The sequence below is a fragment of the Triturus cristatus genome, chromosome 8, assembly GCF_964204655.1.
Source record: "Triturus cristatus chromosome 8, aTriCri1.1, whole genome shotgun sequence".
Lineage (NCBI taxonomy): Eukaryota > Metazoa > Chordata > Amphibia > Caudata > Salamandridae > Triturus > Triturus cristatus.
In genome coordinates, this window is record NC_140591.1 from 1242539820 (window position 1) to 1242683998 (window position 144179).

A 144179-nucleotide genomic window follows, 5' to 3' on the forward strand; every position below is an offset into this window, starting at 1 on the left:
GGAGGTTCTTCTTCTGTCTCTGTTACTGAAGAACCATCGAGTACTGGTCTTGACAAGGCGTCAGCCTTTCCATTTTGTGGTCCTGGTCGATATTTAATAATGAAATCGAAATTAGCGAAAAACAGGGACCATCGCAGCTGTCGGGGTGTTAAGGTCCTGGCACTCTTCAAGAACAGTAGATTTCTGTGGTCGGTATAGATTTCAACGGTGTGTTTAGCTCCTAGTAGATGGTGTCTCCACTCCTCACATGCGCGTTTTATAGCCAACAGTTCTTTGTCAGTGGTGCTGTAATTTATTTCGCAGCTTGTCAATTTCTTCGGAAAGAAGGCAACAGGGTGAAGTTGCCCGGTGTCCGGGTGTCGTTGGGAAAGGATTCCTCCTAACGCGTAATAGGAAGCGTCCGTTTCTAGCATGAAGGGCAGGGATGCATCTGGATGTCTTAACATCGGAGCTCTGGAAAAACACCTTTTTAGGTCTTGAAAGGCTTCTTCAGCTTCTGCTGTCCACTTGAAGGTGGCTCCTTTCTTCAGTAGATATGTCATTGGTTGGATGCGGGTAGAGAAATTTTGTATAAACCTTCTATAGAAATTTGCAAACCCCAAGAAACTCTGTAGGGCCTTGACACTAGAAGGTGACTTCCACTCTTGGATGGCCTGCGTTTTCTTTGTATCCATACACACCCCATTGGGACCAATGACATACCCTAAGAATTCAACCTCTTGAGTGTGAAAGAAGCATTTCTCCAGTTTTGCGTAAAGCGAGTAGCTCTGGAGCCTCTCCAATACCGCTGCTACATGGTGTGTGTGCTCTTCTAAAGAAGAGGAGTAGATTAAAATGTCATCTATGTATACGATGCAGGATACATCTAGTAGGCCCCTCAATACCTCATCCATGAAGTACTGGAAGGCGGCAGGGGCATTACAAAGACCAAAGGGCATAACTTGGTACTCGTATAAGCCAAACTTTGTTCTAAACGCCGTCTTCCACTCATCCCCCTGCCGCACTCTGACCAGATGATACGCTCCCCTGAGATCCAATTTCGTGAAGAATTTGGCTCCTTTCAGTTGATCTAGCAGTACCGGGATGAGGGGAAGGGGATACCTATTCTTTTTGGTAATTCTGTTTAGGGCTCTATAATCTATACAGGCCCGTAATCCTCCTTCACGCTTCGGAATGAAAAATAAAGGAGATGACGCAGGAGAGGAGGAATGTCTAATGAATCCGTTGGCCAATAACGAACTGAGGTATTGCTGTAGGTAGGCAGTTTCCGCTTCCGTAAGGGCATAGATGCGGCTACACGGGATGCTGGCCCCTGGTTCCAATTCAATAACGCAATCATAAGCCCTGTGCGGAGGAAGTTTATTGGCTTCTTGTTCATTGAACACGTCTTGATACTTCTGGTATTCGGGGGGTACCTGTGACGTACATCCTGTATTCGTGGAGCAACTTCCACTAGCCAAAAACGCCGCGGGGTTGTCTTTCTTCGAAGGCTCTTCCTTCTGAACGAGAGTGCAGTGTTCTTTACAATAAGACGAATTCAGGGATATTGTACGTGCGGCCCATTGGATAAGAGGGTCATGGAGGGTTAGCCAGGGCATCCCCAATATCAAGGTAAACTGAGGGGCGTCGATCAGATCGAACTGGATGGATTCACGGTGGTTTTCTCCTACGGTCATCATGAGGGGTTGCGTGTGATATTCTACCGGCCCTGATGTTAGTTCTGTGCCATCCACTGCCTTCACCATCTCGGGGATAGACTTTTTTACTGTTTGAAAACCCGTTTCTTTTGCATAGGTCTGATCCATAAAGTTACCGGTTGCACCGGAATCTAGTAAGGCGTGTACCGATACCAATCCGACCTCCGTTGCTGCTAGTTCCACACATACGTTCATATCAGCCACCGCACTTTGGTTTGTATTGACGAGGGCAGGACAGACCTCTTTCTCCAAGGGTCTCAAACAAGGGGTCTGGTTCTTGTCTGAGCACTCTAGTTTTCCGACGGTTCGAACAGGGTGTCTGTGGTGTTCACTTTTTGTGGGCCTTTTACCGTCTCTGTACGGAGCCCGGGTTCTGGCCTTGCATTCTTTTATAAAATGCCCTGACTTTCCACAATATAGGCACAAGCGTAGCTTCCTCCGTCTTTCCCGTTCTTCCTGATTTAATGGGCCCCGGATACCACTTATTTGCATGGGTTCTACCCCGTCAACCACCGGGGAAGGAGCAGTGCTAATAGGTCGAGGTCGCGGGGTAGCGTAACGAGTTTCCATGCGTGTTTTGTCCCCTCTCCTTTCTTGTAAGCGGTGATCTAATTGGACTGTGAGGTCAATGAGTTCATCGCAAGAGGTAGGGAGATGCACCACCTGCGCGAGGACATCTTTCAACTCGCCTCTTAACCCCTGGTAGTATAAGGACGTGCGCTTCTCTTGAGGCCAATCCGTTTCAGAAACTAGTCTATTAAACATGGTAATATAAGTCAATAATTCTTGATTCCCCTGTTTCAAGGTAATTAATTCACGGTCTAGGGAGAGGGAGTGAGCCTCCAGGTCAAACAACTTGCGCATTTCCTCGCAGAAGGAGTCAAAATCTCTCAGGGCCGGGTCATTCCGTTCGATGAGGGGGAAAGACCAACTGGCAGCGTCGCCTCCCAGATAGGACATCACGAAGGCCGTTTTGGTCTGGTCATCGGGAAATACTGCGGGTTTGAACATTAAATGCAGCTTACACTGCCCCATGAAAATGCCAAATTTCTTTGGATCCCCAAAGAATTGCTCAGGGGGGGCTAAAGGCAAATGTGCTGGCTGAATGACCTGTATAGTAGAAGGTCCCACACTACCTCCTCCTGCCTGTGGGGTATGAACTGCATTGGGACTACTAGTGTTTGGTGGTGGTAGGGTCCATTGCCTAATGTAATGCGCTCCTCTCTGCTCGCTGGAACCTGGGCGAGATAACCCAGCTACCTCTCGTCGCATAGTGCTCATCTCATTACGCAGATCCAGCGCGTCCCCCCGAAACGCATCTACTTCTATCCTTAGGGCAGTCAGGGTTTCTAATATCGACGTTAGTACAGTGTTAGTGTCCATCGTTCAGGCTGTATATATCCGTGGGCTTGTCACTCTGTTGTGGTCTAGTATATAACGAGAGCCACTAACCTGAAAGCCGGGTACAGCAGGAACGATGCTAGGTAATCTCCTCCCCTAAGAGGTGACACCTGCGCGCAGTTTATCTTTACGGCACAAATGACACCCCTACCGGGGAAGGGAAAAAAGGGACAAAGGAAACAAAAACAGAGTTGTCGCCTGCACTTCGGACCCGCTTGGCAAGAAAGGTGATGACTCTCTCTTCGGGCTTCTATCCCTATGCCCTGCAACGAGAATACAACATACATTCAGCAGGATTCAAGGTCATGCACTTCCTAACTCCCTCCCCTTCCTTAATCCACAGGTTGTCACTTACAATGATAATAGCAGGGAGAAGGGCATGGCAACAGGCGAGTTCTCAAAACAAATAACACCTCCATCAGTTTGTTTTCTATCATGCAGTCTTGTAAATAGAGGTAAAAGGATACTTATCTGTCCGTCGCGTGCCTGACAGTTTATGCACCAACGAAGTTCAGTTTCTTGCTGAAATCCGGCGCTATCATAAGCGCGCAATGTAGCCAGCCTTCAATTCCCGGACCAAGGTTACGGCACTCTGGCAAGTAGAAAACTGAAGGGAACAGCGATTTGTTAATAGGGAGGAGTTCGAATCACCACTGCAGTGTCGCGTCGCTATGGTGGTCGGTGAAGAAATCAGTGGCAAAAAGGTACTTCAGTCCTTCATGGGATTTGGAGCCTCTGCGGGTTCGGAACAAACAAAACGCTGAGAAAATGCGTTCCGGGATAGTGACGGTACACCCCCCTACTTCCGCATCTGGGAATGGAAGGCAACGGAGTAGTGGGTAGGGCTTGGTGCATGCGCAGCGCTCTCCTTCCTCTAGAAGAGCCTGCGTCGGTCCCCGGGTGAAAATGCGAGCGTCTTGCTGGTTCGCTTCTATGAGTTTTGCGATAATCACTTTCTCTCAGGACAAAGCCCGCAACGGCTTTGGAATGTTTGCAGGCGTCGAGGCGTTTCCGCGCTGAGAAGAAAATACGGAACTCTCCTTCTGGTAGTACAGTATCTGGTATCCTACATCGGAGTAGGAACTACGTGACTTCTCGGCAGGTCTCTGGAACTTGAGTGACTAGCAAAGATTCATGTGGGGGCGGGGCTTATATAATGAATGCAGTTCCTCCCCAGTACACCTTGGGAACTGTAGTTTGTAAGCCCGTCTTTCATACATTCTCATTCCGTACCTGCTCTACGGCGCCCCCTCTGCTGGGCCATGACGATGTCCTTCAAATGTTTATTTGACAATAGGTCAGGGCTAATTAAGCTGACATGTACATGCTCTTGAGGTGAGTTCCGTTATTTTTACTCTCAAATGGAGTGTCTTTTTGAAGTTACAGGACGAACAAAGATCACGTTCTACAATTTTCTATACTTGTTTTGATGACCGTTCTGAGTTTTGTACTGTACTATCTACTATGTTCGAAAGTCCATGAGAGCAGAGTGTTGAAGGTCGGTCCTCTTGGGGGGGGATCAATGACGGATTTCAGTCAAGAAACCTTAAGGGGAGGTGTCGTCTCCAGCCTTTAAGAGGTATGTCAAGATACTGATGAGTGAGGGATATGTTTCTTTTATGGCTCATTTGCTCCTTGGGGCAATTGTGATCGGATTGTTTTTATTTTGAGGGATTTGGAGGATATTTTGAAAGCAGACAGCTAAGTGTTTTTTCCAAAATTTAATTTGGGGCCAGTTGAAAATGTTTGGCTACAGCCTTCAAGAGCTGTGAACGTGCATATAGGTAGCATCCAGTCTTAAGATGACGATTCTACAAATCAGGGCCAGGAGAATACAGATTTTATTAAAGACAGGTTGAGAATCATGTCAAGATTGTTCAAATCGTGCAAGCATTTCTGAGCGATGTCTTTAACAAATGCCTAACAAATATTCAGAAAATTCACATGAGGTTCTTTTTTTACAGGCCTCTTGACCACTGTTTAATATGGACTTCCGAAAGTGCTGGGGGTCTGCGAAGCCTACTCAGAGTTTCCGCAACTTCTTTGTGCATCAAACGAATGTAGTGTGGACAATGAGTGGCCTCAATTGAATTTAGAAAAACCTCCCATTCAAATTTAAATGTAGATTTTTTTTATATTTGTTTGTGAATTAAATAAAATACTTAATCATTTATTTATTGGTTTAATGAATGCTTGTTTCTGTTTTTTTTGTGTAATGTTTGGCGGTTCAAATCATCGAAAATGCTTAGGCCGGGGTCTCCAACTTCCAGTAATTACCCAGTGGTGGTCCCCAGACTCCAATAATAATTTAGTGGGGGTCCCCAAGTTCCAGTGCTGATTAAGGGCAGTCCGCAGAAGTCAAAAGGAAAAGATCCACTGATGTAGAGTGCACACATGTAGAGAAGGATTTACATATTACATGTATTTATGAAGTAGAAATATTTTGCCTTTGGAAAAACATGACTTCTGTAGCCAAAGATTCCACCAAATCGAAAATGGTTTCTAAAACCGAGTTATATTTAGAAAGAAGGAGTTTGCTGGCTAATTGAGCTTCTCGTTTTCCATGTGCATACATTATTAACTCCAAATCAGAACGGATAGATAAATACAAAGAAACTACGAAGGTAATAGCTTTCCAAATACCTGTTTGGTATTCACGCTTTAGGCACCTTCCATAAAATGGTGATCTCCACAGACGTAGGAGAGTGCCGTGTTTGGGGAAAGTTGCCAAAGATCGCCCTTTAATTTACTATCTCTATAATAATCTCTCCCTCTACAGTCCATATTTTTTTCGCCACATTGTCAGTGACAGACGTAGTGGTGGTAGTCCTTCTTTTTTGCTATTGGCTTGCCAGAAGAAAGGTTGACCTCTTCTGTTAGCCACAGTGCCTTCCTGAAGACAGAGTTGACCAGTCAAGAGATCTACAGAAGCTCACAACAGCTGAAGAAAGAAGGAAACGTTTTAGGATAAAAAGAATAACAAGTGGGCGATGAACGTGACAAAATGTCACACTTCGAATTGGCGTGACCAACTGCCATGGGTGCAGATTCTGGACGGTGAGTGTAAAAATTCAGGACAAAGGGTCAAAATTCAGGACAAAAATTCAGGACCGTGAAAAACATTTAGCTAAGAAAATAAGTTATGAGTTGGCTACATGATTCTAAAGTTGCTGGGCATTGTGGAAGTACTCAAATGTTAGCCGCACTTAGGTGATGTTTGTGGTGGCCAATCCTATTTTTCAGATGTGTAGCAATATGTTCAAAAGTATTCCAATTCTGCTGCGATAAAGAGTGTCCCATGGGTCTTTTGCAACCCCTTTTCCATCCAAACCTTGGCACACTGTGTCAATAGATTTTATTGCAGTTTTACCTGAAAGGGCGCTGTAATTTTGCTAGTTGTAAATCATTTAACTAAAGTGGGCCATTTTATCTAATTACCATGATTACTCACTTCACACGAGTTAGCACAAATCTGTGTATATCACGCCCTTTGACTATCTGGCATTCCACAATAGGAATTAGTAGCAGGGATACCAGTTCACCTCATGATTTTGGTCAGCTCTATGTAAAGAATCAGGTAGGAAAGACCGTCTGTCCACTAGTTATCACACCCACACAAACGGCAGGCTGAAAGACTGAACCAGTGTGTCGAACGATATTTGAGGTGTCAAGCCTTTCACTAAGAAAAGATTGGTGCAAGACACTGTAGTTGGCAGAATTAATTTACAGTACTGAACATTCACCTACTAAAATGTCAACTTTCATGTTTAAGTTAGGACATTATATCAGAATACTACCATATGATATGTCTTCATCTACATCAGTCCCTTCAGTACAAAAATATTTAGCTTAGTCTAAGAGAGTTAAAAAATCAGTACATGAAGCCTTATAAAAGCTAAAACTGGAGACAAAGTATATGCTGATTTAAAAAGAACACCTGCACCTAAATATATTGTAAGTGAGAAAGTATTGTTATTTGCTAAGATTTTACATTTTAAAAGTCCTTTAACTTGCAAACAAAATGTATTGGTCCATTTCTCGTTAAACAGATTGCGAATCCAGTTAGTGAATGTGAGGATTTATGTTCAGGTCATATAAAACTGACCCCTTGTTGTAACTTTGTTACTATATCTACTATTGCAATGCATTATTGCTCAGGTTAGAAAGATAACGTGGGCTGGGCAATCTGTCTGAAGGCACAAACGTTCTAGTCAAGATCCAACAGAAGCCATGATTGTTTCCGCACCTCTCTAAATCAAAAGCCAACCATATACGAGATGAATATGCTGGTAAGTATGAAATTGCCCCAGTCCATGAGAATTCACCTTTTCTTCCAAGCATCTTTGTTGGAATCCTGTTCTAAAAAAGCAAGTCTTGCTCCAAATTATGTGGCACTTTAGTTGAATGCTGAAAATAAATATGAGCTATATAAGATTCTAGTGCATAAATTGTTAGAAAACAGTTGTGCTACCTAGTAGAGTGGAATGGGTTCGCCGTAAGCCAGCTTCCAGTTTTCATGCTACATTTTTGTTACAACGAAAATCCATCAATCCAGGAACTCTACTGGCAAGATAGTGGCCTTTTGGGGATGCACTGTCATGATCTGTGACTCGGACTCACGTATGCCACAGCATTATATTCTTTTTTTTATAATCAAGTTTATTGAATTTAAATCACACAAAAACAGTACATTGGTAGCAAAATCAAACACATTATGATGATTGTTTACAGCCACACGATTGGAGACAGAGCAGCATACGGCATACTGCAGGGTAAAATAATGTCTGTAAGTGACATTGAGCCTACACACCCGCAGTCCCTTTAGGAGAATTGATTGAACCATTTGCCCCACACCTTCTTAAAAAGTTCAGGACAGCCACGGGCTTCAAAGAGGGATTCCTCTTGGGTCCCACACCAGTCAACCCCCGCTTCCATTTCCTTAAGCTAGGAGGCTTGGCCTGGGACCAGTGTGGCATAATGTCTCGCTTTGCCACCGCCACCGTCGTTCCAAGGAAGCGCTTACCTGCTCTGGAACCATCTAGGCCGTCAAACACCCCCAGGAGCAAGCGCACCAGGTTGTGTGGGACCGCCCACCCCAGGGTCAGTGTGAGTTCCAGCTCATCCCCTGCCGATGAACGCCTCCAGGACCGGACATTTCCAGACCATGTGGTAGAAGTCTGCAGGAGCGTGGCCGCATCACGCGCGATTAGGGGAGGATCGCAATCCGGGGCTGTAAAGATGCGCAGGGGTGAGGTATGCCACTTATAACTAATAGAGTTAGACTAACTTCAGCTTGGAGGAGGTCGTCAGTGTTTTAGGGGCCATAAGGGCGTCCCTCCAATCTGCGTCCTCCAAGGGGCCCAGCCACCCCTCCCAGCGGGCACGCAGCGAGTCTAGAGATGCGGGCCATTATTCACCAAGGAGCGGTAGATCCAAGACACCCCCCCTATACCCTAATTCCCCATCATCACTTGGGCTTCTAGAGGACTGAATTCCAGGAAGGAGGTGGGAGATGGAATGTGTACGCTGAGCGCATGTCTAAGTTGCAAGTATTTGTAGAATTGAGAGGGATGGAGAGAGAAGCGCTGCTGCAAGTCCGCAAAGTTCTGATGTGGTCCCCCACCCAGAGGTCGCCGAGAAGCGAGATCCCGATGCTGTCCCATCGGTTAAAGTCAGAAAGGGACAAGGCCTCCCGCAGCCACGTACCACACCACAGAGGAGTCTGTCTAGTGAGTTTCCGGTCCCACTTCGTTTGGCGCAATGCCGAGCGCCAAGCCAAGAAAACTGTCCTGGTGACTGGGGGGAGATCTTGGTGTACGGGGGCTCCATATAAGCCAGCCTGGAGCTGTGGGAAATCCATCAAGCGAAGTTCCACCTGGTATGCCGGGTCGGGCCAGCCGCCCGCGAACCAATCATGGATCACGATGAGTCTTGTGGCTAGATAGTAAAGGTGGAGGTTGGTAACTCCCATGCCCCCGTCATAGGGAGGTATTCTGATATGTGCCAGAGACATTCGCGGTCTCCAACCCCCCAAGAGAAACCGGGTGAGGATACCATCAATTTCACAGAACCAGCTCCCCGGCAGATGAAGAGAGACGTTTTGTAAAATATACAAGAACCGGGGCAGAACCATCATTTTAAAGAGGGCACTTCTGCCCATGGGGTTGAGCGGGAGGGACTGCCACTTCCGAAGGTCCGCCTTCGTCTTGTTGACCAGGGGTGCAATGTTTAAGGCCCATTCGAGTTCGGGAGTAGGGCGATCCACACACCCAAATATTTGAAGGACAGCCTGCGCAGAGGAATGTTCGTCTGCCAGTCGAAGCAGTCCCGTGATGGGTGGAGAGGCACCAGGGTGGACTTTGCCGGATTGAGCCGCCGGCCAAAGACCCGTTCAAATGCAGATAGAACCGCCAGACAACACAGGCCAGAGCTCTCTGGGTCCGCCAGAAAAAGGAGAACGTCGTCGGCATAAAGGGCGATCTTGTCAACCCGATAAGGGTCCCAAACCCACCCACGGATGCCAGAGTCCTGGCGTATAAGAGAGGCCAAGGGCTTCATCGCTAGCGCGAACAAGAGCGGTGAGAGTGGGCATCCCTGGCAAGTGCCCCTCTGGATGGGAAATTTCTCCGAGAGCACTCCGTTGATTAAGACCCTCACCGAGGGACTGGAGTAAAGGACGTGGATGAGGCGCCGGAACGGAAGGCCGAACCCAATCAATTCCAGCACGTCCTCCAAATAACCCCAAGCAACCGTGTCAAACGCTTTCTCAAAATCGATGAGAAGCATGGCCAGGTACGGGGGGAGGCGGTGGCGATGCGCAAGGGTGAGATGGAGGTGACGTATGCAGTGCCGAGTGCCTCGGGCAGGCATGAAACCAATCTGGTCTGGGTGAACCAGGATGTGTGAGTGAGGGCGGTCCGCTGGGCCAGTACAGTAGCAAAAAATTTCACCTCGGTGTTGATGAAGGAAATGGGGCGATAGTCCGCACAGCCAAGGGAGGGCGGTCTTGTCTTCGGGAGAACCACAATGGTGGCCACGGCCGTTTCAGGAGGAAAAGACCCCGTGTCCACCACGTGCTGGAACAGCGCAATCAGGTGTGGGACCAGTAATTCTCGGCAGGTTGCGTAGTATTCTTGCGGGTAGCCATCTGGCCCAGGTGTCCTGCATGAGTGTAGGAGTGAAATGGCCCAGTGTATCTCTTCCGGGGAAAGGGGAGATCCAGGGTCTCGGAAACGTCTTGGGGGAGGCGGTGCAGCTGGGTCCCGGTCTCCGAAAACACTGCAGCCAAAGAATCCGCGTGTGGCTTGGCAGTGTACAGATTGGCATAGTACGCTGCAAAGGCCTGAGCAATGGCCCTCGAGGTGGAATGGTGACGGCCGGCTGCATTGCAGACCTCCGGGATGACGCGGTCCGCCCTGGGATACGAGATTAAGTTGTAGAGCAATTTGTCATTTGTATCACCCCAGCCATACACGTGGGCCACCGAGGAACGCCAAAGAATTTTGGCAGAGTCCAAGGAAACATGACAAATTTCCTCGCGGAGTAAAGCAAGTTACAGGGAGGAGTCAGGACTATCTGCGGAGGCCTGGGATGCCTCCAACAGTGCAGCGTGGGCCTCCAGCTGTGCGAGGTGGGCGGCCTGACCCACGCGTCGTGCATGAACTAAGCCTCTAGCCACTCCCCGCATAGTCGCCTTGCCAGCCTCCCACAACGTGGACGGTGAGGCGACCGATCCCGTGTTGATCAGAATGTATTGCCGCTGCTCCTGTTCAAGGGAGTCGACAAAGTCCTCGTCCTGCAAGAACCAAGCGTTCATATGCAAGGTCATGCAGATGCCCCAGGCTGAGTCCCGAAGGGAGACAGGGGAATGATCCGAGATGCCCTAGGGTAGAATATCCACCCCCCGACACCAATTGGCAGTCGGTGGCCGGCACCAGGAACAGATCAATATGAGAGTGGGGGTGGTGGGCTGCCGCGGTGTGGGTGTATTGGTCCCGGCGGGGATTCCACATCCTCCAAGCGTCACAGAGACCCAGGGTAGAGGACCAATCAGAGAGTCGCTTAGCGGAGGTTAGACGGGATGCAGAGGGAGTGCCGGACGTGTCACGCGGTGGATGCATAACAGCGTTAAAATCGCCCCCGACGACCATCAGCCCCAGCGGGAAAGAGGAAAAAAAACACCTGTGAGGTGTCGAAGGGTAGATGGCAGCGTGGCGGGAGGAACATATACACTCAGGAGATTAATAAGGTCGATCTTGACGGACAGGGCCATGTCGCGGCCTTGTGTGTCCGTCTCGGCCCATGTCAAGGAAAAGGGAAGACCTTTACGAATCAGTATGGCCAACCCCTGGGAGCCCCGTGAGAAGCCGGAATGTCAGACCCTGTCAAACAAATAGCGGGCGAGGAAGGTACAGTGGGTGCCCATCAGGTGCGTCTTTTGCAGGAAGAGGATATCAGGGGCCTGACGGTGGGCGCTGCGGAGGACAGCAGTACGGTTAATGCGGTCTAGTAGGCCATTGACGTTCCAGGACAAGATGTGGAGAGGTCTACCCATGACGGATATCATTAGGATAGAAAGTGTGTGTAGGGGATCGTGTGGGGGGCATCCGGGCTCCATGGGAGAGGGCGATCCCAGGCTGGAATGTGGGGAGGAGAACCATACGGCAGGGCAAGGCCCATGTCCCCACCGGACTACCGGGTGCTCGGCAGGGTGTTATGAAGAACCAGGGATAGAGGCCCATAGGCGGCCGAAAACAATAAACGTGCAGGAAACAACATGGTGTCCCTCCTCCCACACCCCTTCCCCACCCCCATTGTAAGCGGGGCCTGAGAGTGAAGTCCGCATGGTCTGCTAAGGCTCGTATCAATGTCGGTGGCGTGTGCGTATAGTAGGCTACCAAGGAAATCAAACAACAGCAGGTGTTCGTAAGCGGCCGAAAACAATAACCCAGCGGGAGACAACGGTTTACCCACCCTCCCTCGTCCCCCAGCTCCTCCCACCCTACACTTCTAAACATGAAGCATCTGTCGCCCTGAAACGGAATCACCTAAAACAACAATACGAAAAATCAAGGTATTAAGCTAAAATGCTTAGCAGGATGTGAGCGTATCAATGACGGCCCCAAGAAGCGAGCACAAATTACTCACGGTACCAAACAAGCCAGCAAGTGAAGCAGAGTCTTGGCAAAGGTGGACCCCCCGACATACGGATACATCAAAGTTAACAGCTGCAAGTAACAATAAAGAACAGATGTGGACCCCACTCATCTGGGCCTCAGGAGTCAGTCAGCATCCTCTTCGGCAGATTTGTGAAGCACGGGGCTCCGGGATAGGTTCGAGTCGGACAGGGAGGGCCACAGCGTTGCGGACGGTACCGGAATTTGGCCCAAGTCCACCAATGCTCCGGGTAGGCTAAGAGGATCCAGGCTCCGAGGAGGTGTAGGAGGAGGGGACGTCTGAGACCGCGCCACCGGGTACAGCGAGGCCCCTCCTCGCCGGTCGTTCTTCTTGCTGGAACGGGTGTAGCGTCTCTGAGATTTCGGAGGGGGTGGTTGGGAGAGCCGTGGGCCGCTGCAGCCAGGACAGGAGGCAGGATGCGCATGAAGAGGGAGTTCCTCGGTGAGCCAGGTCCAGGCCTCCTGGGGGGTATCGAAGAATAAAGTCTTGTCCTGGCCGGGAAGAGGAGGCCATACTGGAGACCCAGGCCATAAAGTTTCTGTTTAACATCATCGTAGGTGCGCTGTTGGGCCTGCATCTCCTTGGTATTGTCGGGGAACACCATAATTTTGTTGTTTTTAAAAATCAGTGGCCCCTGCAACCTTGCCACCTTGAGGATAGCATCCCGGTCTCAAAAATTGAAGATCCTCATGATGATGGGCCGCGGCGGGGCCCCGGGCGGGGTCGGGGAGCCAGGGAGCGGTGGGCACATTCAACCACAAACCAAGGAGAGAGGAGCTCCTTGGGCATCCAGAATCGCACCCAGGTTTCCATGAATGTGTCCGCTCGGCCCTGTTAGGCCCCTTCAGGAAATCTGACCAGGCGCAGGTTGTTCCTCCGTGATCTATTTTCGGCATCCTCGGCCCGGCGATGGAGTTCGGAAGTCCGGTTCTGAAGCTGAGCCACCTGGGTCTTCAGTTGGCTTATGTTGTCCTCCGCTGTGAAAATACGCGACTCAGCCTCCGTAATCCGGGCCGTGGCGTTGCGGAGATCCTGCCGAAGGAGGGCCACGTCAACCCGTACCTCACCAATCTTGCTTTCAACTGAGGCCTGGAAAGCTCCAATGGCCTGCAGAATGGAGGACAAGTCTCCTCCAGCAGGAGCGGGGGACGCAGCTCCCCCCCTCCAGAGTCCCGTTCACTGGTAGTATAGCGGTCCATCGTGGTATGGGTTGGCAGGGCAGCCGCCTGCGCGGTGCGGACTCTACCCATCTTCACCGGTGGAGAAAGTCGTCAGTGCAGGCCAGGAGATGAGGTTCGGCCGGGGGTCCAGCAGCAGGAGGAGACAAGCACCCAGTACGTCGGAACTCAGGTCAGGGCGCCCCCATCGCCCAGGGCCGCAGCCCTCGACAGCCGGGAGAATGGGGAGACACCAGAGGACTTGAAGGACTCTGACCCAGGATGGGGGCCTCCGGGGCCGGGGAGGCCAAGAGGGCCACCACACCCCACAAGCCAGCAAACACAGAGAGGCACCTCCAAGGAAACCGTGGCGACGGAAGGAGAGGGAGATAGCAAGAGGGAGCCACCGCCACACTGCCTGCCACCCGATATGATGGCCCAACCAGCCCCACGCACCGGCAGATGAGCCTCCAAGGCCACCAGGGAGTCCAGACACCCCCGAAGGCCGTCCGGCCAGCAGCAAGAGGAGACCACCACCACAGGGCCGGTCCAAAGCGGTCAGGGGATGGATAATGTGAGCCAGATGAAGGAGAGGCCAGGAAGGTCCAGTGCCCCCAAGGGCCAACAGGCACAGGAGGCACCCCCAGAAGTGAAGTGTGGCACGGGAGGGGGGGCAGGAGCCGCGATGCCAGCACTCCGCCCGCCACCCGACACAGTGGCCGATCCCTGGCCCCCCCCACAGTCCAAGGCTCAAGGCCAATACAAGAAAACGGCACCCCCAGAGGCCCCGCAGCAGAGAGGAGGTCGCTGCCCCTACTCAGGTCCAAATCAGCAGGGTAGATAGGGCGAGACAGCCAGGGTAGAAGAGCCAGGCGGAAACCCCCACCGGTCATCCAATACAATACAGGGGGGACAACAGGAGAAGAAATGCAGCGCGGGGGTGGAGTACCGATGTCCCCCCACCTGACACAGTGGCCGAAACCCCTGCCCCACTCACCGGCGGTCCAAGGCCTGCAGTTACCACGAGGCTCGGGCGCCTCTGCAGATCCAGCGCAGCAGACTGAAAGACAGATGTCCGCAGCTCTGGCAGGCCCCAGGGGGGGCTCAAGGGCTGCACCCACCCCCCCCACGAGATGCAGCGGAGGATGTCACCTGGCCGCAGACGGCCGCCAGGGAAGGCCTCACCTCCACCGGCCCACCAGACCGTGCAATCAGCGCTGGGCCAGGGGACAACACCAGAGGCAATCCGGGAAGGGCACCGCTCCTTGCGCCACTGCCTGACACTGGCAGTCGAGGCTCGATGATCCACGCACGGCCACAGGCCCGCCTGGTGGGGTTCGGATACAGGCCCCGGAGCAGCAGGCCGGGCCCCGATCTCTTGGAAGCCGGGACGCTCCCGGCAGCCGCCACACACCACCCCCAGCGCCTGGGTACCCTCACACCATAAAATGTCCACAGCGCAGACTTGTAATGGGAGCAGGCAGACACAACCACCTGCGCGGCCAGGGGAGGCGGACCCCCAAGAAGGCACCGAGCCTAGAGGTGCAGGGCCACCGGAGCCACCATTTTGAGGACTCAAAGGTCCGCCGGCAAGAGGGATCAGAAGAGAACCAGCGGTGATGGAAAGCTCAGCGGGTGGCCAGAGGAGGTGAGCAGCAGCTGGTAATGGACAGATGCCAGGCTGATGACGGAGGGGGTCTGGAGCACTCTTAGAGTGCGACCGCCATCTTGACGCCTCAGGCCACGCCAGCATTATATTCTAAACTCAATAGCACTACGATCATTCCAAAGAGGAAAGGTTTGGCAAAAGCATACACATGATGTTTGGAAATGTCGGAGGCAAACAAAACAAACTACTTTACGAAAAAAATTACTCTAGCAAAAAACTCATCAAGGAATTATTTAACACTGTCAAGATTCTTTCTAATCCTAGTATCACCAAACCCACGACTCCCAGTCAATCCTTGTGTGATAAACTGACAACATTTTCCTAATTAAGGTAGAAGAAGTGTATTGCGAATTTGATGTCAGTCACAATATTATCCTTGCCGTGTCTAAAATTGAACCCTTAGGAACCAGAAAGAGGCAGCTCAACAAGTTTCTTCTTCTGAAAGAAGAGGAAGTGATCAAATTAATAGAAATCAACAAGTCTTGAGCTCCCTTCGATCTCTGTCTCCCTAAAATTCTCCATGAGGTACCAGCTACAGTAGCAGTCCTCTCATCAACCTACTGCATGGTATAAGTCTTAAAAGTCAATTTCCCAAGGACTGGAAAAGGCATCTATTCATCCTCTGTTAAAGAAATCTTTTCTTGACCCCTATGAGGCAAAACGTTACCATCCTATCTCATGCTTACCAATGCCAGCTAAAATTCTGGAAAGACATCTCAATCCTGAACTGACAAGCTTCCTAAATGAAAATGAAATATTAGCTGCTGTGCAGTATGGAGTTAGGAGAAATCATAGCATGGAGTCAGCTCTGGTAACTGGTACTGAAGAAATTAGATCAACTGTTGGCAACGGAGGAAAGTCTCTGATGATCTTGATCGACTTATCTGCAGCCTTCGACACCGTGAGACACAGAGTGCTAGTAGATCGCTTAGATAACATGGGTACCGGAGGATCGGGACTTGAACTGCTGCTTTGCTTTCTCTCAGATAGAGAACAGTCCATCTCCTTGTGAGAATATGCATCACAACCCTTTTCTTTGCGGTGTGGGGTTCCACAAGGGTTGTCTCTGAGTCCCACCCTCTTTAATGCTTAGGCTTTCCCCCTAGCCATGCTGATCCCCTCTTTTGGATTCTCTACAAATTTGTATGCGGACAATATGCAAATTGGGGTGTCACTACAAGACCAGCCCAACTTTTTCTGCTTTAGAAAACAACTCAAAACCTGGCTTTTTACATCTATGCCACTCAACGAGCAGAACACAATGTGACATCTAGCAGGCATCTGAGCCAAGACACCTTTGGGCAATTGTGTGCTTTATAAACATTATTAATATCAATTTTGAAGAGACCGAGAATAAGTTTCTTCATGGTCCAGAGCATCCTTGCTCGGCAATCAAGATAATTTGTTACTGCAGCATGGGCCTTCTCACCAGTCATCTAAAGGGTATAACTGTATCAAAACAAAATTCCTCCTAATCTCACCACCCAATATCACTCCTAACATCAAAGAATGGCTCACACATCTTACAGCCCTGAACTGTACCCCAAACATCGACTCAGCAAAATCCCTAGGAATAATCTTGGACAATAACCTTCCCATGCAGAACAACATCAGCGCCTCCCCCAGAGGGGCCAATCATCAACTTCATCCATTGAGGAAACTAAAATCTTCCCTTCCCACTGCAGATCTCAAGACAGTGGTTCAAGCATCTGTGATCTCCAAACTAGACTTTTTTAGTGCTATCCTCATGGGCCTACTAAAAATAAAACTAGCACCTTTGAAGGCTACCTTGAACACGGCTGCTCGGCTTATCACAGGCTTGAAAAAAGGGATCATATCATCTTAGTGCTCCGAATCACTGAACTGACTACCTTAGGAGGCAAGGATATACCTCAAAATTGTTTACGTGATTCATAAAGCTCTTCACTACAACAATCCATCCCACCTGGCGCAGAGACTGATAATAGATTTTCTCGAAGCACAAGCTCCCTACTACTGAAGCCCACAAATTCAACAAAAAGAAAACCTACAAAAGAGACTTCTCTGGAATTGCCCCAAAAATCTGGAACTCTCGTCCTTCTGGGACCAGATCCAACCCTTCAACATCCCTCATAAAAAAAAAGGAAAACTTTAACTATTGAACCGATTCCTTCCGCGTTGATGCTGTACCTTTCTCTTCCTTACCACCGAGAGTCTATTTGCTCCTGTTGACTTTTTCTTTGTTATTCTCCATGTTCGACATTCTAAAAATTATTTCTATGACCAACCCCAACTCGGATCTTTGCCGATCTTTCATCTCATAACCCCCTATATTTATTCTATTCTACAGCACCCAGATACCCCAAAGGGTCTTGTTTACACTATTACCTCTGAGAGTGTGTTCCTGTTCATATTTCTTTGGTATTTTTCATGTTTTGCCACTGTAACTATTACTTCCATGACCAATACCCTATATATATATATATATATATATATATATATATATATATATATATATATATATATATATTCACTGAAAAAACCATAGGTTTCACACACGTTATAGTTAGGAATTATCATTTACAAAACCTTGCAAATTCACTTAAAAAACCATAGGTTTCACACATGTTATAGTTAGCTGTACATTTCACTCGTAAAAAAACAATGAAATTCCACGTTATAGTTAGATCAGGTAACTATAACTCGCGCCCCCACAATAAACTACTGATGACGTCACATAGTACATCACTCATGACATGGTCAGTGACATCACTCATGACATCAATGATGACATCTGAAATTACACATTGTGGATGGCGGTCGCGCAAGTTATAGTTACCTGATCTAACTATAACGTGGAATTTCATTGGTTTTTTACGAGTGAAATGTACAGCTAACTATAACATGTGTGAAACCTATGGTTTTTTAAGTGAATTTGCAAGGTTTTGTAAATGATAATTCCTAACTATAACGTGTGTGAAACCTATGGTTTTTCCAGTGAATTTGTACGGTGTTTTAAATGCTAAGTTATGTATTTATTTTGTATTTTTTTTTCTGGTTTTTCACTATGCGCACCGAGCGCCGACAATGCGCAGTCCATGCCATGCGCGCCTCGCCTTTTTTTACGCAGTAACATTTGTTTTTTTCTCCCTTGTGGGTCCTTTAATTTATTTTTTAGTTTTTTTGCCGTGCGCGTATGGTAAGCTTACCGTACGCGTACCCCGCGATTTTTTTTTAAAATTATTAAATTTATTTTTCGTACTTTTGGGTCCTTCTTGGACCCCCTGACAAATACTAGGGGGTCTGCAACTCTCTTCGTTGCCCCCGTTTCACGTTCCCCACCTTTGTTTCTCAGTGCGAGAGACAGAAAATGGCGGCCGACACTTCCTGATTTCGACCGATTCGAATGTTTACAGTCATGTAACCACCAATCGGAATTGAGCTCGCACACGGCACCGTACGCGTACGGTAAGCTTACGGTAAGCGCACGGAGCGCGCTTACAGATATATATATTGATTTAAATGCTATTTTCTCAGGACCTACTGAACAGATTTACACCAGACCTACAAAAGGCACTTCCTTGACCTGAGGACTACCTCTCTGCCAAATTTCAAGTAATTCTGTTCAGCCGTTCGGGCTGTAGCTGTGTCTAAAGGTCCTATGGAAAAATGCATGGGGAAAACGCGTTTTGGGACCCCCCTTTTTTCTCAGCCCCCGCTTGACGAATCCCCCCGAGACTTTCAGGGTAGGAGCGGAGCGTAGCGCCCCATTAGTTTTGAAAATTTCGCGAGGATTCGTCGACCGGCGCCAAAGTTATTCCAAATAGAATGTTGCGGATTTCCTATGGAAACAGGGTCCTAACTATAACTACCTACTGGCGACCGCCAGTAGGTAATATATACACATATATATACACATATACATGTATATATATATATATATATATATATATATATATATATATATATACACATATACATATATATACACATATACATATATATATACACATAACTACACACACATATACACATATACACACACATATACACATATATATACATATACACATATATAGACATAAACACATATATATACATATACACATATATAGATATACACATATATACATATACACATATATATACATATACATACATACACACATATATATACATATACACATATATATACATATACACATACATATACACATACACATACATATACATATTTTTATTTATTTATCACTCGTATCATAACTACCTATCTATATACTATTGTATGGCGCTCTGTTACCTGAAAGGGTTTTGTTTGCGCTATATAAAACTCTATAAATAAATTCTATAAATTAACTTGAATAGTTTAAAGTACTATATCAGAGGTAACATTGATGGAGTACAAACGTACAATTTTTGTTGCTCATTTGGGTACTAAATGTCAGGGATGGTCCTGGACTATGTCAGGAATATGGTCAGGGACTTGGGCAAGGACTGGGACCTGAGTAGAAAATTTACAGTGCACAGAAAGAGTAGTACAGTGCTGCCCAGGATCACACAGGGAGTTAGAGGAGAAAATGGGATCCAAAGGGGAAGCCTGTATAAGTGAACAAGACTCAGAAAGGAAGGGCACTCACGAGGAAATTTACCATTCAGAATAACTACACCCAGGACGAATGTGCAAGACATATATATGAACAACATTAACAATAAAGGGGAGTGTGGGGTAAAGCTCTCAGGAGCTCTACACTGTAAGAGTGAAGCTCAGTAAGTTTCTCACCCACAATTGCTGTTACAGATACTGACTGCAAATACCCACATATAGGATATGCATGCAAAGGCAGGGTCTGTGGAGCTTATACCTATGGTGATGTTATAAATGTAACTCAAAGACAATTCTCACAGTGAACAAGAAACACCACCTAGGTAGTCAGCTGTGCCCACAGATCCAGGCGATCAAACAGGAACACGCAAGGCAGTAACAGTAAGGGGGTAGAACTAAACACAAGCACAATAGACAATGAGCTAGCAAGGAGGAGTGCTTAACAGGAAAGGAAGGAAATCACAGGGCACACTTGGCAGAAAGCAGGTAACAAACATACAAGGCAACAGAAGCAAGACAGGAGAATAGAAAGACAGCAAACTAGGACCTGGAACCAAGGAAATGGGAAGAAAAGCAGGGGCTGGAAAAGGATATACAGAAGGGGAGGCTACAAGGGTATACTAGAATAGTGTAGGTTAAGAAATCAAGAAAACAAAGTAGCATAGAAGGCAGTGCTGGGGCAGGAACAAGTATTGAGCTAAGGCTCAGGAGTCAAGCTAGCACTGCAGGCAGTGCTGGTTCAGGAACAGGGAATTACTAAAGCTTCAGGAGTCAAGGTAACACTGCAGGCAGTGCTAGTTCAGGAACACGGAATTACTACAGCTCAGGAAACAGGGAGTCAAGAGAGCAATGCAAGCAGTGCAAATCAGGAACAAGAAATAGCTGAAGCCCAGGAAAAGGAACAAAGAATAACTATAGCTCAGGAACTCAGATATCAAGGTAGCACTGCAGGCATTGCTTATTCAGGTACAAGGAAAAGCTATAGCTCAGGAACTCAGGAAACCAGGTAGCACTGTAGACAGTGCTAAATTAGGTATAAGGAATAGCTATAGCTCAGGAATCAAGGAACAAGGATTAACTATAGCTCAGGAATCAAGGAATAGCAAAAGCACTGGGAACAAGGATCGGTCTCACTGGTATACAGCTACAATGACCAACCTTGGCCTGAATGGAGCTGGGGCTTAAAAGAGCTCACAGTAATCACATGCATCAGGTGTGAGCAGGCTAGTAGCAGCCAGCCACAGGTGAGCTGAATTTCTCCCTCTATCCTTGGCCTGCAGGGGTGGAGACGAAGCAGTGAGCAGGGAATTCTAGGTAATGGAGTTTCAGGCATGAGCAGGATGGCTTCCACAAAACCCGGCATGGATTGGGAATGGATGTCAATTCCCAAATTGTATCCAAATGGCTGGAAGTCAGTAAATACATGAAGGGGAGGGCCTGGAAGCTTATTAGAACACGATAGAGTCCCACAGTTCAGCCCCCTTGTGGTAGACACGAGAACGCAGGGAGCAAGTTGTGGCACTAAACTATGTGAGGAACAGAAACGATCCTCATTTCTTTTAACAACTGTTCATATTTTCCCAATGTATATATTGTCTTCAAGTTGGTGGTTTATGCACAGGAAAGTACTTTATTGATATCAGTGTGTACTACATACTCCTGATGAATATTTGTTTACTCTGCAGTGAAACAACTTCGAATGTATGTGAGAAGCAGAGAGCGAGTACTCACAAAAATAAAAGGTGAGAACATTTGATTTTCGATCGTGATCGAATCGACCCGCCATTTTGTGCTCCGCCGCCATTTTGTGTTGCCCTCACTCAGGCAGCACGGCGAACAAAGTCTTTTCTGCTTTTCCTGTAGCATCGTGTCGAAATAAGCCTTCTGCCTCTATTTACAAAGCTGGTGTTAGGACTGGCCGAGTACACTAATCCCCGTCTGGTTTTCCTAATCCCCGTCTCAACTATCTGTTGGTTCACACTATTCTCTTCTGACTTTATCTTATCGTCTGTCCTTCGCTGTCCTCTGCTAGTATTCTCTCGTTTCACAATTGTCCTCCAAAACACACAAACGTATCTCGCCATCTGCAAATCGGTTACAAACCTGTTAATGAATTAGTTTGTGGGGAGGGGTGACAAACACAGTTGGAGGAGAGGCTTCTTCGAGTTACTTGATACTTTATTTTCAAACCTTTCCTATTGGTTCTGTTCTGTTTTCCAACCATTCTTATTGGCTCTTTTTATATGTTTTGGGTGTGTTTTTGGTTAATGTATATTTCACATATGTACTATATAAGATTGTGCGCCACGGAGTGAAGTGGCAGTCTCCTGAGAACCTACCTCGTGTACTTCTGGGATAACTGTACTAGCTGCAGCTAATAAATCCGATCTTTTAACGCCTGACAGAGTGTCCCGTGTCTCTGTGTAGCTGAGCAGGTGAACCCTGCGCCGCCAGGCCCATAAGGTTCTGGTTCTTCAAAGGTAATTGTCATATTAGAGAAGGGGGTATGAAAAAACTCAAGAAATAATAATTAAGTAGATATTGGTTATGTTTCAGTTCCAGGAATATCAGAGTTCAACCCATAACCTGGAGAGTAGGGGTGGGCGGAATTTGCGAAATTCACTTTCGCAAATTATCGCAAAAATGTTAAAAATCTTCGCAAACACGCGGAAATATTGCGAAGATGCGGAAGATTTTTTCCCGCCCGTTCGTGGTATTTTCTGCATGGTCGCGGCTCGCCAACTTACCCATGTGGTTGCTCGCGGGCGCGGCCATCTTGTTTTCACTTGTCTCGCGGTGCATGATCGCGAGAAGAAAGACGGGATCGCGCGATGAATGACGTCACTGCGGGCGCGAACTGTCGCGAGACAGCGCAAATGGCTACCAACAATCCAACATCTCATGGGGAACGCGACCGGATCGGGAAAACTTGCCGGCGAACGCGGGGATTCAGGTAAGGCGATCGCGCGCACGCGAGAATGTATTATTTTACAGCGCAAGCAAGCAAAAAAATTCCGGTAAAATGCGGATTGCGGAAATTTTGACATTTGTCAAATGTCAAATTATTGCAATTTACGTGACCGGAACGGAATTTTAGCCCAGGCCTACTGGAGAGTCTAAGGCATTCTGAGGATCTCTGAAGGTATAATATTTGTTATAGTATCTCTTAGATGTTTCTATACAGAGATAATGGTTTAAAGATATAAATCTTGTTTTTAGACATCCACTATGAGCAAGATGTCTGCCCCAGCAGAGTGACGAGTTAGAGTAGTGACATTCAATGTCTCTCTTTTCTCTTTTATCCTATTCCTTTTTCCATGCCTCTTACCCGAGCTCTGCTGTTAAGCAATGAAATCCTATTGAGTAGGGTTGGCTGTGGATCGGGAGAAATAAGGAACAGTTCATCACTCCTGTAAGATCCGGAATTCAGTTAGTGCATTCTGACAGCATGGTCTCATTGCCAACACTAGCAAACACCAGGTCCAGAAATTATTGAATTAAATCAACCGGGAGGACTTCACGTCAGCTGCACCAAATCCCTCTGGGATTATAGGATGCAATTATGTGCTGGACCTGAGATAAATAGAATATTGATTTTGTTACTATATGGGCAAGCATTTGCAGCACCTGAGATAAATAGAATATTGCTTTTTTTCTAATCTCTTTATTGATTTTCAAATTCAATGCAAGATGTTTTTGTCGACGTTACAGTAATTAGTAATGCCACGGACTTGCTTTATTTGCGGTATAGACATCACACATTATGAGCTGGTAACTATTTTTCTGGTTACATCACTGAGTCTGTTACGAGCCTCACTCTCCGAAACGTCCTCACTCACTAGCAGCTGTCTCCCATTCCATGTGCTACAATACCGGTACTTAGCCTCTGCAGATCTTCGCAGGCCCCTACATAAATAAACATTGAAACATCATTGAGTGCGACGCCATAATAGTGGTGTCTAAATGCCTGTCCTTCCTCTATGTCGGCATCTCATCCATCCTATCTTGTCGTGCCAGCAATACAGTGTCCCAGATTCAGTAATGGGTGTTGGTGTTGCTGTTCTTGTTTGCTTTTGCATACGTGGTATAATGTTTATTTATGTGCTGGTCCATTTAAACAGTGAGGCGGGGGGGGGGGGGGGGCACAGGCGCCTTCCACTGCATCACTATGCTCTGTTTCTCTAGAACAGGGTAATCCACAGTCTGTCTTTGAGGGCCAGAGCCATTCCAGATGTTTCCCATTTAGCTAAATGTAGTTATCTTAAAAACCTGGCATAGATCGGGAACTGCAGGACCGACTTTGGAGAATCCTGCTCTAGGAATTTGGATGTGTTCTTAGCTGCTGCTGGCCTAACAAAGCTGCCCAGAGAGCAAGTTGCAATATTGTAATCTAAGGGCCTACACGTCAGTTCCATCAGTACAGACAGCGGAGACCCCCAATATGGCTGTATATGGGGGAATTTCCCATGCCAAATGGAAAAAGGCCACTTGGTCTGTTTGGCACCTCGGGCACGATGTGCACAGCCCCAGGTATATTTTGCAGATGTGGATGGAAATAGGTATGTGCAGTGTGCATTTTAAGTTTAAGTGTGAATTTGAATCGTGGGTTTCTACTCACCGCTTTGGTGTATTCCAGCATATGTATCTATTCTTTGTCTGGAATGTTCTCCCCCATCTTTTGTTCCCACATTGTCATCAGAGTGGCTGTAGGTGGTTAAAATGTAGGGGGGTAATTATCCATGTATACATGTCACCGTCATGTGGTGCGCTCCATGTGTCAGCATAGTGGTCAGCACATCTAACCTTGGAGGTTCTGTAAGCCTGCAGCCCATGTTTCATTAATCGCCTCCCTCATGGCTCCATACTCCAAAAATGTCGGGAGTGTATCCCATAGTCTTCCCAGAATTTCTCAAATGCAAGGTGCACTCTTGCATTGTGTAAGTCACCCATGTTACTAATTCCTACCTGGTGCCAGGGTTGTGTGGTGTGGTTGTCTACTACAATCGCCAATCTCAGTGGTGACCATAGCGGAAGGTCCAGGGAGTAGGGCGCAGTTACACCCAGCCTCCTCGTGTATTTGATCCACCAAGCTTGGATTACTTGTAGCGTCTTAGGATAGGGGTACCATGGCCACATCCTTGTGTACAATTCTCATATACTCATTGCCCATTAGGTTTATTGCATTCTGTCTCTTTGGATTCCTCTCTATTGCCAAACACCTCCCCACCCAGACCAGCTGGGCAGTCAAATAATAGTTCTTGAGGTCGGGCAGTCCCATCCCACCTCCATCTACAGGATGCATAGCCTTTTTTAAAGAGATACGTCGCCTTCGGTGTCCCCAAATCAGATCAGACAAGATGGATCTCAAGTCGCAGAAGATTGACGTCAGCAGGATCAGGGGGAGATCGATAAAGAAGTATAGTAACCTGGATAGTATAATTATCCTAATGATAGCCACCCTTCCAAGGAGGGATAGTGGGATCTTGAGCCAAAACGGGATGGATTGTCAGATGTTGGTGACACATTTATCTAACTTTCCCTCTTTTTGGAAGAGGGCCACATGATATTTCTGGCTCTTATTGCAGGGAGTCTCCCATGTATTTGGGGCATTCGGTGTCACTGGTGTCCTTAAAGGAGAATAGGCAGGATATCCCAATTGAAAATAGAATATTGATTTTGTTACTATATGGGCGAGCATACTGCAAAACACATCTCGGTAGCGGCAAAAATAAATACTGATTGATTCGAAATGCATGCATGGCACACAATGGTTCAACCTCTGTAACATAGATACGCTGTACTCTGGTCATGGCCACCACATTATTTATTTATGTGAAAAGTTTTATAAAGTGCGAACATGACCCTGGCGGGTATCAGAGCTCTGTACAAAGAGGCGAAAGCATGAATAAACTTAGTACAATGGAAGTCAACACTGTCAAACAATAAGGAGTAAACAATCAAGGTCAGGGACCGGGTAGTGGGCCCCGCTAGTCCAGTTTCAGACGAGCCCTAGAGTGCAAAAGAATTCCTGTAAAATTCAACAGAACAATCATAACGTGACTCGTAGTAACATAGTAAAATTAATGACAAATCTGTAGTCGGACCAGTTAGTATAGTTCCAGAACGGCCCTAGAGTCAAAAAACTATTTAACAAACAAGCAAAAAATAAATCGAAAACAACATAGTAAAATAATTGTCAAATCAGTAGATGGGGGACTCGAGAAAGAGTACAAGTTGATGCAGTTAATGATCACTCAGGAATAGCCATTTGGCATATTTCTTGAAAGAAGAAGCAGTGGAAGGATTATAGAATTGTCCACCAGTTTTCCATGACTCAGGGCTGCCACCGGGTGCTGACTCTTCGAGGGGGCGCCTGTTTGGAAGTATTTTATGGTTTTAAAAGCACCTGCTGCTGCATTGCTGGCCACCGAAATTTTCATACCAAAATAAAAATGTCAAGATAATTTGGTGATTAATGTTCTTCCTGGAGAGAGAATGAGTTTAGTCAAATGGAAGTTTTAACTCATTTTATGGCAGCAGAGAGAGTTAATGTGCCTGCTGAAAAGAATGTGTACCATGCAGATCACAAAGTGCATATAGGTAAATAGGCAATGCTTTTGTCAGAGCGATCCTTTTGTTACTAGCAGTGTAGGTGTTAAAATCCTAATATGGATAACAGCTAATAACTATCATCGAAGAGCTGCATGCAAACTATATTGGAGCAGTATGATGTTTTTCTACGTTTTTCATTATTCTAATGTTTCAAAAAGTGTTAATTTAATTAAAAAAATATATATATTATTAAATGTAACCCCCAGCCATGTTTTAAATTCTGAGTCTGTGCTTCCCCAGACCAAGCACTCTTAAACTACACTGTCTACCAGTAGGGATGACATGCAGCTCCTACACCTTGTAGTCCTCTGTATTATGTAACATTTCCTATACATTGATTTACACACCTATGATTGATTGCCTCTGTGTAGGGTCTGTGAAGTAAAGAGCTCTGACACCCTACACTGGTATAGGTGGTGCTATTAATTACATCCGAGAGAGAGTGGTTATGGAGACTTGAGGGGGCACTTTTAAAGGGTAGTAGTGTGGGAGTCTGTGGGGAGCGCCTGTGGGGGGCGGCAACAAACATTGTCGCACTGGGCACCACCAGTGCTAAAGCCGGCCCTGCTATGACTACATTTAAAATATGGTTGTGTACAGAAATGTAGTAAGGTATGAGTTTCTTCTAGTACTGTAGGTTTGGAAACAGATTATTGCATCAGTGATTGAAGCCGATAGACAAATAATGACTTTGCCGTAAGCTAATAGTGGCGAGCAGTAGCAAAGCCAATGTCCTGATGAAAGCACGAGGCAACTCGTAAAATGGTGCAACATTAAAACACCACTTTTGGGTGAATGATTTATTTGTAGAAAGGTGTATAAGTCATTAAAAAGGTATGTTTGAAAAACACTTCCTTACAATTCTAAGTGTCCATTCTGACTCCTTCTGTGAGCTGGACATATAAATCAACACACACATTCTTACACAAATCTTAAGGTCAGTCCAGAGATGGTGGGCACTATATACCGCTCCATACATGCGGGACATGTATTGTGGGACATGTATATTAGGAGCTATTCTTATGGTCAGAACACAGCAGGCTTCCATTGTTATCATGATTAATATGGCTAGTGTAATTGATACCTTACATGTGGTTTTTATTTGCCACAAATATGCCTCCCTACGACACAAGTACATTTGTCCACTTTTATAAAACAAGGATTTTAAACAAGTTCGGCCAGCACTGCTATATTTGAAGTTTTTATCTAATGTTAATGATTGTTTTTATGTATCATGGTTTTTAGCTGGGGTTTTTCATTCTGAGAGATATGTGTGTTTACATTTGATGCCTGTTTAGGTCTCGCCTGACCCAGCGCATGCGCTGGTCTGGCGAGACTCATTGAGAGGGCTCCAAAAAGTGCTACCAGGCCAGCCTAGAGCTACAGTGCATGTGCGCGGGCGCGCGCGCCGCGTTTTACCACGATTACTTTCACTTTCGCGGCCGCATGGCCACTTTGCATAGTCAATAGGTCTCGCTTTTGGTACCTTATAAGTATTTAGTTATGCAACTGTTGCATGGCTAAACACTTATAAGGTCCCAAAGGCGAGACGTATCGGCTATGCCAAATGCTTGTTTTACTGATGGTTTTTATGTACTTTTATGATTTACTGTGTTTAAATCCAGTAAAGTATTTTCGATTGATTGATTGATTACCATGGCCGTTTTTCTAGTCCCTTTGGTGAAAACGTGGATAATCAACCAATTGTATACTTTAGTATACCTCGCATATGCCCGTGAAATCACTTATTTTCCAATGAGATGTCTTATATTGACTCTGGCTATAGTCTGAGAGGTAAATAAGTCCTTGGACGTTGAATTCGAGAAATGAGTAGGTAGAATGACATTGCCCTGAGTATGAGGATATGTCAGTACAGACCTTGGGTGCTGTCTGTAGTTATAAAAGCGATGCTTAGATATCTCCATTGCCTCCCTCTGTAAGCGGCCCATTGTCCTAAGGAAATTACCAGACAATGCCTGAGTATGGACCACACTGCCAATAAAAGTAAGCCAAGCACCATCCATCCTCTGCTTTAGCAAACAACTCAAGACTAAGCTCTTTCAGTATTACCCACCATACCACACACAATAACATATTGTGTGTGGTATGATCCCAGAATATTGTTGTCAGAACATGGTCTGGTATAAATATTGTGTACTCGGTAACATTTACAAACAATGTCACCCCATTGGAGTTAATAATAGAAAATCAACACCCAATGGGATGACATTTTAGTAATGAGATTTAGAACACAATATTTATGTCAGACCTTATGTCTGTATTCAATATGCTGATATACAACTGTGGTGTATGACTCCAGATCTTCTTCCCCAGATTATCATACAACTGATGGAAGACCAGTCCCCTCATCAAACACAAAGGGAAATTTCCTGCTTGACTTTCCTTCTCTTTTTTCATTCAACTCCCACTATGTATAGGGCTCTATTGATTTAAAGCTGTGTGTGCTCTACATAAATCCAACACCTACATACAGAGGTTTGACACAACTGGCTGGGATGAGGCATTGTATACTAGGACCAGGACTTTGGTTTGCTGTTTCTCCAAGTCTGAAAATAAGTCAAGAAGATGTCCCTGCGTCTGTACCCTGCTTGGAAAAAGAGTGCTGTAGTGAGTTTTGAATAGTTTTATTCCCAGAAGGTGCTAGGACTTTCTGAGTTTCAATATTTCATCTATGTGTATGTGCCCTACGTCCCCTAGGTGAACTCAAAGAACTATTCTTTTTAAACAACATTGATTTTAGGGCTTTCTGGGCCATTGTTAGCAACGGAAAGAAAGATCCTGAGGCCATCACGGGTTCCAATATAGCCCCCGCAGTGTGGGAAGGGCACTTCGGGGGTCTATATTCTATAGTGGATTTTAATTTACCTTCCTCAGTTGACTTTTCCCCCAATACAGATTGTCGTGCTGAAGTTATCCCACGAATTAAAATTAAAGAGGTTGAAAATGCCATCTGTATGCTCATACCTAATAAAGCTCCAGGCCTGGACAAAATCCCAGGCGACCTTTTTAGGTCTGAACCTACGGTATGGGCTCCTTACCTATGTGTCCTTTTTAACTCCATCTTGTACGGCGCAGATCCGCCAGTAACCTGGCGTGGTGCTGAGATAGTCCCTATTCACAAAAAAGGCTGTCCTTTACAGCCCTCGAATTATCGCCCGATAAGTCTAATTGATACGACTCAAAAATTATTCGGGCGTATAATTTTGAACAGATTACAGGCCTGGGAAGAAGAAAATAACGTTCTGAGCATTTTGCAGGCTGGCTTCAGGAAGGGTACTTCAACCCTTGATCAGATATTTCGTCTCCAGGTTATATTCTGGAAGACTGTGAGTGTAGAGGGTGGCAGCCTCTACCTCAATTTTGTTGACCTAAGGTCAGCATTTGATCTGGTCCCGAGAGAAAAGCTCTGGGCCGTTCTGCAAATGCTCAATGTTCCCCCCTATCTTTTAGATGTTCTGAAGAATTTACACAAGACCAACTTCGCTCAGGTTAGATGTGGGAAGTATGGTGAACTCTCTGAACGTTTCCCTGTTAGCCGAGGAGTCCGACAAGGATGCGTGTTAGCGCCTACGTTGTTTTGTCTATACATCAATGGGCTTATAAAACACCTTTTAGCCCTAAAAGATATTGATGTCCCTAGGCTCGCCTCGGGCAAGGTTCCTACCCTAATGTTCGCTGACGACACTTTGTTGTTGTCACGCACTCCTATGGGAATCCAGAGAATATTAGATGGCTTTGTTGACTTCTGTAGTGACAGGGGTCTTGAGATCAACCTAGCCAAAACGAAATTTATGATCCTCAATCCTCCTAAACGTACTCGCCCCAGCCCAGTTCTGAATGGTATCCCCCTTGAAAGGGTGAAAACGTTCACTTACTTGGGGATTACACTCCAAGAAGATCTGGGCTGGGGAGGTCAGGTGGTTAATTCCACACTCAAGTTGACCCAAACAACAGGAGGTATGGCTAGATTGTTTAGCGGCACGGTTTTCAAACCAGCGGCTCCAGTGGTAGAAATCTTTAAAACCCAAGCCAGACCTGCCTCAACCTATGGAGCAGAACTATGGGGTCATTCCAAAATAGATAGTCTATCGAGGGTTGAAAACTCCTTTATTAGGAAATTATTAAGTTTACCCCCTAGCACCCCGTTGGTCCCAATTAGACTAGATTTGGGACTGCTTCCTATTGAAGAGGTGGTGGCGGCACGGCCTGTCCACTATTGGAAGAGATTATGGTCTAACCCAGACCTGGAAATTTTTAGAGATGAATTTCTGGAACTCTGGCCCACACTTAAACATATGAAGAGTCCCTGGTTAACCCACATAAGGGATACTTGTTCCAAGATTGGTCGCCAGGAACTCTGGGATACCCCAGAAGGTTCCTGTCTATCTGTTTCCAAAACCAATCTTGCTGAAGAATTAAGATATTTCCATCTAACACGCTTGCACATGAATCCAAATATAGGCAGGCTGACTGAGCAGTTCCTTCAGATTAAACCGAACTATGGGAGGGAGTTATTTTTGGATTTGATTTTCCCTCCCATTGCCAGGAAATTATATGTTCAATTTAGAATGGGTACCTTACCACTCAGGTCTTTTACTTCTAGATGGGACACCAACAAAAGCATTTCATGCCCAGCATGTGGCTACAAATTGGAGGATGAAATCCATATGTTTTTTGTTTGCCCTGCGTACCTCACCCACAGGAAACGTTGGGTAAAATCAATTTGTAGGAACCTTGGTTTTAGAGACTGCGCTAATGCCCTGCGAGTTTTAAAATACGACACCCATCCCCCAATTGTGTTCGCAGTTTCACGTTTTTTAAATGCTGTATGGTTCCAGCGTAGGAAATTTTCCACCAATTATTAATAATGTGAATATTTTAATCTGATTATTTTATTCTGTTATGGTGGTTAAAATGTGATCTGCTTTTGTTGATATATAATTGCTGTATTGTATTCTTGCTTTTATGGCCTTTGTGGCCGAAATAAAGTTTTTTTGGATTGGATTGGATTGATTTTATTCTGCCTAATAACTAGGGCTCCTGGTTTTATTGTATTTATTTTTTTTAACATTTCCGTCTGTATTTATCCATATTTATTTTTAGCCCAGCTTATTGGTATTTATCCATATTTATTTAGTGTCTTGAGAGTAAATGGAGTTGTAAAATGGTATATTTCCACATCTATTTAACTGATAAACATGCACTCATAACTTTGATGCCGGTTGTTTTTTACCAAATTAAGCAGCCGAATAAAGGAAAAAGCTATGCCCACATGCTAAATATCAGCATTTTTCAACAGATACATGGTAACATACGCCTGTATTTAGGGAAATCTCAACCTGTTTTTTAGTTCCCCATGCTGCCCATCTGCTCAACTTGACAGCATGGAGAGTCACTCATAAGAAGCGCAATGTTCAGTATTTTTTTGCTTTTAAAAATAAATACAGGCATGAAGCATATTGTTTTTTGTCTTTATTTATCTTTAACAATCAGTAAAAATGGGAAACTGGGAGCCTTACTAATAACTATGCGATGCTGTTTATGAGTTAAAATCCCATTATGACCCCTTGAATGTAAGTCTTGAGTTATAATAGGGGAGTTATGAGTAGAAAATCATACTTAGCTGTCCAACTTAACGTCAAAGGTTCATGGGACACCTGTGTTAAACAACAGCCCCCATATACCTGTAAGCACGCGGATTTCCGGGGGACCCAGAAAAAAGCTTTAAAGCTTGACATTTCATTTGAAAAATATATATTTTTATCAACATTGTTAAAGAATAGATATAGTACTTTGTAGCTTATGCATGAGCATCATTTTGTAATATAAGATACAGTCTTCAGAAAAAAACATAACGTTAACAACAGAATTAGCTTATGAGACTCCATTCCTTTGTTGTTACCATATTTGTTTCCAGCGTCTGGGATCATATCTCCCTGAACATTCATTGGAGCTAATCTGTCACTGGAATGGGGTTTTCTTTCTGGATGCTGTGGTTTGGTGAATGTGACTCTATGGAGCAGTGGGTTCTAAGCCTTCTTCTCAGTGTTTGTCTTTCAAGTTAGCTCAGGGTGCTTTTTCATCATTCCTCTCTGCAAGGTTAAGGAATATTGTGTCCCATCCCATAAGATGGCTAGTTCCACCTACACAGTGACATTGCTAAAAAATGGCAGAATAATATTATAGTGTAGAGCCTCCACCCTGTTGCTTTCCACCATAGTAAACATGCCAGAGGCATGGCAGTGAACCCAGTTGACATTCACATAAGGAAACAAGTTTCCCTAGGTGCTTTCTTTTCTAGCAAAAGCTTTACAAGTAAAATCATAAATTATACCACTGTACGAGACATTCTTTTCTCCAAACTCGTTTTATTGATTTTAGACTACTAAATACCTCAATCAGTTGTGAGCAGCTCCATAAAGCATAATCATTAACCACCATAACAGGCTTAAAACTACACATTATGGTAATACATCAAATTACACTTGAATTCAATTCCTGGTAGTATTCTCACCATGGCCGCTATATTTTCGGATGTTTCTGAAGGCATCCCCTAGTCTTGTATACAAATTCCTCTGCTTTAGCACAATTGTCCATGCCATGGCTTTTTTATCCTGTAGCGAGTGCCTTATCAGAATGCCAGTGGTAGGCAATGTCTCCTTGCCATAGTGACCAAGAGTTGTCCCACGCCAACCACCCCATTCTTTCATTAGGCCAAGAACAGCCAGATTGGGATAAAGTGTGAGGCATTCTTGAAGAGAGTGCTGCCTTGTCAACATTTTGTAATACCGTTCTCAAAAATGCCTTGGGTAAGATCCCTATTCCAACATGTCAATACTTCTTTAAACCTTGATAAGACCAATGTTAGTGGAACTATTTGTTTTTGACAGTGCTTTTTTCTCTCTCCTATGTACAAACATCACTATAATTTATGAATATATTCCGTCTCACCATTATTCAATGAGTCAGTAAACGTTTTGAATTTGAGTGCTGGATGTGTTTTGTCTATAGACTATCTCCCATTAATGGATCAAATGGATCACAAATGGATCCGTTGTGAGGGCAGAGAAAGCAGAAGTAGCAGCAGCAGCCGGGGCCCACTCCAGAGGAATATTAGTGGAGTTCCAGGCAGCTCTTGTTTACAGCTGCCTTTATATGTAGTGGTTTTTGCATAGGTTGTTAAAGGTCTATGTGCTTTCGTTGATTGACTTTTATTCCAGCATATGTGCATGGAAGCGGTTCATCAAAAAGGTTTTGGGGCGGTTCCTCACCAGATTAGGGGAAGGAGGAGAGGGGGATTGACATTTTGGTCTACCACCCCCAAGACTGGTAGTTGAAGAGCAGCAGAGCAGTGCTTCAGCACACTGGGCATGTGAGATGGACAACTATAGTAGCATTCAAGTCTCACACGTGCAGGGCGTGCCTGTGAGTTAGCAGCAAGAGCAGGCAGGTGCTACCATAAAAAACAATTGTTGGAACGAGAATTTGCCCTTCATGGTGTATGAGCGTGTCCACGGTTCTGAGTGCCCATCTTCAAGAATCTGATATGATGGTTTTCAGAATTTTGCCCCCAGTTTCACATTAATCTGGCATGTGCATAAAGGCCTAGGCCTGTCCCTTGATACGAGTCTAAGGCTGGAACTATCCTGGACATGGAGGGGAGCACCAAGCATGTTTTCCATATTGACAAGAGACCACTGTTCCTGTCATGGGTTCAAGTGTGTAACATGTTGGTGGCAGCATGCTGTTATACTGTGTTTTGTAGAGATCCTAGCACAACCAGACCTTGTTATCCTTACACCTTATTATCTGTGGTGGCCTACTGTCCCACTGATGTAAAGTTTCACTGCTACAAGTGAACCGGGATCCCTGTCCTGGTATCCAGAGCGCACGTTTATATATGTATGTGTGTGGTTTGCTTGTTACACACACTGTGTATGTATGAGTGAACCAGAGTGAAGGAGGCCTGTGGGTTCCATGTTGGAAGCCCCTCATCCTGCTCATGTGCACAGGATACAGGTGAGGTTACTTTCCCATGCACATGTGATGTATTGCTGACATTCCTGAGACTGGAAGGATGAGACCTAGACAATGGAGTGGGGGAAAAGGAGACAAGCTCCCCTTAGAAATTCAGTTGAGGTCCTTTTGCTGCAGAAGCTGTTAATTAGTCTCCCTACATACTGCAGTGGGGAGAAGGTTGGGACTGCAGTTCCTGTTGTCAGAGTGTGAAGGGTGCTTTATAAATGGGTCAGCCTTTTGCCTCTCTTCCTGATCATTTTCAGGTGTGGCTGTGATTGACTGGTAGAGAATGCTTACACTTCTTTGTGCCTCTGATGACAAGTATGAAGACAACCCTGCAGTGAGGTGCATCACTCCAGACAAATGCTCAGTCTGGAAGTCAGCCTGAGCAGTACTATTAGAAATTGGTTTGCTGGTTGACTGGGGTGTGAAACCCTGCTCAAGCAACAGGCACAAGCCCTTGCAGGATGAGCCACAAAAAAGTCACTAAATTAACCTGTGCTCGGCCCTGGGTAGCTTGGCACAAAAACCGGCCAGGCTTAACTTAGAGGCAATATGTAAAGTATTTATGCAGCCCACAAACAGTGTAAAGTGAAAACACACGCACAAGAAAAATCCCAAGCCAATTTAGAAAACGAGAGTACATTTTAATAAATTATTTGACACCAAATAACAAAACCCCAATCATTGGGACCAGAGTTATGATTTTCTTTGAGCTCAAATAGTCTTTATTGAGTTTACTAGAACAAGCAATAACATGAGGATAGCAGAGTAAGAAATCAAAACTGAAATAAATCAAAAGATCTTCGTAACACATTTGGGTTTCAGAAGTATCAGGTACATAAATGAGGGTATACAGAAGAGAAGGGGGTAAGGGTAAAGACTCAGTGACTGACAGGAGTTTTGACATGTCAGTGTATTCTTATGTTCATCTATTGAATCACATTCTTAGTAATACGCATATTATTTCTCATGGGCATTCTACACCATCATTTGGTTAATACAGAAATGACTAATGTTCTATAGGTTAGTTTCAATTATGACTTGTGTGCGCAACGATATAAACGGTCATCACCTGTTAACTTGAGTTTACAATGGATCGGTGATTAATTCATTATTTACTTCATAAGTCTTGGTACAGTTAAAAGATGTACCCATAGAAGATATCTTGGGATGACAACTCTTGGTGTCAATGTATACTACACTCAGTAGATGTATTTGGCTCTACAGAAGTTCGTAGTGTGAAGAAGTGGCATCTAGTGAGTCTCACATGTGTCTGTGTGGTGGGCGCCATGAGGAGAGTTTCAGTGAGAGATTATCTGCTCCTCTAAGGAATATGAGCCCATTCCGCCACATATGAATTGAGACTATGTAGACATTTTTGCAGTCATTAAGAATCAGTTTCCATGCAAGGTCAGCATTAGGTCTAGTAATAGGTAGTCAGCTGCGGATTTTAGTTGTGGGTCTAGTTGACCAAGAATTATATATGAGAATTATTGGTTGGGAGTAATACCCAAGGTTTCTGTTATACATTTAAATATATTGCCCCAGTACTTCTTAAGGATGGGGCAGTGGAAGAGCATGTGAGGCAAGTCACTGTCATGTATCTCACAATTCCAGCATTTGGGATCTTGTATGAGTTTAGCTTATGGAGTTTAACTGGAGTCGGCGCTAGAGGGCGCACGGCCAAGATGGCTGCAACTACGTGAGGCTCCCGTAACCTAGAGCCATTATCCGGCACTTCTCCTGCCTGTGTCCAGTCTCGGTGCTGCTGCTGCCGCCCACTGCCGGTTAAGAGTCTCCGGCGGCCCTGGTGGTGAAACTTTGGGGACGAAGCCAGCTCCTGGTCGGATCTTTCGCCACCGGCGGCTCCCTCGGTCGGACGGAGCGCGCTGGAGGTGGCGGCCGGCCGCGAAGCCCACTACAGACCGCGGCCTGCCACGAGGGGCCCAGGCAGCACACGTCGCGCGCTGCGCGCCGTCTGGCTGGTGTTCCGCGGGGACTTTGCTGCACCCCTGGTTGGGCACGGGGCCCGGTGGAGCTGCCGCCACATGTAACGAGCTTTGTGCCGGAGGAGCCTGCTGCGGCCGCTGTTCTCCCCGGAACGCGATGGAGGGCATTGCGGAGGACAGCGCTGGTGGCGGAGGGGACGGCGTCCGGCTGCCAGTGGCTGCATCAGCGAGAGCCTCTGCTTCAACTGTGCTCCACTGGCTGAGGCTTCGGCGATCGCCTGGCGGACTGCATTAGCGAGAGCCTCCGCTTCGGCTGAGCTCCTTTGGGTGGGGCTTCAGCGATCGCCTGGCGGACTGACCGGCTGAGCAGCGGGAGATCGCCATCAGGAGTAAGAGGTACCGAAGAGACTGGGGGCGGAGTGTGGCCCTGCGTGCAGTATTGTGGGAGCGATCTGGCCGGACACTCTTGAGTGTACAGTGGAGGAGGCCGGCTGTCCGTGCCTTACTGATGGTGCGGCTGTGACCCGGGTGTCGCGGTCTTGGTGGCTCGGGCTCTGGTGCACGAAGGCAGCCCTCGAACTGACTGGCGGTGGAGGCGCGGGGAGCTGCGAACATCACTAAGTCTGAGGGACTGCCTTGAGTTTCGGCCCCCGGGGGTCGTCTATTGGTGGCTGGCCCCCCCCGTTCTCTTCCCGGCCGGCGCCTACAGGAAATGGTGGGGCAGCCGTGACCCTACCAACGCAGGTCGGTGAGGACCGGCCAGAGAGTAGAGAAGCGATTCCGGAAACAGACAGCAGATTGCTGGAGCACGTTCTGCGTTTTCTGAGGTCTACCTGGACTGCGGTATCGGAGCGGCCACGCAGTCGGTGGCACTCCTGGTGTCGACTCCTACACGCTGGACGCTGACAGTTATGGTGGCACACCATCGGACCCGACCGGCGAGTGGCACAGTTGTTGGGGCCAGGAAGGGTCAGTCCATGGGCGAATCCTCCTCGTGTGGTGCACATTAGGAACTGGGTGCGACACTTTCGTTCCGCGGAGGGGCCCATCTGGATGGCGCCGACCCTACGGGGGCAACGTTAGTGCTTGGATGGACTCTGCGCCTCCTCTCCTTTCCTAAAGCTGAAAGTGGCGGTGGGTGTTTGGCCCCTAGCTGTCTGGGCGTGGTGGTGTCCAGGGTCCCAACTATTTGCAGCGCACCACTGGTGTTTCTGAATGCCGTCAGCTCAACAACTGGCCATGGGGCGGCTGCGGGCCAAGCAGAACGAGGGCCGGCTGAGGGTGGAGGGTCCGGACCCGGCATCCAGATGCTCTGCTGGAGATGCGAATCCGCCAGTGTCAACGCTGGAAGCCAAGATGGATGCCATGCTGGCGGTGGTGGACCGGCTGGGCAACACGTTGGAACAAACCAGAACCTCATTGGAATCCCGTATCGACAAAGTCACGGTAGATTTCACTTTACTTCATGCTGACCATCGCAAACTGGCGGACACTGTCGCTAGCCAGTGCCAGGCACTCCAAGAGGTTCAGCCGATAATGCGCAGCCACTCTGCCACTTTACAGGACCTGATTGACCGAGTTCACACTCGGGAAGATCGTGCTGAGGATGCGGAGGGCCGCTCTCGGCGCCAAAACATATGCGTGGTGGGTCTACCGGAAGGCGAAGAGGGTCGTCGCCCGGAGCAGTTCGTGGAAGGGTGGTTGCGCGACATACTCCCCCCAGGGGTGCTCTCCCCGCAGTTCGTCGTGGAGCGGGCACACAGGGTGCCAGCGCGGAGGCCTGTGCCTGGAGCGCGCCCACGTCCCTTCCTGTTCAGGCTCCTCAACTATCGTGACAGGGACGTGATACTCCGAGAAACGAGGAAAATGAGTGCCCTGACGGTAGGGGGTGGCACAGTGATGCTGTTTCCGGACTATGCGGCGACGGTTCAGAAGAGGCGAAGCAATTATCTGGAGGTGAAGCGCCGGCTCCGTGACTTACAGATCCCATACTCGCTGTTGTTCCCCTCGCGCCTCCGAGTGTGGAGAAGTGTGGCTCAATGATTAGAGCGGCAGACCCTGATGCAGAGGTCTAGCCCGGGACCAGGGTTCAATTCCCTGCCTCGGCGGGTCTTGGGCTCAAAAAATTCCACGGACCTGATAATTCTCACCTCGGTGCCTATTCCAATCATGGAGTCCCACTCTGCAACTCTGGGCAATAGCTTGCTTAATCTCCACAACGGACCCCACAACGCTAAGGATGCCTGGCCTCCACCTTGGGGGTGCCCAGGAGTGGACGCCTCACAGGGAAAGCCAGGATGGGTTCCACAGCGGTATTCGTACAAGCGCCTTGAGACCCTTGCGGGTGAGTAGTGCGCTATACAAGTATCAATTTACAATTTACAATTTACAGTGGTCACGAAGGAAGGGACACGTTTCTCCGTCTGATGTTTGGGACTGGCTGGAGGAAACGGGGCAACATAACGGTCCAAGGCCCTCGGACACGGGAGTCGGAGGGCGAGGAGGGAAACGGTTGAGACGTCGGCGGCAGGGGGGAAGACGTGAAGGGGCAGGGCCGAGCCCACCCGCGGCCCCCAGCCCGGAGAAGATACGACTGGAATGCCAGGAAGCCCTTGAGGCGGTGGCCTCCCTGGGATCTGTGTTCAGTCAAGGGGACGTGGCGGCCCGTGACCATAGCGATGCTGAGACTGATGGATCTTCCTCTTCGCATACCATGCTTTCAGATGACCGTATGATGCCAGTGGTGACGCCCCAGACAGCTGACACTATTGTGTGATCATTGGCTCGGAGGGACAGTGATAAGCATGGACGCTGTGGGGAGGTGAAGTGCATATTGCCAGATGCCTCTGGGAGGGGGGTTGTGGACTCTTCTTAGTGCAGGTGTATGCGGGCTGGCTGGGGCGTTGCTGATGGCCTGGGGACTGGGGACCAGAGGGGAGCTCTCTGCATAAGGATTGGGAGTTGGGCACTACACATGCTTCCGTTGATAGGCGATGGCCCGCGGCGGGGCGCGCATCCGCACCCCTGGTGAAAGTTTGGCGCGGCCCACAATTCCACAGCACAGTTACGCTCCTGGAGGGGAGTTGGCGCAGCACTCATCTCAGACGGCATACAGGGCGTAGACCGGGGTAACATTGGGCTCTAATCACTCGGGCCCGTCTCTCAGCCCTTAGCACCCACTAGCAAACACCTGGCCTAGTATCTCATAGGCGACTGAGTTATAAGTTTGGACGAATACCCGTTCTGGGGTTTGCCCTCATAGTTCGACAGTTCTCTTTTTGACTTTGGTTGAGTGCACTCGGCAATGCACCGTGGTTCTTTTGTTTCTTATGTTCTTGCAGCAGACAGACATGACACCCGTAATGGCGATCCCCCCCCTCTCCTTGGATGGCCCGCTCCTAGCCCTGAGCCTCATGTAGTTCCCACTCATTCTCGATGGTGGACACTAGGTTGGTTACCTGGAACATAAGGGGTATGCACACACCGGCGCGCCGCTACTCAGTTTTCGCCTACCTGCAACGGCATGGGGTGGCCATAGCTCTTCTCCAAGAAACCCATCTGACCCAACCCGAACTAGATAGGCTGCGTGCTCGATGGAGGGGGCAACTCTTCGGGACCACATACTCTGCACATGCACGTGGCACGCTGATCTGGGTACGAGCGGGTACACCTTTTACATGCACTGACTCGGTGGTTGATCCCGCTGGACGATACACGTTGGTTCAGGGGAAACTCAATGGACAACCCATACTCCTGGGCTCACTCTATGCCCCGAACGTCGACCAACCATCATTCTTGAACCAGCTTTCGGTGGCGCTAACGCCTTATGTGGGTCTTCCATGGTTACTGGGTGGGGACTTTAATGCAGTGCTCGACACGCACCTCGACAGATCATACCCACCGCTTCGTAGCACACAGGCAGTCTCGAACGCGAGGAGCCTCACAGACTGGTTGGCGCGCTGTGCATTATATGATGTATGGCGTTCCCTACACCCTAGTGATCGTCTCTACTCGTACTATTCGGCGGTGCATGACCTTCATGTCCGCCTAGACAGGGTGGTGAGCTCTCCCTCACTGACTCCTTTGATAACTCAGGCAGAATACCCGGGCCGGACTCATTCGGACCATAATCCGCTTCGGCTGCGACAATCCTGGGACCCGGATAGGCCCCCCGTTCTGACGTGGCGACTGCAGCCGGCCGCTCTAGAAGACGCAGAGTTTCGTGCCTCTCTAGGCACGGCAATTGAGCAGTTCTTCGTCCTCAACGAGGGAATGGCAGGCAATGCATTGACAGAATGGGACGCGCACAAGTCCACCATGCGGGGACACTGCCTGGGGGCGACGGGAAATATCCGTAAGCAGCTCATGCTATCGCTCGCTTCCCTGGAGTCGCGCCTGCTGTCGTGTGAACGCCATGGCGAAGGAGAGGGGCGGGACTCGGCCCGGCTGGCGCGGCTTTGGACGAGACATGCTGAGCTGATAGAGCGTCTACGATGCCACAATTACGCGGCTCATTCGGCTCGGGTCCATGCTACCTCCGATAGGACGCCCATACCGGCCCAGTGGAACACACTCTTTCAGACCCTGACACAACTAGACGGGGACGCCTTGGGTTCCAATGGGACACACGCTGGGGATCCACCTATTGTGGAGGAGGGAGATGAAGGTCGGACAGGGAGTCGGGCATGACAGATGTCTTAAACGGCCTTAGATGACTAGGTGTGGTACCGGAGTGTGGCAAGATATGTTCAATAACGCTGTCTGCACGAGGGGATGCGGTATTGCAGGGGGAGGGTCAGGCTGGGGGGCGGAACACGGGGATGTCCCAGAGAATGCTGTATCTGCTGCTGTTGTTAGATAGAGGCACTGGTTGTTTTGCCCTCTCTTCTTATTGTTTAAGGGAACTGTTTATTGCAATGCAATGGGGAAGTACGGGTGTATCACGAGTGGCCCCTCTATGGGGCAGCCACCTAGCGATGTGAGAGCAGAGGGAATTACTGAGATAATGGGGCCGGTTGGGAGGCCCGTAATGTTCATTTTCCCTAATGGGTGCGTGTAGCACCTGATCCTGTTTGTCACCATGCTCATGCCCATCGATGTACCATTGGTCTTTTTTCAATTATTAGCCATCAGGCTGCTCTTTTGTACTGAGTACTGTGATTATATCTACGAAATGCCAATAAACAGATTTCATAATAATGGAGTTTAACTGGAGTCCAGCATGTTCTATTGATACTCATGTATTTGGTTTAGGACATAGCAGAGGAGATTTTGCTTGTGAAAGTTGATCTGTAAATGCGCTTCCAGTCAAATTTTATACTGCTAATATTTGGTTCTGCTTCCCATTTTTGTACATTATGGATATGGGTCTTGCGGGAATTAGGGAGCAGTATTTTATATACTCTGGACGCAATGTGTCCTGTTTTGTAAAGGTCACTAATTAGTGTACTGAGTGTGGGATTGTTCTTCAGTAGTGGAACGTTAGAGATCTGGACTTTCAGTCTCAAGTATTTGAAAAACAAAAGTACATTTTATCTAGTCTGAATCATGCATGTACAGTGGAGAAAGGTAGAGGTAGAGTGTCCTTAAAGACATATTTGATCAGATGAATCCCCTTTTCTGACCAATCAGGCTAGAATATTGGGCTGTATCAACAAAAAAGGAAGAGAGGGGCCGAGAGCTAGTTATGGTCCAGTGCCCGTGCTCCTAAATGAAGTCGTCAAACCAAAAAGGGGTCACTGTTCCGTGGGTAGGGGTGCAAAGGAGTCACCCACTCACTAAACGGAAAAGAGGCGAGAAAGAGCAAGAGGGTGATCCTAGGTCTAGAACACAACAGGTCTTGTCTCTTGTTGCCCTCACACACCCCGAAGGATGTCATGCTTCATCATCGGGCGTTTGCTCCTCGTCGGGCCGGCGCTGCAATGCCCTATGGGTCCCCCGAAGGGTCACTTTGGTGGAGATCTTTTGAGAACAGCCGTCAGATGATTGCAGGTATGTGGGGTGGGTCCTATGTGAAGGGTGAAAGTGTATGTAAAGGATAAAAATGGCTAAGGGATACCATAAAGGGTATATTTATTGTGTCGGTACCCTTGTCATACTAAAAAACCCGAAGGTCGTGCGTTACTCCAATAGGCATGAATGTGCCCCGGTAACTAAGAGGTCGACATATTTCGTGCCTGGATGGTCACAAGGATCCGTGGCGCTTCATCAGGACCCAAAACAAATCGTGGTGTGAGAGTGCAAGTGAGTCGAGGGGATGGAACCCTCTGTGAGGTCAGGGCGGGCTAGAACAGTGAAATACTACAGTTAGGCTACAACCAAATAGTTGAACCGCTCCTGATGTGACCTCGGAATGAAGAGGAGACAGAAAAACAACAGACACACATGAAACATAAATCAGAGACGTCATTGTGTGCCTCCACAGAGTACATAAAGCTGCGCACATGGCGCACGAGCCATGAGACTGACTTTGCTTTTTACATGGGAATGGTCCTCAAAGCGGTGGCCGTCCAGGTGTACACAGCAGGCCGGCTACAGGTTACGCCAGGTAGCTGGCGAACATAAGGGTGGCACTACCGGTACCCGAGAAGCAACCCCCCTGTGCGAGAACACGCCGTGACAGGAATGACCATCCCATGGGGCCAAGGTGCGCAAGAAATGCCCTGATCCAGTGGTCCTGGGTATGCAGAATAACATGCTAGAGTCGCTGTCGCAATGCTAATGGTAGAAATGCGGTGTGAGACAGAATGCCCGTTCCGAGGGACCAACACGCGCAAGTATTGCACTAAGCCAGCGGTGCTGCATATGTAAAGTGGTAGAAACACTGCCGCGTTGCTGAATAGTAGAGGAGACATGCCCTTACCTAAAGGCACGTGGAGGATTACTCCATGGGCTAGGGCATAGGTAGACCCACACCTTTACGGGCTATGGGAAGACAGGTGTAAGAGAAGGACACAAAAAATGAGAAAAGCACACTTGCGCCACAACAATAGCACGGCAGCAACTTACTGTGCGAGCTTGGCGACACCAGTCTCATGAGTTTACTTACAGTTTCCATTTGAGTGCTGCCTTTCAGCACCTACCCGTCCTGACGCCGGCCCGCATGTTATCTGGCCGCAGTGGTGGAGGCTCACATATAGTAGTGGAGTTGGCAGTCGGGGCGGCTCCCCCTTCCGGAATGCCTCATCATTGAGCGCGGAGGATGGGCATGTATAGGGGTGCAGTTTAGGTGTCCCTGAATGCTGCGTCTGCGCGGGGTGCCGAAACTGCTAAAGTAGACCTGCGCACTGTGACTGAGTCTGAGAGGAGGCTACCTATTGCGGTTGCCACAGAGATAAAGTATGCCTACGCTCCAGTTGAGCTTGCGAAGAGAGGGAGGCATGATAGAAGTGAAAGCTAAGGGTACAGTCCACTGCAAGTGATTTGCTAAAGCAAGTTATATGATGCACAGCAGGTTGGGAAATAAAGCTGTGTCAGTAACAAAAGTTGGCAAATGGAAAATGGCAAGATACAGATACATAAGAAGGGGAGCAAGTGTGTCCCAAAGGGAAGTGTGGAACAAAGTGCATAGCAGTCAAGTTAGCCCATAGTCAGGGTGTTGAGGAGGGGTATGCAGCGTACACCCACTGAGTGATAGGGAAAGCCAGGGTAGTGTAACAGTTGTAAGGTCACCAGGAGTCAGATTGTAAGGTGGTGTAAGCTACTCTATGTCGGTAGGCGTAACAGTTATAAAGAAACCTGGAGTAAGACAGACAGGCAGATAGAGCTACCCTATGTCAGGTGGGGTTGTTGTGGTCAGAAGGCTATCAAACCCAGTGCAGTGAGTGTTACAGTTCAACCCACGGTATCTCATCATTGAGACCCCGTGCGTGGGTACATAGGTGAGGAACCCATCGTTGCTCACGTCTCAGGAGTGAAGAATTACTCCATGTCTGGTTAGCATCCAGGACGGTCCACTGTATCCCCTCACACGAGTATCATTTTTCGATGAAGTGGTTTGCCATCTTGTTGCCGTTTGGCCGCAACGGATGGTGCTCTTGTGCTCACTGATCCTGGTCTTGATGGGTCTAGTGGTCATCCCAACATATCTGAGTTGACAGCGGCATGTGATCATATACACACAGTTCTTGGTGTTACAATTAGTGTGCGTGCGTTGTTCTCAGGAGAAGTCCTCCATCTGGATAGTTTTGGTATGTCTTGTCGAGGAACAGGCACTACATGACCCACATGGATAATGTCCTGATACAGGGGGCGAGTTCCACAGGGTGGTATCCTGGGGTTTCTTCTTGGGCTGTGGCCGTGTGTGAACCAGTTGGTCTCGTAGGTTAGCTGTGCGCTTGAAGGCAAATCTGGGCTGCTCAATGTTGAGTGAGCCTGCGTTGAGGATGTTCCAGTTGTATTTGATGATGTGCTTTATCTTGTTAGACAGCGGGGTGAAGGTCGTGACGCAAGTGATGGCATCACTCGTCCGGGGCTCCCTGGTTTCAAGAAGGCCCTGGCGGTTGTTATTTCTGGCACGTTTTCTGGCCTTCCAGATGACGTCTCCTGGGTAATCCCTTTCATACAGGTTCCTAGTGAGAGAGTTTTCCTTTTGGTGAGTAGGTGACTCCTTTGCACCCCTAAAATATTGGGCTGCCATCAATTTTAATTTTGGGGTTGAGCATATGGACGCCATATTAGAGTTGCTGAGTTTTTTTTCTGACCTGTAGTCTACTCTTAAAATGGCTTTTTTAGTGTTGCCCATTATGTATTTGGAGTGTGGCAAAGGAAAGTAGTGCTTTTTCAGGGAAGTACTAATAGATTTTCCATTTAAGAGAGATTTCTCTAGCCTTACTCAGATTGGTTGGTAGTCTAACTCTTCAAGGAACCCGTTAGTGCCCTGTTTAAATGGATAGACTGTCTGATAATTCCTAAAGTTATGGAGATCTATTCCTCCCTTGTCTTTAGAGAGTTTTAGTTTTTTAAGTGAAATTTTATGTCAGGACCGGAGGCTCGGATTATGCTTTGTCCTTCGTTTTATTGACAAAGATTCAACAGCAGCCATCAATAAAAAAACTTGGAAAAAACACACTCACATGAACCATAGGAAGAACCATAACAGTCTATAGTCCTTTCACAGTGTCAATGACATCAAGCCACAAAGTCCCTCTTCACTGGTTGCACCTCCTCTTTCTTCGCTGCTTCACAGCCAGTTAAATGTGCTTTTCTATGCGCTCCGTGTTTTGTAAATGTAATGGCTTGTTGCTCTGATATTGCATGTGCAGGCTGCGGTGCTTTTCCTGATATTTTACTGTGCTGATTGATGTTCCATTTCAGATCCCCAGACGGCCACGGGACTGCTAACACACCTCCTTAGGCGGCCGGTGTCCTCATGAGAGGCGGTGCGCATTGCACCCGCTAGGTGGTACTGCTCGGCGCGTCTCCTGGCTCCTGTTAGGCACATCTCGTTACCTCAGGAAGCTGTGCTACAGGAGCCGCGAGCCGATAGCCTTGTCCCGCTGCCACGGTGATGCCCGGGCCAGTATTTCCCGCATTCTTTCACCTGAACGCCTTGACAGGGGTCTGTACTAGTGGGTGTTACACGCATTGACGCCTGAAGACAAGTTTTTGTGCACTGATATTACCCGTGCGTTGGGACGCGTGCATCCCTATTGTGGGCCTCTGGCTCACCCATAGCTTGTCTGGGTCCCCCAGCCACCTCTAATTCACGCAGCCCTGCGCTTCTTTAGTTTGTCCCTCGGTTGTAATTCCTGCCTTTAGCCCCCATGGAAGCCCAGGATGGCACCTATGAGGAGGAGGACTCCGTTGCATACCTGCAATAGGATGAGCATTTTTATGAGGCAGTGGATTCTTCCATTTACAGAGTGGTGAATGAGGTAGTTGGCCCCATGGAACAGTGCCTGTCAGATAGAATTGTGCAGGAGTGTGCTAAATTGGCCCAAGGTCGGGGTGCACCCTATACCCCCCTCTCCCAACCGAGCCTGCGGGGGATAACCACCCTCCCCCTTGAAAGAAATGTGAAGAGGGGGTGGATAGGGACGCGTTTGTGTGCCTTAAGAGTGCCTTCCTCGCCAAGTCGGCTCCCCAAGCCCCTGCCTCCTCCGTTCCCATGGACCCTCTTGAGACCCCAGGTCCTGCTACCCCTGAGCCTCATGATGACTCCCTGGGAGATTCGGAGGATGAGGCGGGCTCCTCGTGCCTGTGGCGCCCGGCTGTGATTCTTCCCCTACCCCAGGGGAGGACTCAGGCATGCTGGACCCCAACGATATTGTTCACCCAAGGTCCGCTGCTTGGGCCCCTGGCGACAAGGTAGCAAAATTAGTCACCGGCCGCCTCCGCAAACCGCTAGAGAAGGAGGCCGGGGGCTGTCTCAAGGGGGAGTGTCCGCGTCCCACACTAGAGGTCAAGGTTGCCTTTACTCCCGAAATTGATTCTAAGATGGCCACCTTCCTGGCCAAATACATGAAAGATCCTAACAAGGGAATTGGCAAGTCTTGGCGGTCATGCCAAGACAAGCTCCTCTATGCCATAGGCCCCATGAACAAAATATTAGACACGGCTGAGGAGGCCAAGGCCTCAGGATCTGTGATTTCCCCCGAAGTTCACTCTAACTGGGCCCAGCGCGCCACAAGTTGTCTGGGGAACGCAAACTGTGCGCTCTCAATGGAGCATCGCCACTCCTTACTCATCAAACTGGATCCCAAGCTTGGTGACTTGGCTTCCTCAGAGGCAGGTGCAGTGGGGCTGGTGGGCCTCTTTGGGGACCCTTTCGTCAAAGAACTGGGCAAGTTTGCGGCAACCTTTACCTCTTTGGATAAGGTGCAGTCCAACATCAAGAGAGTTTTTATCCTGCGGGTTTTCCACAGGGCCGGCCGAGGCAGGAGGCGCTCGGTGGGCCGAGGTTCCTACCAGAATCCTCCCAAGGGACAAAGCTCCAGACGCGGCCAGTACCAGACTAGCGCAAACTACACCAACTTCTACCCCACAAGAAGGCAACGCTTCAGAGGTCGTGGAGGCTTCAAAGGCAATGTCAGAGGCGGCAATGCGAACGGTGAGTGTATTACCTTCCGCTCAGATCCGCGTTGTGGGTCGATTGGTGAAATTTCCAAACACCTGGGCTTCCCTCACATCAGATGCATGGGTCCTGCAGACTTTGCAGGGTTTCCAAATATAATTTTACGACCACCCTCGTCAGGCGTCACACCCAGGTCCCATTTGCTTCTCTGTCCACAATGCAGAGCTTATCGACGAGGAGGTCTCTGTGCTCCTGGGCAAAAGGGCCGTCTATCGATCAGCTCTGCCTTGAAATGGTTTCCTCAGCAATATTCTTCCTGTAGACAAATCCGACGGTGGCCGGCGCCCGGTTATCAATCTATGGGAGTTCAACGAGTGGCTGGTATGTCGCCACTTCAAGATGGAGGGGATTCACCTTCTTCAGGACGTCCTGCTCCCTTTGGACTGGATGGTGCGGTTGGACCTGAAGGACCCTTATCTGGTTGTCCTGATATTTCCTCCCCATCGTCAGTTCCTGCTTGGTCATCGAATCCAACACCAGTAGGTCTGGTTGGGACACCTGTTGTGGGGAGTTCTCTGCCAGAGGAAGTTGGTCATTGGATGAACAAGGTCTTCACATCAATTGTCTGGAACTCCTGGCGGGGTTGTTCGCCGTCCACTGTTGGACCAGAGCTAATATCCAGTTCTGTGTGCTCCTCAAAATGGACAACGTCTCTGTGGTACAATATATCAATCATCTGGGGGGCTCCTGTTCCCGAGACCTTGCAGATCTGGTGAAGGACTTCTGGAACTTCTGCCTGGACCACCACGTCTTGGTCATGGCGAAATATCTTCCTGTCCTGGCCAACCAGGTGGCAGTCTGGCACTCGAGACACCTACGCGATTCCAGCCTATGGAAACTGGACCCGCAGGTTTTCCAGTGGCTCTCGGACCTGTGGGGTCCCTTTTCGGTCGATCTGTTTGCGTCACGTCTCGACCACCAGGTTCCCCGGTTTTTCAGCTGGAGGCCGGACCCGCTGGCGGCGGCCACGGATGCGTTTCTCCAGGACTGGAGTCAGGAGAGCGGGTATGCCCTTCCTCCGTTCTCAATGATCATGAGATTGGCTGCCCAAGTCCGCTGGCAGGCGGCGGAGGTGGTAATGGGGACTCCACTGTGGAGATGGCAAGTTTGGTTTCCGGTTGTTCTAGAACCTTTTTGGGATTCTCCAATTCGACTCCCCCCGTTTCCTCACCTTCTGCTGAGTCCGGACCTGGTTCCGCATCACCTCATTGCTCAGGGCTCCCTACAGCTGATGGCGTGGCGACTTTCAGGCAGCGCTGGTTGCTCCCAGGCCTTATGCGGCCGGCTGAATGCTTCTTGTCAAAAGCGTGGGCGCACAGCACTGCCAAACGTTATCGTTCCGCCTGGACAAGATGGGTTCGTTTGGTGTCTACGAATGAATATAGATCCTGTGGTTGCAGACATCGTACAGATTATAAATTTCCTGGCTGATCCGGCCGCAGAGGGCCTGGCCTACTGCTCCATCAATGCATCAGATCTGCGATTTCAGCAGGGCACGCACCGGTCAAGGGGGCCCTGGTGGGGGAACACCCCTTTGTTTGCAAGCTGTTGCGTGGAATTAGTCTCTTCTTACCCCCAGAACCATGCTATTCAGCCTTCTGGGATGTCAATTTGGTCCTAAACCTGTTCTTGTCAAGGCAACCGAATCAATACCTCTCTCTAAAAGAGTTCTCGGCCATGCTAGTAAAACTGTTATATTTGGCCTTCTGTAGGAGGGTTTCCGATGTGTGGGCCCTGGACATTACTGCAAGAGTTTTCTCCCCGGATGGGGTGGTTTTCACTGGGTCACGCACCAAGTCGCTCACCCGCACGGTCTCACACTCGGCGTTCCCAGACTCCCCTAAATTATGTGTTGTACACTGTCTGAAGGAGTACGAGGACCTGACTCAAGAATTCCACCCTCCGGGCGAGTGTCAGTTGCTTATTGCTCTGAAATAGCCCCACAAAGCAGTCTCATACTCCACCATAGCCAGGTGGGTCATGCAAGAGGTGGGCATTGACACAGAGAAATTTGGGGCCCATTCGGCCAGGGGTGCCATGGCATCTAAGGTTTTCTGCTTGGGGGCACGTTTGGAGGACCTGATTCGAGCAGCAGACTGGTCCTCTGACTCGACCTTCAAGAGGTTCTACTACAAGCCAGTGATAGAGGTCACTCAGTTGGTGGTAAGTAAGCTTTAAACTAGCATAATCCAAGCCTCCGGTCCTGACATAGAATGAAAATTTGCCTAACAATGTAAAGGTAAGTTTCAATTCTATTAAGGACACAGAGGCGAGGATTATCCCACCCGGCGCACATTCTAGTGCGAACCCTCCCCGTACGGTGGTAAGTAAACCGTTTGTGATGTTCAAATGTATTGGAGATGGGGTTTAAAGTATCATGGTTGAGTATTTCAGTATCTGTTGACAGAACGCCTTTGCTGTTCAAATAGTGTTTGTTCGGACCCTTACGATGCCTCTCTTTTCAGGGAATGACGGTTCAAAACAGGACCAGTGAGGCTTACCGTTGGCATGACTCGCATGAAGAAAGAAGAGGTGCAACCAGTGAAGAGGGACTTTGTGGCTTGACGTCATTGACACTGTGAAAGGACTATAGACTGTTATGGTTCTCCCTATGGTTCATGGGAGTGTGTTTTTTCCGAGTTTTTTTTATTGATGGCTGCTGTTGAATCTTTGTCAATAAAGCGAAGAAAGGACAAAGCATAATCCTCACCTCTGTGTCCTTAATAGAATTGAAACCTACCTTTACGTTGTTAGGCAACTTTTCATTCTCGGCTTCTTGTTCTGCCACAGAAATGTGTTGAACGTGGCATCGATTCTTATCAACAAGTCATCAGTTAAGGATATGGGAAGCATGCTGATTGGATAATTAACTAGGTGTGTGATCATAATTTTGAATGACTCTGCCCTACCCACCAAGAGAGAGATTTAGGCGACCATCTGTCAAGGAGGTCATTAATCTTCTTGAGTAGTGTCATTTCATTGTGATGTAAGGTAGTGATGAGTTTGTTAGTGAATTCTAACCCTAAATATTTAATACAGCTGGGCTGCCCAGAATAACTTTATTTCCATAGTTATTGAGCAGTTTAACTTTTGATTTGTCTTTATTGAGTGTGTACACTGATACTTCTGAAAGTTCCTGAATAGAAGTCATTAGGGTGGTTATGGAAGTTTGGGCATTCTCAGTGGTGACCAGTACGTCATATGCGTAAGCAGCTTATTTCACAGTGGTTTCGCCAAATGGGACACCGATAATATCGTGGTTCTCCCTTAGGTGCCATAGGAATGGTTCTAATGCCAGTAGAAATGGGGGTGGGGGTGAAAGGGGACAGCCTTGCCTGGTTCCTTGTTTCAGGGAAAGTGTGGATGAGATAGTGCTTCCTGCTCTGACTTCAGCAATTGATTTATGGTAGAAACAGTTATGATTTTTTAAAGTATTTAGTAAGAACTTGCACCTAAAAGGTCAAGGCGCCAAAGACAGACATTTAGTCGTGCGACACGGGATCAAAGTCGAAAAATATGACCTACTGGGATGGCGCACTGTTCACATACAAGAAGTCAATTGGGCTCGGTCAGCGCTTGCCTTAAATTCTTGAAAAAAATGTCTGAGAAGGTCAATTTCAGCGGGGCAAGGCTGAAGGAAGTGTCCGAAGAAGGAGTGTTGTCGCCGGATAGGTGTAGGTTGAAATTGCGGTGAAGTTTCTTTGTTCTGGCTTAGTAATTGAAATGTAAGTCAAAAACCTCCAGCAGGACGAGGCAAAGGGGTATAGCTGAAGACAGTTCTATGAGACTGGATACCCCTTTGGTGAGGGACCACTGAAATGGATTTGCTGCTGCGTAGATGAACGTAGCGGGAGAAGTCACAAAGTCAATCCAATCAGCGGTGCTCCTCAGTTAGATAGGAGATCAGGTTGGTCCAAGTCTCCTCCTGGTTTTCAGAGCCATTTTTAGCAAAAAAAATTGGATTTTGACTATCTGGGTACCTTCAGTACCACTTCCAAGGGTCCAAGACTGGAGGAGAACCGCAGTGAGGATTCACTCAGGCTGGGTTCAAGTGCGGATTCAAGATGGTCGGAAGCCTTCTGTGTCCCTGTGGTTCTGAACAGGAGGCCAGCAAACTAGCCCTGGAGGTCCTGGGATAGTTGAAGGACCAGTCCTTGTCCCAAGTAACAAGGAAGCAGAGCAGCAGGACAAACAAGGCAGCAATCCAGTAGGTCAGCAGTCTTGTACAGCAGAAGTCCAGTAGAGTGGCAGTCTTTTCAGCAGTACATCAGTACTTCTTCCTGCCAGAGTATCCACAGGTCCAGAAGTGTACTGAAGAGTTGGTGTCTCAGGTCCCCTTTCCTATACCCTGGTGCCCTGGTTCTGGAAGGTAGGAGCTTTGAAGTGCATGGCATGCCCTGCCTCCCCTGCCCTGGCTCCAAGCTGGCTGCAGTGACAATGTGTGGTTGTTAGACCCTTTGTGTGAATGCAGAGCACAGGCTATTCCGTTGCAAGTGGGGCTGAGCTCAGCTCCGCCACCTCATCCTGCCAGCAAATGGCCCTTTCAGGCACACCTAATCCCTCTGTTGTGTGACTGTCTGAGAGGAATTTATAAAGTCTAACTGTCAGTTACACCCAGTCATATGACTTAGGCCAGGCTACTGGCACCAAAGGGCTAAGAGCACAATAATGCCAACTTTCTAAAAGTGCCATTTTTAGAACTGTAATCAAAAACTGGACTTTACCATTAAATAGGGAACTTCACTACGATTCCAAAGACACCAAACATTACATATGTACCTGCTCCCAAAATGGAAATTACAGCTTATTAAATGTAAAAAGGAATCCCCAATGTGTTCCTGTGGGTGGGGTAGGCCTCACAGTTGTGAAAAATGAATTTAGGAGTTTTTCACTACCAGGACATGTAAAACTTAAAAGTACACGTCCAACCTTTTACTTACACAGCATCCTTCCCTGTGGGCTACCTAGGGCCTATATTTGGGGTGACCTATACTTAATAAAAAGGGAGTTTAAGGCTTGGCAAAGGGGTTTAAATGTAAGTCGACATGGCAGTTTAAAACTGTAGTCAGTCTGCAGTGGCAAGACTGGAACATGTTTTAAGGTGCTACTTAAGTGGGTGACACAATAAGAGCTGCATGCCCACTAGTAGAATTTATTTACAGGCCCTGGATATATGGTATACCACTCTACAAGTGACCTACAAGTAAATTGAATAGGTCAATCAAGGTGTAAGCCAATCAAACTATGTTTAAAGGAGAGAGCACAAGCACTTTAGCACTGGTTAGCAGTGGTAACGTGCACAGAGCCCTAAGGCCAACAAGACCCAATTCGGCAAAAAGTGGAGGGAAAAAGGCAAAAAGCTTGGGGGTGATCCTGCAGAGAGTGCTAGGTCCAACAAGGACACATGGAAGACGAATAGACACAAACAAGTTCTGGAAGTACAGATAGAAATTTAGCATCCCCTGCCTGCTATAACCGGTACAGGAATGGGAGCTGTTGATGCACTTGTTGTCCCAGTTCAATGTTCTCTTTGACCAAGGAGGGGGTGCTCCACCGAGTACCTAGAGGACTACTGTACAACCGAGACTGTTATGTTGCTAACAGTCAGCTCCCCAGAGGTGAGGGCACATCACCTGGACTCTGACATGAAGGAATCGCTGTTCCTTGTTCTTTCAATGTCTGGAGGATCCAGCTTGGAAGAAGAGGGAAAACAGTTGACACTGGTGCTGTGGGTCCATCTGGCAGAGACTCATTGAAGTGTGATTGGTGTGCTCCTCCTTGGACCCAGTCACCATCCTCATACATGAGGATTAGTTGCACTGCTGAAATCTGCCTGTGTGGGTCATTCCATCAACCGTGATGACTGTCGTAGTCATGGCCCTTGCCGCAAAGTGTGTCTGTGCCACTAAAGAACAGACAGTTGCTATTGTATTTTTTATTGCAGCTGTGGCACTTGTCTCAAATGGGCTTAGGCAGTCTGTGCAGCTGGAGAACAAACCAGTGTAAGCCTGTGGCACTTGCCCCGAGAAGTACCTCAATGGGCTTGTTTCTTGGCTAGCCCTGTGGCACTTATCCAAATGTGTACTTGTGCGGACTACACCAATTGAAGTTAACTGCTGACTCGATGCGCTTGCCATTGTATGCCGGAGGGACTAGCGACTGCCAAGTATCTGACCGGAAGTGCGCCAGATCGGACCAAACTGGTGCTCCTGCACCAAAGCACCTCTATGCGACTCAGCTGCTGGCTCAGGACCTGGGACCAGAAGCAGACTGCCTTGCCGCCTCGACAAGGGAGGACCAGATCACTGAATTGGCAATTCACCTGCCCTTGCTGTTGTCAGCCCTCTTCCATGAGGCCCACACCACTCCATGTTGGCACTCTGTCGCAACAGGGTTCAGCAGGCAGACAGCTACGAACATCAGCAGTCTGGATCCAGAGCGCTGCTGAGGCCTAGCACTGAGTAGCTACCCAGACCGGGGGCCACAGCCCCCTTCTTTCACCAGCTGCCTCCCCGGACTGCACTCAAGGAAGATGTGGCAAGGGGGTAATTGACCTGGGGTACCAAAGACAATGAGAATTTATAGGCCTTAGGGTGATTGGGGGTTCTTGAATGGTGGGGCCCCCAGCAGCGCAGGTGCTGTACCGGGTTGAGTTACGCCCCTGCTGGGTGCGTGTGCATGTGCGTTCACGTGTGTAAATGTGAGCATGTGATTCAGTGAGTGTGTATATGATCGGGTGCATGCTCTATACATGAGAAAATATTGACTTCTGCAATCGTGTTTTTTTGAGTTTATTTAAAAAAATGCTTGGCGAAGAACGTGGAATAATCTTTGGGGATTGATGTAATAATTGTCTGTGCAGTCTGATCTGTAATTTTCTAAGCAGTAAGGATTTTCATTGCTCGGCCACTGATATATAATGTAACTACCAACAGAGAACAAATCCTGCATGACCCAAACCTTTCTTTCTCTAGTGCTCTCTTAGATGAGCCCTGTCAAAAAACACAATTAGCAAAAGTAATAAAAGGCACTGCTGATGCAAAAAAGACTCCGTTGCATCATTCTAAAACAGACTAGACGTGCAGCCAGCTGTGGGCACTGGGTCAAGGGTGACACACAGCAGAAATCGAAGTTGTTCTGTGATTGTCAACGTGCCCAGCAGCACAGCCTATGAATCATTGGTCTCAACCTTTAAACGGTGTTTTCCATTATTTAGAAATTATTACTTTTAAAGTAACAACAGGGCTGCTTTGAGATTTCTCGATAAAGCTGGCTTGCTCCCCTGTTGCCATATTATCTAAAAAACCAAAACAATATTGCTATTTTCAGCCTCTCCCTTGGAGTGCTTAAAGCTGTAAGACTTGCTCAAGGCTGCTGAGGCCTCATTTAAACAACTGCTGGGAATGTCCCCTTTTAGGTCTCGACTGACCCAGCGCATGCGCTGGTCTGGCGAGACTTATTGAGAGGGCTCCAAAAAGTGCTACCAGGCCAGCCTAGAGCTACAGTGCATGTGCGCGGGCGCGCGCGCCGCGCTTTACCGCGATTAATTTCACTTTCGCGGCCGCACGGCCGCTTTGCATAGCCAATAGCTCTCGCTTTTGGGACCTTATAAGTATTTAGTTATGCAACTGTTGCATGGCTAAACACTTATAAGGTCCCAAAGGCGAGACCTATTGGCTATGCCAATGCTTGTTACCCATTACGTCATGGCTGAGTTCTGTAAGCAGCCAAAGAGCATGCGCAGCCTGAAGGCAGTGACAGGACCATCTCTTTGTATGGCCATGTACATCGTAGGTGGGGAGAGAAGACATCTAGGGTTTAGGGAAAGATCGATACATTTAAAAAACACATTGATATGGGCCGAATTATACATCAAGGTTATGGGAAACGAATTCAAGTTGTTTTATTTAAAATATACTCCACTGAGAGTAACAGCCAATTACAATTTCTAAAAGAGTTACAGGACTAATGAAACAAGCATTGGCATAGCCAATAGGTCTCGCCTTTGGGACCTTATCAGTATTTAGCCATGCAACAGTTGATGTTGTTGCACCAAGGCTATTGTGCTGCATAACTAAATACTTATAAAGTCCCATAAGCGAGACCTATTGGCTATGCTAATTGGCAGTATGAGATGTTCTGGTTGTTTTATGCTACATACTGTACCCATTGTTAACAATACAAAACAATAAAGAGATAACCAAACAAAAAATACTTTCAGCCATGCAGCACAGCAACCGTGCTGCTGTACAACATAACTAAAATACATTGATAAAGCTAACAGCTCTTGCATAGGTGCGACATATTGGCTTGTCAATGCTTATTTCTTGTGCTCTCCGTGCTGAAAAAACCAAAAGCTCAAGGACCTTCTATCTTTGGATGCCCGATTTTGCATCAAGTATTGGGAAAATAGTCAACGTGTGACGAAATGTGAAGCCTCTGTAAAATATGTAATAAGATAAAAAGAAGCAATGCAGCAGCACTCTGTGTGTACGCGCCTCCGCACTGTACATCAAAATAAATCTACCTTAGGGAGAGAAGAATAAAAAGCAGATAATTTGTATTCATGGAGTTGGTGGTTTTCTGTCACGTGGTGCAAAACAATATCTGAATTTCTGTGTATTTTACACTATGGATCAGACATAGGGTCCGACAATTTCCGGTCCTACTAGAAACCTACAACCACTCTTCTTTGGGAGGTTCTGCATTGCGTTCACCGAGGTCCCACATTCAACCAAACAGGCCTGCCATTTTCCTTCTATTGTGTAGTGCGCATCGACAACACAATTTATAGATCAAAATAAACTTATGCTGCCAGTATTTGCTTGTTAGGCAAATTCCTGAGTATTTTTATGAATGATACCCCAAGGTCCAGGCAGACGCGACCAATCTTTAGGCCAGAATTCATCTTGAGAAGTGACCAATCCAGAAACCCCTCCCTTGTTCGATAATGAACTCACCCTGCTTCCTGCAGAAGTGCGAGGGCCACCATCTCGTTCCTTCCGGCGGACGCATGCCACACTTTCCTAAACTCTCGAAGAAGCGAAACCAGCCCTGCTGTTACAACAAAGACTCGATAGGGAATAAGAAACGAGAACAATGCGCCCCAAACTCGGGTCAGATGCCCCTGCGCGGTTGCCAAATTTAACACGAGTTTGACAAAAAGAAGCCCTTTGTACGTTTTAACCGTTTCTAATGGTGGTCGCGCCGCACCAGAACAGTCGGTTTGAAGGACAGTAAGGCTTTTAATGGGAGAGTACCGGCTCTTGTTGTCGCAGGGTAATTGTTTGCTGCTGACCAGTTGTCCGAACTTCTATACTGCCATTTCAAGCACAGACCATAGCCAAGTCCCAAAAATGACTATCTAATCCACCGCGTCTTTCAACCAGGGGGAGTGGACTCAGGAGCAGGGTGACTGAACAAGGGGAAGGAGGGCCGTAAAATGGAGAAAAGCGAGCAAGCGCGAGGGACATACACGAGGTGAAAGAGGAAGGGAAGAGAAAAAATGGGGGAAGGAGGGGCAGCAGGTGTCAAACGGGGGCGAGCCTCGCACAGCGTTTCCCTTGCGGGAGCGGGCAGGGGCACCATCTGTTTCGCGATAATTGCAAACAGATGGTGCCCCTGCTCGCTCCCGCAAGGGAAACACCAAACGTGCACGCGTTGCAATAGAAAGCAATGCAAAACGTGCACGCTTTTTGCCAAAATGAAGTGTTGCAGTAAAGCTTGTCCTGCCTGTGTAGCAGGAAAGACAAACCTCTTTAAGAAAAGACTGCTCGGAGGCTGTAATTAAAGTTTACCTCATAACAACATATGTAACAGGGGGTGTCTTCATGGTAGGTTACAAGCAGAGAAAAGATGATAGATACTAAGGAGGGACTACTAAGCCTATTGAACAATGACAAGCCACCATTTACAAAGGACAGGAGCAAATTAAAAAGATGGGCGGAAAGTGGGCGAGGCTTCATTCCCTTATCCTGAATACAGCATGTCTCGAAGAGACAGCTCAAGCTTTACCTAGGCGAGACCTAAAACTGCAGAAGTATAATTGGACGTTTATTCCTGCTGGTTTATTCCTAAATTTGGAGTGAATTTCTGCCTTTTTCAGAACACACAGACTAGTATAAACAAGCATTGGCATAGCCAATAGGTCTCGCTTTTGGGACCTTATAAGTATTTAGTTATGCAACACAATATCCTTGGTGCAACAACTATTGTATGGCTAAACACTTATAAGGTCCCAAAGGCGAGACCTATTGGCTATGCCAATGCTTGTTCAGATAGACAAGGATAGATATAGGACCCAGGCAGACACATGACCGCACTAGGATGTGGAAGCATTGACAGGCACACAGAGGTGCTGGTTCTGATTGTATCATCCTTCCATCACGTGCAAAGCTTTCACAGGGTATGAATCTGCCCATGCCATACAGGTGCAAGGGTGGAGTTTGTTTTGTATTTACGCCACTTATGCAGCTCTGAGTGGGGATTCTCATTTAGTGAACATTTACCATTGGCTACATATTCTTGGCATAAATTGATGAGGTCCAAAATATTCATAGTTGTTTATCTCACGTTCGGTACATTTGTAAAACTTGCAGCTTTGTCGAGCATTTCCTGCTGAGTGGCGTGTGCTCTTTTTGGGCATTCTGATGTGTTTCACAGGAGTAATAACTTCTCCAGTTTCCTCTTCTCCACCCCCATTGCCCACGTGCGCCATCCTTTTTGGCACTGCGAGAACATCACAATCGTTTTTTCACTCGGGCCCCATCTGTGACTAGGAAGTGTACACAGAAAGGCAGCTTGGCTAATAGAGTCCTGTAAGGGTTGCCCGTGTGGCACAGCCGTGCTTGCATCTGGGGTCATTAAACATAGAAGCTGTACATACCGGAATGTTATTGCTTTAGAATGTGGAATTTCAAAACCAAGCTCTTTCTCTACACCTGACGCTGACTGGCTGCTATAACCAGGCCCACTTAACAACACTAACAGAACAACATGTTTTACGATGAGACATTTAGGCTGCAGTGCCTCTATGCACAATTGTGAAATGAACCGTGCGTATGTTTCACAGAAGTCCAAAGCAGCAGCGTCGCAAGGGCATCTCTGCTAAATGAAACGCTGTTAAAAATAAAAAAACACAAAATGCAAAAAAAACAAGCGTCTTATCAAGAAACATTGTGCATGGGCTGAGCAGGCTGTCCATAGGAACTTACTGGCAAATGTACACGTGAAACAGATGGGGTTAAGGAGGTAAGAGGAGCGAGTGGGACAACACATGACAGGACAGTTTGCAACAGCTATGAGTTGTGGAGTTTACAATTGCAAGGGGCAGTGCATGCTTCTGTGGAGACGGCATTGCGTGTGCGTGGAATGAGGGGCCCTGCACGAGCACTTGTGTGGGAAACACGAGCTTGTGAAGCAGGGTGCATTTGTCTGAGGGTGGATGCAGGGTGTGTGGTTATGCGTTCGGAAGGAGTGTGGGCTTGTATTTTAGAAGAAGAGTGCACACTTTCACCTGGGGGGGCCAGACTGTGTGCTCTTCTGTTAAGAGAGGGAATGGATGCGCCTAGTTTGTGAAGCTCGTTCCGTGCCAAATGCCGCTGTAGAGAGTTTACTTGGCTACCAGTTGCATGGATTGGCTGGGGGAAATGTATGTGTCCTATCTAAAAGTTGTGAGTTTGGGCTACATATGGGTGCGTGTAGGGTGCGTGTATGGGATGCATGTTAGTGGGAAGTTGGACAATGCATGCCTGGCATGAAAGGTGCACGCCTCACGCAGAAGGAAAAACAAGCTGCGAGACGCGCTCTGTGGTGGGGGAGGGGGAGGGGCATTGAAGTGAGGCGCGTGCACTTGGCCAAGCGAGAGAAAAGCCAAAGCTGTGGTCAGACTTTTAAAACTCCACTCCTAAATGTCTCGCCAGAGCACCGCATGCGCTGGCTCAGGCGAGACCTAAAAAATGCTGATTACTGTTATTGAATATAGTGATCATGAAAGATCACTAAGTGTGTGTAGACGAAAAGTCAGTCTTGGCATTGGAGTGTTGGTTTGGACATTTAGCAAGATGGCATTTTTCTGCTCTTAGCCATTTTGTGCCAGTAGCCTGGTCTGGGTCATGTGACTGGGTGTAACTGACACTTTACTGGGAGAGGCATTTGGTGGAAGCCTCTATGAGGCATGATAGATTGCAGCCAGCATCCTATCAGGGATCGATACTCAGGTTACAGTTTGTCATCAGTGGTGTCCTACTGGAGAAAATGTCAGTATAATATTTGGCAAGTGATTCCAAGCCACGTCCAACATCCCACCCATTCCTGGTCCGTCAGATGAAGTCTGACTTCAGTGTTCTGAAGCCTACATTTATGAGGAATGATGATTTACAGGTGCGAGAAGCTATTTCAGAACTATAGTGCATGAATAGGACAGCACTGGGACACAGTTGTGTGAGACTCGTCTGGATATTAGGAGAACAAAGCAATGCATGTCCACATAGGATCCAGTTGGGGTTCAATAATCATTCCCTCTTTTCGGTTCTCGACAGTGACAGTGAGTTAATGTGGTTCAAAGAGCCAGTCCAACGACTGGCAATGCCCCTTATACTTAGGGAGACACACACAGCACAAACAGAGTGGAGATAGGTAGAATGCTTGCATTAACCTCTAAATCTTTGGGCTGCATTCCACTCCATTGTATTTAGCTTGTCTCTGCCATTGCAGACATGGACCAACCCATGCATATCAATCCTGGCCCTGCTCCACAAGGAACAGTCTAATAAGGCTGAAACCTGTGTGAGATGGATGTATGTCGTTACAACGCACACTTTTACAACGCATGCACTTACAACGCATTTTTTACAACGCACAATCCATTACAACGCATGACATTACAACGCAGAACACTACAACGCATTTTTAAAAACTACCTTTACAACGCATTTCCATTACAACGCATACTACCTTTACAACGCATACCATTACAACGCATAATATTAAATTGCATTTAAGGTAAGTATTAGATAGTATAGGGGTAAAAATTACTATTCTAACTCCAGGGGGTGCAACAGTAGGGTAAGTGTTGGATAGTATAGGGTTAAAAATTACTATTCTAACTCCAGGGGGTGCAACAGTAGGGTAAATGTTGGATAGTATAGGGGTAAAAATTACTATTCTAACTCCAGGGGGTGCAACAGTAGGGAAAGTGTTGGATAGTATAGGGGTAAAAATTACTATTCTAACTCCAGGGGGTGCAACAGTAGGGTAAGTGTTGGATAGTATAGGGGTAAAAATTACTATTCTAACTCCAGGGGGTGCAACAGTAGGGTAAGTGTTGGATAGTATAGGGGTAAAAATTACTATTCTAACTCCAGGGGGTGCAACAGTAGGGTAAGTGTTGGATAGTATAGGGGTAAAAATTACTATTCTAACTCCAGGGGGTGCAACAGTAGAGTAAGTGTTGGATAGTATAGGGGTAAAAATTACTATTCTAACTCCAGGGGGTGCAACAGTAGGGTAAGTGTTGGATAGTATAGGGGTAAAAATTACTATTCTAACTCCAGGGGGTGCAACAGTAGGGAAAGTGTTGGATAGTATAGGGGTAAAAATTACTATTCTAACTCCAGGGGGTGCAACAGTAGGGTAAGTGTTGGATAGTATAGGGGTAAAAATTACTATATTATGCGTTGTAATGGTATGCGTTGTAATGGTAGTATGCGTTGTAATGGAATGCGTTGTAAAGGTAGTTTTTAAAAATGCGTTGTAGTGTCCTGCGTTGTAATGTCATGCGTTGTAATGGATTGTGCGTTGTAAAAAATGCGTTGTAAGTGTAGTGCGTTGTAAAAGTTGCGTTGTAAAGGTTGTTCCCCGTGTGAGATTGGTTCTGTTCCCATTCTGAGGGGACATTGCCTGACAGTTCAGGGCTGGACTGTTCCTGATGCAGCAGAGCCAATGCTGCTGCCTGGAGTGACGCAGCGGCAAAAAAATGACAGACTGGAAGGCATCCAAGAATAAGTACCAATGAAATATATTAATTTGAGCATTCCACCTATCACTTTTTTGTTTTTTCCTCAGTAGTAAATTGTCACCCTGAGCTAACTAGGGCTGGGTTTCACCTACATGTAGACTCTTCAGGGGCAAGCATGTCTCCCATTCCCAAGAGGCAGAAACTGATGTCTCGGCCGACAACAGACCTTTACTCGTGACCTCTTGTTTATGCCAGAGCTTACCATTCCATTACTGGAAATGAGCTCAGGAAACTTTTGTAGACCTTCCTTGTTATTAACTTCATCTTTACGTAGGCTATAGGTCACCATTTCTCCCCAGGTCAAAAGTTCTCCATCAGTGACTATAATAACACCTAGCAAATTAAGGACAAGGTACTCCTGTGTAACACTTATGACTTCTGGGTGGTAGTGAGGTTTTCTTGGCACCCTGACTGCTGAAGAAAAACATCTGAATTGGAATAGTAGGAGCCTACAGAAGAGTCGATGGTAGGGATGTCCAAATGCTAGAGAGCCTATGTGGCTTCCTGGAATCTCTCCACAAGAGACAAACTGCAACTGCATCAAGTAAATGCAGTGGACAGGAACGTTAAAGAGATGAAAGTGACAGTAAATCCCATTTCGCAAAAGGTTGAGAATGTCACTAAGAGAAAGAAACAACAGCACACATTTCAACACTGCATTGGAATCAGTGATCACAATTGAAAACAAGGTTGAAATCCTTGATAACCAATGTAGAGCAGTAAATGACGCTTCTAGGGAAACCAACAATAGAAGAATAATTGTAAATGTCTGCTAGAGTCTCGGAATCTGTGAGCTACTAGCAAATTGCTATGAGCTGTGGTTACCATCTAAAGGGAAACAAGACGTCCTGTAAGGCAATGGGGCAAATAAACTATGTCAGAAGATGCTCATTATCAAGATGGCGCCGGAGGGTAGCTACCATCATAAATAAGAGATCAGATTTGAAGGCCAAAAGCCATTTTATTCTCTGATTTTGACTACCCAGCTAAAATTGTCAACGGCTTTCTAGAGAGTGTTCAATATCATAATAGGCATTATAAAAATGGGGTGACCCAATAGTGGTCGTTGACCTAGGTTACTTGTGGTACGAAAAACAATGGTCCTGGACCTTTTTTCTTTGAATGATACAAATCACAACCTTCATTCAATAATTCACTGTTTGTTCCTGAGCCTATATCCTGTTGGCTGCTCACAGTAATTAATACAAATAGTATATTAAAGTGCAACAACCAAAAATCTCTTTGCAAAACAAGGGTTTTATTCCATCATAATTCACACAACAGTAGATTCCTTACTGCAAAAGATAGAGTGAGGGGGGGTTAAGAAGTTGCTCAAAGGGAACGTGCGGGAGGAGAGAAAGTGCTCTAGTGTAGGAAGGGTGAAGAAGCAAATCAGAAAATGTGATAAGAGAAGAGGGATTGATTGCAATTATTCACTGGTCAGACTGATCAAGAGTTTCTCAGTCTTTTTACACCTGGCCACATTTTTATCATTTGAAATCCAAATCCATTCGATTTTGAAAATACACATATCTATACTTGTGTGGCACGTTACAGTGGGGGCTCGTGGCCCAGGTGGGTATGTATGGTTTGAGGTAAAGTATTTCAGGAAACGCAGTCATCTTGACCGCTGCTATGTAGCCATCCAGAGGAATGCGTTCCTCTGACAGGTCTGTCAATCAAGATGGCTCTCATTAATTAACACGGCAAAATGATGATGGATCATTCTGGTTAGAGAAGGCATGCATTTAGTCCCAGGTAAGTGATAGCAGTAGTGTTCCAGAGTCAGGGAAACAGGACCTCAACGGCGATTCTGTCAGGATACATTGGTGTTTACCTAAAGGACAGAGAACCAAGCATACCAGGAATCCTGGGTACTATGTGGAGAGCCAGGTCTGGGCTGTGGGATGGGCTTCTGAGTTAATAGTGAAAGAGCTGACTATGCACAGAGATCAACATCCAGCAACATTTCGAATTGTTGGATTTTCCTGGTTTTGAGTAGGTTCCTCACCCAGCTTGCGCTCCCACACCATTATTACTTTCCCTCCTTGTCTTCCTATGGATTCATAGAAGGCTGATGTTCCTTATGGCCTGTTCTAGCAGTGGTTTTGGTTTTGGTATCTCTTCCTGTCCTGTTTGAGGTATCATCTAAGATTCTCATGCTCCTAACTAGCAGCACACTCCTTCTACCCCCTGGAGCGCCTCTTCTGTTATCCATCAGTTTCCAGTGTTCGCTAGTAAGGAAGATTTTATTCATGTTACAGGTTGTTAATCTTTTATGCATAGATTACCATTTGAAAATGTTTGTTTCCCTCCCCTTTTGCTCCTCGCCCTGATAAATAACTGTTACTTGTCTGTTCTTACCAATAAACAGGTGGTGGGGCTGGTATCAGCTGAGTGGGGCAGACTGACATCAACTCTACTAGAGGTGTACCTTTGCGACAGATTCCTGCTCTTTGGGCGATGCTAAATTCAATGCTTTGGGAAATTGATCTTAAGCCCAGAGACATTTTGATATTTCACCAATTTGTTATGAGGGGTGTCAATGAATGTGGAGGGCCTATAATTGAGACCAAAATTCTATTTGCATACATTTGCAGCATGAAGGTGTCTTGGCAAATCCTAATCCCCTTTACATTCTCATTATGGCGTTCAAGATTCACCAGAGGCTCCATTGTTAGTGAACAGGAGGGACAACAAAGAATATCCTTGTCAGGATATCTGAGAGTTCCTGCCGTTCACTGCACCTTCATTCCCGGCAAATGGTATATAGGCATAACTAAGGTCCATAAGCGGAGCCCATTACTTACTGCTTGTAGCATCCGTTCGAGAAATATCAAGGTGATACAGCTGACACAGCTGAACACCTTCTCTGCTTCAAGTGCAACCAAGATGGCAAGGCCGGCTTTAGGGCGGTGCGACCGGTGTGGCCGCACTGGGCGCTGACCTAGAGAATGCACTGACCTCATGGTGAGGGGGCGCTGTGTTCACCAATAACGTATGATTTAAAAGCACCTGCTGCAGAGTTCCTTGTGCATCCAGCTTTCAGGCAGCAATAAAAATGTCAAGAAGACTCTTGTGATTAATGTTCCTGTTAGAGAGAGATCAGAGTTTTGTCATGAGGTGGTTCTGATTCGCCATAAAGTAGCGCAGACGGTTAGTATGCCTGCTACAAAGAACATATCTGTATTGTATGTGGATAGCTCAGTGTATTAAGAAAGCCAGACTTTGCCAGCGCTTTAAAAAATAAAATGTAGTTGAGAAAAGTGCTATAGAGAGATGAGGGGCACTTTTGCTGGGTGGTAGTGAGGGAATCTGAAGGTGAGATCATGGGCGGGGCGACAAAAAAGAATGTTGCACCAGGTGCCACCAGTACTAAAGCCAGCCCTGCAAGATGACATTCTTGCGGGTTAGAGCTATGTTGTCAATATGAAGGAAGACTTTCTTGATGTTATCAACTCCCTGCTTACCCAGCATTAAGACGTTTGATTGGTGAAGGTCAAACAACTAGAGCACCAGTTTGTTGATGTAGGCTGTTAACATGCCTGTAAATATATTAACATCCAAATTCAGTTGTGAGATGAATCTGTTTGAGCTGAGAGGCATGGGTCCCTCCCATGCTTGGAAATCACTGATATAAGTGCTTCTTGCTTGGTGGCCATTAGCACACCTGAATACAAGAAGGATTTGAAGAGGTCCACAAGAATTGAAGCAAACACATTGCCTAATGTATTTAAGAAGAGTGAGATGAACCCATCTGAGATGGTCAAGTCTAAGCCTGAAAATAGCAGGTATTCGTCAAGGGCTGGTCTTTGTGGTGACACAGGTCCAAGCATCTTTTCAGAGAGAAAAGGTCTGCTGCTTCGTTGTCCCAGTCCTAACTCCAGAACTGCAACCAGCAGCCTGAGTGGAAAGCTACTCATATTAAGAAATTATAAAGCTGTGTGTAGGTTTTTTTTTTGTTTGAGACACTGACAAGTAGGTATAATCTGTCTCATAACTATGTTGTTCTCTGTATATATCTACCAGGGTTGTATGTTCGAACCACTCATGCATTTATCACGCAATCCTTTACAACGCGGTCTGAACAATAAATGTGTCTTTACAACGCATTCCTTTACCACACAATTCGTTACAACAACTTGCCTTAGGGGAAGCAGTGGACTTTGGAATAGTATAATTTACTATTCCAACTCCAGTCTGCATAACACTAGGGAAAGAGTTTAACTTAAAGTCCAATAACAGTCCAACAACGCTTTACCTAAGGCAAGTCATTGTAACGACTTGTGTAGCAAAGGAATGCATTGTAAGGATGCATTTGTGGTTTGGACCGCGTTGTAAAGGTACAGTGTGGTTGGAGGCACATTGTAAAGGCTGTTTCCCGTCTACCAGTCCTACTGATTCCACACAGTCCTTGTCCTTTTGGGATAAGCTTCCCACCACTGTCTGTACCATTTTCCATGACCAAGTTTTGTTATCTCCTCTTCAACCACTATACAAGAGCCCTAAAATGGTTCCTAGTTGGTATTAGAGACATACAGCATGGGGGCGTGGCTTGGCGCCTGTGTCGTATGGCGGCATGCGGGTGAGGCTCCCGGCCCGCCTGAAGGACTCGATGTTTTGCGGTGACTTTGCCGCTCGGCTGGAGGCAGGAAAAGCTGCTTAAAAGTCTGAAGCACGTTGCGGAATACCTGCGGACCTCCATGCGATGCTCCAATATGAAAATTGACGATGTGAGTCTCCGTCGTGGCTATCTCCATAGCGTGGCCGCCATTTTGTTTTGACGCGCGAGTGCGCATTTCCTGACAGGAGGTTGTGGCTTTGTTTTTTGATTTCTACATGCTCATCTGCCTCCTTGGGAACGTTTTAAACTGTTTTCTGGCTGCACTTTTTTTTTTTTCTCCAGATATTTACTCTTTTGATGCTGCATTTTCTTCACTGACTTTCCCAGCAGCTTCTCTGCTCTTCATTTGGCAGCCATTTTATGCTCATATTTTGAGCCTGAACTATTTTTTTACCATGTCAATCTTCGCAGCCTTGATAAATTAACAGTGCCTTTCTACTTTCATCATTGTTCCTGTGGGCTTTGATGTGCCCTTTTGAGAGTCTTTTTCTCGTCCCCAGCTTGGATATTTTTACCTTCCCTTGCCTCCTGGTTTCTCAGTGGGCAAGAAGCTTGTATGGAGTATGACTGAAATTTTTTATCTTCAATGGGAAGGATTCTCTTGCCATATCCTGTTGGTGTTCTCCATGGTTTAACATCTTGCATCGTCTATTTGTGAATCTACATTCCTTTGCGACAATTTTACTTCGCCGCGCTTGCTTCCCACATTGCCTGTGTCAGTACGGAGGGCGTGGAGTGTGCTTTATGGACAGAACGAAGCTACCTCACTCCTTATGTTCCAAGCCAAAACACATTTTTGTTAAGAATTCGAAGGTCTTCTCTGAGTTCTCTAAACTAATAGGCTCTTCAGACCTTGCTTCTCAAGATTTGGACATTGCAATGGAGCCCCCGTCCACAGCCCCAGGGAAGTCCAATACCAAGCACTTAAAAAAAGACCCTCTGTCACCACCCAAGTCAGCTTCACCTGTGTCAATGGAGCTACTTTTGGAGGAAATAAGAGCTCTTCGACCTTTAATGGAAGAAACTAACACTAAATTACAAACTTTAACAGATAATTGGTCTCAGCTTGAGGCAAGGGTCTCTTCTGTTGAACAAAACGTCTCCTCCTTCAAAGAAACGTGCGTCACTGTTTCTCATCTTCACTCTCAAGTCTCTACACTTCAGAAACAGGTTGAGGACTTGGAAAATCGTAACAGGTGGAATAACTTACGCATTTATGGCCTGGTCGAGGGTCTCGAGGGTACAGACTCTATTCCCTTCTTCAAATCATTTCTTCCAAAATTGCTCAACATGCCCGACGGAACGGTACTCAACATTCAACAGGCACATCGCTTAGGTCGTCTCCCATCACAGGCCTTGTCCTCGTCAAGACCTAGAGGTGTTATCTTATACTTCTTGGAATACACAGATTTGTTAAGGGTCCTCTCAGCAGTAAGAGCTTCGCCGAAGGTCATGTGGTCTGGCTCATCTTTATTTTTTGGACAGGACTAAGCTAAAGCTACTGCAAACCGTCGTAAAGCATTCTTAAACATGCGGGCAGGGCTACGTTCAATAGGAGCCAGATATGGTCTTTTCCATCCTTGCCTCTTTAAAGTTACACATAATAACAGAACAATTGCTTATGAGGATCCTCTACGGTTACAAAGCTACATCAATTCTTGTAAACCGATTGCTATGGACTCCTCTGGGCATGCCTCCTCTTTCAATACCTGATGTGATTATTTGTTGTACCTCTTATTTAAGTTACTGTTATCCATAATAGGCTTTCTCATACCTCAGAATGGGCTCTTCCCAGGTTTTCGGTTCCGCAATTTTTACCTTTTTATAGGTCTTAATCATTGATTGTATCTCTTGTTCTATTTTTCCTTATTACTGTTATTGATTTGTTTTGTTATATTTATTCTAATGTTTTTTCTGTTTTGCCTCTGCAGATCTTTCATTCGTGTCTCATAACGTCCTCCCGGCTGTCCGTTTAGCCGACCCCTGGATGTGTCGTCCATTCCATGTGGTTCCACCCCCTCCCTCGTTTCCACCTGGTCTTTCCCCATGTCACTTTCCCACTGTTTCTACTGCTCTCATGTTTTATCTTCTCCTTTTCTATTCTCTCCGCATTCCCCTTCCCCTTTTATCCTCTGTGTTGTTTTCCTTTTTACTTTCCGTATTTTACACTTCAACTCCTTTTGTGCTTCACTCAATTTCATTCTCGAGGTGGTCTGTTCCCAGCTTCTGGTATTACTTATTCCTCTTACTTCTCGTTTGCTTTTGTCTTTCCTTACTGAATCACAGCTCCAGCTTTGTTTCTTCCAGTTTTCCTTCTTCTACTTTAGACTTTTGACATTTTCTCTTACTACTTTTCATCTATATTTTCTCTCTCACCTGACTCCTAATAACTAGGCCTCTGTTTGTTGTATTCTTCTTTATTCTTTTTCAGGACTTCTTCATTGCACTCCAAAGTTCTTTTTCGTATTTTCTATTTGTTAACACTCATATTCTGTTATGCCGCTGAAATTAGTATCATGGAATGTTAGAGGATTGAATTTCCCTATAAAAAGGGAAAGAGTTCTGTCTCATTTAGCGAAACTAAATGCAGATATAATTTTTCTGCAAGAGACTCATCTCACGGAGAATGAGTCGTTAAAACTAAAAAAAGGTTGGGTGGGGGAAGTATTTTATTCCACAGATGATGGTAAGCATAATGGAGTCATGATACTATGTCGCAAGTTGCTTAATTTCACGGTTCTTTCACAGGAGTCTGATGTAGATGGTCGTTGGCTCAATGTTAAATTAATGTTGAAGGATGTTCCAGTCTCTTTCTTTAATGTTTATGGTCCTACTGGTGGTGATTTCTCCTTTTGGCTCTCAATTGCCCAACAGCTTACTCTCTGTATGGAAGATAAGTTCATACTAGCAGGAGACTTGAATCAGATTTTTGACCCTTTTGTGGATAGAAACTCCAAAGTCTTATTTGTTCCCAATAAGCCACATAAATCCTTTGTTCATGCTATTACCCAGCATAAACTATTAGATGCATGGAGGCTGTGTAATCCAACCACTAGAGAATATACTTTTTATTCCCCTGTGCATCACTCTCAAACACGTATTGATTACTTTTTTATTTCCCATAACTTATCACAAGCACTTACAAAGGCAGAGATGGACCTATACTAATATCGGATCATGCACCTACTTTAATTGATCTAGACGTTTTACCTAAAGCCAATAACCCTAAAAGATGGAGATTTAATAACTCCCTCTTATTGGATCCAACATTTTCTTCTACTTTCGCTGCCTTTGTTGAGGAATATTTTTCCATGAATGATACTAACTCTTTACCTTTCTCCATTATATGGGATGCCTTTAAGGCTTCAGCAAGAGATTTTATTCTACGGTTTGTGACCCGTAAGCGCAATATTGTGCGCAAACGCTCGTGTTCTTTACTACAGCATATCAAGAGACTGGAGCATTCTTTTTCTACATCTAATTCGAAAGTTGTTCTTGATACCCTTATAAAAGCAAAATTACTCTTTAATAAGGAAGCAACCGAAAATGCTTCATTGTATTTACTGAAGTCTAGCGCAAAATATTATGGTGGGAAGAATAAGGCGGGGAAAATGTTAGCTAGCTACCTGAAAACCAAACATAACAAATTGAATATTAATTCTATTTATGATAGTAACTCCAATTTAAAACTCAAAGATGCAGAAATTTTGGATGAATTTGCCCTCTTTTATCAATCATTATACGCTTCTGAAACAGACACTTCTAGTCACATGCTCTCAACTTTCTTTTCCTCGTTACATACACCTCACCAGCATTCCCTCGAATTGTCCTAATTAGAAACAGACATAACACAACAAGAACTTTTGATCGCACTCCAGCACTTAAAGAAGGACAAGGCACCTGGACCTGATGGTTTCACTGTCGAATTTTATCTTCATTTCTCTAAGTCATTATTGCCTAAACTGTATACTTTGATTAATTCTTTTGCCTCTCGGGGAAAATCGGAAGGCTCTTTCTCAGATGCTCACATATGCCCAATTCCCAAGGAAGGTAAAGATTTGAATTATTGTAAAAATTATAGACCCATTTCACTTGTCAACATAGACTATAAGATTTTTTCTAAGGCACTTGCCCAGCGCTTAGATCCTATTTTACCATCCATTTTGGGCAAGGAGCAGTCTGGTTTTGTGAAAGGACGAGTCATTAGTAATAATACAAGATTATTTTTCAATATTTTATCTAAAGCCCCGAAATTAAAGCACTCTCTTGCAGCTATAGCACTAGATGCTGAGAAAGCATTCGATAGAGTTGAATGGCAATATCTCTTTTTTACCCTTAAGTGGTTTGGCTTTGGCCCTAAATTCATCTCCTTAATCTCCCTTTTATATTCCAATCCGCGTGCTGCTGTCTGTGCAAATGGTCTCATATCTTCCTTCTTTAGTCTTGGCAGAGGAGTGTGTCAGGGTTGTCCCTTATCCCCTTTTCTTTTTAACCTAGCTCTTGAACCCTTTCTTTCGAAAATACTTCAGAATGCACACATACATGGTTTTCAGACGCCAAATACTAACATCAAATTTGCGGCTTATGCTGATGATATTTTGCTTTTTATTTCCAATCCTACTGAATCCATCCCCGCTTTTTTACAGGAAGTACATGCCTTTTCGCTGATCTCAGGTTACAAATTAAATAGTGATAAATGTGAAATTTTCCCTTTGACTAAATTCACCTCTAAGCCAGATTTATTTTCAACTAATTTCGCTTGGAAGTCTTCCCATATCAAATATCTAGATGTATATTTTATGTCTACAATAAAGGACACTGTAACCCTTTGTATGACTAACTGTTTTAAAAAAATCTCAGAGCTTACTACTAAATGGCACCCCCTTTATCTTTCTTGGTGGGTTCGCTTAGATACTATAAAGATGATGCTTTCCCCCATAGTTCTATACACCATTTCCAATATTCCGGTCCCAATTCCTACTAAACTATTTAAATCTATTAATTCAGTATTATCCTCTTTTCTGTGGAACAATAAAAAACCCCAATTATCGGCCTACAAGTTAACACGTCCTAAAGCTGAGGGAGGAGTTAACTTTCCTAATTTTCCTTCTTACCACAAAGCATTTTTATTACGACAGGCTTCATACTGGTTACTTGATTCTACAATAGAATGTTCTTTATGGACATCAGTTGAACGTTCGCTCTTATCTCCATTTTCGTTCAACGAATATCTTTCTTTTTCTCGTAAACCCCAAACATGATCCACTCCCCTATTTAAATTCACTTCCAAACTTCTTTCCCCTTTATATCCTCTAAATTCATGACACTCTTGATTCTTTTTTAGCCTCCACTATCTGGCATAATAAAACCTTACTAATACATAATAAGCCCTTTTATTGGAAAACATGGAGACAACATGGTTTATTATGGGTGCATCAATTGTTTTCAGAAGATGGCTTTATTTCATTTTCTTCGCTACAGCAGTCTTATAATTTGCCTGCCTCCCTTTTGTCTAAATATTATACCCTCCGTACCATAATACTTGACATTTACAATCAACTTGCTAGTAATTCTGCTGATTCCTCAACTACCACCCCATCCACTGGATTGTCCATTATCCTACGTACCAAACCCAAAGCTTCCGCTTTATACACTTTCCTTCAATCCACAGGCATACCGAGGCAAAAATCCAAGATTGAAATTGCTTGGGAAACAGATTTTAATGTAGTCTGGTCCCTACCAACATGGAACAAGTTCTGGATTAAAATACGCGAAACCTCACGAACGGCAAGTTTAAAACAAACATTGTTTTACGTATACAACAGGATTTTGTTCTCTCCACACTCTTTAAACAAAAGGTTCCCCACCGGACAAACTACTTGTTGGTCTTGTACGTCTCCTGATGCCACTCTTTTTCATATGTTTTTTTCTTGCCATTCCGTGTGTAAGTTCTGGACCCAGGTTTGGTCTCAAATTAACTCAATTTTTGACACCAATTTCCCGTTTTTCGTAGGGGACATTTTCCTGGGAAGCCTCTCACCAGTATGGGATAATTGTGAAATTAATGTTAAAATTGTGGATTTGTTAATAGCCGTTGCTTTTCAGCAGATTACGAGAAATTGGAAAGATTTTGCAAACATTTCTTACAAAGCTTGGTGGTATGATGTTTGCCACCATCATAGACTGAATACGTTTTTGCTTTTTCCTTTCCATACGGCTAAGAAAAGACTTCAGTTATGGTCACCTGTTACTGCCTTTTTTGACAAGTGTGCATTGCAACATGTTTCACCACTCCCATCTCAGCAAGAAGTTCTTAAACCTCCATGATTTTTCTTGTTGCTCTTCTATTTATTCTTACAAACTGTGTGCTGTATCATTCCTAATTTTATTTTGCTGTGATCTTGTTTTATATTCTCATTTATGTATTTATGCTGGATACCCCTATATTGTACTGTTTTTTGCTTGTAACTATGTATCGTTTTTTGCCACCTTTTTTACCTTTCTCTTTAATGAAAATTTTTTGAACTAAAAAAAAAAAGAGACATACAGCATGGCCACCATACATCTACTTGCTTCTATTACTATAATCAGGGTCAAGGATCTCCTGCGTGAGTCCAAATGTACTTTTAGAACTTTGTCCATTAAGAATGCTGCAGTCAAAATATCTCACCCCTTTTCTGTGCCACAGAAGACGTACTCACCAGGGAACCACCTAATGCATAGTTTTCCCCAGTCTATCCGTAGGAGGTGGGTTTACTGTATCATGAATATGTCTACTGCAGTGTCTTTCAGCATCTATAAGCCCACTACGCTCTTGGCAGACCATTACGCCTTGACGCTCACTATTTTTATCATCTGTGCAGATATCAACAATGCCTTGGTATTATCCCGCTATTGAGCCTCTCGGGACTTCCCAACTCCCTAGCTCCCCGATTGAGTATTGCTTTGTTCGTACCCGGGATACAATCTATTTACTGCCTTTTCAAAAACCAGCATCTAAACCGCAAACTTTCAAACGTGTGCCCATTCCTACACCCATCCCCCATATGGTCATAACCATAAACTCCTTTGATGGGGGGATAGGAGTTATGATTAATGAGAATGTTCACCTTTTGCATCGGGGAGTTTGTAGACACCATGTCTAGGGCACAGTCATACTGTACCCCAAATACGAGAATAACTACCTCCAGCCAGCAAACTGTAAATGGAAGAGGTAGGCTCCCCACAAGGGAATAGTTGTAAAAGTCTTTTGGGGTGCCTCCTCCTTCGAAGTATCCAGTATCCAGAGGATAAATGGAGTAGGTGTTTGGGTGGTTTCTTAGATGAAGGGTCATGGAGAAACACCATACGCAAAAACCTAGAGGAACATTTAAGGAAAACTCTATAACGACAGAATGACAGCTAGGACAAGCAGCTATTGACTTTCGTCACTATGTAGAGAAGCTGCAAAGGAGAAAAGTTATGCAAGTAATTTATATGGCTTTGCTGGTGCAGTCCTCCATTTGGCAACTGGTCAGACCGAAGGTGATATGGAAAGGAAAGATCATGATATGAAACTATATTATCCATATAGCTTTTTAGAACAAGTTAAAAATGAGAAAATCATCATCTGAAAATCTTTAAATGGTTGTATGTTAGTATATCATTGGCATAAATATCGACTGACAAAAATATTGCATCATACATATCAGCTACAAAAATATTGCCCTATTGAGTGTAGATTTTCTAATATGTGTAAAATATAGAAAAGAGGTATGTGTGTAAATAATACTAAGACATGATATTTATATCATGCAATAGTTTATTTACTATATTCTGGTTGGAAGGCAGGGGAGAACATTTTATCTGTATGGTCTGCTCCGGATTTAGTAATTCCTCCACAAATCAAAGAATTGCTATAACATCATAAGCCACACAACCCATAGTGGTGTGCTGCTGTTCCTGTTTGGCTATGATATTAGATCAGATAAGAAAATATAAATATTATGAAAATGCATCTACATGGGGTCTAAGCCCTGACCTACCCCAACTCTGAAACTTTCCCCTGATGCTAGAAATTCAATTAAGATTGTTCTAGGTAAATACTGCCAACAATTCCTCATTCATGCCCTCTGAACAGGCTTATATCTTTTCATAGTTTCTTAAACATACTAGAAGTGAGAGCATCCTTTGTCATGTTAAGATTGGAATATATGGTACATAATAGACAACATGGTTCTTGCATGGCTGCTTTATCAATCAAAAAACAAAGGATGAATTTAAGATCTTTTCATTACGTTTTCTGAAGGAGGAACTGTTGACCTCATGGAATCAGGAACAGACAGTTTTTGAAGCATTTGGAACACTTTGTTTGGTGTGTTACGATTTGCTTGAATCTTGTTAGCATGGCTTGTTTTTCATATGAGGCTAATTCACCACTGTTAGAACTGGGGGTCTCTAGTTGGCAGAGGTAGGTACCTTTGACCAAATAGGGACCCTTGCTTCTAGTCAGGGTAATGGGCTACACTTCTAAAATAAACCCTGCTCACCCCCTTGGTAGTTTGGCACGAACAGACAGGCTTATCTCGGAGGCAGTGTGTAAAGCATTTGTCTACACATACAGTAATACAGTGAAAATACTACAAATGGACATCACACCAGTTCAGAAAAATAAGTAATCTTTATTAGACTTAACACAAGACCAAACGACAACAATCCACAATACTGTAATCAAAAATAGACTTTAAAATGGTAGGAATAGCTTAGTTCAATGTAGATGGTAAATGTGACACTTTACTCTCAAAGTACCTTAGATGCTTCACGCAAAACAAGCAAAAGGGTCGCAGGCAAGTTGATGCGCCGTTCCTTACACTCAGGGGAGTGGAAGCGTCGGTTCCTTACTGCTGCTCAGGGGGGTTGAGGCTCGCTTCCTTACTGTGTGGGGAGTTGATGCGTTGTTTCTTACTGCGGCCCGGTGACAGTGTGACAAGATGGCGCCTCGATGCGATGCGACAAAATGGCGTCCTTGATGCAATGCGACAACGTTGGATGCGATGCGTGCACACCCCACGGCCGTGCGGCAAACTCGGTAACCTCTGAGACGCGACAGGCCCTGTGACACGCTTCTCCGGTGATGAGACGGCGACCTCTGCAGCGGCGACATGCTTCTCCGATGATGTGACGCGCTTCGTCGGTGATGCGATGGCGAACAGCTGCGGCACGCTTCTTCGGCGATGCAACAGCAACTGCTGCGGCGGCGACACGCTTCTCCTCATTGTGTCGCGTTTTCAGCTCCCAGCGACACGCAGTCTTCTCAGAGGGCCCAAACAACAGTAGGCACCTCTCTGCAGGTAGAATTCCTAGCAAGGACATTAAGGGGGAGCTGGTGGTGAAGTCTTTGTGTCCCTGAGACTTCAGAACAGGAGGCAAGCTCAGCTTCAAGTCCTTGGAGATCTTCCTCAAGATAAAAGTACACACAAAGTTCCTTCTCTCCTTTCCTTGGCAATAAAGTAACCACTGCATGCCAACCCCAGAAATAGCAAAACAGCACAGGGGCAGTCTCCTCCTTCAGCTTCCTTGGTTCTTCTCCTTAGCAAAGGTTTGTCTTGATTCCCAGAAGTGATCTAAAGTTCGGGGGTCTGGAATACTGTTCTTTGATTCCAAACCACTTTATCCAGTGGCTACTCTACATGTGATATTTAAACATACCTAGGAGAACCGGACTATTTGACCTCCTATGCTGTTATTTCCAGACAGGAGGTCTGACTACTGAACCCCTACAAAAGACCAGCCCTGATGAAGTTGTAGGGATATATCCTACAAAGGACGAAACACGTGTTTGCTAAGGCTAAAAGAAGGTCATCTGAAGAAAATGAAATAAAACACAACACCTGAAGACAAGACAAGAGATCATTTGTTTATTACTAATTCTGATTATTTCTGCACAAAACTGTAACTGATTTGAATGGCATGTGCTTCAAACATATAGTCATTGTCATACGTGGTCACTATTAAAGCTCGGGTGATTTTCATTGAACTTAAGTAGCTCCTATTTTTTTTTAAGTTGGAGACCCCTGCACTACGCTTTTGTACTTTGCCTCCCATAAAGAAGACTTGCATTGCATCGGCTGACCTCAAACTTCCCTAATGACTGAGAAAACGGATTTTGTCACATTGGGAGCACTGAAGATTTTGTTTGAATAGAAGCTGCTTTAGATTACCTAATTGTCCGCGAATAAATAGTTGGTATTTAGCCACTTAAATGTAATGACGAGATCATAGTCTTGGTGCTAGCGGCACTCAGTAGACCATAAAGATAGTTTGAGATCAGCCAGCTCTTCAGAGAGCCATCTGCCAGAAGAGTGAGCATGCTTTCCAACTCTCTTAACCACTGGAGTAATCTGACCCATAGTCTAGCTCACACTGTTAGAATAATCATCTATCAGTTGTTGCTGAGCTGTATCTGAAGGGACAGGCAGGAGGCAAAAGACAAGCCAATGCTTCACGGAAACACAACTCCAATTCCTAAACTCTGCTGATGGCTGAGAGACAATGACAACCATAGTCCACTTACTAAAGGAACAAGAAAAAGGGACACCTTGATGGTCTGACCAAGGAAATGCAAAAAGGAAGCAGGTTTAACAAAGTGTAGAGTTGGAAATGATAATATTGACTGCCTGGCATTTTGAATGTAAAGAGAATGAAACCCTCATGGTCAGATCAAAAAGTGAGAATAAATCAATAACCTTAGAAGACAAAGTCGACTTCGGTACATCAAATTAAACATTCAAATCTCCAGGACAATAGACTGGGCTGTTTCAGATATAACATTTGAATGAGATGAGGCCAAGAAACGATGAGCCTGAAGACCACCTTGGAGATGGAGATGTCTATATACGAACAGAATGTTCCACTGAGAGCCAGAGGGGTCAGTACGTTTGAAAGAGCTTCCAAAGCAGGAACTAAACAGGCATCCAACTTTGTACATTTCAAACTATTGCAATAGTAGTAGTAGTAGTGGTTATAGTGATAGCAAGGCCTCCACCTCTTTTAGAAGAGGGATGAACTGACCACAATGTGTAATGGCAGGGCAACATTAATTACATTAAATAAAATGTCAGACATGTTGTTGTTAAACGAAGTTTCGGTCAAGCACTCAATATCTAAAATAAATTCAGTCATTAAATTCAGTGATTAAATGCCTAATCCCTAATTTGTGTTTTGTATTGGTTACACTCTGGGTGAGGCCCATGTACACTTTGGAAATGTTCAAAGGTTGGTAAGGGGTTTGATCCAAGGGCTACTTTAAGCCTACGCTGGGATGTTGAAATCATCCAAAAGCAGCAAGCTTGAGTATTTTAACTTGAAGTAGTGTGGCAAAATAAATTCGGCATCGGTGTCCAAGGAGACTGAACAGATTGCAGAGAGGCAGCAAATAGTCAACAGCAGCCTTCGAAACAGCAAAGAAGTTAACAGACATGGTACTCTTTGCAGATAATGCTAGAACCTCCACCTACTACAATTACAAGGAGATAAAGTTGTTATTTCTCTCCAAGGGCAGAAGGCAGCTGTAATGGCTGAGCCACTAATATTTTCAGCCAACTCTACATCAAGGAAATTGTCTGCATCTACCAGGTAAAAATATCTAGGGCACAGTGGCGGCTGGTGACATTTGAAAGTGGTGAGGCGTAAATACTGCACTGTGGCGAGCGAGCGTAGCGAGCGAGCCGGAACAACCTACAGGGGGTTCACTAAGCCTGCATTCACCCATCCACATAACTCACCCTGGACTCATACAGGCACACTGCTCAACCTGCACGCACACAGACATCACTCACCCTTCGCTGCACTGCACTCAAAGATGCACACTGTTTCATCAGAGAACTATATACCGAAAACCAAATTAGTGTGAAAGCTAATGAACACTTTACAAGTAGCTTCTGGTTGCTTTCTGGACATATGTGAATTAATTCATAGCATCAAAAACAACCTCCTCACAGAAATGAAAATCTAGTTAACATAGAGTCTGAAGGCCTGTACATGGCCCAATGGCATCCCCAGGCATCACCACGACGAGAGAGAGTCTGACAACGCACATGCTCATAGCCAATGTATATTGAAAGCGGCCATTGTTACCAGACCACCACAGAGGCCCTTTCTGGCAGTGATGTCCAATGTTGGTCCATGAAAGTTGGATTGATATCAGATTTTGAAATTATGGCTAAATTCAACTTCCATGAGTACATAATGCACGAAATTGTTAAAAATACCAGAACATACCATCGCAAATCATAACCATCAAGCGTGAGATGGCCGGGGGTCTGAGGCAGCGAGAGGGACCGTGAGTCTGCTTCTGGAGGCTGACTTGACATCCCTCTTTACAACCTGCTTATGCTATGAATGAGGCGAGGTGAGACTGTGCATTTGCTTTTTAATTTTATAATGCGTGCTAGGAAGGTGCGGTTCTGGATGAATGGCTACTTCCTCCCGATCCTGTTGCCAATCGCTTTCTCACCTACCAAGTCTGCAGTTTAAACCCTCTAAAAACTAGCCGTAGCTTTCTCTGCCAGAAATTCATTTCGGTCCGTTTGGCTGCTTTACACTGCAACTCCCCTTAGGTGTTGAACTCAGTTCTAGAACTGTGCGGTAAAGCACTGTGGCACCATATATGTGGCTGTAGTGCTATATGACAGGCTTCGCAGGTGTTGATTGACTAAGTCTAAAGACTTCCCACTCCCCAGAAGGTAGCTCTAGCTCCGCCTGTGCGTGAGTGAGCATGAATAGCAAAACGAAACCCTGAAGGGGAAGGGCAATGGGCAGTGGAAGTGAGAAGGTAGCCACAGGTGAAATGGTACAATCTCGTCACTCACACATCTGCATACTCCAGGGCATTGATTCACCATATCTTTTTCAAAGGAAATTGTCAAATGTATGCTAAAGATATAAAAAACAAACGCGATTTTATTTTGTTGCATAAACATTGAATTTATCTTAGAAAAGTAGATTTTGTTGTTTAAGCTTATCAACTTCGTAGTGGTAGGCCACAGGGAACCAAAGCCACAATAAATGTTGCCGGTAACATCAATGGTGGATTACCAGGGCGAAAGCGAACCTGTAATTTGGGGATGAAGCAGGAGAACAAGCACTGCAGCCGTTACCAAAATGTAATCTTGAGAGAAGCCAGAGTTCAGTCAACCGTTCAGCAAACAATACCAAATCGTAATCTAATAAAAGGTCAAACTTTCCCCCGACCTTAATTTTACTAACCTATTACTAGTACCAGCAAAACTGCAAGCAAGCCCAGCACTGCCGAGGCGCCAACCCGGCCAGATTACCCAGCCAAACCTGACCAACCCCAACCCAGCCAAACCACCCTAAAATTAAAAAACACTTACCTGACCGGTGACCGCCTCTTCTCCTGGCCCGCGTTGGCGCCTCTCTGCCCCTTCAAACGGTCCGGAACACCACATCCACGTGACGCAAGTGACTGGCAACCCGGCCCTCAGCCAATCCTGGCGCTGCAGCAGCGCCAGGATTGGCTGACGGCACAGCCTACTCCTCGCCCGCCGCCTGCCCATTAGGAGACCGAGGGGCTCCTAATGGGCATGCGCAAGGCAGCAAAAACACAAGTACGCATGACTGGGCACGGAGTAAAAATTAAGCTCCATGCCCACTCATGCGCACTTGTGCTGCCTTTCCCAAATGCGTCTGATAATGATGTCAGTCAACATGACGCCGGACCGCCCATGGTCCGACGTCATGCTGACTGACATTCACAGAGGAGGGAGCTGCGGGCGCGAGGCGCGGGCGGGGGGGCTACACCCCCACGCCCCAATGGACGCACCGCGCCTGCTAAGGCATGCTTCACCACAGATCAAAGCTTTGATTCTCATACTGCACAGGTAAAGACAATACTGACATCTCTCACTGGTTTTAAAGTACAGCCTAAAAGAGGCTCACACTGATTTATCTTGGAGTGCAAAAAAGAAGCAGAACAACTGTTTTGTTGAGTTGAGTGAGCAAGGTTCTGTGCCATCAGCCTGGATTTGACCCAGAAGGGCTTATTTAGGCGTCTTCTCTTAGGCATGTAAGCGGACATGCCAGCAGCACATTCATTGGATATGTGCGTTGCGTGCACATACAGTGTTTCTTGTCTTATGTTTGCAGGATATGATGTCATAGCTCATGGGGCCACCTCTGCACAGAACGAGGCAACTTCTAATAACAGTAACTTACAAAAATGAAGAAAATTCCATTGCGTACACACGTTCTAAATAAAATAATCGAGGTACAAATTATTGGCTGCTGTGCTCACTTGAAAAAGGTCTACATAACCTAACGACTAACTGGCAAATAAATAATTCAGAGTAACACTTCTAAGACAAACACTCAGCAAACAGCAGTGGCATCAATTACACAGACAGACAGGGCAACAAAATGGTGTCTGCTCCTAGTCTGCGGTCTGCTTTAAATCAGATGCACAGTAAATCTGGTTTTATGCGTACAGAAATAGATGAATAGAAGACCACTCGTAGGAATATTTGTCATTTTTAGTGCAAAATGAGGCTACTTCGTCTCAGCTTGTCAAATTCTCTGAATCACACATTTTTAAAGTTCTTGACATTTTTACAGTGATTTATCTGGACGATTATTGATTATTTGGGAGCAGGAAAATGTCATTTCTCTGTAAAAGCAGTATTACGATGTCCAAAACCATATAGCTTAAATGCATTCTTAGAGGAATTATGATTTCATGTGCAAAAGGGAGAATTCGTGGGGTATGTAATTCATCGTGATCATGTAACATGAAACTGGTTACAGTCAAAGAAGTAACTGATTCTATACAACATTTAACCAAACTATTTTCAGCAAAGCACCTCATATAATTTTGTAAAAAATTGTTATTACATTTTATTGAATCGTATGCAGGGTACAGAAAATTAACATAAAAAAGCACATGTAGTTGATAAACAAACATATCAACCCATGACCATTTTGTATATATCCAACATCAGCAACAAATATCTGAACTTTACAGCATAGTGAGGTATCATACAAGCAACCAAAAGAAAAATATACTCAACATTCCGCATTTTCAGGGGACTTGTCTTGTTCAACAGATCGCAGGTACTGTAACTGGGGCTCCCAAATATCACTAGGCCTAGAGGAGGCAGGAAGTTCCTCTGCATATAACCCTGGATTTTCCTGCAGTATACCAGATCTTTAAGCAATTGTGCAGCTGAAGGCCCAGCTGTGCCCTCCCACGTCATTGCCACACGTCTCTTGGCCAGAAGTAAAGCCACTCTCACAAGTTTACCTGTTGCTCCCTTCAGTAATGGCACTAAGCCCAGCAAACATAAGTGTGGAGTACACTGCAGTTCAATATTGATCATATTGGACAGTTTAGGGATCACATCAGTCCAGAACACCGCCCCCCTACGGCATACCCAGGCCAGAAGTCAGCATCCACAGTTCCACATCGCTTACATGCATCAGTATCTCTGAGCCCATATTTGAACAATTTATGTGGGGTGCGATAGGTCTGATGAATGTATTTGATATGAATTATACGGAGGTTGCCATTGGATGTTAGGGCATCGGTCACTAGCAGCACTGCTCCCAGTACTGTTGTGTTAATTGTGGAACCAAATATGTTTTCCATTTCTCCAAACTTCTGTTGTGTGGTAGGGGCTTCTCAGCTCAAGCAGCTTGGTAGAGTTTGGTAAGAAGTTTATGCCGTGTTGGACTGAGGAGCAGGGTGTGTAAGGTCTGTAGTGTTGGAGGCTCCGTAGGCAATGTATGATAGTGCGCATGTACCGCTTTTTTTAACCTGTTTAACCTGTGAAAGAGGAATAGCACCACTGGGATATAAGTCCAGCATTTTATCTATCCCTGCTAGTTTTAGATTATGCATAGCTCCCACTTCACTCGTAAATAAAGGGACCCCCTCTAAAAGGCATATAAGGTCAGGGAGAAAGAGGGGAAGCAAAAACAACTTTAACAAGAAAAACTCCCCTATGACCTAAATTGCTTTACCAAAGATTTAATCTAGTATGGGTTAAAGTACAGGTCTAACTTTGCATAATTATGACATTCAAGTACACATATAAATGTTCTTTTTTTTAAAGATTCATTTTATTGTTCATTCTTATTGATTTCTGTCTGATTATAATCAGTACATATTACTCTATATTTTGTATATTCACTAGGAAGACATTTTTTAACATTTTGTAGTACAAAAATTATTACACCTTATTATATACAGTGTAAAACTACTGTATCGGTCCCCAATAAATAAATCAGTCAAATATCAAACACACTCATTCCTCACACTCGCTCACAGTCATACTGGACACTTATACACTTTTGGGTATAGGGAACACAAAGATGTCAAACGTATCCAATGGACAAATTCGAGGACCAAAGCCAAAAGGTCTGGGCGTGCGTGGTCTACACGCGTTTCAGTGGAGTAACACAACTGTGAACCACCTTCATCAGGACCTCGCCCAAATAGAATACAGTGTCACCCAAACAATTCAAAGTGGGGGTACTAGTTTCAATTGGGTGTAATGCCCATTCTCCAAAGTAAACAGATTTGAGAAATGTGGACAACGGAGTCTGTGTCACCAATGGATGACCGTCCCCTCCCAACTCGGGGTGGGAGCTTGCTTCTAGATAATTTATTCGGCATGTAGTAGATCTTCAGCGCTGATATTTGTAAAGGTTTTCAATGCATGTGTATATTAAGTCATAAGTTCTTGTACGTGCAAACAAAGGGTGGGTTACACTCTGAGCCGTTATGATGGAAAAATCCTTGTAATATGTCCTAATGTGCCCAGTGGGCTAAGACCTCCGTAAATATACCCGCTCTCTCAGGAACCTCCTCTGCGTTGCTCGGCGTCCATTTCAAACCGCTGGTTATGTTGCTCCACCAAAATGCGCGTAGACCACGTGCGCCCAGACCTTTTAGCTTTGGTCATCGAATTTGTCCATTGGATACGTTTGACATCTTTTTGTTCCCTATAATGTCATAATTATGCAAAGTTAGACCTGTACTTTAACCCATACTAGATTAAATCTTTGGTAAAGCAATTTAGGTCATAGGGGAGTTTTTCTTGTTATAGCTCCCACTTAATGCATCATTGACAGGTTTGACTGAAATGCAAGAGGTAATAGAGGGGAATACAGTGGTAACTTCCCTGACATACGGCCTAGTGCCTGCCAGGCCGCTATGGTGGCATCAACAGTGTTGATCTCAGAGCAGTCACCATCCTCCACTGCTATATGTGGGATAAAGTCATGAGAGCCAAGCCAGCAGTGTGCATATTGCGAGTAAGTGCTTAAATAATACAGATAAAGGTCGGGCACACTGTAGCCCCCATTAATATAGTCCAAAGTGAGTGTCTCCCAGATCACAGGAGCTTGCTTGCCCCCCCAAATTCACCGGAGGAGCAGAGAGCGGACTGTTTTAAAAATGTTTGGGTTAGTGGTATCGGTATGTTGCTAAAAAGATATAAAAATTGAGGCAGCATGACGATCTTGATGAGCGCTATAAGGTCGGCCAGTGATAGCGGAAGCTTCACCCATCTGTCCACCTGGTGCTCCAATTTTGTTTACGCAGTGCCATAGTTCTCGCGGATAACCGTATGAACCCACACCCCCAAGTAGTTCACATGGTCCGCCGACCATACAAGTGGAAATTCAAGCTGATGAGGAAGAGTGCTCTCTGTCAGTGACACCACCACCGATTTGGCCACAAAAGTATGCGGCTCTCGTATAAAAAGCAGCATGTCATCCGCGTAAAGTGTGATGCTTACTGGGCGGTGTACAAATCGGAGGGCCGAGGCTCCATGCCGCTGTCTAATAATGCAGGTCGACGGGCTCTAGTGTTAACGCAAAAAGAAGGGCACCCCTGCCTGGTCCCCCTGGTGATTTGCATTGGGTCTGAAGTACCACCCTCCACTCGGATCCGCGCCACTGGGTCAGTGTACAGCAGACGTACCCAATTGATAAAAATAGGAGGAAAGCCATTTGTCGCAGAATATAAAAGAGATACCCTCATTCTATGGAGTCAAAGGCTTTGGCTGCCTCAAGCATCACAGTCGCTGCCTGGAGCTCAGGATCAAGAATATGAAACATGGCAAAGAGTGTGCGTAAATTATGAGAGGTAGACCTAGTGGGAATGAATCCGGACTGATCCGGAAGGACCAGGCCCTGCATAAGTGGTTGAAGTCTGGTGGCCAGGATTTTGGCCTGTGTTTTGGCGTCAGTGTTGATAAGTGACAGTGGCCGATATGAGTCGAAACGAGATGGCAATATATATTTTTTGAGTAAAGTGATAATCAAAGCTTCCCGGAAAGGTTTGCGGCAATATGCCCGTGTCATAAGCTTAAGAGTACATTTCTAACAAATGGGGGGTTAATTCTTCTGCGTACTCCTTATAAAATTTGCTTGGAAATCCATCAGGCCCAGGGGCTTTCTTGTTTGGAAGGGTTTTAATGACTGTGTGGATGTCTTCCTCCATGATTGGTTGATTGAGAAACTCCCTCTGCCCATCTGAAAGCCACGCAATGGCTACATCCAATACATATGTGTCTAACTCGTTATTATCAGTCGTACCTTGTGTGGTATAAAATTCTGCATATGTGTTTCTAAACTGTGCTATAATATCCTGAGTGGTGTAATAATCCTGGCCAGTCACGTCAGTAATCTTGGTAATAGTATGTCGGTCTATACGAGCTTTAATCTTGTTAGCTAGATGGGGTCCTGGTCGTCCCCCCTCCCCATAAACACGGGCTACATGACATCTAGATATGTACCGGGCCTCCCTCTCTGCCAGCTCATTTTATTCTAATGTGGACTCTTTAATTGTCGCCAATGTCTGAGCGCAGGGTGAACTTTCATAATCGCGCTCAAGACGCTATACAGTGGTTTCTACTTTGGTGAGCTGTCCACGCAAATCTTGCAAAATGCCAGCTGATGTGCCAATGCAGGTGCCTCGAATAGTGGCCTTAAATGCTTCCCAGAGGGTCATGGCGCTGTTGATTGAACCCTTGTTGTGGTCAAAGAATTGCACAATGGCCTTGCAAACTGTTGTGACATATAGGGGGTCGAACAGTGCCTCAGGACAAAAGCGCCAAGTGAATGACCGGTGAACGGTGCGTGGAATATGTAGGCTGATTTGGACAGGGTTGTGATCAGATAGTATGCGACGTAACCCTTCTACCCGAAACAGCCAGCCCCCGCATCCTCACTCAACAGCCAGTAATCTAGCCGAGACCAGCTACCATGCGCAGTGGAAATGTGTGTGCCCTCTAGTTTCTCTGCATTTCGTTGACGCCATACATCTATCAATCCCAGTTCGGCCATCCCCTCATTAATGACCGGGGCTGACCCGGGTGACTGACCCCCTTTGCCGCTTGATTTATCTCTACTAGGGTTTAAATGTGTATTGAGGTCACCCCCCCCCCCCCATAATATCACAGCTTCGGGCCAATCCCGTAGTGTGGAAATGATGCGTTCAAATAGGGCAGGGTCATCTATGTTTGGGCCGTAGGTGTTTACAATCGTAATTAAACTGCCCACTAGCTTCCCCTCAACTATGGCATACTGTCCTGCATCATCAACGCAAGGTTTAATCATGGTGAAGAGAAGACTCTTCTTAATAAGCGTGATCACACCTCGGGAATAGGATGAGTAGGAGGAGGACAAGCGATAACCAGACCACTGTGCCCCGACGTTTACCTCAGACCGCTTAGTCAAGTGCGTTTCTTGTAGAAGGGCAATTTTTACCTCATGACGATCCAGATACGCTAAAACCTGGCGGATCTTTTTACGTGAGTTAAGCCCCCGTACATTCCATGTTAAACAGGTAATTAATGCGTGATCTGGCTGCAGAGCTTTAACATGTTATATATCGAGCATGATACAACTGTAGTGCATGATGGTACATATGCATACCTCACATTGTCTAAAATGCAATCAGCCACATAAACTAGCCCCTCAAATCCCACCCTCCCACCGTCACCCCCATCCACTTTAGCGTCCCCAATGTACCAAAGCCATCCCGAACCACCCAAAACAATTCCCAAGTGCAGTACCAGAGCAATAAACAGCTATGGGGAACACCCATGTGGGGAGCGCTGGAGCACAAAACCCCTCCCGATGTAATAGGAGGTGGCCGAGTAAAAGTAATAACATTTCCTACCCGCTGTATTGCAACATCCTAAAACAGTACTAAAACCACCCAGCAGTAGTAAACATTATAAGTTTGAGTAGTAGGGGAAATATTATCTGTGTATTTCAGGTCCTTGGATATAGTCCAGGCAACCTCCTTCATGATACTCAATCGGGTTTCCGCAGTGGATACAGCTCAAAGACAGCCTGGTTGAAGTAGCTGAGTCTGTGAGGATGACTGGATCCGGTCAATGTCTTTTTATAGCCATTTCAATCAACTCAAAAACTTCTAGTGTGCGGACTGCATCAGGGCTCTGCCTTGAGCCCGTTGCATTTTAATGTCTATCTGACACCACTGTTGGCTCTTATTGCATCTGGGGGTTAAGGGGATCTCTTATGCGCATGATAACCAACTGGTGTTTTCTTTTAAAGAACAATCCGCTGACACCTTCCACAATTTTAAGGAATGTCTGATAAATATCTCAAGTTGTATGACCAGGAACTGCTTGAAATTAAATGTAGATAAGACGGAAGTCCTGTTTTTTAGTCAGACACCTCCTATTGCATTGTGCCTCTGGTGGCCCACTGATATGGGACCTCTGCCGATTCCAACAGAGGCAGCAAGAAATCTTGGAATCATGTGGGAAACTGACCTATCCTTTACAGCACAAGTTCGTCAGATTTCGCCAGCATGCTTTGGGAGGTTGTGTTGCCTAAGAAAATTCCTCCATTTGCTCCCGGAAGAGAGTCACAGGATAATAGTCAATGCGCTGGTGATTTCACAGTTGGACTACGTCAATAGCTTGTATCTGCAGCTGCCAGCCTACCTGATACACAGACTACAGATGGTTCAGAAAGCTGCAGCAAGGCTGATTCACCGGGTCCCTTTCTGCCATCATATATCCCCCCACTTGAGACAATTACATTTGCTCCCGGTGGCTAGGAGGATTGAATTTAAGGGGTTGACCTTTGCTTTCCGAGCTATTAGAGATATGGGCCCAGGTTGCCTCAAGCTTCAGCTCAGCTCATATCTACAGGAACAGCCACTTAGATCCAACCACCAGCTACTGCTCTGCGCCCCTTGATATGCCAAGGCCCGACAAGGGGGCAGGTCCTTTGCGGTTAGGACTGCAAAATTGTGGATCTCTTTGCCATCATACTTGCGCAAGCTTAAATCGGAACACGAGTTTAGGAAGGCCCTAAAAGCATGGCTCTTTAATCAGGGACAATATCTATCTGTTGCTAGGTCACTGATGCAGTCTGTGCAGCGCCAGGAAACCTCTATTTGAGGTAGCTGCGTGCTTTATAAATGTCTATTGTATTGTATTGTATTGTTACTGTTCAAAAAGGTTCCCACAAGAACAAAGGGAAAACAACCATTCAGTGGTATTCATTAGAAAATCCTCAGAAAAAGTGCAAGCTCCCTACACAGTAGTCTTACTAGGGCTTAGGTACCAAATGAGACTGATGTGCAAGACCACATAGTCAGAAAAATGTCTGGTCTGGATGATGTGGTTTTAGAACTGGAAGTGCACTGGGACTTGCTAACCAGGCCCCAGTGCCAGTGTTCTTTTCCTCAACAGGTAACGTGAATTGGTTCACCCAATAGGTAAGATGCTTTAACCCCCTTATAAGTCCCTAGAGTATATTGTACCAGTGGTACCCAGGGCAAGTGTGTTAAAGGAGTCACCAGGGATGCAGCACTATTTGTGGCATTCCGATTGAACCAAGTAAAAGTAAGGTTTGCAGGGCTGCTACCACACCCTGGAAGAGCAGATTCCCTGCTCAAGTTCAACTCTGCAGACACCCTGTGTGACATTGTCCACTCACAGCCTTGATATATGTAAGCCACCCCTAAGGTAGGCCTCCTAAAGCCTAGGGGGCAGCGTGGATTATATTAATGGTAAAGGCATATCTGTATAGACATATATACCTCTACAGAAATCCTGCCATTCAAGTTTAATTTAAGTGAACAGCGGTCCATAGGTTAACGTGGACTGGCTACTAGACAAAACTGAGACAGCCAGCTCCACAATGGTACCACCGAATTTAGTCATGTTTGGTATCCGTGCTCTTTCACCCCTGACACGATTCTTGTGTCAATGGTGAGATGGCATGCACTCAGGTGATACCCTTAGAGGGTGTCCACCAAGATACCGAGTTCCCTCGCACCTTGGTGGGCTTTCTGAGCTGTTTGCCACCAAGACAGAAGTCTGCCCTCCTGCTTGTGAGTGCATCACTCCCAGAAGACATAAGACATAAGGCCTGGGCAGGAAGGAAGTCACACTTCCGCCCTCCCAGGATGGCTTACTGAAAGACCCATCAGGGTGGTAAGCCTCAAAGGCTTCATCACCTCTGATATGTAAGTGGCGTGTCTCCCAGTGGAGACAAAGCCCCCCTGGCCCTCGTGTTGGCTGGCAGGCGGGAAATCAGGTATGCAGGAGGCGTACAACCCCTGAAAGGCTAGACACACCTCTAAGGTGGGCTAGTGGGTCTGTATAGCCAAGGATGGTCCGTATCATCTTGAAAAGTCCCAATAATAGTGGGTTCTGGGTTGTTTAGTGACATACATCCCCTGGATGTGGTTACCTCAGGGGTGGATTAGCCTCTGGACTAGTAACCCATTGGCCATTAGTCCTCACACCTGTAAACACCCCCTAAATCTAGAATTTAAGGGGCAACCATGACACCAGAACTCCAAATCTGCTCTGAAGAAGAACATGACAAAGAAGAGACCGGTGTCAGCACAAGGCAGGACTCCACATAGAAGAGGCGTAAAGTACTGCCCTGTGGCAGCCCCCTGCACCTGCTGGACTACGACTTATCCTGGACCAGAATCCAGTTACAATAGGTATATGAACCCCTTTGCAACCCAAAAACTTCACCAGGATTCCCTAGGGCTCTGCGGCAGCCACCATAAACAAAGGGTGGTGGGGCGGGTGGGGTTGCATGGGGTGAGGGGGATATAATATTTTAAAAATATATTAAAGTACCTTTTGCCGCTGGTCACCTCCTGCATCCCATGTCGTCACGCCGCCTCTCCTCTTCTTCCTGGGTCCCAGGTACAGACTCCCTGCGCGAGGGATTGGTCTGAGCAGGCATGAAAGTCTGTGAGGTTTCTCCAGCCTGACTGCTCAATGCAGCCGGGCTGGAGAAATCCTAAGTGAGCATGTGTGTTTTGGTTGCCTGGAGCCGGCCGGCCAAATACACATGAGCACTTAGGGAGTGGAGTGCACTAGCATTCCTCCCCACTCCCATGCCTCGGCCCCGCCCCTCCCAGCGCCGGTGGCTAAGAGCCGGCAAATGGTAAAAAAAAAAAAAGATGTAAGAACATTGTTTTGTTTGACATTTGCTGGCTCTGAGCCAGGCAGTGAGACAACGCTCCTCTGCCAAGGCGGAGGAGCCGCCACTGCTAGGGCTAGAGGTACTAGTCCCCTGCAGTCGGCAGGCACAAACCGCACTTCCAAGCCTCAAAGAAAGACCGTCCGCCAGGCTCTTTCGAGGACCAGCCCAAAAGAAACTGACTAAGGGGCATATGTATGAAAGGAAAAATTAGTCGCAAACGCTGCGAATCGCAAAAAACAGCGTTTGCGACTGATATTTTCGCTATTTCATATGTATGACACACTTCCACACCGAAAAATAAGAAATCGCTAAATTAGCGATTTCTTAGGCTGCGAAACATGAAAACAGCGAATTTCCTTGCGAATACTTAATTTGCGATTTCTTAGCTTAGCGAAAATCGCTAACAAGAAATCGCAAGCTAAGAAATCGCAAACACATGTATGAAAATTTCGCAAATTGCGATTTTACTAATTTCGCAATTTAAGAAATCGCTATTAACACCAATTGCTTGCAGGTGGTAAACTGGTGCAAGGTACATAAACTAGCCCACAATGCAACAAACACACCCACAATGGCTGCTATGTACGTGATAGCCAGGAGGCTGCGTATTCGGGCCCTTGCTCACAGGAGAATGAGACAGGAACGTATATTCAGGCTGCGCATCACCCTGTTCCAGAACACTGAAGAGGACATCTATGACAAGTACAGACTGCACCCACAGACCATAATGGACCTGATTGAGGAGCTGAAACCCCACTTGGAGAACCCTACACGCAGGACACAATCAATTCCCACACATGTGCAGGTCCTGTGCTCCCTGCACCTCCTGGCGTCAGGGAGTTTTCAACGGGTCATAGCGGAGGTTGGTGGGGTGTCACAGAGTGCACTTTCGCGCTTCTTCCATGCCTTCCTAGATGCAATGCTACTGAGGCTCTCACATCACATTTACTTCCCCACCACCCAACAGGCATTACAGCAAACGATACTGGACTTCTACCAGATTGCACGTTTCCCCCACGTCATTGGCTGCATTGACGGGACCCATGTGGCCATCACACCCCCAGCAGAAACTGAATATGTCTACAGGAATCGGAAATGCTACCATTCCCTCAACATACAGATTGTGTGCAACGCTAAGTATCACATCACAGACATCGTAGCCAAATACCCCGGCAGTACACATGACTCCTTCATCTTCAGACACAGTGGAATACACAGACGTCTGAGTGCTGGAGACTTTGGGGAGGGGTACCTGCTTGGTAAATACATTGCACACATCAATACATCCACTACATCACTTGAGGGGGGGGACATTGACTCACCTATTGTGTTTTTTTCCATGCAGGTGACAGTGCCTATGCAGTGCTCGACTTCATCCTGACCCCATACCTGGATCCTGCAAATGCAAGTGAGAGGAGCTACAACAGGGCACACAGATCTACACGCTGCATCATTGAGCGAACCTTCGGAATCCTGAAGAGCCGCTTCAGGTGCCTGCATAAAAGTGGAGGCGCACTGCAATACAGCCTTGAGACCTGCTGTAAAATCGTGGCAAGCTGTGCAATGCTACATAACATGGCAATGAGGAAAGGCACCACAATTGATGTGACCGATACAGACACATCGGATGACGAGCGCCCTGCTCTCCCTGCCAGACCAGCACCAGGAGTTGGGGCAGCTGCTGGACGCCAGAGACGGACTGAGATCACACAAAACTACTTTTAGGTGAGTATGGATGAAATGAGACAACAAAGCCTGATGATGTGTCAAGTGTTTAATCACACTTCACATGCAAGAAATAGTAATTGTCCCCAGCACATGTTGTACACACAGTGCAGAGAAGGCACAAGTAATAGGGCAAACAGCCTTTTTGGGTTAATGCACCCGTGTTGCAGGCAGTGTCCCCGCAGATGATCACCTCCGTCGGTGCCGTCCAGGGTGAGTGCCCCCCATGGTGCTCCCTTGGCCTGCTACCTGTCTGCCACTGCGGCGTCTTTCACCTGGCAAGGTTGGAGTGATGCTGCTGCGACTTGATGTGTACTCACTCTCAGCAGAGGCCATTAGTGCGCTGCCACCAGCATTGGCTGTCTGCAGCTGTTCCACAGCAGTGGGCACCTGCGCAAACCCTCGTGCAATGTCCTGGCAGCAATGTGCCATGTCCACCTGCATTGTTACGCTTCTGCGTGTGAGTGCACTGGTGGTGGTGCAGAGGCGGTTGACTGCCTTTGTATAATTGTGTAGGCGTGCATTGGCACGTCGTCCAGCCCTGTCATTGGCAGCTTGGGTGTCCCTCAAAGTGGCACAGAGCTCATGTATTGCCGCTGCCATGTTCCTATTGTCCTGATGTATGCGGCATAGCTGCCGATTTATTGACCGCATTGCTTTGCTTTGCAGGCGCTGTTCCTGCAGCATGCACTGTTCCAAGCCGGAGAACACGGACCCTTCTCCTTCTGTTGCAGTGCTGCTCCTGGGCCTTGATCTGGATGTGGCCTGTGCCCTTTGCTTTGATGTTTGTGCGTCATGACAGGGCATTTCTGTCACACCCTGACTCCCCTCTCTCCTGTCGGTGTCATCGCCTGTTGCTGGGAAATCTTCGTCAAATGGAGGCAGTGGGGGCACATGTGCGCGCTTCCTGCGCTGAATTGGCTGCTGCTCTGTGTCATCGCTGGAGTCCGCAGGGTCTGCAGGCTCCTCTCCCTCTGCGCTGTCTTCTTGTGGCATGCCATGTGCTGTGGATGTAAAGGGGACTACATGAGTTTGTGTTACTGTCTGCATGTGGCACTCAATAAAGTTACAATTCTTTGACGGCTAACCTCTGACACATTTTCATTCAATGATCCCCAAAACACATATGTTGCATTTAATTTTGATGGTGTCATGGACACACAGTCAGACACAGTACTACGAGTCCCATGATGCATTGCTGTGTGTGCTGTAAGACCTGGCCTGGATTGACATTTTGGGAGTTTACTATGCGCATTTGGGGGAGTGTGCAAGGGATGGGGAGGAGTGCAGGTTGATTTTGCATGCATCTTACCTTGTCTGCTGGATGAGGGGTCGGAGCTGTCTATTGCAGCCACACCACCAACGGTCTCAGGCAGGAGGGTAGACTCCACGAGCTCCTCATGGGGGGTTGGCTGCTCTGCAGTGGATGGTCCTCCTCCAGTCTGATTGGCATCCTTGAGTCTGGCTGCCACCCTCTCCTTGGACCTCTGGCGCATATCGTACCACCGCTTGCGCAGCTCCTCGATGGTACGTGTGGTGACTCCAACAGCATTCACCTTGCTCTATATTTCGAGCCAGATTTTCCTCTTCCTGGCCTCTGGGACTTTGAGTGCCTTCTTCCCAAAGCGGAGCTCATGGCTGCAGACCATCTCCTCAATGAGGACCTCCTGCTCCTTTTCAGAAAACTTGTGTTTGCGCTTTCTTTTCTCAGCATCCTTGCCCTGCTGTTGTTGTTTGGGATCCATTGCTGGTTGCTGTCTCCAGGAAAGCCTCCTCACACTCCACAAGCAGCCTCTGGGTGTGGCTCAGGTGAGCAGGTGCAGGCAATCACTCCAGTTTCCTGTTTGTGATGTCATCAGCCTGCACCAGGCTTGCAGATTCCCGTTTTTGCGATTTCTTAATTTGCGAATTTCGCTATTAAGAAATCGCAATACGGGATTCTGCGATTTATTTGCGACTTTTAAGTAATCGCAAATGATTAGCGATTTATTTATTACATCCCGTTTAGCGAATCTGAATTTGCGAATCGCAAAATATCGCAAATTAGGATTCGCTAGAGGGGAGTTTGATACATATGCCCCCAGGTGCCTTCTGGAAAGTGTAGTCCTGAACCTCGGTGAGTCTCAGCCCTTTACATCATTCCCAAGACTTGTGTAAGAAGATTTTCTTCATCGCTGCATTTGCCGTGGCCAAGGTTTGTTGGTGGTCTTGCTAACTACTGTCTACTTTACTCGACGCTCCAAGAAGAAGGATTTCCTTGCTCTGTCAAACTTCTCCTTCCATGGTGCAGTTGTCGAGTACTTTCATCTCAAATCTGTTTGCGTTGGCATGCCTGACCAAGTCAACTCTTGCAGTCCCATTCAGCACCACGGGTAGCAAGGTACATTTCTGCACCTGAGACGCCCGAGCTTGGTAGAGCTGTTCTGCTTGGTCATTCCTGGTCCTGGGGCCCCTCCAAGCTTCACCTCCAAGGGGATCCCATGAACTCAACCTGCAAGTACTGTTTTCCTAAGTACTGCTTTTCAGCGCCCATGGCTCTCATTCAGCACTAACGACAGTCAAGTCACCTCTACACCCAAACTCCCTAGGCAAGGTAAAAGTGTTCTGACTCTCGTGGCTTGGTCTGTGGACCCGCAAGACCTTAACTCCAAGTGAGTTCCGCAGAACTCAACCTGCAAGTGACCGAGTATCACCTTGTGTTCTTCCAATTAACCGCAAAAATGAAGTTTGACAGCTCTGCAAAGTATTGATTTTATTATAACTATACATTTAATATCTCCAGTTATACGAACTGTTCATACTTCATTCTGGTGCCTAAAATTATAGAAAAATAAGCTCTATTTTTATAAATTGGTGTCGGATTTCTTGCAAATCATGTCAATCACTTATTGTCAATGTTGGTACTGTAAAATGCTTTACACATGTTCCTCTAAGAAAGACTGTCTGCTCTTTGTCACTCTACCAGGACTGAGAGAAGGATTACTAGATTAAATCTGAGGTCCAATTTGGGGTATTGTGTAAATATTACATTGTAAGACCTCCTAGGCATACCGCATAATGTTACCACCTTGCTACAATTTCTATAATTTACTATAGTTCTCTGCAACATACTACTAAACACACTGTGATTTAGTATAGACATTTTTTAAGCAAATTAGAAAGAGCCACATGGACCAACTCCAGAAACAAAACTGGAAAATAGCAGGTGCCTCCGGTCTTGTGGCAACTTTACTTCAGGTCATCACTCTGCACCTTTAATTACTCTAAAGTTCAAAACTGTGAGATCTGGATGATAACTATCTCATGGATTGATATTGTGGTTCTGTACACTGGTTTGGTTGAAAGTGCTTGTACTTTGATTTTTTTTTCAGTTTGCTTTTCTATCAAAGTATCCGTTACTTGATAACTGGTATCTGAGAGTTTCTACACAGACATTGGTGGTATCCAGAACTGTGGAGCTGACTCAAAGATTTAAATATTCAACTGTGCTTGTAAAATGGTCATGGTCTACTTTGTTGTGTGTTGGTGGGCAGGATATAGTTCTTATTGTGGTACGGAATTTAAAATAACATATACTTCCATTCACCAAAATGACAGGGGTAGCAAAAGTAACATCATGCACCATTTGACCATTTCCGCATGATGACATCAGACTGTGTACCGCTTTGTCCCACCCTTAAAAGCATCCTATTTGCTCCTAAGAGGCTAGGACAAGGACAAGAAAATTGCATCACAGAATGTATAAAGGACTATTGTACCTTTACTAACTTTTTGTTACTGCCATTCACTTCGTACCCACTGAGAGCAGGGGTATCAAAGGAATTCCAATGGTTATCAAAGGTATAAACAAGCACTTGCTATCCCTAATTGACATCCACGGTAAATAAATGCATGGTTGAGACTATTATGCCTGAACTCTTTGAGCTTTGTGCTGCCATAAGGTTTTTTTTTGTTTTTTTTTAAAAATAAAAATCTATAATAAATAAAAATGCTGCTACAGAGTTTTGGAAGTTTCTTCAATAGAAATGGTGTTCTGAACGTATGGTCAGCATTCTTTCCAAACCCTTCCTAAAATGGCAGACTCACATTTCCAGTTCTGCTCTTGCGTGGCAGAGGAATGCGAGCCCTATAGACCACAGACATTTCCGTGGTAATTCCTGTTGAAGTCTAGTCCCCTCGCGCAGCTGCTGAAACGTCACTTCGGAATTCCCCGTTGTGTTTTTAAGGCTCCAGTGTGCAGTTCCAAAGTAAATGAAATGTAGGACGTTACATATATTAGAGGGTGATTTCAAAGTTTGTCAAGATGCAAATAATTCGTCTGGAAACACCCTTCAAACAGGGAAATATGCGATCTGCATTTTCTTAAGCTAAAAAAAACTCATGCAATGCGACCAGATGAAAGCTGTAATTTTGAAATATGAAGACATTGCTTTAAAATGGTGAACAAAAATGCGGAGAGAGAGAACAGTTCATGCCGGGAGCTTTATGCACAGTGTTGAACTGGCACTTGATTAAACAGCTTCCCTGGAGTGCACACGGCGAATGAACAGCAGCCAAAGGCCATTATGGACGCCTGTCAACTGAACTTTGACCTAACCTTTGCCCGGCACGCGGATAAGCAGTAGCTCTCTTTTGACAAAATGTGCCCGGCTTGTCATTTGGAGCCGCGTTTCCCTATGTAGGACATTGTTCACAACCACGTGAATGGCAATTTGCATGCGTTTACATTTTATGAAGAAATTGTCTGAATTTTGCCATCCGTGTTGCATGTGGTGCGCATTGCATTATCTCCCGGCCTTCAAGAGTGAAGTACGAGTGTGTGAGCATTGTATCGCCAGGCCATAGTAAATAAATAAAATAGATAATGGTGTTTTTTCCATGAAGTATTTCACATCCAGAGGGCAGGCACTACTCGAGTGGTAAACAGAATAATACAGAAGACAAAAAATAAATAAAACAACACGCAACTATTGATAATGTTTTCAAACAAAATCCAAGATATTAAAATAGGTATCTTTTTGTAGATTAAAATAAGAAGTGTGCAGGTTTTTAATTTCCCTTTTGAAATTGCATGCCACAACCTTTTTGCATGCTAAATCTCCTGTCAATCAAATATGTGGAAAATTTGCGGGAAAAATTGATCTGTGTTTTTCCTAAACAGACACGTCATTTTCATTTGGCATGCACTAGTTCTGCCTTGGGAACACATGCTTAAATGTTTTTTTTAGTTTTATCACTCATGTGCATGTCGTCAGTAAAAATGCAAGATGTTTGTTTGCTCCTTTTCTCTCTGCTGGTCTGTCGCTGTACCGCTTTATGCTAGCATAGTTGCTCCTGCATCGCAGCATCGCCATGACACAGTGGAACGCATTTTCTGGGAATCTGAGAGAGAAGTGGTGGTCTGTCTATTCAAATGTGTCCTTCCCTGCTCACCCACACCCAAGCCTGCAGATTAAGGTTGCACAAACTGTTGGAGCCCAGCTTGTGGCTTAGCAGAGGATTGAGGTGGCCTAGAAGGAGAGGCTGTTGAAGACTCAAGTGGGAGATGGGGGAAGTGAGATACTATTGCTTGAAAGCCTTTAGTGGAGATTTGCAAACCCCAGCGTGTGGATGAAGAAATTAAAATGACAGTAAGTGAAAATTGCACATTTTTAGACAGGTATAATAATCTCAATTCGTTTCAGTAAAATAATGTAAATAAATAAATATTTTGAAAAAGTCAGAGAGCCGTTGTTTATCACAGTATTGTACAACTATAGCCAGTGCGACATCGAAATATAAACTGAAGGGTTTCCGATTTCCAGTGTGCAGTAGCTGTTGACTCCAGCGGGGTTGGCATACCGGGAAAAGTCCCTCAGCAGAAAAAGACCCTTCTTTCTGGCAGATTTTGTTTGCATTTGCTTATTTGATTAACTCCTCTGTCTCAAATGCTTTACATTAAATGAACAGTGTATAGTAATTGTGAGAAGTTGGCCTGGCATATGCTGTTCCTAGTTATAGGGACACCTTGCACCAGTCCAATTCGACTCTTATTGATGATAGGTTTAAGACAACCTTTAAAGATAGCTATCCTAGTGGTAGCTGTGGAGAGCAGCCTTCAGGCTAAGTCTTGAAGGAGTGTTAAGCTTATTGTTTTACCATAATAACCTCTTGAATAACCAAATGAAAGAGTAGCCCACACAGGTATATATATAAAATATATGTATTTATTCTAGACAGAATCCCACAGTCACTTTATGTGGCTAGTGGCAAAGTTACACTTCAAACAAGCATTTATAAACACAATAAATAGCACAGAAATCAATGGGCCCCAGGGGGGGATCAAACCATATACTAAAATAGTGGTATAAGAACCACCACAATTCTACAGGCAATGCCTAGGGCATTCAGGATCGCTTGCCCCTTCAGAATCCACCCACAGTTAAGAGGAAGGGGACCCACGGGAGACGCGTGCAGTGCAAAGAGCTGCTATCGGGATCGCAATGTTAGCCTATGGAGAATGTCGCGGTTGAATATTTAAAGTTTAAAGACACTTCTAGCAGTAGTACAAAGTTAAGGCTTGAGACTTAAGGCTTTGGAGAGCCCACCACCACGGGAGTACCGAAGTACCACTGTTACCTGCCCCAGGGAAGCCGGGTGCATAGGTCGATTCAGGTGTCGGGTCGCGGGCTGATTTTCTATGGAAAAGTAGTCCAAACTGCTGCTAGCTGAAAGCGTTGTTGAAGTCGTGAAGATTGAAGATGTAGAAAAGGTAAAGATGAACCTGAAAGCAGAGGGGACAGAGTCTGGGTCACAGCACAGTGACCAGGGGGCTCACAGCAAGGAGCCTGTCGATGTCGGGTGCTTCAGGTGAGGTAGGTGCAGCTGGGCTCTGCAGCACGGGCTCCGGGAGGCTTCAAGGAAGGCCAGCTTCTGGAGGGTGACTGTCCCACGTTGGATGAGGGTCGCTGCGGTGTTAGTGTCCCGATTGGATCCAATAAGCCTTGGCAACCGCAACCCACGCAAGACGGACAAAGCAGCTACTGGTGCAGACCCACGAGGTCTGAGGGTGCTCTCCTTTGCAGGGAGCGCAGAGCAGGCCTGGAGCAACCAGGGAAACTCTTGGAAAGGTAGATTGTCCTCCGTCAGGGCCCACAAGTCGAGAGACAAGGGACCGCGGAAGGCAGCAAAATGGAGTGCGTAAAAGGGCTCCCACGGGCCACCGGAGCGGACTAGGGAGCTGAGCTTTGGCACGGATGCTGCTTGAAGGTTGGCTCAGAAATGGGCCAAAGCAAAACTTCCCCACTGGTCAGGGTCGTGTGCTATGCAAGAGGTGGCCGGGGTCTCGGGGTATGCAGGGATCTCGGCACCCACGTGGTCCACGGTGCTCAGACTTGCTGGGCACGCTCACAGGACTCTGGGATGCACTGGAGTCCCACCTCAAGGTTGATGGAAGGTGTCGAAGTTCGTGAGAGCAGCGAAGTTCCAACCGGGTATCTTGCAGTCTTTTAGGTGCCTGCCAAGCAGGGGGATAACTCCTTTATCCCAAGGGAGATTTCTTCAGTCAGCTGGGCAGCAGCTCGTCGAAGGTCAGTTCTGTTAAGTTCTGGACGAATCTGAGGCTCTGGGGCCAGGTTATTCACATATATCCCCAAGATTAGGGGATGGTCCCAACAAGAGCCTACCAATCAGAGTAGAGGCGGGAAAGGGTGGCTACACCCACTCCCCTTTGTGTGTTTCCCGCCTGGGCGAGGGGCAGGATGCCCCTGAACCGGTTCCAGGCGGTGTATGCAGAATTGGGGCTCTGCAGCTGCCTACGTGCAACTCTGAAAGGACATTTGGTGCACCCACCCTGTTCCAATCCACATATCCTGTCTGGGGAGGTGCTGGCACCTCCCTGCCACAGGAGCCCTATTGTCCAGATGGCGAGGCTGGGGTTTTCCCCAGCAACAGCCAGCCAGAGTCGTGTAGGTGGCGGACAGTAGCCATTTTGTGGTACATGTGCACTTTTAAATTGGTGTCTAAATTCTACCGCTTTTCCCATATCACCCTCCTAGCAAGGGGGAATCGTACCCTCATGCCCATGGCTGGACTGGGGGTATGATTCCTTCATGTTTGACACCAAACACAATATGGTTCTGTGTAGCCATTCCCAAGTTACAGCGATGACGCGATAACTTATAATGCGGTTAAGAGTATATGGTATGGCTGCACTACAAACAACCCAGTAACGGTTTTACGAAGGTTGCAGAGAGGCCCTACTCACGTAGGGGTCCCCCCTCACACATGCCTCAGCACCCAGCCCTGTAGGATTACCAGGGCCTGCCATAGGGGTGACCTATGAGAGTATATGTGTTGTAATAGCATGGGATATAGTGTACCTACATCCCTGTAAGGGGTGCTAGCACCACCTTACCCAGACTACAGTAGTGGTCTGGTGGTGTCAGTTTAGGTGGCTGTCCCAGGGTGGCACAATAAGTGCTGCAGCCCTGGTAGGCCTACTGGGGGACCCATGCCCTGGGTACCTAGGGTACCATCTACAAGGGACTGGTAGGGTATGCCCAGCATCCAATTGGTTGGTACCTAGGGTACTCACATTGTTTAATCAGAGGAAGCAGATAGGCTGGGGTCCTGGATAGCAGGGCCACAGCCTGGCTAAAGTCATAAAAACAGTCAAAACATCAGCCAAAAGTTGGGGGCAACTATGCAGTCGATGCCACTCTCCTACATAACCCCCCCCCCAAACGCAGGGACATTAAACTAACCTTGACCAGTTGAGTCTTCATGTTCTAAGTGGAAATATCTGGAGAGGCCATCTGCATTGGCATGGTTGCTCCCAGGTCTATGTTCCACTGTATAGTCCATCCCCTGTAGGGAAATGGACCACCTGAGTAGTTTGGGGTTTTCACCCTTCATCTGTTTTAGCCATAGGAGGGGCTTATGGTCTGTCTGAACAATGAAGTGAGTGCCAAACAAGTATGGCCTCAGCTTCTTCAGGGCCCAGACCACAGCAAAGGCCTCCCTCTCTATGGCTGACCAACGTTTCTCTCTGGGGGTCAACCTTCTGCTAATAAAAGCTACTGGTTGATCCTTGCCCTCCTCATTCAGTTGTGATAACACAGCACCTACCCCCACCTCTGAAGCATCAGTTTGAACTATGAATTCTTTTGAGTAGTTGGGGCTTTGGAGCACTGGAGCAGAGCACATTGCCTGTTTAAGGTCATCAAAAGCTTTCTGACAGCTGACAGTCCACTGAACCTTTTTGGGCATCCTTTTGGAGGTGAGATCATTCAAGGGGGTCACTATGGATCCATATCCCTTTACAAATCTCCTATAATAACCAGTCAGGCCCAAGAAAGCTCGAACCTGAGTCTGGGTGGTTGGAGCAACCCAGTCCATGATGGTCTGGATTTTGCTCTGTAAGGGTTGAACCTGGCCTCCACCTACAAGGTGTCCCAGGTATACAACCTGACTCTGCCCTATCTGGCACTTAGTAGCCTTGATAGTGAGCCCAGCCTTTTGCAGGGCTTCTAAAACTTTCCTCAGGTGGATCAGGTGATCTTCCCAGGTGGAGCTAAAGACAGCAATATCATCTAGATATGCTGCACTAAAGTCTTCCAGGCCTGAGAGGACTTGGTTCACCAACCTTTGAAAAGTGGCAGGTGCATTTTTCAAACCAAAGGGCATCACAATAAATTGATAATGCCCACTAGGGGTAGAAAATGCTGTTTTGGCTTTTGCAGACTCAGCTAACCTTATCTGCCAGTAGCCAGCTGTCAGATCAAATGTGCTCAGATATTTGGCTGAGGCCAACCTATCTATGAGCTCATCTGCTCTGGGAATTGGATGAGCATCAGTCTTAGTGACTGCATTGAGTCCCCTGTAGTCTACACAGAACCTCATCTCTCTCTTACCACCCTGGGTGTGAGGTTTTGGTACTAGGACTACTGGGCTAGCCCAAGGGCTATCTGAGGGCTCAATCACTCCCAACTCCAACATATTTTGGACTTCAGTCCTTATGCAGTCCCTGACATGATCAGGTTGCCTGTAGATTTTATTCTTGACAGGCAGACTGTCCCCAGTGTCCACTTCGTGAGTGCACCAGGTGGTCTGACTAGGAGTCAGAGAAAACATATGTCTGTAAGCTTGTAGAACCTGTCTACAGTCTGCTTGCTGCTGGTCAGTGAGGCTGCCTGCCAAGGCTACTCCATCAACTGACCCATCGTCAGGGTTCTGAGAGAGCAGGTCTGGGAGAGGGTCACTCTCTTCCTCCTGTCCCTCATCTGTTGCCATGAGCAAGCCCATGTCAGCCCTGTCCACATATGCTTTCAACCTATTCACATGAAGTACCCTGTGGGGACTTCTGGGAGTGCCAAGGTCTACCAGGTAGGTAACCTCTCCCTTTTTCTCCAAAATGGTATGGGGTCCACTCCACTTATCTTGGAGAGCTGCTGGGGCCACTGGCTCCAACACCCATACCTTCTGCCCTGGCTGATACACCACCAGGATAGCCTTTTGGTCATGCCAGGCTTTCTGTAATTCCTGACTTGCCTCCAGGTTTTTAGTTGCCTTCTTCATATACTCAGCCATCCGGGAGCGAAGACCAAGTACATAGTCCACTATGTCCTGCTTAGGGGGTTTGAGAGGTTGCTCCCATCCCTCCTTCACTAGACAAAGTGGCCCTCTAACAGGATGGCCAAACAAAAGTTCAAAAGGGCTGTAGCCAACCCCCTTCTGTGGCACCTCTCTGTATGCAAAGAGAAGGCAGGGCAGAAGAACATCCCATTTTCGCCTAAGCTTTTCTGGTAGTCCTTTAATCAGACCCTTTAAGGTCTTGTTGAACCTTTCAACAAGACCATTGCATTGAGGATGGTAAGGGGTGGTGAACTTGTAGTTAACACCACACTCCTTCCACATTGCCTTCAGGTAACTACTCATAAAGTTTGTACCTCTGTCAGACAATACCTCCTTAGGAAACCCCACCCTGGAGAAGACTCCAAGGAGGGCCCTTGCCACCACAGGAGCTGTGATGGTCCTAAGGGGAATAGCTTCTGGGTATCTAGTGGCATGATCCACTACCACTAGAATGAACCTGTGCCCAGATGCTGTTGGTGGGTCCAGGGGACCAACAATGTCAATCCCCACCCGCTCAAAGGGCACCCCCACCACAGGCAATGGTATCAGGGGGGCCTTTGTGGATTTACCTGCCTTGCCACTTGCCTGGCAGGTAATGCAAGAGCTGCAAAAGCTCTTACAGTCTTCACTCATGTGGGGCCAATGAAAGTGAGGGACAATTCTGTCCCAAGTCTTATTTTGGCCCAGGTGTCCTGCTAAGGGAATTTCATGGGCCAGTGTGAGCAGGAAGCCCCTAAACTTTTGAGGTATGACCAACCTCCTGGCTGCACCAGGCTTGGGGTCTCGACCCTCAGAGTAAAGGAGCCCTTCATCCCAATACATCTTATGGGTCCCACTGGCATCCCCTGCAGCCTCAGCAGCAGCTTGCTGTCTGAGGGGTTCAAGAGTGGGGCAGCTCTGCTGCTCCAGGCTCAAGTCTGCTCTAGAAGGTCCCCCTGCCCCCAAGAACTCAACCTGATCAGGTTCCAGTTCATCTGGGGCAGTTCCTTCTTCAGGAGATAGATCCTCTTCTGCTAAAAGAGTCTCTACAGACTGATCCTGGGGGGAAGGCTCTGCCTTACCCCTGCTACTCCTCCTCTTGGAAGGTCCTTGGTCCATTTTTCCAGGATCCAAGGCCTGTTCAGTTCCTGTCAGCTTGGCTTTTGACCTTGTCAGGGCAAATACTTCTGCTGGTATAGCCTACATTGCTGCATGGGTACTTAGCTCCACCTCAGCCCATGCTGAGGTCTCCAAATCATTCCCTAGTAAACATTCAACAGGTAGGTCTGCACTCACCACAACTTTCTTGAGGCCAGTTACCCCTCCCCAGGAGAAGTTCACAACAGCTAGAGCATGGTCTGTACTAACGTTGCTAGCATTGGTCACTTGGTATATCTCTCCAAGTATGATCTGGCTAGGGTCTACAAGGTCCTTAGTCACCATAGTGACACTAGCCCCTGTATCCCTGTAAGCTAGTGACTCCCTTCCATTTATGGTTGGCTGTTGTCTGTATTTGCCCAGACCACTGGGGCTCACAAACAGGGACAAGTCCCCATCACAAACTAGAACAGCCTGAGTAGGAGTTCTGACTAGGCCAGAGTCCTCTCCAGATCCCAGGGTCAACCCTACTATGCCCTTGTTCTGTGCACCAACACCTATAACTGTACTAGGGGGAATAGGAGCCTTAGGGGCAGGTGTGGAGCTTTTGGAGTCTTTGGCCTTTTTACAGTCTGAAGTCCAATGGGTAGTCTGTTTACAGTACTTACACCATGGCTTCCTTGGTTGTTTGGGTTTGTTGTTTTTGGTATTCTCAGATGCTGCTTTTTGGGGGCCTGTTGAAGACTGCTGGTCTTTTCCCTTTTCCCCACCCTTGTCAGAGTTCTTGGCATCTTCCTTTTTAGTTGCACCTCCCAAGGGCTGGACCTTTTGCTTAATCCTGGTTCTGACCCATTTGTCTGCCTTCTTTCCCAATTCTTGGGGAGAGGTCAGATCAGAGTCAACCAGGTGCTGATGTAAGAGCTGATTCTGACAATTATTAAGGATCTGCTCCCTCATTATGAGATTGTATAATCCTGTATAATCATTTACTTTACTGCCAGTTAACCAACCTTCCAGTGCCTTGGTTGCACAATCCACAAAGTCTACCCAATCTTGATTCTGTGCTTTCTGGGTGTCTCTGAACTTAAGTCTGTATTGATCAGTGATTAAGCCAAACCCATCTATTAAAGCAGCTTTCAAGATATAGTAATCATCAGCATCCTCTTCTCTTACAGAGAGGAGCTTGTCTCTACCTTTATCTGAAAAGGAGAGCCACAGGATTGCTGCCCACTGCTCTACTGGGACCCTCTGTACTCTACAGGCCCTCTCAAGAGCAGATATCCATTTGTGGATGTCATCCCCATTCTGATAGGGGGGCACAATCATGTGGAGGTTCCTATTGTCAGGGACTTTCTCTCTAACTCTAGGGGTTTCCTTACTGCCACCAGGAGTCTCTAGACCCCACTTCATTGAAGCTTTCTGAAGCTCCAGGGCTTCCCTGTCCAATGCTAACTGTTCTCTTTTAAGCTGAAGCTTAGCCTGCTCAAATTTGATCAGTCTGCATTTCCTCTCATGGGAGGATTCTCTTCTCTGAGAAGAGGCAGAGGACCCTTTGGATCTCCCAGAATGGTTGGATCCTCCTGAGGGGGATCTGTCCCTTCTTGGACCCACCACTCTCCCTTTAGGGATGGAGGGAGTGCCTCTTGGGCCATCACCTCCATGTTGTGAGTGGTTTGTTTCTTCCAGGTCAGGACTTTCATCCTCTTCCTGGTCCTCATCAGAGTCCCCTACTGGAGGGTCCTCTTCTGATGGATGCCCACCCCGCCTGTCAACCCCACTAGACCCTATGCTCTCCATAAAGTCTGCTATGAGCAGGATTTCCCTGAGGCGTTGGGTGTTAGCACCCTTGTTTGTCTTCAGTTTTCTGAGGGTGCACATTTCCCTGAGCTCAGCAAAGGAGAGATGATCATACTTATCAACTGGGACCCTTTGGGGTCCTTCCATAGCCTTAGTGGCACCTGCACCTGAAGACATGTTTAGTGTAGTGATAGTGGTGTATCTACCTACACTAAGTGTGGCCTACTGAACCCTCTCTTGAGTTGTAGTCAAGGTGTGCTAAACCCTCTACACACAACTCTAAGTTCAGTAGAACTTATTGTATTCTAGCTTGAATTTATATGTACCTTTGGTACCAAGTGGCTTTCACTTTAGAAATTCAATTTGTTATCTGGTAAAACAATGGCAAGCTTGAATCCCACCGCTGCCACCAATGTGAGAAGTTGGCCTGGCATATGCTGTTCCTAGTTATAGGGACACCTTGCACCAGTCCAATTCGACTCTTATTGATGATAGGTTTAAGACAACCTTTAAATAAAGCTATCCTAGTGGTAGCTGTGGAGAGCAGCCTTCAGGCTAAGTCTTGAAGGAGTGTTAAGCTTATTGTTTTACCATAATAACCTCTTGAATAACAAAATGAAAGAGTAGCCCACACAGGTATATATATAAAATATATGTATTTATTCTAGACAGAATCCCACAGTCACTTTATGTGGCTAGTGGCAAAGTTACACTTCAAACAAGCATTTATAAACACAATAAATAGCACAGAAATCAATGGGCCCCAGGGGGGGACCAAACCATATACTAAAATAGTGGTATAAGAACCACGACAATTCTACAGGCAATGCCTAGGACATTCAGGATCGCTTGCCCCTTCAGAATCCACCCACAGTTAAGAGGAAGGGGACCCACGGGAGACGCGTGCAGTGCAAAGAGCTGCTATCGGGATCGCAATGTTAGCCTATGGAGAATGTCGCGGTTGAATATTTAAAGTTTAAGGACACTTCTAGCAGTAGTACAAAGTTAAGGCTTGAGACGTAAGGCTTTGGAGAGCCCACCACCACGGGAGTACCGAAGTACCACTGTTACCTGCCCCAGGGAAGCCGGGTGCATAGGTCGATTCAGGTGTCGGGTCGCGGGCTGATTTTCTATGGAAAAGTAGTCCAAACTGCTGCTAGCTGAAAGCGTCGTTGAAGTCGTGAAGATTGAAGATGTAGAAAAGGTAAAGATGAACCTGAAAGCAGAGTGGACAGAGTCTGGGTCACAGCACAGTGACCAGGGGGCTCACAGCAAGGAACCTGTCGATGTCGGGTGCTTCAGGTGAGGTAGGTGCAGCTGGGCTCTGCAGTCACGGGCTCCGGGAGGCTTCAAGGAAGGCCAGCTTCTGAAGGGCAACTGTCCCACGTTGGATGAGGGTCGCTGCGGTGTTAGTGTCCCGATTGGATCCACTAAGCCTTGGCAAACGCAACCCACGCAAGACAGACAAAGCAGCTGCTGGTGCAGACCCACGAGGTCTGAGGGTGCTCTCCTTTGCAGGGAGCGCAGAGCAGGCCTCGAGCAACCAGGGGAACTCTTGGAAAGGTAGATTGGCCTCCGTCAGGGCCCACAAGTCGAGAGACAAGGGACCGCGGAAGGCAGCAAAATGGCGTGCGTAAAAGGGCTCCCACGGGCCACCGGAGCAGACTAGGGAGCTGAGCTTTGGCACGGATGCTGCTTGAAGGTTGGCTCAGAAATGGGCCAAAGCACAACTTCCCCACTGGTCGGGGTCATGTGCTATGCAAGAGGTGGCCGGGGTCTCGGGGTATGCAGGGATCTCGGCACCCACGTGGTCCACGGTGCTCAGACTTGCTGGGCACGCTCACAGGACTCTGGGATGCACTGGAGACCCACCTCAAGGTTGATGGAAGGTGTCGAAGTTCGTGAGAGCAGCGAAGTTCCAACCGGGTATCTTGTAGTCTTTTAGGTGCCTGCCAAGCAGGGGGATAACTCCTTTATCCCAAGGGAGATTTCTTCAGTCAGCTGGGCAGCAGCTCGTCGAAGGTCAGTTCTGTTAAGTTCTGGACGAATCTGAGGCTCTGGGGCCAGGTTATTCACATATATCCCCAAGATTAGGGGATGGTCCCAACAAGAGCCTACCAATCAGAGTAGAGGCGGGAAAGGGTGGCTACACCCACTCCCCTTTGTGTGTTTCCCGCCTGGGCGAGGGGCAGGATGCCCCTTAACCGGTTCCAGGCGGTGTATGCAGAATTGGGGCTCTGCAGCTGCCTACGTGCAACTCTGAAAGGACATTTGGTGCACCCACCCTGTTCCAATCCACATATCCTGTCTGGGGAGGTGCTGGCACCTCCCTGCCACGGGAGCCCTATTGTCCAGATGGCGAGGCTGGGGTTTTCCCCAGCAACAGCCAGCCAGAGTCGTGTAGGTGGCGGACAGTAGCCATTTTGTGGTACATGTGCACTTTTAAATTGGTGTCTAAATTCTACCGCTTTTCCCATATCACCCTCCTAGCAAGGGGGAATCGTACCCTCATGCCCATGGCTGGACTGGGGGTATGATTCCTTCATGTTTGACACCAAACACGATATGGTTCTGTGTAGCCATTCCCAAGTTACAGCGATGACGCGATAACTTATAATGCGGTTAAGAGTATATGGTATGGCTACACTACAAACAACCCAGTAACGGTTTTACGAAGGTTGCAGAGAGGCCCTACTCACGTAGGGGTCCCCCCTCACACATTCCTCAGCACCCAGCCCTGTAGGATTACCAGGGCCTGCCATAGGGGTGACCTATGAGAGTATATATGTTGTAATAGCATGGGATATAGTGTACCTACATCCCTGTAAGGGGTGCTAGCACCACCTTACCCAGACTACAGTAGTGGTCTGGTGGTGTCAGTTTGGGTGGCTGTCCCAGGGTGGCACAATAAGTGCTGCAGCCCTGGTAGGCCTACTGGGGGACCCATGCCCTGGGTACCTAGGGTACCATCTACAAGGGACTGGTAGGGTATGCCCAGCATCCAATTGGTTGGTACCTAGGGTACTCACATTGTTTAATCAGAGGAAGCAGATAGGCTGGGGTCCTGGATAGCAGGGCCACAGCCTGGCTAAAGTCATAAAAACAGTCAAAACATCAGCAAAAAGTTGGGGGCAACTATGCAGTCGATGCCACTCTCCTACAGTAATTTACAATAGTCACGGGTCATGCCCGCTTACTTACAGGTAATCTTCATTACTCCAAGTCCTGGTCTTCCCGTTCCATTCCTTACACATGAGCAGTTCTCCTGCTTCACAGAACCTATCACCTAGCTGAAGTCAAAATACTTCCCCCAATATGGCGCCGATTACCCAGTGTAGGAAAGTAGGATCTGCTTCTTATGGTTATCCCCACTTTTTGCTTGATGTGATGCTGTTTTTGACTAGTCTGACTGGGAACCTGCTAATCAGTCTCTCTGCTTTCTCCCTAAACTGTTGAGTTCAGTAACTAGGTACATCCCAGATTGGATACTGGGGTACCCTAGTCAGTCCCTAGTATATGGTACCCATGTACCCAGGGCATAAGTAACTCAGAGGTCTCCCATGGGCTGAAGCATGCATTATGCCACCCACGAGAGGCCATTCAAAATGGAACTACAGGCCTGCCATTGCAGCCTGTGTAAGCTGATGCATGCACCACTTACTAAAGTTATAGGTTTACTATATCTAAGGGTCACTTCACTTAAAACCTATGAGTCACCCCTATAGCAGGTAGGGTGACCAACTGGCATGGGTCAAATTCAGGACGGTGAGTGCAAAAATTCAGGACAAAGGGTCAAAATTCAGGACCCAAATTCAGGACAGAAGGTCAGAATTCAGGACAAAACTTCGGGACAAAAGGTACTTTTTACAGACACATCAGAGGAAGTCGCGCAATAGTATATAAGTAATTAAATAGACAAACAACATAAGTACAAGTCAAAATAAGTTTATATTAGGTTGAGGCTTTGCAAAGAAGACAACACCTCTCCTGTGGCCAGCAACTTCCACAAACTCGAAGAAGACTGCCTACTCTTCAACAAAGACCACATCTCCCTAAGACAGCGGCCCTGTCCAGAAGAATCCAACTACAAGGACTCCTGATCCAGCTGGAACCACGACTCCTGCCCACTCTGCACCCAACACCCACGGCCTGAGTCCGGGTGGCTCACCTGTCCAGTGAAGTCTCCCCAGCGATCCTGACCTCAAGTCCAGCGTTGGCTGACCCCTACAGCCTAAATCCAGAGGCTCCTCTGACCGCGACACCCTCCGTTAAGAAGACTCCAACATCCAAAGGCACCCTTGCACCCAAAGCCTATGCGCCTTTGTGAGCTGAATCAACAGTGCCCCTATGACCACACCATCTCTAATGACCTCTGCTGTTGTTGGTCTTCCTCCTGCAATTTCCGGTGCAACGCCTGCAACCTGTTTGTTGAAAGCGGTGCTTGACCTAACCCGCAAAGCTTGGCCCCTGCAATCAATTCACTTACCTGCAAGTAGTGTGGCTTTGAGCACCTCCAGTAGCCACTGAAACGCATCTGGCTGAACTACGATTTTGGCCTCTGCACCCAGCCGCCCCTGTGCCACTGGTGGTGCAGTGTTGGTACTCACCTGACCCTTGCTGATCTTTGGTCCTGAAGACTGGAATTGTAAGTTGGGTACATGATTGTTTTCCCCCTCAGGATAACATTGAACTGTACAGAAATTGCACTGTGCCGACTTTTGAAAGTGAAAAGTATTTTAAATTAAAAACGTACTTACCTTATTGCGAAGATCTTGGTCTTAAAATAAAGTACAAACAACGCTTACTTTTCTAAAATTGGTGTTGATCCCCTTTTTGAGTCGTGTGTCCATTATCGCTTAATGTTGCGCAATAAATGTATTACACTCCTCGTTGTTGGGCCTAAGGCTGCTTGCCCATACTACCACTAATAGAGCACCTTTGGGTTTACATTGAGCCCTGTACACTTTTGGGGAACTCCTGGACTCTGTGCATGGTATTAGCACCTAGTGGCATACCATATGCAGGGGCAGCTTTCTACAGGAGGCGCACAAAATACGTGGGAAAGAACAAGGAGAAAGCAGTGAAAACAAGAGAAAAGCACTTTGAATCAACTTACCCTTCAAGAAGGTGATTGCAGGGAGTGCTTTTGCACGACCTAAAGTAACCCAAGGGCGGGTCGCCTAAAGCTGTTCTCTTTGGCCCTGAAGCACCCTTGCAATGCTCTGTTAGTTTAAAAGAAGATTGACAAAATGTGACCAGCATGGCATGGAGCACCTGGCAGCTATGAAAGAGAGTGAAACCCAGTGTGCCCTGTTGTGATCTCTCTTGCTATATCTCCACCATCCTCACCAATCAGTGTTTCTTGGAAGCACTCTATCAAAGATTGTTTTTAGGTTTCAAGAATGTGACAGATAACTAACTTAAGGAAGCTCTTCTAGTACACACTGCTACCAATCCTAATTGGCATGGCTTTGTAAAAAAAAAAAACAACACTGTCAGATAGGCGTTACGTGTGCGGTACATGGGCGTTTCCGTGCATCCACCCATGTAAACCCATATTTACAGACTTGTACGGATGGGTTTATGGCAAAATTGTGTGCCTATCGAAAGCTGGGGTAACGAGGAGAAATATTTGTATTTCTTCTTGTTACTTCCTCTTTACACACATGCAAATAGGAACTGACCTCAAAGGATAGTTTTCTCTTCCTGCTCAAACAACTTACCTGACCACAATGTTTTGGCACTAGGCAGCCACAAGTGCAACAGAACTAGGAGAGAGCAAAACTGTCCCATATCTTTGAAAATATGGTGCTGTTCTGCTCTTTCTGCTTCACGTAGTGTAGCAGCTGCAGTCGCTGCGCTGTGCTACATGAAATGTTTGTAAATATGCTCCTCAATGATTTGGCGCAGGGGTCCAGACATGAATCTTGTCTTGGACCTTGTAAACCATTCTGCTGCCTTTTGACTAGGGTCATGCTTTAGAAATAAAATATAAATATGCACAGAAATTCACAAGGTTATTTTTCAAATAATGAGGGTAAAATCCATCCAAGATTGCAGCACAAGGCATTTGTCTGCAGGTTACAGTGTGGCACTAGAAGATTTGGGGATTAGTGCACACCAGTCCTGTTATATTAGACAGTTCTAATTGTGCTCCATTAACTAGAAATGTTTAAGTAAAAACTGTACAGAAACAGGGATTACAATAAAATTAAATCCCTACATTTAGAGACTATGCCTCCCTCCAGTCCATCCCCCATCAGCTCCTGAAGTGCCTTTGTCTTAGGTCCTGGGGCACTGCATGGGCTACTGGAATAATAACTACACCTCTGGCACGACCAGCCTTGCTGCTGGTTGCACCCAGATTGACAATCTTTGTTGGTGCCCCCCCCCCCCACCCGCAAGACCTCCTTCTCCAAAGATTCCCCCAGTACCAACATTCAAGAGTGCCCCTCAAAAATCTATATCCTCTCCCATGTGTATGTAGTTTCTTTTATAGTATTACTCATCCCAATATAGAGTGTCAAGAGCGCTTCACATGATACATATTATTCAGAGACAATGATTTGTATGTGTGTGTAAGTCAATGTTATTTAAGACAATGAGGGCTGCAAGGTGTAGGAGTTACATGCCATTCATACTGGTAGGTATTATATGCAGGGCCACTGGAATTATGCAGCAGGATAGACTATAATTATACAGCAAGTAAAGGCAAATTATGCGGCATAATGCGTCACATATTTTGTAGTATTACTTCATTCTTTTTTTCATTTTAATACATGGTAATACTACCATAGCAAAGATTTCCCCTCATCAGTGCCAGCTTAACAACTAAATGCATAAATAAGCAATGGAAAGCTGAACAGTTAACCTTTGTAAAGGGCCTTTCACTGTGCGTGGACACATCTCGCCACGTTTTTTAGAAACGTTTGATCCATTTAACCTTTGTAAAGGGCCTTTCACTGTGCGTGGACACATTTCGCCACTTTTTTAGAAACCTTTGAACCATTTGAGCTAGAACCAATTCTTTTCTGCTAAAACCTGCAGATTATACAACAGATAATGAGTTATGTGGCAAATCAATAATTTTGAGGAAAAAACTGCAGCCGCAGAAGTGCTTAATTCAATCTGCCCTAATTATATGTTAAGAGCACCTGGCTTGGAGAAATACAAACACAGGGTTCAAAACATAACATTGTGGTTGGGGGTTGACCTTACTAATAGCTCTTTATTGTTTTCCAAAGGAACCCATTGAACTGTCTACGTAAAAACAATTCTTTGAGCAGCATGTTACACTTTGTGATTTGCAAGAGTTACATTGTCCCTCTGCTCTACTTTAAGAGAAGTCAAAACTGGGATTCTTCAAAGTTCAGATATCTATCAAGAAGATACATTAATCTTAAACAGGTATGAGCGTCGCTGGGTCACATTGGGCTGTATGGTTGCCAAGCGCAACATTGCTAGAACCTGGAAGGGAGGGGTTGCTCTTAAGTATACGGAATGGGCATCAGACATGGACTGGTGCATGCAGGCGGAAAGGGCGGTGTATGAAAGTAGAAGTTGCCCGGGTAAATGGACCAAGGAGTTGGGGCCCTTGGAATAAAAGTAGAGGCTTTATTTGTACCCCATTTGCAGAACCGAGTGATGTTGTTGATGATGTGTCGCCATAGGCTGACTTTCGCAGGGGCTGGTGACATTAGAGTGTTTTTCCTTTGACCCGCTGAACAATTTGGTTTCATTTATGTTTCCGTAGTCCTTTGGTACTGTATTTTGTCTTGTAACTGCACCATTATTGTGTTTATTTGTTTTATTTTTAAGTTCAATAAAAAGAATAAATAAAAAAAAGGAAGATATATTAATCACCAGAGTTAAATTGACATTGTTATGATGGTCTTATAATTGCAGGCAGGCAAAGAACTCAGAAGTCTTTGCCATCAGCCCTGTATTTCAAAGTGAAGCGCACACCCTGAACCCCAAAGCTTGGCTCTTGTTTCAGTGGCACATAAGTTGAAATTAGTTTGTTTATTCATTAATTCTTCTGAACACTGGACAGAATGTTACTAGTAAGTAGGTTAGCAAGAAGAGTTTTAATAATTAAAAATCTAAATAACAAGTCTGCGTGTCTACTAACGATTATGCAATCCTGCCATGCCCTGGGCTGCTGAAGCTGCAGCATGGCCCATTGTCATTCTGTATGAGAGAATCGCCACAGACAGAATGATTTGGGGCTAATTGACAGTCCGTGAGTTCTGGAAGGAGCCTTTGAAGCCTCTTCATCACTTCAAAGAAATGTGAGCTGGCTTCCAACTGAGTGCGCTGAAGAACTCCCAGGGCTTCTCACAGGGGGCATCCCAGATTCCTGCAAACCCTAGAATTACGGACAAAAGGCGTCTGTAAAAAGAATGATTACGGACAACGGACTGGACGACGAAATAACGGACCATATGTGAATTTTACGGAAGGTTGGTCACCCTAATAGCAGGCCTTTACAATCCTGAGGGCAGCATGCTTGGTCCTAAGTGAGAGGGTGCCCCTGCATGGGCAGGACACCCCCGCAGCCTACGGAGAATATACTATATAGAGAGGCATCTCGTAATCGCGCGATGAACACGGCTACAATGAATCCTATCATGTTTGGTATCAAACATGTTGGAATCGTACACACCATAAACGGTGTGGGAAGTATGATTCCAAGCACTGGGAGAACCCTCAGTTAGGCTCTCAATATTTCCGGTACCAGCCTTGTAGTCCAGGATGGTACAAAAGGGGGTGGTGATGGACGGAGCATCAGAACCAATCAAACACTCACACCCAGTCAACAGATCTGGGTTTGATCCATCACCGTTCTTTAGCCCACTCTGCCACCCCAGTTCAGACATGGCCATATGCAAATCAGTCTGACCCTGTGCCTCATGGGAACAGTCCAGCCCGAACTGCCAAGCCATGCCTTCCCTGGACCGGAAACAAGCTTCCTAGGACCGGTTTCTGGCATTTCAGCTGTCTTCAGCCAGGCTTGCTTGAATCCAGTGGCAAAGTGAGCAAGGGACCCATGAGGTACACGGTCAGACTGATTTGCATATGGCCATGTCTGAACTGGGGTGGCAGAGTGGGCTAAAGAACGGTGATGGATCCAACCCAGATCTGTTGACTGGGTGCGAGTGTTTGATTGGTTCTGATGCTCCGCCCATCACAAACCCCCTTTTGTACCACTTTGTTCGCCATAAGTTGGCAGGGTATGCTCAGACGTGAGTCCCTTGCTCACTTTGCCACTGGATTCAAGCAAGCCTGGCTGAAGACGGCTGAAATGCCAGAAACCGGCTCTAGGAAGCTTGTTTCCGGTCCAGGGAAGGCATGGCTTGGCAGTTCGGGCTGGACTGTTCCCATGAGGTACAGGGTCAGACTGATTTGCATATGGCCATGTCTGAACTGGGGTGGCAGAGTGGGCTAAAGAACGGTGATGGATCCAACCCAGATCTGTTGACTGGGTGCGAGTGTTTGATTGGTTCTGATGCTCCGCCCATCACCACCCCCTTTTGTACCACTTTGTAGTCCAGGACAGCACAAAATGGTTGCTGCAGACCAGAGACACATTTATGCCCTTCTGCTGCTGAGCCAAGCTCGAGCAGGGGGAGGCAAAACAATAGGCATCCTGTCACAGGGAGGTGTGACCACCTGCCAGACAGGATTAAATGTATTAGGGCTTGGTGGGTGCACTTGCCAGCGCCTGAAAGTCTGCATGAGGGGCACATTTGGTGTCCCTGTGCATAGTCCAGTTCAAACAAGTCCTGGGAGTTGTTGCCTGATGCTCTGGCACAAAACTGGACAAAGGACATGGGAGTAACCTCCCCCTCTCCAGACTCTCTCCTGGGAGGGTCACCTGAATCTTACCAACCATTTCCTTAGGGTACTTAAGGGCTTACCTGGGTGTAGGTCCCTAGATTCGCCGTTGGATGAGATTCAGAACTGAAACCACTGCACTTCTGCCGTTTTGGCACCCTGGACTTCGCTTGGGCTGGACTTCAAGACTTCCAGTCTGCTGCATCGTCTGTGCCTGTGCATCACACAGGAACCTACCAAGGCCTGTGAAGCATCAAAGACAACCAAAGTAAGCTCCCTTAGAGTGAAGGAGTCACTACCCTGCATTCGCAGGCACCTCAACGAAGACGACCAGTCTGCAGATCCTGAGCTCCTACGGACTCCGTGGGCTCTGCAACACAGGTGGTGGCTTTTCTCAGGTCCTGAGGCCTGCTCTACCCTCTCACCAAGTTTGAGGCTAGTAGTCCTTGTGGGGGTTGCAATAACGGAACCCCTGGGTACCGTGTCCCTTTGCAGATGCAAAGGCGTGTTGACATCTTTGCAAAATGTTCTGTGGGCTTCAAGTAGCCCCAACCTCTAGCACCTCCAGTGACCAGAAACTTCAGCCACACGGCATCTTGTGCCTCGTGGCCTGCATCTTTTGGTGATCTGCTTGAGGTCCTCTTGCAACTCCAGTGCCTCCGGCCTGTGGGTCCACTTGAGGGCCACACTTGTTTCTTTTGGGCTCCCCTGAGTTCTCGGGCCTGCCCTGACTCCCCTGCTTGTTGTGAATCTCCTGAACCTTGCTGGTCCCAACCATGCACCTTCTTGAATTCCTTCGTGGGTCGCATTTGCCAAGGCTTGTTGGTGCTCCTGCTGGACACCGACCCCTCAGCACTCGACATCCTAGATGGGACAGCTCGCATCCGGGTACTAGTCATCTTCAGCGTCGCCTGGTCCTCGCAGCTGCAGAGTCAAGGTCACCGTCATCCTTCCTGAAGCACCCGACATCGGAGGGCATTCGTCTTCCAAGTCTCCTGGTCACCCCTGAGTGACATAGACTCTGTCCCCTCTGCTTTCAGGTACTCCTCAGCAAGAATCCACATTTGGATTCCTCTGGACACTTTCTCCTCTTCCAGCAGCCGCACTTTCCTGAAGTCCTCCATTTGGTTTGACGGCGGTTTCAGACGCCACTTCACACCTATGCACCCTGCTTCCCTGGGATAGGTAACTTTGGTACCACAGTATCCACGATTGGGGTGGCTCTCCATCCTTCTGTCTTCCATGGGGTTTCTTCAGGGTCCACTGGGAAGGGTCCCTAATCTTTAAAATTTCAACCACCACTTGCACATAGACTTGTACAGAGCATGCAGTCCAGTTCACACACTGCACACACTCTCCGTGGGGTCCCTATCTACTTACCTTGGGTGGTTCTGTAGGGCCCCAGCAATTCTACGTCCTCTCGACATGCCCTGACTCGAGTCATGGTTCTTATACAACCTTCTTAGTATATGGTTTGGTTACCCCCCCCCACCCTGGAGTTCACTGTGTATTACTGCTATTTCCTGTGATTTCTTTGCTAAGGTATTGTGTGCTTTGTGTCTATCTCCGTGTAGGAGATACTGTAACGTACTAGATAGTGTTATATAATAAATACATATTTTTATAAATACTTTGTGTGGTTCTTTTTTATTTTATCTATACTATAAGATTGCATTCTGCTAAAACAAGCTGCTTTACACTCCTTCAAGACTAAGCCTGAAGGCTGCTCTCCACAGCTAACACTTGGATAGCTTTCTAAGATTGTCTGAGACCTCCTAAATCACCATAAGGATTGTCTGGACTAGTGCAGAGTGCCCACTTCATTAGTGGACATCATATGCCAGGCCAGATTCTCACATCCGGCATGCATAAAGGGGGAAGTTCATCACCATGAAAGCCTGAGAATGCCAAAGAAACGCCTAAAAAAGAAACACTCACCAAAACACAAACCTCTGGGAGGGAGGGACGGGCTCAGGAAAGGAATGGGAAGACTAGGACTCGGAGTAATGAAGATTACCAGTAAGCAACCGGACATTGCCTACTTGTCCATCTTCCTGTCACATTCCTCACACATGAGCCCATACCCAAGCACATGGGGATTGATTCACACAGAAACTAAGGATTGTGCAAGACACAGGAAAATGTTTAATGCAAAAGGCACCTTATAAATTACAGATGATACAACACGAGACACAAAGTCCGATGGTGCAGCCATGCCCAACTGAAGTCGAAATTGGTAAACAAAGGTGTTAGGAGAAGCCCATGACACTGCATTACAAATGTCATGGAAGGAAGCCCCCTTAAACATCGCCCAGTATGAGGAAACACTCCCTAAACAGAAGATGGAAGAGTCTGGCGAGTCATTTCGTATGACAAAAGGATAGCACACTTCAACCACCTGGTCAAAGTGGACAAGGAAGGCTGTAGACCATTTCCTGAGAGACCATAGGTGACAAACAACAAATTCACCTGACGAAACGGCCTGGTACTGTCCAGGTAGATGAGTAGGGTTCTCAAAACATCCAGGGAATGAAGTGTTTCTTCCTCTAGCATAGAGGGATTAGGACAAAAACCAGAAGGACAAATCCTTTTGACAGTGGAAGCCTGACAAAACCTTGGGCAGAAAAAACTAGGACGCAGGATCCCCTTCTTGGGACAAAACAGTAAAAATGGGGGACAAGCCAGTAAAGCCCCAATTTCACCAACCCTATGACCTGAAGAAACTGCTACCAAAAACAAAACCTTAGCTGAAAGAAACTTATGGTCAACAGAAGTAAGAGGCTCAAACGGCAGACCTGTCAAAGCCTGAAGCACCAGAGGAAGATCCTGGGGGAGGGGGGTGGGGGGGACCAGAGAGCAGGAGACAGGCATCTGCGGCAAAACAAACCTCAATAGTAGCGTCACCAAGTGTGACACAGGGGACACATCCGAACCTCTGAAAGCGAAAAAGGCGGTCCACTGGGCCTGGAAAGTAGAGACAGCCAGACCCAACAGAAAACCGTCCCTTAAACAAATATAAAATCTTGACAGGATCACAAGAATTGGAAGCTACCCCATTCTCCATGCACCAGGAGTCAAAGTTCTTCCAATGACAGTTGTAGGATTTGAGGGTGGAAGGCCTAGGAAACAACTGAATGCTCAGGGCAACCTCCAGTTAACAACCCTGTGTCAATAAAGTCAACATTTCAAGTGCAGAGAGGGGATACTAAGAAAAAGAGGCACTCGCAATGGAGATGGATGTATGGGAAACCTCCACTGCCAAATCCTGAAGAAGAGGAAACCACGGCCTCTTGGACCATTCTGGGATTACCAGCAGAACATCCTGATCCACTTAAAGTTTCCTGAGAACATTGGGAATTAATGGAAATAGGCAAAAGGCAAACATGAGACTCTGTGACAATGGGATGGAGAAGACATCTATCACCCGAGCAGTCCTGGCAGGGTCTAGGCTGCAAAACGGAGGGGGCAGGACAGTCTCCTCCAAAGCAAAAAGATCCAGCCAGGGGCAGCTGAATCTGAAGAGAATCTGGTGAAACATAAGGGGCGACAGACACATGGTCACACATGAGCGAAACAGCCTACTCGGAGAGTCTGCAGGCCCATTCTACTTCCCTGGAATATAATCTGCCGAGAGAGAAAGGAGATTTCTTTTGGCCAATAGCACGATCTTCTGGGATAGGAGAAACAGTCTCTGTCACATGCACCTCTGCCGGCTGAGGTAGGCATGCATTACCTGGTTGTCCGTCTGGACACAGACTGCCTGGTTCCACAGGACAGGAGCGAACGAAAGAAGTGTCTGCCAAATTGCCTTTAACTCTCTCCAGTTCAAAGACTGAAGAGCTTCAAAGAGGATCCATATGCCCTGGGGCTTGGAATCCCCCAGAACCGCCTCTATCCTTTGGCGCTCGCATTGGTCATCAGGCCCATAGAGGGAGGGGGATTGAGATTGAAACATGTAGAGAGATGGTGGGAGACAACCAACACTGGAGAGAATTTGCGATTTCTGGGGTAACAGGGATGACAGAGTCATACTCCTGAGCAGCCAGACCCCAGTGGCGCAGAAGGCGATGCATGAGGGGATACAAATGGAGACGGGCCAGTGGGAGAATCTGTAGAGTGAAGGCAATCTCTCCCTGACTCCACAGCCAGAGACTGGCCGAAACTTGAGGTTGGGATAGAACCCAAAAGAGATGTTGGAACAGAGTCAATTGTCTCTCAGGAGCAAGGAACAGCATCTCCAAATCCATCCTGAAGAGAGCCCAATCAATTTCAGGAACTGATAGGGTAGCAGAGAGGACTTCTTGAGGTTGCTGAGAAATCCAAAGTCTTCCAGAAGACAGCAGACCTGCCGCACATCCTCTGTTGCCTGACAAAAAAGAAGGAGAAACAATCAGAGAGTCATCCAGGAAAGGGTAATCTTGAATGCCCAGAGAATGAAGAACCCCTTCCAGGGGGGACTAAGAGCTTTGTAAAAACCCTTGGCACTGATTAAAGGCCCAAAGTTAGCACGTGGAATTGGTAATACCTCGTGCCCACTGCAAAGTGAAGAAACGTCTGATCGTTTGATGGATGGGAACGTGCAGGTACGCATCCATTAGGACTAAGGACGCCAGGAAACACCCCATATGAAGCACCTGAAGGACTGACTGTAAGGTCACCATCTTGAAGTGCTTGTGTGGAATGTGCATATTCACTCCTTTGAGATCAAGAACCGGACAGTATTCGGCCTAAGTTTTCTGCACAAGAAACAGAATGGAATAATAACCCAGGTCCCCTCTCCTGGGGAGGAACCTCGATTATTGATGCTTTCTTCAAAAGAAGCTGTACACCTTCCAGCAACGCGGCTTACTTCACATGGTTCTGAGGTGGAGAAGTCTCCTTGAAAACATGAGCAGGGCAAGATGAAAATCAAATCCCATAACCAGAGGATACAGTCTGAACTGCCCAGGCATCTATGTGACAAAAAAAGCAATGCTGATCTCCGACTGGAAAGAATGGATAGTCACTGCTTTGGAGAAGGAGTGGTTAAGGTGACAGTGGATTGGGACCAGGCTTTGACTCCTCCAGGGGCCCCCTGGCCACGACCCCTGCCTCAAAAGGGCTGCTTAGTACCCTTAACCTGAGGATGGACAAAAGTGTGACAACATCCAAACCCCTCTGCCTTAAAGAAGGGTGAAAGGGAGCTACCAGCTTCCTATTTCCGGCCGACTGCTTCACCATCTCCTCAAGTTGGGGCGAAATCACCTTTGAAACCCCGAAAGGCAACTTCAAGAGGACAGGTTTATGTGAGGCATCAGTCTTCTGGGCCCTCTTCTAGATATGGTGACGTGCCTCAATAGCTGCCCCTGACTCTGCAGTTGCCGACAAGTTGTCAAAAGAAATGTTAGACAAGTAGCGAACCTGAAGGTATTGTAGCATGTACGTAGGATAGACCTCTTATCCACATGGTCGAAGAGAAGGGCATTGTCAGAATGCATCATGCCCTGTGAGGATAGACCAGCCATCAGTTTATCCACCTTGATAGAATGCTGGAATTCCTCCGAAAACCCCTGAAAGGCATGACGCCTGGTCAGGAAACGAGGAAATATAGACTTATCAATGTCCATCCAATCTTGAGAGAGCACTTTGTGTACCACACTGTGCAATAGAAAAGGGTCTGAGTCATGGTGCTGAAACTGGGTAAAATAATCCTCTTCTACTTCCTGTTTCACAGGACTAGGAAATCCCAGATTATTCCTGACATGTGCAAAAAAATTAGAGAGCTCAGCCCGCTGCACAAATCTACCCCTCCTTCCTTCCTCCTCATCTGGGTCCTCAATGTCATCCAGGGAATTAGGACTTGGCATTTTAGTAGGTGGCCTTTACACTTTCCTCACCCTGAATGCTGTCTCAACCACCTCAATGATTAAGAGGTGCAGCGTATCCACAGTCGACACTCCCACAGAGCTACACGTGGCAGACTCGATTAGCATCTATCACCACGCACACCAAAACCATGCGTGGCTTAACAACGCAGTCAATACCACCACTGTGTCGTTAACACAAGTTCCATTACAACGCAAGTCATTACAACAACTTGTTTTAGGGACTTTGGAATAGTTTAAATTACTATTCCAACTCCAGTTGGTGTATCAGTAGGGAAGGTGTGGGACTTAAAATCGAACACCAGTCCAACACCGCATTCCCTAAAGCAAATCGTTGTAATGACTTGTCTTGTAATGGAACTCATTGTAATGTAGCAGTCATAGTACTGATGGTGTTGTAAAGGCACTACGTTGTAATGCCTGCATTGTAATACATGTTTCCGGGCATACTCCACTTTGCCCAGACGCTAACACGGACACTTCCTGCATCGTCCCCATTTCTTTTCAAATCTGTTTATTGTGAAATTACAACTTCATACCACAGCATGAGGACAGATGGCAGGCAGTACACAACAGCGGGCTTTGCATTTTGTATTATGCCAATACAATGACAGTGTTAACATTATACATTCTATTTCTAGTACCATAATGGCTAGATGCGATACTGTGGCTGACATCAAGCCACTGGCTGTGGCAATAAGAAGGGAAACAGAACCAGTAGAACAAAGGTTATAGAGAAGGGAGGGAAGAAGTCATGAAGGAGAAAAAGGGGGTGTGGAGGTCGGTGTGTGGCTATCTCGATTGGGGGTCAATCTGAGTCCCCGCAGGGAATTAAGGTGTTGTCATCGGACACTCCATAGCGTCAGGCTGAGGGCTGTCCTGTGTGCTCGCAACATCCTGGGCTGGTGACAGGTCTTCAAAGAGTTGGAGGGCTCGGAGTCGAGGGGGGTTTGAGGCATGTGTACACCAATTGGGAGAAGTGGTCTATCAGTGGTAGCCAGATACGCGTGAATTTGCTCTAAGTGTGTGACACCCGGCTTGAGAGAAGCTCTATCGCCATGACCTGCCAGAGGAGTGTAAACCAAAGGGCGGTGGGAGGCGTAACAGATTTTTTCCAATAAAGTGCTATTAGCTGCTTGGCAGCTCCGAGCATGTGTGAGTTGAGATGCCAGTCGGAGTGGGTCATGGCAGTGAGCGCTAGGGGTCAACTTCCCAATATAATCACCGAGTGTGTATTTGGTATAGGGAAGCCAATGGTGTCTTTGATGTGGCTTAGAATTTCTTTCCAATAGAGAGTCAGCAAAGGGCAGGACCACCAGATGTGTATAAAGTCTCCAATTGCAGATTGGCATCACTGACAGGTAAGGGCGGAAGCAGGGAACATTTTATGCAAGCTTTGAGGCGTGTGATACCATCTAGTCATGAGTTTATATGCAGTTTCACGCTGGGGTATGCTTCTATATATTTTAGTGATGTCCCCCCATAATTGATCCCACTGTTTTGGTGAGATCTATTCTGCTGCATCAATATGCCATTGTGTTTGGTATGTGTGGGGTCTGATTGGGGTAGAGGGTTGTAGCACTTGGTAGGTACAGGATATCAGTCCCCGTGAGCCGTTGTATGAGTGCAATAGTGATTCAAAGGAAGTAAGTGGCCGGTTTGCCCTTGGGTGCTTGCTGATGTGAGCAGCCAATGTCGAATTTGATAATATTGTAGTCTAGACTTTTCAGGTAGGTGGTATTCGCTTTTATATTGATCAAAAATTTTAAGCTTGTCTCATTCAAAAAGGTCTTGGAATATGCGGCACTCACCCTCACGCCATGTCGAAAACGATTGTGGCTGTAGAGCCAGGGAGGAAGTCAGGGTTGCATGCCAACAGGGGGTTTGGAGAGGGAACGGTGGAAAGGCCCCTTTGTACTGCAATCTTGTCCCATATAGCCAAGGATGGCTATGTAGGTACTATGGGGTCGGGCGTGTCGCAGGAGCCAAGTTAGGTCCCAGAGCGGCCTACAGGCCACCGCCCGGTCCATGTGGAGCCAGTGCTTCTCACTTTCTCGGATCACCCATTCTGAAATGAATCCTAGATGTGCTGCCCAGTAGTACTTCAAGAGATTTGGGAATGCCAAATCCCCCCCTGTCTCTAGGTGGCATGAGGATTCTGTTGGGGAATCTTGGACGTTTCCCACCCCAGATAAAGGCGGTGAGATCTTGCTGTAGGCGCATAATATCTGCCTGTGGTATAGGGGTCAGTAGTGTTTGAAATAGGTAAAGGATTTTCATGAGGATAGACATTTTAATCGCGTGAAGTCGCCCAAGCCATGAGATTGATAACGATTTCCAGGTTCATAGGTCTTCTAGCACAGATTTTCTACACTCTGGATAGTTTGCCTGTGTCCATGTGGATACGGTGGGGGTTAAATTCAGCCCAAGGTAGCGGATCGAGTGGGAGACCCATTGGAATGGGGTGTGGGATTACAATTCTGGTATATCTTCACTGGGGATTGTCAAATTCAGAGCCCGAAATTTAGCCAGGTTGACTTTAAAGCTGGAGGTTTTCCCGAAGGAGCTAAGAAGCGAAGCCAGTGCCGGGAGCGAGTTCTTTAGATCCGTCAGGGTAAGAAGGGGATCGTCAGCAAATAGTGCTACCTTGTGTTCAGTGCCCCCAAGGGGGATGCCTCTGAAGCCCTCCATTTGACGGATAGCGATTGCCAGAGGTTAGACCACGCGGGCAAAGAGCAGTGTGAGGGGGGGCATCCTTGCCTGGTGCCCCAGCGTAAATATACAGGTTGCATGAGTTGACCAAAGACCCTAATACTTGCCTGGTGAGCAGTATAGGCAGCCATAATTCAAGAGACCTTGACTGGGCCCAGTCCTATTTTCTGGAGGACTGCCCGTATAAAGGCCCAGTCAATGCGATCAAATGCCTTTTCAGAATCTAAGGAGAGCAGGCAGGCAGGAATATCCTGTCATTGAGCCTTTTCCACTAGGTGAGCCACCCAACATATATTGTTGGCCCCCTGTCGCTGGTGTATAAAACCAACTTGGTCCGGGTACATCAGGCTGGGCATGTAGGGTTCCAATCGATTTGCCAGGATTTTAGTGTAGATTTTGGCATCCGTATTGAGGAGAACAATAAGACGGTATGATGAGCATAGTGTCAGGTCCTTCCAGGCTTAGCGATCAGGGCTATCTCGGCCATGGACATGGTAGGCGTGAGGCCCATGCTGTCAGAGAGTGAGCTGAAGAGTCGCAGTAGGTGATCTGGGATTTGTGGTAGGAATAGGCGATAAAAAAGGACCGGTAGGCAGTCTGGCACCGGAGGTTTACAGATTGGCAGGTCCTTTAGCACCTGCTGTATTTCGGTTATCGTGATCGGTCCTTCGAAAAGCTGCAAGTGGTGCTCTGCTAGGGGAGACCACGGGCAAGTAGACAGGAGAGAGTGGATTGAACTAGGGGAGGGTGGGGTTCTTCATATAGGGCAGTAAAGAAAGTGTGAAATGCTTGTTGTTTTATTTGCTCCAATATGGCCCAAGTGCTCTCAACCCTTTTAACCTTTGCAATTTGGGCCATTGCCACCCGCCACCGCAGTCGACGGGCGAGGATCGACCCCACCTTATCTCCACCTTCATAGTATCTCTGTTTCAATGCCAGCAGTGACCGCTCGCCTTATTTGTCCGATGCGCCCTCAATTGGCCCTGAAGCAATGGGCTAGGTGCCGTTTGTGGTGTCTGGAGGGTGCCGAGTGATCCAGATGCTCCAGTGCCTTGATATCGCTGGCTAGTCCTGTTTCGACCAGTCGGGCCTCCCGACCCCGTGCTATCGCAAGAGAGGTGATAGTGCCCTGGATTGTCGCCTTGAAGGCGTCCCAGAGGACAGGCCATGGTGTTTCAGGTAGATAATTGGAGGTAAAGTATAATGAGATCTCCTGCCGTATTTCGGCCACATCGACCGGGTCGCGTAGGACGGGGTCGCGCCGCGTAGACGTGTGCGTGGAGCTGCATTTCCTGATGGACAAGGTCAGAAATGGAGATGTCTGAAATAAAGGTGAATTCCGGATCCCGTAGAGGCAGTGAAAAAGAAAAAAATAGTCAATGCTTGAATAGGAGCGATGCACATGCGAATACTAAGAGTAGTCCTGTGTGTCTGGGGACTGGTAGCGGCAGGCATCTACCAGGTCTACAAGCGCCTTCTTTAATGTCGCAGACATCGCTCCACTGCCCTGAAAGGATGCAGTGCTGTGGTCTAGATCAGGGTTCCAGACCAGGTTAAAATCTCACCCCCCCCCCCGGATTAGTCGGTCCACTTCCAGTGCCACCTGATGTTTTAAGAAGTTTACAAGGAAGAGGTCCTGCATTTGGTTAGGGGCATATACTTTAAGTAAGGTGAGGGGTAGTGTGTTATGTTGAATCACGATTTTTAGAAACCTGTCATCCCTACCCATCACCACCCGTGAGCCCCTGAGGTGAAGGCCCGCTTTGCATAGAATTGCGACACAGGCAACTTTGGTCGGGGAGAATGCCTAAAATTATGATGGGTATTTCGGGTGAGCCATGCGTTTTGTGTCTTGTAGATGATGAGTCTCCTGTAGGAAGATAATGTAAGGGTCTTGGATGAGTAAGTAGCGCCAGACCTGTCGCCTTTTGTTGGGGGTGTTGAGTCCTCTCATGTTAAGGGAGAGAAATTTATACCAGAGTTAGGATCCATAGTCAAAAGTAGAGGAGGTGAGCGCTGCAATGGGGTCGGCCTGTGAAAGTGTAGCCCCAAGGGGCTGGCTGTCGCGTTCCGAGGGCTGCTGTGGGAGTGTATGGTGGGCCATAGAAGTGTTGTCTATCTAGGAGCAAGAACGAGAAAGGCCCGAAAGGGTGAAGGCCAAGGCGAGAGGTGATCGTTGCAAAGAGTGGTGAGTTAGATACCCCATCCAGAAATATATATGGAGAGCAAACAAAAGTGATCTCACCATCCATTACCCACCCCCCACAGTTAGAAGGAAGAGAAAGAAGAGCGGGCAAGAGGGAATCATTAACAATGAAAGGCCAACAGGGCCAAAAAGTTTCATTCCAGCCCTGGAATAGCCCTCCAGCCGAAGGAGGAGCTACTCTTGAGAAGTCACTCTCCAAAAGTGAGGATTGGGTGGGGCGGGCACCTAGAGAGAAAAGGAGTCTGTGTTTATCGTGAAGTCTGTCACCGATGGCCAGCAAACAATAGGGCGAGCAGGGGGCTCCTCCAAAGACTCCCAATCCATAGCAGCGGCAGGGAGCTGGGGGTGTGTCGTCACTGTGGGAGAGTTCACTGGTGGTCCAGAGTGGCTCTGCCGTTGGAGCCGGGGCGCCTGGGAGGCAGTTCCTGGATGTGCAGAGTAAAAGTATTTCGCAGCCGGGAGGGTAGAGCAGATGGTTGTAGGGTGACCATACTGGGGGTGTGTTCGAGGCCGGCAGGAGATCCATGTCTCAGTCCGGATAAGAATGCTGCATGCGTCATTCAGAGGTCGTTTTAGAGCTAGTTTGCGATTATTCATTGTCCATGGACCTGAGGTGCTGGATATTTTCTTGTGTGGCTTGGGCGGAGGATCGCTCCCCAGTTCACCCCTCTAGGAACCCCCTCTGATGCAGAGGTTGTTCCTCCTGCTTCTATTTTCCAAATCCTCCTGCTTGATTTGGAGGTCGATATGTTGCTCTTCAAGAATAGCCATTCCCCTCCACAGCTGCTCTTGTTCTTCAGATCGGGCATTCATCATGAATTCCAGGTCATCAACACGCCCCAAATCTCTGTGATGTTTTGCTTCAGGTCTTTAAGACAGGCCTTGAATTCTGTTTTAAGCCAACCAATTTCATTTTTGAGTTCTTGCAGGAAGGAGTTCATCTAGTCCTGTGTAAGTGGGGTGGCCGTGCCTCCGGGTGGCGGGTTCGTAGGCGCCGGGGCGGAGGAACCAGACTTGAGTCACATTAAGGCGACCGGGTTGTATCTGGGGAGGATGATCGTATCGTCCTTGCCGGTTTTATTGCGTGGCATCTTCTAGCTGGAGTGCCCCCTGGCTGGGCGCGGGAGTAGCATAAATTGTGCTCATGAAGGTTAGGAGCCTGTGCCCAAGTTTCCCAGTTTAAAAGGTACTGACGTTGGGTTGGACTCGTCCGCGGTACGTGGGGTGTAGGGCAAACTGCAGCCGGGTTTTGGAGACGACCGCTTCTTCCCCGGAACGGCTGGGGTGTGTCTTGGTTCTAGGTGGTTAAGCGGTGGCAGGACCCCTATGGTGAAAGGACAGGCCCGCGATAAAGTAAAGGATCACACAGCAGTTCCAGTTGACAGGAAAGGCGAAGCGGCAACAGGTTGGTGAGCAAAGTGCCAGTGTTCCAGCATCAGTGGAGAAGAGGGAGAAGTCAACAGGTATGTCTTTTGGCCGTAGCTGGTCCAGGTCTCTTGGCAAGCGTATGTATGAAGGGTCCCAGAGGTTGGCTGCGGTTCATCAATCCAGTGGGCCCCTTCCAAGCAGTCTATAGCTGCAGTCTCTGCGGAACATCCAGGACCCCTCCAGAAGGCTCAGCCAAGGTTAGACCACTGATCAGCAGACAGGGCCAGGCTCGCCAATAGAATCAAGCATCCTGGAACCAGTTTCGGAGCATCACCCCTCATGAGCTAGGCTAGCTTGAATCCAATGGCACAGTGAGCACGGGACTTGATTGCAATTTTTGTTTTTTATTTTGCTCAGTGTCATAATCCAATAAATAAATTTAAAAAACAGTGAGCATGGTACCCACGTCTGGGCATACTCTTCGCACTTAGGGCGGGTGAATGTATGCATTGTTCAGCATTCCGTCCATCATTTGTTCTTTTTGCTTTTGTCACCCTAAGTGGGAAGGGTATGCCCAGACGTGGGTCCAGTGCTCACTGCGCCACTGGATTCACTTTGTGGTATTGAATTAAAATGATTGCCAGTGTGGGCCTAGTTTTGATAACATTTTGTATCACATAAGGTTGCTGGAAGGTAAAGTAGGATCTTTCCCAAGTGTGCAAACTACTGATGTGATTTTAACATGGTTGGGCCTAGTCCTGCTAGTAATATTTCCAAGTGTGATTTATGCCCATAAATACATGGTGTTCATGTTGTGTTAATTAATGTGTGTGTTGAATACAAACTTTATTTACATACACCAAGTGTGTAGTCTCTTTTGTGATGCTCAGTGTATTGTTTGTGTGTGGGTGCTGTGTCACTGCTTTACACTTTGCCTCTGTGATAAGCCTGATTGCTCAGTACCAAGCTACCCAAGGGTGAGAGCAGATTATACAGTCAGTGTAATCACCCAACCCTGACGGGAGTGGTAGGTTCTTCCTGGCTAGGGCGTCACCTCAGCCAACCAGAAAGTTCCAGTTCCAACAGGTTGGTGTAAGAAAGTGGGTTTCTGTTGCAATAACCCCCCCCCTTTTTGCCTAATAGCTGATGCACTATTCCTTGTTGTGAACTGGGCTCCTGCCAACCAGGTGCCCAGGGCCTGTGTTCCTTCCCTAAAAACTGCCTAACAGCCAAAACCCAAATTGTCAAACCCTGGGCACATGTCAGCCCCTGGTAAATGGTACCCTAGGTACCCAGGGCCTTGTGACCAGGGAAGGCCTCTAAGGGATGCAGCACTCATTGTGCCACCCTTAGAGGCCCTGTACCCTAACACACACACACTGCTCTTGCAGGCTGAGTGTCTGGGTACAAGACAAAACAGAGAGACGACATGGCACACATCCCTGTGTGCCATGTCCACAACCTACACTGCCCTGGCATACCTCAGCACCCCCTCTAGCTGGGTGCCCTATGCCAGTGGTGTGGGCACAGAGGCAGGAGCCCTGTGCCCCTACAGTACCCAGGTCCATTCCTGGGTCCTGTTAGTGCAGTGCTGCCATCTAAGAGTACATGGTGCTGGGAGCTTAACAAACACGAACTCCACAGCACCATAATGGCAGCACTGAAGACTGAGAAGTTTGGTATCAAACTGCTCAGCACATTAAACCCACACTGATGCCAGTGTGGGATTTAATGTACCAAGCACCACAGAGGGCATCTTAGAGAGGCCCCCTGAAACCTAACCTACAATCCACATCTGTTCTGAGGCTGCCTAGGCTGCCACACAGCAGACATGTTGCTGGACCCCTGGGTAGGAGAGCCCCTCCTCTCCTGGGTCTGCAACAATGCACATCCTGGGCGAGGTGCTAAATCTCCTCCCCCAGGATGGGCAGGGGGAAGCTTCAAAGGCATGCCGCCTCTGTGAGCTTCCCCAGGCCACTGCAACCCCCCACTCTGGCGGGAATCTAGGCTGGAAAACCCAAATAAGGACAGGGGATGTGCCAGCCTGCCAACCCCACCCCTCAGGTGGGGGAGGCGAGGTGAAGCACATCTCAGGGCTCTCGCTATCTTGAAGATGGGAAGCCCTGCCCTATCAGGACTAGGCTACTGCCCCCCTCCCACAGGGGAGAGGCAGGATTGGGGGTGTACCCACCCCATGACAGGGACCCATTGGTCCCTGCCCTTCACCTACCTGTAACACCCCTAAATCTAGTATTTAGGGGCACCCTGAACCTCCCTTCCCCAGATTCCAGATTCCAAAATCCGAAGACGAGCTAGAAGAAAGAAGACCTGCCCTGCAGCTGCTAAGAAGAGGAAGACACCAACTGCTTTGGCCCCAGCCCTACCGGCCTGTCGACCCTCGAACCTGCACCTGCTCCAACCCGGCATCTCTTGTGGCCAGCAACCTCACAAACCCCGGAGGACCTGGCTACCTTTTGACTCTAAGCCCCCTGGGACTCCCATGAGTAGAGGCTCTACTCAAAACCTACTTCTAATCCCTGGCAGCAGCCCGGAACCGCAAACCCAGCACCCTCTGCACCCGCCAAGCCTGGCCGGTGCCGGAGTGAACAAAGACCACAAGGACGACCCCACGGCGACTGTGACCCCGAGTCCTGCACCCAAGGACCTCCCTCGACACTCCTGAAGAAGCCTGCAGCCTCAGAACCAGGTGCCCCCCCAACCGCGATCAACAGAGGGTAAGATTTCCCGACACCAAAAGGCACCCCTGCACCCGGCGCCCCGCGGCTCACTGTGCCCAATCCCGGGGTAGGCTCAAAAGCACCCGAGTGGCCCTGGCAGTGCAACCTCTACACCTATCTACTTCCCCACTTGCCCTGAGTAAGTGACCAGGAGCCCCGCGGCTCCCTGTGCCCAATCCCGAGGTAGGCTCAAAAGCACCCGAGTGGCCCTGGCAGTGCAACCTCTACACCTATCTACTTCCCCACTTGCCCTGAGTAAGTGACCAGGAGCCCAGCTCCCACAGCCGCGTGGCCTGCTAGTCAGCAGCCACCAACCAAGGCCCCCCTACCTCTCATAGGATAACATTGGGCCTAACTCTCTCTGCACCCGGCCGCCCTTGTGCCGCTGAGGGTGAACCAACTGTACCTACCTGACCCTGGGAGACCCCCGAGTCTATGCCCAGAACCTTAACTCTGCCAGTCGAGTACTTACCTTTAAACCGATAACTCAATTTTCTCCATAGGGTAACATTGACTGGCTTTTCCTGAAATTTCTTCCAAGTGTGGACTTTTCAAAACGTAAAATATTCACCAAAAATCAGCCGAGTAACGAAAACAAAAATACTCACCTGCTCCTAGGTGAGCTCACAGTGCTGGATCTTGGTGCCCAGCACTGACTCTGAAAAATACTTACAACTGTACTTACCAGTAACCCAATTTTCTCCCGTAGGAAATCATTGACTGTTTTTCTGTGAAATTTCTTCTAAGTGTCAATTTCTGCAATCTTTAAATATTCTTTAAAAATCGTATAATATCTGAAAATGTAATTACTTACCTGTTTTGGATAAAGGTCCCAGTACTGAGTCTAGGCACCCAGTACTGGATTACAAAAGTAAAGAGAACATACTATACCTGCAACTTGAATTTTCTGCCAAAGGGAATCATTGACTGTTTTCTATGAAATATTTTCTCTGTCAACTTTTAAAATAGCAAAATATTGTCTAAATATCATCACAGTAATTAAGTCGACTTTTAACACTTGATTCCAAGTACTGACCCAGGATTAAATCTAGGATCCAGTCCTGGAATTCCAAAAGTAATCTTAAAAGTAATCTGTGGCAAATATCTCGAAACTTCTATTGAACTCAATGCATTATTGTGTTTAGAATTGTGTTGCCTATTGCAACAACTTGTAACTTTCTACAAAAGTCAATTGCATATTACAAAAGTATTTATATAAAGCATCTCATTCTGAGAAAGTATATTTTAATGCCTATTATTGGTTCTAAAACAAAACAAGCATATATTTTTTATATATAAACCATTGACCTAGAGTTCAGTTATTGAGTGTGTGAGACCATTTGCTGACTGAGTGTGTGCAACAAATGCTTTACACTGTCCTCTGATACTGCCTTACTGCTCGACCAAGCTACCACTTTAGAGAGTAAGGTTATATCTAAGTTTAGACTCTGCCAAACCTCTACTGTGGACTCTGTACACCCTGTACCTATTTGGGAACAGTATATACAGAGCCACTTTCTCACAGGGGGCTACCCACTTTCTTCTTTGGAACGAATACACAGGGCAAACAAACAGTATATGCAGTAATGATTCCGAAGTCTCTCTGCAGACTGGAGATAAATTATCTCCCTGGGACAACTCTAGACCATTTACTACAAATTTGTTTGGCCAGGAGCATCCTGTACCTAAATTGGCTATACAGTTTGAGAGCCAGTGAGGGAGTAATCTTCTATGGTTGGCTCATAATATGGCAATGTTTTTTCATCTGAGAAATCCCTTATCAGGGAGCCCTATACATATTCACTGAAAAACCCAAAGGTTAAGGTAACATTTTAATGAGGCAACATATGGAGACAAAAACTAATGTTTACAAACTGCAAAAAACACTGACATTTGCTAACTAGTGAACTAACTATAATTTTTACCCCAGTCATGCACTGCTTATGACATTAAATATTACATCACTCATGAAATTTGTAAACATTTTGTGCATTTAGGAAATTGTGCATCATTAGTATTTTGCAAAATGTGAATTTGTTCTCCAATTTACATGTGCATACCTATTTGATGTTAATGCTTGTGAAACAAATATTTTTATATGTCTTGTTAAAGCCACGAAAATTTGGCTTATGCTAGCTAGGCCTCCACGCCATTATGGATATGTTTATTATTATTGCAGCGCACAGTCAAGCAAAAGTATGTCTATTTATTTCCATTGACATTGCTCTTGTTGTTCTCGAAAATAAACTCTCCGACATGGACACAGTGCATGCATGAGACATTAAGCCATTGTTACATAAATATAAGGATTCACTTTTTCTTTGAAAACATTTGCACTTTAATTGACATGTATCAACTGAAGAACAGGCACCACTTTTACTAGATCAAGGGGGCTGAAACATTTGAGTCGACTTCATATCCCTCTTGGGCATTCATTTGTGTTGTGGTTTACATAGCACCTGTGTGACTAGTTTAGGACTGTTTCTATGTCTCTAATGCTTTTTCACTTTTAGAGGAAATTCTCCGGAGTGCTTGTGAAGTTCTTTTAGACTAAAAATTTTGGACGTGACGATCCACTCTCACGCATCAGAGCAGCCATCCTAAAAGGTCTGCAACTACAAGTGGAATTAAATCTGGGAAAGTGATCTAGACCATTGCAACAACACACCGCAGGCAGCACTGTTTGAAAGCATCAGTGGGCGGATCCACCGTAGAACAACAAATTGGAGGAGCGATCTGCTCCACGAGGACTTGCCAATGAAACGGCATGGGAGGGAAGGTTCCTTCTGGGTGACTGCCAGCGGACGACCCACACTTCTTGTTCAACTCCCACGGGTAAGTCCTGAACCGTAATGCAAAGTCAAGAAAAAGTTGCTTCACGGCAGGAGCTGGTGGCAATACTCTATTCAATTCCTCTGCATTTACAGATTTATGGAGGATTAGTTATTTCACCAAGAGGAATGTTTAGTGGATCAGCACACAAGCTAGCAGCAGCCGATTGTGGGGGATTCTAAACAGACAACAGTGAAAACAAGCCCACATAATAATACGAGTTCACAAAATCACACACCCAAGGATCAATTCCTCAAATTAGAAAAAAACTGTATGAAAAAGTATTTAGAAAGTGGTGGCAGGGAACATCTCTTCAGAGTTATATGGATGTTGGAAGAGTACCGAGAGGTCTTCAAATATATAATATACCCTCTAATGAAAATCCTAACCCTTTGCTTTAAAAAGACTGGGCAGAACACATGGCAGCCTCTTCTAAAGATATAATACAAAACTAATGAAAAATGCATGGAGTGACAGACAGAATTTTTTTTTTTTTTTTTTTTTTAAACCGTTTATTACAAGACTCAAAAAAATATACAAATATGGGCCTACAACCTTCTGGCCGGCCGCTAGCAATAAAAGGAGCATACGATATACATTTATAAAACACATGGTGCTGCGGCCGAGCATGCACAGGAGGTAACATCGTTGCGAGCCACACTATCCAGACCCCACTATACGGTTCCATTTTAAACTTAAAGAACAACAAATACAAACAAACCCACAAGGCAATCCTCAATCGGAAATAGCAACACGTGCTCCCCTAGAGGGGGGATCCTAGCCATCCATAGGAATCTCAAGAGGGGGGGGAGAGATCAGAACTAGGGCTGGGTACACCTAATGCCCAGGTACCGGGGGGATGAGTTGGCTAAGGGGACGGGGCCGGCGACGGATCGGGCAATAACGGTGGAGCACAGATTCCCCCGCGGTAGGCGTTCCAGGGGCCCCACACTTTCACCCATGTCGCAGACTTACCTCTCGCCACATACACCACCTTTTCCCGAAACATGCACCAATCCATATGTTCCTTCCAGGCCGAGACAGTCGGGGGTCTCTGGGATCCCCACAGCTGGGCAATATCACGCTTGGCAACCATATACCCCAGAGTCACCCACCACGTCTGCGCCACCGAGTAATCGGTAGGCTCCCACACATTCAACAGGCATCTCCTCGCTTCGGGCAACAGCGCCACATGCGTGACCACTCGCAGCACCTCATGCACACCACGCCAGAACCCCTCCACCTCCGGGCACTCCCACAAGATATGCAGAAAAGTCCCCAGCGCACCACACCCACGCTTACACAAACCGTCCTCAGCATAGCCCATACGCAGGAGCTTTGGCCCCGTCATGTAGACCCTGTGGAGTATCTTGAGCTGGACGAAACGAAGGCGAGCCGGTATGGCCACCTCTTTCGGGGAGGCCACCGCGGAGATCCAGTCCTCGTCGTCCAGCTCCAGCCCATCGGCTACCCAAGCCTCACGAAGGGCAGTCAACAAGTCTGAGCGGTCGTTGATCAGTTTTTTGTAGATCAGTGAGATCGTGCTGTCAGGGACGTGTCCATCCAGCACTCTATCCTCCAGGGGGGAACACTCCGGGATGGAGGCAACGTCCGGAAAGACGGAGCCCAGCGCATGCCGGACCTGCAAATACCGAAAGTACTCGCTGCCCTGCAACTGAAATTCCGTCTGCAGCATCTCGAACGTTTTAAATCCTCCCCTCGTCCAGAGATCCCCCACTTTGCTAATGCCTATTAAATCCCACTTCTCAAAGCCCTTCGAGGTCCACAAGGAGCCCAACCGCTCAGATGCGTATAGTGGTGACGCCCGGGTCAAACGGTCCTTCCACCCCATTGCAGCATTGGCCGCATGCCACACTCGCACCATGACACGCGTGGGGCCCGTTAGGCGAGCGTCGGGCGCGCTAGAGTAGAGCGCTCGATTATGGTCACCACCTGGAAGTAGCATCCTATCCATTTCAAACGCCGGGTTTAAGGCGGGCCCATATAGGCCCTGATTAATCGCAGCTAGCTGGGAGGCCCAGTAATACCGTTTAATATCCGGGAGGGCAATCCCCCCGTCATACCAGGGGAGCGTCAGCTTAGCCAGGGCAATACGTGGCCTCCCGTCCCAGAACAGGCGGCGCTGCAAACTCTCCACTTCGCGGAAGTAGCGCGCTGGGACGAGGTCCATAGTGTTCTGCAACGCGTATAGGAAACGCGGCAGCGACATCATTTTAAACAATGCCGCCCGGCCGAGCGGCGAAAGCGGCAAACGCCGCCAGCGCGCGACATCCTCTTTCAGACGCTGGAGGGGGGGAAGCAAGTTCCGATCATACCGAGCCTCCGGGTCCAGAGTAATGAAGACACCCAGGTACCTAAATCCCTGCGGGGCGACCTGGATCGGACAGCCCCGCGGGAGGATAGGAGCCTCCCCAGAGAGAACATACACACACGATTTAGCCCAGTTGATGACCAGACCGGAGTTACGACCAAATGAATGCAAAACATCAACCAGTACTATGAGTGATTTACGTGGGGAAGCTAGGTACAAGAGGATGTCATCAGCGTATAGGGATACGCGGTCTTCATACTCAGGGGTCCAGCGGAGACCACGGATGGAAGGCTCCCACCGCAGCCACTCCGCCAGGGGCTCCAAGGCAAGTGCAAAGAGGAGCGGCGATAAGGGGCAGCCCTGCCGTGTGCCCCGGCCCAGCTCGAACGGAGCCGACACTCTTCCGTTCACCACCACCTGCGCCAATGGGCCCGAGTACAGCAATTTGACCCAACTGATGAACCCTGGGCCAAATCCAAACTTCGCAAGCATCGCCCAGATATATGGCCACTCGAGCGTGTCAAACGCCATGGTGGCGTCTAAGGACGCCAAAATGGCCGGCTCCCGTATGAACGGGGCACGTGCGAGCACACCGTGCAAACGCCGCAGATTAAGGGCTGTGTTGCGATGGGGAATAAAGCCAGATTGGTCCTGATGAACCAAATCGCCCACCACGCCGACCAGCCGATTGGCCAGTACCTTGGCGAGAATCTTGGGCTCCGCATTCAGTAGCGAAATGGGCCGATAGGATGTAACCCGGTCCCGAGGTCTCCCTTCCTTGTGGATGACCACGATTGTAGCCAGACGCTGGTCCAGCGGGAGGGAGCCCACCGAGTGTGCCGCCAGGAACATAGCCCGGAGGTGGGGTGCCAGCGTATCCGGTCGCAACTTGTACAACTCGATAGGGAGACCATTCGGACCCATGGCCTTGCCGGAAGCGACCGAGCGTATGGCGAGGGCGATCTCGTCGGAGGTGGGAGCGGCGTCCAACGACACCCTGTCCTCCCCGGAAAGGGACGGCAGCACGATATCACTGAGCAAGGCACGGGAATCCTCTTCCGAGCAGGGAGACACCGGGGAATACACCCCATGGAAATAATCCGCGAAGCAGGAGACAATTTCTTCTGGCTCAGTTACACACACAAAATAAACAAAGAAGGGGGTATCCTTAAATGAGAGAAGGTAAAGACCTTCTGTCTGTTAGAGAGTTCTCAGAGAAGTAAAAAGAGAAAATATTTCTTTTTTATGAAACCCCTCACTCACCAACCTGGTTGGTGACATGCTTCATCATCGGGGTCCACCCGAGCAGTCGAATACCACTCGGGTGTGCTTCCACGCCTGATTACAGCGGAGCAGGTTTGTTATTATATCAGTACGTGTAAGTGACGTGTGTGAGTGAGTGAAATAAAGTTAAAAGTAATCCTACTGTACTCCCTAACAAATTTAATATGGAGCAGCAGGGTCACGATTAAAAAAGTGGTGAAGTGTAATACTAATGTAGGTTTAATTTGACCTAAAGTATTATCCAAATATTGAGGTCTACATGTTTCAACCTTAGAGTATAATCACAGGTTTTCGTCAGGACCTATCGACACACCGGGCGGTCTACACGCACTAAGGTGCATCCAACCCTGGAGCGTCTGTGTGCCACCTACATATACTTGCGAAGGTGGTAAAAAGGGTTCAAGGAGTCCTCTGTGTACAGATGAACCTGAAAAAAACACATACAGTTCTGGGCAATCAGAAAATGATCCATTTAGAATTAGAATGAACAGTGCCCATTTCCGTGTGAACTCTCATTTGTGCGCATATAATCACCTCATTCTGAGTTATGCGCCCCATGTAATTACCATTGGTTGTTGGAACCGAGCATTCGTTCCATATTATGCGAGATTAGCATCAACCCACTAAATCATTGTGGAAATCGTGGGTGTCTTACGGCTACACAGCAATTGTGAGTATACTTGATGTGTGATTCTATAGAGCGGACAAAGACGCATGTGAAAAAAAACTCTATTTGTGACATGCGTGCGCTAAGGAAATTATTTAAAAACAGAACACGGTGGAAAAAGGAAACGACTCAAGACTCACTCGCGATTCTTACTCGAATCGTGTCATGGGCTCATAAGGGAGACAGACGGTGCTGCATTACTGTTGGACAAGAAACACAAAACACGGGCGGCAATGGTCAGAACACTTAACTCTAAGTGCCTCACGTGTGCGTGGCCACCAGCTCTTCCCTACATACTCTTACCTCAGCTCACCGACTGCCTGCCACAAACCTGCTGTGCTTCCCCCAGGCGCCCGGATGTTACTGAATGGGCAGCAAGGCTTCAACTAAATACTCCTCACTTCCTGGTCACATGACTAGTGGGCGTGGCCTGGAGTGAGGAGACAATTTTTAAAGCGACAGGTCGATTTCTGCCGGTGAATGGCTAGTCATAGGTGAGAAAATAAAAGGAGTCAAGAGTGATTATTAAAAATATATTTACATGGAATAGGACCTTCCACACGTAGGAGGAATGCTACAGAGAGGAAAACAGCAATTCAGTTAAAATTACAAGGCACAATGAGGTTATTTGTTCAGCACAGAGTTCCAAGGTATGCAATCGTTCATACCATGTTTGTGGGTGGACAATCTGTGTATCCAGCGTTGTTCTTTTTCATACAGAAATTTCTGTGTGTTAGTACCAGTCACAGTTTCAATTATCGTCCAACGCATATCGTTGGGTGTGTGATTGTGTTGAAGAAAGTGTTCTGTTAGACGCGTGGTTTGTTTTTTGCATCTAATAGTGCTCCTGTGCTCACAGATCCTCTGCTTCACTTTCCTTGTTGTCATCCCTATGTAACGAAGTTCACACGGGCAGGTAATTAAATATACTGCATTAGTGGTGTTACAGTTTGTATGTTTTCTTTGTGACCATTCTCTGCCAGGTTCTAGGGATAGTGTTTTTGTGGCTGTGGTGAGATGGCACATGCTACAGTCACCGCATGGAAAATGACCTGTAATGTTAGGTAGTCCCCATGAATTAAGGACAGTACATCTTGTTGGTGTTTCTGGTTGTTTTGGTCTGGTGTGTACCAATGCATCTTTAATACTCCTTGCTCTCTTGAAAGAGAACAAGGGTTTTTCCCATTTTAGATTGCCTGTATTCAGGATGTTCCAGTGTTTGTTGATTGTCCTTGTGACCTGGTTCGAGATAGTACTGTATGTGGTGACGCACGTAAGAGGCGTGTCCGTCACTTGTTTCAGATTGGGTTCCAACAGTGCCTCACGGTTCTGATTAGCAGCCCGTTTTTTGCAAGTTGCCAATATCTTTTCGGGATATCCTCTGTCTGACAATTTGAGTGACAGGTCATTAGCTTGGGAGCGGAAGTCAGAGCTCTTGCTACAGTTTCTCCTAATTCTGAGGTATTGTCCGAAAGGGAGGTTTTCCCTGAGGGGCCTAGGGTGGAAGCTATCAAACCTAAGTAAATTGTTTTTCGCAGTCGGTTTGTAGTGTGTGCGGGTTTCAAGGGCCCCGTTCTCTATAGTGATCACAACGTCCAGAAAGACTAAGGACTGGGTGTCACTACAGTGAGTAAATCTGAGATGGTCATCGCAGGTATTTATCCATAAGAAAAATTCATTGAGAACATTCTGTGGTCCATTCCATACTAGGAGTACATCGTCGATGTACCTGCGCCATAGTGTTATGTTTCTAGAGAAGGGGTTGGATGTGGTCAGGATGAACTTCTTCTCAAAGTCGTAGACATAGAGTCCTGCCACACTAGCAGCGAAGGTACTACCCATAGAAGTACCGCCCGTTTGTAAATACAGGGTACCCTCGAACTCAAAAAAATTCAGTTTCAGGGCTAGAGTGGCGCAGTCGATGATAAACCCCTTGGGGGTTCTATGGGACCATTCTGAGTTCTCGAGTGACTGCTCAAGCACGTTTAGGGTCGCATCCTGAGGGATGCTGGTGTAGAGACTTTCAATATCCAGGCTGACGAGGATGGTGTGTTCGTCAACCTGGATTGTTTTAAGTAATGACAGAAGACTTTTGGTATCCTGGAGATATGTTTCCGATTGTTGGACCATAGTCTTGAAAAAGAAGTCACAAAATCGTGATAGTGGCTCCAGGAGTGAACCAATCCCAGAGACAATGGGCCTCCCTGGTGGTGGGAACTTATCTTTGTGCATTTTGGGGAGGATGTAAAAGTAAGGAATTTTGCCTTCCGTGGTTGTCAAGTAATCTGCCTCCATTTTGGAGATCTCATTGTTACAGGCTGCTGAGTTAACCAATGAACTGATGTCACATTTTAGGTCATTAGATGGATCAGAGGGGAGTGGGAGGTAATTTCTCCTGTCAGATAACAGTCTCAAACATTCTGCTTGATACATTGCTTTATCCAGTATGACCACCCCTCCACCCTTGTCAGCTTGTTTTATTACGATGTCCTCACAGTTCTTAAGACCCTCTAAAGCAATCTTGCAATCTTTGTTGAGATTGAAAAACGGCTTCTTGTCTGGTAATCTCTCGATTTCGTTGAAGACCGCTTGTTCAAAGGTGCTTATTTCACCAGGGACCATGTGTGGTGGTGGTGTAAAACTAGATTTGAGTCGTAGGCCCGTCTCATTAGTGTCAACAATTGGTATGTCGTTACTTTTAGTAGCAAAGAACGCTTTTAGTCTTAGTTTACGGAAGAAAGTGGCAAGTTCACAGTGTAGATTGAACTTAGTTACACACACACCATCCGTTTTCTCAATCAGCGGGACCACACGATTCACTCTCTCTTTTTTGTCCAACCACGCTATAAGTTTACCAGCCTTATCACCCACATCATACAGTCGCCCCTGTTGCTCTCTACTGAGGCCCCTGGCCGCCTCCGTGACGAGGGCCCTGTAGGCCGCTTGCTTGAGTTGGAGGACATGTAATGCAGCATCCGTCACCCCACCTTCTAAATTCCCCTCCAACTCGGCTATTTCAGCCTCCATCCGGGTCACCTCCTCCCGCTCGCGCCTCCGGGCGTGGGAAATAAGGGATAGGGCCTCCCCTCGGAGTACTGTCTTGAAGGCCTCCCATAGCGGTACGGCCGAAGGCACAGACCCCACATTCTCATCAAAATATCGCTGAAGGGATTTAATCAATTCAGCGCGAATGGTGGGGTCGCGCAGGTACCAAGGATTGATTGGGACCACCCTACCCTCACCCCTCGGAAAGACATCAAAGTGCAGCAGGAGCGGGGAGTGGTCCGAAATACCCCGTGGCAAATGGCGCACCTCTCCCACCCTCTCAACATAGGCCGCCGGGACAAGGACATAGTCTAGTCGTGAGAGACTACCATGGGCTCCCGAATGGAAAGTGTACTGCAGCTGCGTGTGGTGTTTTAAACGCCAGCAGTCCACTAATCCAAATGTATCCAAGAGGCCGGGTAGCCACGCCTGTGCCCGGGGGAGGTCCCTAGGGGGGTGACGATCCAAAGACCCAGATACCACTGCATTAAAATCCCCCCCCACAACTAAAAGCCCCCCCGGAAGGCCAAGGAGAAGGCGCCCAAGGTCCGCAAAGGTGGTCGACTGCAGCCCCGGTGGGATGTATACTGACACAAAGACAACCACTTTGCCCTCCAGTCTTCCCACCAAGACCGCATAACGTCCCCTGTCATCGTGGAGCACCTCATCAATCTCCAACGGGAGCGAGTTCTTCACCATGATACCCACACCCCGTGAGCCGGACGTGAAGCCCGAGTGAGCCACTAGGCGATAGCCACGCCGATTCATGGCGCAGAAGGAGTTGCCAATGAGGTGTGTCTCCTGCAGAAAGACTACATCGGGCGAGATTCGCTTCAAAAACTGCAGGACCACACCCCGTTTGATCCTGTCCCCCAGTCCATTCACATTCCAAGACAACAAAGTTAGTTCCCTACCCCCCATCATATACAGAAGCCATCATTCGTCCCCTGGAGAGCACTTTAGAACTAACACAATAATACGTTTGCCTTGTGATAAAAACGAACAACACCCCATCCCTACCCACCCACCCCAACAGAACTCCCCCCTCCTTGCACCCCTGCATGAGCCCAAACAGCCCCCCCAACGTGCAGTGTGCCTGTCGCCCCATATATAGTTAGAGTAACTAAACCCCCTAGAGGAGGAGGGAGAACCCCCAATAGACCCAACACAACCTCCATAGGAGGGGAACTTACAAAAACTGACGCAGAATCAAAAGTGGCATCATTTTCGTCCAGAGTGAGGCCCAATATTAGACCCTCAGTCCTGATCCAGCGTGCAGTCTCCCCCCGCCGCCCCCCCCCCACCCCCCCGATCACGATCCCCGGGCAGAGTATCCAGCCAGTCCCCGGCCGCTTCGGGACGATCAAAGAAGTGCGTGCGACCATCCACCTCCACACGCAGCTTGGCCGGGAAAAGCATGGCGTATTTGAGGTTTAGGTCCCGAAGACGGCGTTTGACGCCTAGGAAGCTCAGTCTCTGCTTCTGGACCGCTGGGGTGAAATCAGGATAAAAATTAACCTCCATATTGTCAAGCTTGACCGGTCCATGCAGTCTGGAGGTTTGCAGGATAGCGTCTCTATCCCGAAAATTGAAAATCCGGGCGATGAGAGGTCTCGGAGGGGCTCCGACCTTCGGCCTTCCCCCGGGAACCCTGTGGGCCCTCTCCACAGCGAAGAATTTGCTCAGCCCCCGTGGCTGGAGATGGGTAGCAATCAGGTCCTCCACAAAGAGATCCGCCGCCGCCTCCTCGCGTCCCTCGGGCACCCCGATAATGCGGATGTTGTTCCTCCGTGCCCGACTCTCGGAGTCCTCCAGGCGTCGATCCATAAGCGCAGTCGCCTGACTAAGCCGGCGCACCTCTGTTTGCAAGGCCGCCACATCTGTCGTTAGGCCCGATGCGGTGTGGGCCAAAGACTCTACTCGGTCGTTGGTTTTGGAAAGATCGGCCCTCACCAGGCCAACATCCACGAGGACCGACTCAATCTTCTGCGCCAGTGTATCAAACCGCTGGCCCACCGAGGCCTTCATCTCGGCAATGGCGCCCATAACATCTCGCAGAGTCAGATCTGCGGGCAGGTCTGGGGCATCAGGAGGGCTCTCAGGGGACTTGCGCGGTCCATCGGGAGATCCCTTCTGGAGGGTATAGCGGTCCATACTGTTGGCCTGATGGACAGCGCCACGCCGGGTCGATTTGGTCTTTGCCCGGTCTCCATCTTGTTTCGTGGCCATGGCCACCAGTCTCCCAGTCGCACCAGCCACGTCGTGTAGGGCAGGAAAGCAGGGCCACGAGCTCCGGGGGGGCCCCCTCAGAGCAGCGGGGTGGATCACAGCCTGCAGGCAGGCAGGGTCTCCCAGCAAGGCCACACCACACCAACACCAAGGGCTCCGCGACCCAACCTCGCAGAGACGGCAAGGTGGTGCGAAAGCGAAAGCGAAGGTGCGGGGTACGCGAGTCGCCAGGCCCTGCCTGCCGCTGTTGTTCACTTTGTCACTGGATCACCCCACAGCGCAAATCCGGGGTCCGGCGAGGGGAAGGCCGCACACCTCAATCGGTGCTCACTCCGGTGTCCGAGGTCCGATTCGGAAGCGGGAAACGGGTGCCACCTCAGCTCAGGTTCACCAACATAGTCCCCTCATCCAGGGCAGGATAATTTCAGGATAATCGTAGGAGGTTGCGGAGGTCCTCGGGAGCCTCGCACCTACGCGGCCATCTTGGTTGCGCGCTAGGCTCCTCCGACCGACAGAAATTTTTAAAAGAAATAAAAGATCTTGAAGAAATAGCACAACATGATGACAAAGAAAGAGTAGATGAATTGAAGGAAAAGATGAAAGTGAGATTTGCAGCTTATAAGGAAGATATAAAACAGGGCAAACAAAAGAAACTTATGAGAGATACAGAACTACTGACATTTGCGGCACCAAGAAGGAAATTCTACAAATCCAGAAACCTCACCACACAGGAGACAAGGCAGACTTCTGAATATGAGACTGGAATGTATACTGACATTTCTGGGAGTGAAAATATAAGTCCACAAGGATCTACAGGTAGTGTGGAGAAAGTTCTTTTAGACGTAGACGAGCATGGACATTTGAGACAAACACAAAGAAAAACACAAAAAATACAACAAGGCACAGAAAATGGCAATTCAGAAAGAAATCCAGGAGGAGCAGAAGAAAAGAAAAAGAAAAAAGGCAACAAAGCAAACACACTTTACAGGGAAACGAGGAGCAAACAAAGAGGGGGACAAACAGTGAATACACAGTATAACACTATCATCAATCTCAGTAATCGGACCCTCACTAGAGAAGAGAAATTTGTATTGAAATTAGGATTGATGTTATGCCCAACCTCCAGATTTTATTTCACTCAAACCAGAATTGATATATTTAAGTTTGCCAGGTATTTAAAACTTGAAAAAGTAAATACAGTGGGCAAAAAGAGAGACGCAATAGGGATTACAATGTGATACAACCTACTGACGTCCACAGAAGAATATTTGACAACATTAACCACATTGGAAATATTGAATCAGGAATTACTGTTTGACTGTAATCCTCAAGTAAATGAAAGGGCAACTGAATGATTTTAGTAAAATGTGGGAATTACACAGAAGGATGGATACAACAGTTTTAAACCCTCATCCAAAATTATTCCATCAACACCCCATGATGAAATATACTTTCCAAGAAATAGTCAATAAAGAGTTGAGCCAAATAAAAGACCTGCCTAAACCGATTGGCAAGTATAATTTTAACAAAGGAGCAACAAACAGCTTTGAATTAGTTAAAAAAGGACACAAGTATTTTTATCAAACCTTCTGATAAGGGTGGGAATGTTGTCATCATATCGAGAGAAAACTATGAAAATAAAGCCTTGAATCAATTGTCGGACAGAGAATGTTATGAAATTATCCAGAAATTTGTAAATTTCAAACAATGCGGACTGAATGGCGTGAGAAAGTAATCTTAGAGTATGAGCAATACTTGTTTTTGTACTGTCAGCATCATCATGTACTTACCTTTTACCACAGCCCCAAGATCCATAAACATGCCACCCATCCTCCAGGTCATCTAATAGTTTCTTCCAAAGCAAGTCTACTGGAGAATGCATCGATTTACATTGACTCCTACTTGCTCCCATTTGTGAAAGACTTGAGCTCCTACGTGAGGGACACAAAGGACTTTTGAAAAAAATTGATGGCATTAGGTTGGAGGAGTATGTTATCATGATAACTCTTGACATCACAAGTTTATTTACGAGTATCTCACAAAGAGATGGTATGGAATCTATTAAACATTTTCTTAGGAGTTTACCTTTGAAGTGGTAACAACCCAACCGGATGATTTCAGATCTTATTGAATTCTGCCTGTATGAGAACACTTTTCTGTTTGGGTTTCAGTAAAAGAGGTAAAAACAGGGGATTGCTTTGGGCACCTGATTTGCCCCCAGTTACAGAAATGTATTCACAGACTGGTGGGAGAGGTGGATGGCCTGGGCGGATCACCTCAGTGAATGGCTATAACATCATAATTTATGGGTATGTTACATCGATGACCTATTTACTGTCTGGAAGGGGAAA